This window comes from Pelodiscus sinensis, chromosome 6 (assembly GCF_052426305.1).
Source record: "Pelodiscus sinensis isolate ZL-2025 chromosome 6, ASM5242630v1, whole genome shotgun sequence".
Taxonomy (NCBI): domain Eukaryota; kingdom Metazoa; phylum Chordata; order Testudines; family Trionychidae; genus Pelodiscus; species Pelodiscus sinensis.
In genome coordinates this window covers 55,234,735-55,378,913 of record NC_143057.1, presented here as the reverse complement: position 1 = coordinate 55,378,913, position 144,179 = coordinate 55,234,735, and the positions used below count along the sequence as shown (strand labels likewise).

General features: G+C 40.4%; 1 protein-coding gene across 1 annotated transcript; it reads left to right on the top strand.

Moving 5' to 3' along the window:
• The first annotated feature begins 32,669 nt into the window (after window positions 1–32,669).
• Window positions 32,670–128,792, top strand: PRDM6 (PR/SET domain 6). The gene is made up of 8 exons (XM_075931937.2): window positions 32,670–33,109; window positions 33,873–34,395; window positions 47,730–48,037; window positions 96,811–96,938; window positions 100,322–100,446; window positions 103,795–104,137; window positions 113,583–113,759; window positions 123,807–128,792. Exons 2-8 carry the CDS (start codon window positions 33,882–33,884, stop codon window positions 123,919–123,921), a joined length of 1,710 nt encoding a protein of 569 aa, XP_075788052.2. The 5' UTR covers window positions 32,670–33,109; window positions 33,873–33,881; the 3' UTR covers window positions 123,922–128,792.
• Window positions 128,793–144,179: the final 15,387 nt, after the last annotated feature.

The window sequence follows — 144,179 nt, the reverse complement described above, 5'->3', positions numbered from 1 at the left end:
TGTAGTCTAGACACACCCTTAGACTGAATTTAAGGGGGGTTATTTCAAAATAACGCCCTAGTGTAGACCAAGGCTACCAGTGCAGAATTACTCAATTTCTAGGGCCTTTCAGGTCTAATTTTAAGTCTCTCATGTTTTTAAGAAGCTGTATTTAGATCACAAACCTTTGGGACAGACAAACAGCACAAAGTGTAGCCGTGGAGGTCATTCTCCCCTCGCTAACCCTGCAATCATTTACCTCCATCGATATTCTGTTTTATTTTGAATACCTTCTGAGTATCTCATCTGAGCCTCTCTTCTCCCTGGTATTTCTTAATTTATTTCTCCCATTGCTGCTATTTTATTTCAATTTTGTGCTCCTTTTTAACTGGTTTTGAGATCATTTGGATGAAATACTATTCAAAGTTAAGTTGTTTGAACTTGTTACTTAAGCAGTATCATAAGTGAAGAAATTGTGGTGATAGTTGCTAGTAAATGTACAGCTGCTCCCCAAGTTGCGAACGGTTGAGTTACGACCATTCGTACTTACGACCAAAGCTCCCATGGAGTGATCATAAAGACAGTCCCCGAGTTATACTTACGAATAGCACGGTCGTGTGTAACTCAATGGGGTCCGAGTTACGAACAGATCGAGTTACAGCCAAGTGTTTGGTCCATAACTCGGGGAGAGGCTGTAATATTCATTGCTTTCGTTTGTTTGGGGGTTTTTCTGATCACCCTTTTTTTACAGTCAATTGTAAATAAGAAACTAGTTTTTGTTGCCCATTTTTGTTAACCTATTAGGAGTTTGGGATGGATCCCATATGAAGAAATATTAAAAAAAAGACTTGGACTTTTCAGCTTAGATTAAGGGGGAGATTAAGGCGGGGGGGGGGAGAGAGATGAAAGAGGTCTATAAAATCATGACTGGTGTGGAAAAAGTGAATAAGGAAAAGTTATTTACTTCCACAATATAAGAACTAGGAGTCACCAAATGAGATTAATAGGCAGCAGGTTTAAAACAAATGGAAGTTTTTCTTCACTCAGCGCACAGTCAACCTGTGGAACTCCTTGCCAGAAGATGCAGTGAAGGCTAGAACTTTAACAGGGTTCAAAAAAGAGCTAGATAGCCATTGATGGACCTAACCTCCATGAATCTATTAGCCAGGATGGGTAGAAATAGTGTCCCTAACCTCTGTTTCTCTGTAGGTGGGTAAAAGGGGAGGGATCATGTGAGGATTACCAGTTGTTCCCTTCTTCTGGGGCACCTGATATTGGCCATTGTCGGCAGACAGGCTACTGGGCTCAATGGACCATTGGTCTGACTAGGGATGTTAAGGACTAGTCAGCTATCAAATAAGCAAATGTCTATCAGCTTGCACCCCTCCCTCATTTGCTGCCTCTGAGAGAGGCAGAAAAGGGGGAGAGGGAGGAACGGAGTAATTCAAAGCAGCTGCACTGCACAGCTGAGCCCAGGATCAGCTGTGTGGTGCTGCTGCTTTGAAATGCCAAGGCAGCATTCAAAGGGGCAGTGCTACATAGCTGATTTCCCCCGCTATGCAGAGCAGAAGCACCACACAACTAAGCCCAGGATCAACTGTGTGGCGTTGCCATGCGTGGAGCCCAGGGTCAACTGGGGACTCCCCAGCTGATCTTGGGCTCCAGCATGGTGTTTCTGCAGAACCTGGGATCAGCTGGGGAAAGCTGCATGAGACCCATGGTCAGCTGGGGACTCCCCCAGCTGATTCCAGGTTCTGCTGAAATGCTGCATGGAGTCCAGGATCAGCTGGGGGAGTTCCCAGCTGACCCCAGCTTCGTGTGGTATTTCAAATGGTCAGCATAGCATGCAGCCTAGTGTCAGTGGTGGACTCAGAGTACCCTACTGAGCCTGGGCTCCATGCTGTGGTACTGCTTTGAAATGCACAAGAGCCCCTGCTAGATTCTTGTACCTTTCTAAGCTGGCACTCATGCACAGCCTGGAGTCAGCAAGACTTCCTGCTGGCCCCAGGATGTACACAGTTCTGCATTCCTCCTTTGAAATGTACAAGAGCCCCAGCAGGAATGTACATGTCAAAGGTGGAATGCAGGGGTGCCTATCAACTAGTTGAGTAGTCAATTAAATTTCTATTGACTAAGTGACTAATCGTTACTGAGCATCCTTAGGTCTGACCCAGTATGGCCATTCTTATGTGGAGTTTCAAGGTTAAAGCAAGAGAATCAAGGTCAGGAATTCAGAGTCCTAGTTTTGCATCTCACACTGGTTCTGTGGCTTTGTCCAAATCTCTTAGGCCCCAAAACAGCATACATTTATATACACACTTATGCACATCTGAGTAGTTCCACTGAGTTCAATGGAAATATCATGTGCATGAGGTCTAATGTATGTCCTAATGCTGACAAGCTTGAGACCTACTATGAGTTTCCCCATCTGGTAGGGATCCATCTGAGAATCAGTTAATACTTGTAAAGTGATATATAGATAAATTGCTATTTAAGTGCAGGTAAAGTTAATTGTCTTTTGCACTTTCATCTGCTCTCTTGGCCAAACCTGGAAGTCTTTATTCAATAAAGTACGAATAAAACCTGATGAAGGCCTCAGTACCTTATATACATTAACTGAACACAATGGCCTACCACATGAATGCAATATTTATTTCTACTAGCATTACCCATCTTGTTGTGATAGACATACAGGTGGCCTCTTCCCTCCCCACTGCTCCCAGAGGTGGGGGAGGCTTAAGCCACATAGCAGGGGTGGGGGAAGGGTTGGGGCTGTGCATCCTCTTCCTTCCCCATTGCTTTGGAGATGCTGGGGTGCATGCGCGCACACTCCTCTCCTCTCCATGGTGGGGGCAGGGCTTCAGTGAAGCGCTTGCGTCTGTAGGTGGGACTGGAGGCCTGCCTCTCCCAAGAAACTTCTCTCATCTTCTCAAATGTGCTCTTACAGATGGTGTGGCGGACACCTCTCCTTTTATAATGGTGGGTTAGTAATCAATCAATACTAAGTGAAATTCCTCATTTTCTTAATGACACCTGTAATTCTCCTTGCCATTATTCTCATGTTTTTCTTTGTACAGTGGAGACCTTTAAAACGTGAAGGTTACAGGCCATAAATTAAAAGCTGTTTGAGGACTTCTTGACTTCATGTATACTCAAGTTTGGACTATATAAATGCATACAGTGATGCTTTGAAATAAGCCAGATCATTTTACTATTCCAACTTAATTGCAGAACGGGCAGACTGCCCTGCTCTCTTGTAACTTTTTATTGCAGGGAAGCTGTCTAATCGGGCTCTTCCTCCATCAACAGAACTTTATGAACTGTTCACTTCTGCATTGAGAACAAAATTAAGGTGACTGGGAATCAGCTGCCCTCCATTGACACTGCCAACACTAACAGTTTTGTAATCCCAAATACAGATCTTGTCACTATTCTCAAACCACAGATATTTTCAGCTTTTTATGCTCTAACACCTCAGGGCACTGTTATGTTTTGCCAAATCTCTGATGTAAATAGTTATGGTTTTTCTTTATTCTCTAATCCTTCTGGGTTCTTGTACTGATCTCAATTTGATGGTGGGGGCTTAATGTCATAAAACAACTATTACTGAACTAGCTTTAAGGCTAAAGTCCTAATGAGTGGCCATCCAATAATCAAACTTCATTTTTTCTGAATGATAGTGACAGTTGCAATGTTTTATTATCTTTTAAATCAAGATTTCTTGGCTATTTTGCAGTCTGAATTTTGCCTTCCATACTTTGAAATATCCTGAGTCAGACTTGATTTTGATCTTCAGCTAGCTGATGAATTTTTTTGCTGCTGCTGCTTGACCTGTCTATTTCCTTTGACATTATTCTGACCATAATTTTGAGTCTTAGGCTACATCTAGACTGCATCCCTCTGGCAACAGAGGGATGCAAATCAAGCACATCGACACTGCTAATAAAACAGGGATTTAAATATCCTGCACTTCATTAGCATAAGCATGGTTACCACTCTTTTTGAAACTCTTTTTTTCCCAAAAAACCAGCAGTCTAGACATGGATCTGTCAAAAATAAACCCTTTTACGACAGATCCTGTAAACCTTGTTTTTTGAGGAATACAGGATCGGTCGAAAGGGTTTATTTTCAACAGATCTGCATCTAGACTGCCAGTTAAAAAAAACCAAAAAAACCACTGTTTTGAAAAAAGTGGTGGCCATGCTTGTGCTAATGAAGCCTGGGATATTTAAATCCCTGCTTCATTAGCGGTTTCCGTTTGCTTGATTTGCATCCCTCTGTCAACAGAGGGATACAGTCTAGAATGTAGCCTTAGAAACCAAGATTGATTTGATTTTTTTTTCTTGATCTAGTATACATATATTCTCTGAGAGAATCTGCACCCAGGCTACATCTAGACTGCAGGCTTCTTTTGGAAGAAGCTTTTCTGGAAGAGATCTTCCAAAAACTTATTCCAAAGAGTTGAAAAAGTGATCCACTTTTCATAGTGTCCATTCAGTGTGGACGTATCTCTCATTTAAGCTGTAATTACTCTGGATGGAATGGCTACCAGGGCACTTGTGCTTTTTCCCTCTTTTCTCTTCTTTCAAAAGAGCTCCCTCTTCCCCATCCACACACCTTTTTCTGAAAGAGCTCTTTTGTAGAAAGAGGCTTACCATTGTTGGCAAAATACCTCTGTTTTTTAGGTGGGGTTTTTTCCCAAAAGAAACATGATTGCAGTGTGGACGTAAGTCACGTGGTGTTTTTTTTTTTTTTAAAGAAGCAGCTGTTTTCAGAGAACTCAGTAGTGTAGACTTAGCCCTAATGTAGGATAGAGGACAATATTATAAAGAACAATTAAACATTACAGGAGTCTCCATAATTGTCTGAAGATTAATAGTCCTCTTGCAGGAAAATACATAGATTAATTCACCACAGTGCAAAATAAAGCTAATCATAATAGTAACTAATACCAAGCATGAGATCTTTTGAAATCCCTGGATATGAAAGCATGTTAAGTACCACTTTCACCATGTTAGAAATGGGGAAGCTGATTCACAAAACTTACTGAAAGCCATTCATTGAATCAATTGCAGAGCTGGCACACAATCCAGATTCCTGGCTCTCATACTCTGTCCATTGAATCACCCTCATCAACAGTCCCATACATACTGCAATGGTTTTTCTCTGGGCTGTCAATACAATATAACTTTTCATAGGCTCATTTGTGTCTACCTCAATACATGTTCTTTAAAGTTCTATTGTATTTGAAGTTTGGATCTTACTGGCTTGTGTTTGCCTCATGATGCACTCTGATGCTACATAGTGTCACTTCTGCTTTGGTGCTTAGATAGCAAAACTGTCCCTCTTCCCAGGCTGTTTCTGTTAGCATTGAGGGTTTGAGTTATTTTATTTTGGTTTTTGGCTCTTCATTCAGCTATCCTCACAGACATGAAAAGCTTAATTGTTAGTCCTAGAGACAACGTGTAGCTAATTTCCTATTTCCATTGTTTGTAGATTATTTTAGGCTGACCTAGGTATTCCTATCCCATTAAGTGCCATTTTAAAACATTTATTATGCTGTAGACTTTGCATAGGTGATATTAGATCTCTTTTTGGTTACTTTAGGACTTAGTCTCTTCCAAAAAGCAAAGCTCTGCCAAAATACTGATTCATTCCTCTTTGAAGATTAGATTAATTTAAATGTCTTATATAGTCAACTCCTCTTTATGTCCACATCAGTTTGCCAGAATATTCTGAAATTGTGGGATATTGCAATAAATGACCTGACTTATCAAGCTGAAAATTAAATCACCAAAGTGGAGACATTTCCTTAAATGAAGTCATAATTCCAACCTACTTGTGTCATTGTTTTATATACAAGCCATGCAACTAGGCTGAATACATACAATAGTTGTGTAATTAACTGAATAGATACTTGTGCTGAGTGCACTAATTTAACATTCTGCACTAGCTGGAGAAATAGATTTTTTTAAGGGGGGGGGGAATGCTTAATGTGACTTTTCTTAAAAACTGTAAAAATACCATAATTATGGTTTCATGTTCCCTTCTGTTTCATTTCTTTCTGAGCAGGGCTACTCAATGCACAGGCCACATGCAGCCCATGGTCCGTTTGTTTGCAGCCTATGGTGTGTTTTGGGTTTACACAAGGCTCAACATGCAAATAGCAGGTGGGATCCTTTGAATATGGCCTCTAATGGGAATATGCTCCACAATGGTGGGGCATCTCTCAGGTGGGATGAGCACAGACACAAGTGGGAGGGCTGGCTGAAACAGATGAGTACAGGATGTCAGCATTTCTATCCCCCAGTGAGGTGCTGGGGCATTGTGGGAAGTGCTTTCTATTTGTGCTGTCAGAATGAAAAGCTTTTTACATACATATTTGCATGTTTATGCAACCATACTTAAGTTACAGCCCTTGGCATGTGCTGCAAGTACCAATGTGGCCCCTGAGGCTTCTAAAGTTGAATAGTTCTCTTAGGGTATCTACACTAGCTCGTTAGTTCAAGCTAGGTAGGCAAATGAGGGCAACCAGAGCTGCAAATGAAGCCCGGGATTTAAATATCCTGGGCTTCATTTGCATGTTCTTGGGTGCCACCATTTTTAAATTCCCCCTTAGTCCGAACTCCGTGCCCGTGGCTACACGCGGCACGGGGTAGATAGTTAAGGGAGATTTAAAAATGAGGAAAAGCTGCTGATGCTGCCATTTTCATGGTTATTTTTCCAACCCTACTTTAATAACTCTTGTTGTTAATCAGATACAATTGTACTAATATAGTGCAAAATTGCTTAGGAACATTGTTAATGTAGTGTGAAGTTTTCCATCAAGTGGGGTGATACTAAGTAAGCTTGAGTGTAAGGAACTCCCCCCACCATTAAAGCATATACTTTCTAGAACGGTTAGTTCTGACCACACTTTCACAGTTCTCAAACATATCAAAATGCAGGACAATGTAGCACTTTAAAGACTAACAAGATGGTTTATTAGATGATGAGCTTTCGTGGGCCAGACCCACTTCCTCAGATCAAATAGTGGAAGAAAGTAGTCACAACCATATATACCAAAGGATACAATTAAAAAAATGAACAAATATGAAAAGGACAAATCACATTGCAGAAGAGGAGGGCGATGGGGGGGGGGGGGGGGGGGGGGGAGGAAGGAAGGTAAGTGTCTGTGAATTGATGATATTAGAGGTAGGGAGAGTGGGATGTTTGTGAGTTAATGGTATTAGAGGTGATAATTGGGGAAACTGTCTTGGTAATGGGTGAGATAGTTCAAACGTTTGTTAAGTCCTTGTTGGCAAGTGTCGAATTTTAACATGAATGACAGTTCAGAGGATTCCCTTTCAAGTGCAGATGTAAAAGGTCTTTGTAGCAGAATGCAGGTGGTCAAGTCATTGAGAGAGTGTCCTTTCTGGTTAAAATGGCAAGAAACTGTTTTCTCTTTGTGATCTTGTCTGATATCTGTTTTGTGGGCATTAATCCTTTGGCGAAGTGTCTGAGATGTTTGTCCAATGTACATAGCAGACGGACACTTTCGGCATATGATAGCATAGATTATATTTCTGGATGCGCAGGAATATGTGTTCTTGATCTTATAACTCACTTGGTTAGGTCCAGTAATGGTATCAGCAGAATGAATATGTGGACAAAGCTGGCAACGGGGTTTGTTGCAAGGGAAGGTACCAGGGTTGGTATTAGTGTGGTATGTCCTGTGGTGGTTGGTAAGAATCATCTTGAGGTTAGGTGGTTGTCTATAGGAGACTATGGGTTTGTCTCCCAGAGCCTCTTTGAGTATGGTATCCTGTTCCAGTATAGGCTGTAGTTTATTGATAATGTGTTGGACAGGTTTAAGTTGGGGGTTGTAGGTGATGACAAGTGGTGTTCTACCAGACAAGAAATCTACTATACACACTTCTATTCCCTACAACAAAGAAAAATAAATTTTCTAACCTGCTCCGTACCACTGGCTACAACAGCAACTGCCTCAACCCACCGGATAATATTGTTAACCTCTCCAGCTACAAACTCAATCCAGCAGAAGAGTCTGTCTTGTCCCGGGGTCTCTCTTTCTGCCGCACGTCCCCCACAAACTGGATACAATTTTGTGGTGACCTTGAGGCTTTTTTCGCCGCCTCCGTCTCCGAGAATATTTCCAAACCACCACTGAACATCAATCTGACCTACCAGATCCCCCCTATCAACACCAAAGGAAAAATAATTCTATATGGACTCCCCCTGATGGTCGGAATTACAATCTGGATTTCTATATACACAGCTTCCGCAACAATACACAGACTGACATTATTCGCAAACGACAACAAGCGACACACAATCTTAGCCACGCTGAACACCATGCCATCCAGAGTCTCAAAAACAACCTGGACATTGTAATCAAACCAGCTGACAAAGGGGGTGCTGTGGTCATTATGAATAAGGCCGACTATAACCAGGAGGCAACCAGACAACTCTCGAACACCACATTTTACAAACCTCTCCCCTCTGATCCCACCTTGGACTACCAAAAGAAACTACACTGTCTCCTTAAAAGCCTCCCCACAGCTACTCGGGAACAAATCCTCACAGAATCACCTTCTGACCCCCGACCAGGATTGTTCTATCTACTTCCCAAGATCCATAAACCTGGGCACCCCGGACGTCCCATCATCTCTGGTATTGGCACGCTCGCTACTGGTCTATCCAGCTATGTAGACACTCTTCTCAAACCCTTCGTAACCAATACCCCCAGCTATCTCCGAGACACTACTGACTTCCTAAGGAAACTACAAAACATCGATAACCTCCCCAATAATACCATCCTTGCCACCATGGATGTAGAAGCTCTATATACCAACATCCCACATGAAGATGGATTACAAGCAATTAGAAACACTATCCCAGAGGACACTACTGCCAACCTGATAGCAGACCTATGTAACTTTGTTCTCACCCACAATTATTTCCAGTTTGAAAACAACTTATACCTCCAGATCAGCGGCACAGCCATGGGTACACGCATGGCCCCACAGTATGCTAACATCTTTATGGCTGACCTAGAACAACGTTTCCTCAACTCCCGTCCCCTTTCACCCCTCCTCTACCTACAGTACATCGATGACATCTTTATGATCTGGATGCATGGCCAAGAAACACTGGAGATATTCCACAGAGATTTCAACAACCTACACCCCACCATCAACCTCAGCCTGGACCATTCTACACGAGAGATCTACCTCAGCCTGGACCATTCTACACTTCCTGGACACCACCGTACAAATCAACAATGGAAAATTAGACACCAGTCTGTACAGAAAACCCACCGACTCATACAGTTACCTACATGCATCCAGCTCCCATCCAGAACACACCACGCGATCCATCGTCTATAGCCAAGCCCTTCGATACAACCGCATCTGCTCTAATCCCACTGACAGAGACCAGAAGCTTCAGGATCTCTACCAAGCATTTATAAATCTCAACTACCCACCCAGAGAAATAAAAAAGCAAATTGAAAGAGCCAGACGAATACCTAGAAACCATCTACTTCAAGACAGACCCAAGAAAACCAACAATAGAACACCACTTGTCATCACCTACAACCCCCAACTTAAACCTGTCCAACACATTATCAATAAACTACAGCCTATATTGGAACAGGATACCATACTCAAAGAGGCTCTGGGAGACAGACCCATAGTCTCCTATAGACAACCACCTAACCTCAAGATGATTCTTACCAACCACCACAGGACATACCACACTAATACCAACCCTGGTACCTTCCCTTGCAACAAACCCCGTTGCCAGCTTTGTCCACATATTCATTCTGCTGATACCATTATTGGACCTAACCAAGTGAGTTATAAGATCAAGAACACATATTCCTGCGCATCCAGAAATATAATCTATGCTATCATGTGCCGAAAGTGTCCGTCTGCTATGTACATTGGACAAACATCTCAGACACTTCGCCAAAGGATTAATGCCCACAAAACAGATATCAGACAAGATCACAAAGAGAAAACAGTTTCTTGCCATTTTAACCAGAAAGGACACTCTCTCAATGACTTGACCACCTGCATTCTGCTACAAAGACCTTTTACATCTGCACTTGAAAGGGAATCCTCTGAACTGTCATTCATGTTAAAATTCGACACTTGCCAACAAGGACTTAACAAACATTTGAACTATCTCACCCATTACCAAGACAGTTTCCCCAATTATCACCTCTAATACCATTAACTCACAAACATCCCACTCTCCCTACCTCTAATATCATCAATTCACAGACACTTACCTTCCTTCCTTCCCCCCCCCCCCCCCCCGCATCCCCCTCCTGTTCTGCAATGTGATTTGTCCTTTTCATATTTGTTCATTTTTTTTAATTGTATCCTTTGGTGTATATATGGTTGTGACTACTTTCTTCCACTATTTGATCTGAGGAAGTGGGTCTGGCCCACGAAAGCTCATCTAATAAACCATCTTGTTAGTCTTTAAAGTGCTACATTGTCCTGCATTTTGCTTCAACTACCCCAGACTAACACGGCTACATTTCTATCACTATCAAACATATCAGTTGTTCTATTAAGCAGAAATAGATTCCAAAGTTCCTAGGAACATATTCAAGAACTTAAGTACAGCGCCACATATTACATGCAGAAATTATTGCTCTCTGACATGCTCCCACCATGCTTATAATGTAGTTTTTGTAGTACAATGACCAACTCATATTCAGCACTCTGCGGCATATGTCCTAGTGTTCAGATCACGTCAGCCAGTATCTGTTTATATGTATGGATCTGTAAAGTGTCTGCTGGCCCTCTCAGAATGACACCAGCATGGCCCACTTTGAGTTTAGAGGCCCCATCCAGACACCCAGTATTGCTAACTTCTCATCCACAAGGTCAAACTAAAATCAAAAGAATATTAAAATGAGCACTTGAGATATTTATTAACAATTAAGTAATTATACCAATAGCATGTATATTAAAAATGTAACTTGTGAGTTTTCACTGCAAGCATAACTCTTCATTTTAGGAATGCTTTTCTGGCTTTAGAATCATAGAGCTGGAAGAGACCTCAGAAGGTCATGGCAGGACCTCAGGAGGTCCCCAAGGCAGGACCAATCCTAACTAAATCAACCCAGCCAGGGCTTTGTCAAGCCAAGATTTAAATCTCTAGGGATGGAGATTCCACCACCTCCCTAGGTAACTCATTCTAGTACTTCACCACCCTCGTAGTGAAATAGTTTTTCCTAATATCCAACCTAGACCTCCCCCACTGTAGTTTGAGCCCTTTGCTCCTTGTTCTGCCAGCCATCACTACTGTGAACAGCCTCTCTCCATCCTCTTTGGAAACTCCCTCCAGGAAACTTAAGGCTGCTATCAAATCTCCCCTAACTCTTCTCTAGACTAAACAAACCCAAATCCCTCAGCCTCTCCTCATAGGTCATGTGCTCCAGCCCCCTAATCATTTTGGTTGCCCTTCGCTGGACACTCTCCAATGCGTCCGCATCCTTTTTGTAGTGGGAGGCCCAGAACTGGACACAATACTCCATATGGGGCCTCACCAGAGCTGAATAAAGGGGAATAATCACTTCTCTAGATCTTCTGGCAATGCTCCTCCTAATGCAACCTAATATGCCACTTGCCTTCTTGGCTACAAGGACACACTGACTCATATCCAGCTTCTCATCCACTGTAATCCCCAGGTCCTTTTCTGCAGAATTTTTGCTTAGCCATTCGGTCCCCAGCTTGTAACAATGCTTGAGAGTCTTCCGTCCCTAGTGCAGGATTCTACACTTGTCCTTGTTGAACCTCGTCATATTTCTTTTGGCCCAATCCTCTAATCTGTCCATGTCACTCTGGACCCTATCCCTGCCCTCCAGCATATCTACTTCTCCCCTTAGCTTAATGTCATCCACAAACCTGTTAAACCTCATTGCAGGAAGAATAACAGGTAGTTCGAACTAGGGCTTTAGTTCGAACGCCCATTTCACTGCTGCATGTAGATACTGGCAGTTACTTTGGGCTTGTAAATTAAAAAAAAAAAAAAGGCGCCTGGCCAGGAAGATGCAAATCAAGCACAGGATATTTAAATCCTGGGCTTGATTTGCAATTCCGAATGCCTACATTTGTAGCCCTAGTTCAAATTGGGCTGCAAGTGTAGACATACCCTTAGTCTTCAAAGTGCTACCAGACCATTTGTTGTTTATACTTTACAGACTAACACGGCTGCCCCTCTCGTGCTTGTATGCTGTTGTACATCCCAGCCATATTGGATCCATTGTCATAGACTTGGCCAATGCAGACTTGAAAATTTAATTTGAAGCCTTCCAGAATTTCTAATACACAAGCAGCAATTTCTTTTCCAGTTTTTTCATGAAATTATTGAACAAAATAAACCATTATTCAACTGAAAACTTTGAGCTTCCTGAAATTTTAACATATCAAACAACCAAGGTCATCCATACTTTATGAAAACAGTCTGGAGTTGCACCAAAAATAATTTAAAAGTATTTAGCATGTCATACTTCTTCAAGAATTTTTGTTTGCACTACAAATGTCCCCCACAACTCAAACTTATTTTGTATGCATGTGTTTTTCACTCTCTTGTGATTCATGAACATGCTTAATATGACCCAATAAAAGTGGGTCATACTTGCTAAAACTCAAGTATACCAAGAAAGCTTACATTTGTAGGGTCACCGATCCATTGATTGCAAACACAGCCAATCCCAGTTCAGAAAGAGAGAGATTTATGTTCAATATGCACTTAAGGAGTTTTTCCCAGTTACCAGTTTCTGTGTTTGTTTCACTCAGGAGTAAGCTTTTTTTCAATTGAACTGTCAGCTAGTGCTGTTCTTCTAACTGATTTCAATGTAACATATAGTTACCTTTATGTGATACTGAAGTTTCATGTGCGGGTATTTGGTCTTTCAACTTCCTCCAACCTCTACTGATGCTCAAACTGATGAATCAGATAGTGCTGATACATTTGAAGTATTACCCTCATAGTACATACAGGGTCTCCTTTTCCATGTTCCAGAAGAGCCAGTCTCTTGTGAAGATCTCTCCACTTAGAAGAGGTTTTTGTCAGCAGACAAGTGGGAAAAGCATCATTTTCAGCATCTTTTGGTATATTACTTGGAATCCGAAAACAGCTAACTTTGAGAAATGATTGCATTTGAGCAACATTGGTCTTATCAAGAAGTCCAATATCAGGTTCTGATACCACTGATGTTACACTGTGTCCTGTGCTAGTCATAACTTCTGGCTCTTGCTGTGCAGCATCTCCTAGGTCATCATTTTCTGCCTGCACAGTCTCTAAATTGAGCATAGATTCTGCATTTATGACTACTCTTGGTGTCTTGATTAATGGCACATTTTGAAACAGTGGCATTGAAATGTTATTTGTGGGTACAAAGTTTTCATCAGAATGAAGTGTCAGCATTATCACTGTCTAATGGCTAAGGCGTCTTTTCTACGAGATATGATGTTGACTTTAACTCTTTAACTGCTGCTTCACTCTTGCTTTCACTGTCTTTTATTTAAGCGGCGAGGAGTCCTGTGGCACCTTATAGACTAACTGAAGTGTAGGAGCATAAGCTTTCGTGGGCAAAGACTCACTTCGTCAGATGCATGTAGTGGAAATTTCCAGAGGCAGGTATAAATATGCAGGCCTGACTCAGGCTGGAGATGACTCAGGCGAGGGATCATTGTCCAGGATGGGTTGTAGATCACTAATGATGCATTGGAGAGGTTTTAGCTGGGAACTGTAGGTGATGGCCAGTGGTGTTCTGTTGCTTTCTTTCTTGGACTTGTCCTGTAGCAGGAGGCTTCTGGGTACATGTCTGGCTCTGTCAATCTGTCTCCTCACTTCCTCGTGTGGGTATCGCAGTTTACAGAATGCTTGTTGAAGATCTTGTAGGTGTAGGTCTCTGTCCGAGGGTTTGGAGCATATGCGGTTGTGCCTCAGTGCTTGGCTGTAAACAATGGATCGTGTGGTGTGTCCGGGATGGAAGCTGGAGGCATGCAGGTAATTATAGCGGTCGGTAGGTTGTCCCCAACTAAAACCTCTCCAACGCATCATTAGTGATCTACAACCCATCCTGGACAATGATCCCTCACTTTCACAGGTCTTGGGAGGTAGGCCGGTCCTTGCCCACAGACAACCCGCCAACCTGAAGCATATTCTCACCAGCAACTACACACCGCACCATAATAACTCGAACTCAGGAACCAATCCTTGCAACAAACCTTGGTGCCAACTCTGCCCACATATATACACCATCACAGGACCTAACCAGATCAGCCATAATGTCACTGGTACATTCTCCTGCACATCTACCAATGTAATATATGCCATCATGTGCCAACAATGCCCCACTGCTATATACATCGGCCAAACTGGACAGTCCCTACGTAAAAGAATCAATGGACACAAATCTGATATTAGGAATGGCAACATACAAAAACCTGTAGGGGAACACTTCAATCTTCCTGGACACACAATTGCAGATCTAAAAGTAGCCATCCTGCAGCAAAAAAACTTCAGGACCAGACTTCAAAGAGAAACTGCTGAGCTACAGTTCATCTTTAAGTTTGACACAATCAACTCTGGATTAAACAAAGACTGTGAATGGCTTGCTAACTACAAAAGCAGCTTCTGCTCTCTTGGAATTCACACCTGCAGATCAGCTGCTAGAAGTGGGCCTCATCCTCCTTGATTGGATCCACCTCGTCATCTCCAGCCTGATCCTGGCCTGCATATTTATACCTGCCTCTAGAAATTTCCACTACATGCATCTGATGAAGTGGGTCTTTGCCCACGAAAGCTTATGCTCCTACACTTCAGTTAGTCATAAGGTACCACAGGACTCCTCGTCGCTTTTGCAGATTCAGACTAACACGGCTACCCCTCTGATACTTTTCTTTTATTTGTACCACTTTCAAGTCTTCACTTCATTTTATAAAGGGGTTCTTATAAAACACTAACACACAGTAAATTAATTCGCTAAAGGCTATTGGTTATAAAAAAATTTGAATTATGTATATACTTCATGATGAATATTATATAACAGTGACTTGGGTGTTCTTTACTATGGCCCTTATATCCTGAAATTTCATCTAAAGTGTTCCTATTACTTAATTTCCCAAATAACTGATGGTGTTATGAATATGAACACAGGCAATTGCCAGATTAGATACAAAGTTTATTAAACAACTAGAAATAAGTTTATCATCACAGTCTTTAAAGGTGAATCTAAAACTAGACAAAGAGGAGCCTGATGTAGTTATTGTAGATGAAGACACATAGGAAAAAACAGGAATACCAAAAGTCTCCTATTGAGACACACATCTAAATTAAAGGTTAATCTCCCCCTCAGACCAAGCAAAATCACTTTGCAAAATCACTTTACTGTAACAGAATTAATTACGACTTTCAAAACATCTAAACTAGGCGAAGACTGTAAACAGCATTTCATAACATAAAATCACTAATCACAGAAAGTTTTCCAGTCACACGGATGAAAACTTGGCTGTGACTGAAATTGGCAAAGGCCAGAAGTCCCACAATGATTTAAATCAGTTTTTTGCAGAGGCGGGTGGGGTGTGTGTGTGTGTATGTATGTATATAGATAGCTGCTTTTATTTTATAACTGCAAGGTGTATATTGCAAGGAAAAGACTTGGTAGAAAAATGTCAATTTGAGGTCCCTGTGGCTCCTGAGGCCTGGGCCAAATAGCCCTCCTAGTCCCCTCTCTGATGGGGCATGAGTGTATGTTGAAGTGAATGAGAAAATATTGTTCCTCAGCTTGAAAATCCAGGTCAAAGAGGTTTCAGTGTCTCAAAGATATGCCAATCTCCTTTCCTGAAAAAGTATTTTCTGTAGAACATTAAAGAAAGCAAATGTTGAAAATAATCAGTGGGACTACTCACACATTAAGAGGTAAGCATGTGCTCACATGCTTTGTTGAATAAGAGCCTGAAAGCAATTACTTAGATATTGATCGCTGCCTCCAGAGGATACAACAGCTGCCACACTGCAGTGTTTCAACTGAGATACTAGCTACACCCATGGGATGGGTTCTCCCACTGGTGTAGGTAATCCATGTCCCTCTTCTGTGAGGACAGCAGCATCTACACTGGATTAAGTCAACATAGCTGTGTATCTCAAGTGTATGGATTTTTCATGCCCTGAGCGACATAGCTATGCCAGTGTAAATTCCCAGTGCAGATCAACCCTAAGGAACAAGCTGAATTCTCCCATGGTGCCTAGAAGCAAATATGAGAACTGTCGATTCAGAACATTAGTCCATTTTTTTACATGAGTAGACAAAGATATAAAGTAACGGTGATTCTGTCATTTTATCTAGGTCACTGCTACCTAAGGACTCATTTCCCTTCTATGAAATGGCTGTTCTTTAGAACTACCAGGCTTTAGCCATTATGAGAATCTATATTTAAATGATTTCACAGGTTTATTTCTTACTGTTTTATTCTGTCTAGTGCACCTATCCAACCATGCAACTCTCCCGTGCATCCTAGCAATGATAATAGTAGGAATAAATGCTTCATTTAAAAAAATGAAGGTGTATGTTACTTGATTGTTGGCTTCCTTTTGCTTTCAGTTACACACTTGCAACCCCACTGAAATCAATGGGGTTGTATTGTGTGTTAAGAACAGCAGAATTGGTCAGCTTATCAAATATTTATTGTACAGGGGGGAAAAAAGTTAGCATGGAAAGGAAGCTTCCTGATGTTTGCCTGATAATTACAACCCTTTATGTGGGGCTTGGAAACTGTTTGCTTACCTTGTAAAAGTAATATTTTAAGATTTTTTTCCCCATTTATCTCTTTCAATCTTTCCTTTTTATTTAATGTTGAAAATATATTATCTAACTATTGTAAAATATTTATGGTAGAATATTGTTTGCATGAAAGATATTAAGTCAAATTATATTGTTTTAATCCATTTTTATCCTACTCTTTGAAGGAAACTTACTGGCTCGGTTCCTTGCAATTCAAGTTAACAGTAGTAAAAGTAAAAGGAGACATTTTGAAAGATAGTTGTCAAGAGTACTGGAGAAAAGGAGGTTAATTAGGAAGAGAAGAATCCCTTCATCAAGATGTAATTAGGATCTGTCGTGAAGGCCTGGGAAGGGCAGCAGGGGTGGAGTGAAGGGGAAACCATAATTTGAAGAGGGTTTAGTTTATTCATTGGAATCAGTCTGACTTTTAAAAGTATTACAGATTTAATTCAGAAATCTGGGAATGGTCAAGGTTTAGGTTAGTTCAGATGTTTATTTTTATGAAGCAGTTCACTGTTTCTACAGAATTGCACTTGAAACATGAGTTTAATGGGAATTTTTTTGCCATAGTTTTACATAGTGCAGTGTTAATCTGTGTTAATGTTTACACATTTTTAATGTTTACTTAGCATCTTATTATGAATAAATGTTACTTTAGAGGTAGGAGCCCAATTTTAGATGTGAAATCCAGGAGCAGAACAGGTTTAATAAATAGCCCTAAAGCTAAATGAGGTTTATTAGACAAAATTAGACTTTGTAATTAACATGGCTGACACATTTTAAAAGTTCCACTCTTATAGAAAGAGAAATGACTTTACTACCAAAAAATAATAACTTTTACAGATAGATGGTGATGAATCCATTTCAGGTTTATTTATCCACTAACCCACTCACATTTAAAAAATTAAGATTTAAATTAAAGTTTGCAAAAGAAACCAATATAAATCATGAAAGAGTTAAAACATTTTAATATAGAAACATATGATTGTTTGTGTTAATCCAAATTTGAAAAAACCCTACTTATCTGCACTGGTCACCATTATATTTCATGTAATTAACATAATTTGATATTTGTGGAAAGGAAACCCTAAGGAATAGCATAATGTTGTCTTTTTGAAAAGGCAACTCTTAACTCTAATGGAATCAGCAGTTTTTACAAGCAAATAAAAGAATGGGAATATATTTTAGAATGACTGACTTAAATTATAGCTGAAACAAAAAACAGGACTATGTAGCACTTAAAGACTAACAAGATGGCTTATTAGGTGATAAGCTTTCGTGGGCCAGACCCACAGCTACATTTCTATCACTATCTTAAATTATAGGATATAGCAATAGTTGTATTTTAAGAGTCGCCAAAGACACCGTCTTTATAAGAATTCTCTCTTACTTAAGTTTAATATATTTCCTGCTGAGCATGGGGGGGGGGGGGGGGGGGAGAGGAGGGGGGAAGTATTTTAGTGAATCATTCCTTTTATCCATCTCATTTTTTTTAAGTTGGACAGATTGCAACTTACATCTCAGCCTTCAATTTTTCCAGTGTGACACAACAAAGCAAAATGTACAGCAACTGATGAGAATATGGAACACCTGTGTTTTGTGGTGTTAACGCAGAAATGACATTTTTAACTGTGAAACTCTTTAGAGGATATCTTCTCAAATTTTGAATTGAACAAATGTAAAGTGACAACTTGCAAAATGTTTTATATTAGTCAAGCACATTGCCCCTGCCATCTGCTAGAGTGATCATCAAGTTTGAATTCTGGTTCTGCAGAAGAGGTTTCCACCACTTAAGCTAAAAGATTAACTGTAATCTTATTTGTGGACCAGCAACTGGAAGGTGGAATGATACATGTTGCCAGTGGTGTTACTTTTACTACTGCCTAGCAAATAGCTATGTAAGGGAACTGGTTTCTATTCTTGTTTTTGGGAGGCTACAGCAATGGTTATAGCAAAGCACGCAGATTTGGTACACATTTCCTCTGAAAGATCATGTGGCTAAATGGAAAAGCTTTTCATCTGCCCTATTAAAGGTTTGGATTCTGTTGCTAACTAATTTATCTGATTCCTTTCTAGGATCAGATAGGAGGCTTTATTAAATAAAGGGTACTAAGTGCATAAAAATATGAAGAGTTGAGACTTAAAGTCATGGTCTCCTGTGACTCAATTCAGTGCACACCCCTACGTTGTAGAGCAGTGTTTCTTAAACTTTTTAAGACTAAGGAACACCGAACAATTATTTTTTTTTAATGGAGAACACCAAGGGTGTTTTGGGTTAAGCAAAAAAAAAAAAAAAAAAAAAATAGCCCCCAGCGAAAATTTGTTGAGGTAAGTTAGCAGATGCCATTTTGGTCACAGGCTCCATTTTGGATCATGAAACAACACCAAGATGGATTCCTTGTTGTTATCTTCTGCCCTCTCCTTTCCCACACTTTCCACATAGTGGTGGGAAACCCTGGCAGTCATATGGGTATAATCTGCCCAGTAACTGAAATCACCTGGGCAGGGGCTACACAGGTTACATCAAAATCTGCCCAACAACTGCAGATTTTATAGGGCTGCTTCAGGTGTAGCCTGGGGCTGCCCACCTGAGTGGCAGAGTGTTGCTGCTGTCTCTTAGAGTGGGTACGCCGGTCTCACGTCTAGGGTAGCTGGGTGGAATAGGCTCACTTGCTTGTGAGGATTGAGTGGCTAGCCACTGCTCCTTATCCACATACTTGCAGCCATGATGACGCAGGGGAGGGGTAGGATAAATCAAGGCTTGTCATTGCCTGTGGTGGTTAGACACTGCCACCGTTCTAGCTGCTCCTGTTCCTGGTTGCTGGTTCTGATCCTTCCTGACCATCCGGAGCTGTGTCATGAGGGAGAAAGCTGCAAAACACGGTACAGTGTTGGTGGCTCTTTATCTAGCCATCTACGTGTCTTTTTTTTTTTAGGTCTATTTTGTGTGTCAGTTCAGTTCAATGTATTCGGTTTCCTATATTCCTTTGTAACAGTGAGGTCCTTATAGATCTGTATGTCTCAGTTGTATAGTTAAACAAGATATGACAGGTAAGTATTATCTCCCTTTTCCTGTTAATAAAATCCCTTTAGTTTACTACTCTTGGTCTGTCTTCTTACCTTTAGAGTAAGCTATTAACAACCCGATGAAAGATGCGGGAGTGGGGACGGGCCTGACCACTGAGATTCCTTGCGGCCAAGGTTTCTTGGCAAATGGAGGGGGAACTACCCACCCTGGGAGATGGGGGGTGGGGTAGGGTCAAAATGTGCCACAACACTCCCCTCCCCCTGAAGACTGCCCTAATAATAGTCGGGTACATGGAGCTGAAACTGTAGCCCACAAAAAGTAAGGATAATAAACAAATGCTAAATAAGGTAATGTGGCTTCTTCAGAAGGGAGGGTAGAGGAGGCGTCTTGGGGCAGAATGTCTGGCCAGGAGCAGGTATTGGGGCAAGGTATCTGGCTAGGAGGGAGGATGCAGGAGGTGACTTGAGGCAGGGTGTCAGAGCAAGCTGGGAATGTGGGGTCTTGGTGGGGGAGTTGGGTGCGGGGTCTGGGCATGAAGGAGGACACTTACCTGGCTTGGCACCCTGCTGCAGCTGGGAAAGCCTCCAGGGAGCATGTTCTTGTTCCCTGGAGGTGGAGAGCTCAGTTCTCTCCCCTCCCCTCACCCCATGCAGCGGGGAACCCAGCGCAGCTGCTGCACCAGGCCAGGCTTCCCACTGGCGGGCGGGGGGGGCGGGTAGTAGAATCCCTGCCAGATTAAGCTCTACCACTTTCCCAGCAGGCTGGGAAGGGGTGCAGGGGGGAGAGAGCAGCAGCACATGAGCGGCAGCAGAGCCTGAGCATGTCCCAAGGGGGGGGAGGGGACAGCAGAGCCTGAATGTGCCCCAGGTGGGGGGGGGGCAATTTTAAAACGCTGAGATCCAGGAATGGCTCCTCAGTTCTGGCCATGCCTCCCCCTCCCAGTAGCAGCGGCTGCTGTAAAAGCAGCCACCTGCACATGTGGAGGAGGCTGCGCAGCACCGGAGGCCCCGTGGGACAGGGGCTGTTCTGCAAACTGGGGTGGGGAGAAACTGCAGCAGGAGCTGCCTACGGGCTCTGCAGGGGATGGGGGAGTAGAATTTTTTCAGGGAACACTGAGTTCCGCTTTGCAGAGCCTTGGGGTACCATGGAGCACCATTTAGGAAACAGTGCCCCAGGTAAAAGTTGAGCCAAAAAAAAGCAGCTTGCCCCTTTAAGGGTGGCCATTTTGAATTCTGTTCTCTCCGTGGCACACCTGTGTGCCACAGAACACACTTTAAGAAACGCTGTTGTAGAGTGTTTGCCTGGGAAGACCTCTCTCTTTCTTTAACCAACCTATCTGTCCCACTTCCATTCCTCCACAGGACACCACTTACTTTGAATCTGTAGCTGAAGAACTAGCCCCTTTCAGCCAAAATGCAGAATAGTTCACAAAATATTAGTCCACATGAATGTTCTGAGTGGCAGGTTAGTTCTTTTGTATATTGTCTGCTTGGGTAGATGGAGGGTAACTGCCTGGGATAAAGTACAGAGGCGTTACTTGTTTTCTCCAAACAGGAGTTAACTCACTGTATAGATTTTGCACAGCTACACAAAGTGAAGTAATAAGACCAGTCTGGCTGTCAGATAGGAAACAAACAAAAAAATAGTATCTTGGCTACAGCCAGTTTTTGCAGGGTGGCTTCTAGCCCATGCTGGATAGATCTGTTTGATGATAGGTAATGTACATTCAGAATGCATCAAGAATAAAACCCTGAGGAGTAAAGTTGCTGAAAAACTTATTAATTGAACAGCTAACTGATCCAGTCCAACCACTCACACTACCCATACTTTGAGCAATTGCATCCGTGGGCCTGACTTGGTACCTTAACTTTTCTTTCCAGGCATGTCTAAACTACATCCCTCTTTTGAAAGAGGGGTGTAAATTAGACAAATTGAAATTGCAAATGAAGCTGAGATTTGGATTTCCCACACTTCATTTGCATGATGGCAGCGGTGCATTCTTTCGAAAATGGATATTTCAAAAGTGAAACTGCTGTCTAGATGTGGTTCTTTTGAGGGGGAAAAAACCCTTTTTCGAAAGAGCCTGACATCCTCATTTTTTGAGGAGTAATTAGTTTGAGGCCAAGTGATGCAATGGAAATTTTGCCTCAATAACTTCTGGACTCAATTCATAATGAGGAAGAGTTTATAATTTAAAAAATCCCTTGACAGATTTTAGACCTGACTCCTCTGGTTGCAAGTGTGTACTTAGCACTTGCACATCTAACTACAGTATCTGATGTACACCCATGGAACTGGAATGTAGAGAACAATGGAATTGCACCCCTTGCACTAGGTTTAATTTTTTCCCATTACCCAATGGTTCAGCTTCACTTTTTAGAAAATACTTGGCAATGTAAAAAACTGTAGCAAATGTTTGGTTTAAAAAAATTTAGAGGAAAATATTACTTATCTTGACAAAGTTGCAGGAACCCACCACATACACAGTAGTTGGCCAAAATCCAAAATTATTATAGTGAAGTAGCAAAAAATTATCTTCTAATTTCTAATGTTTGATTTTCTCATTTAATAGATCTCTATAGGATTGTTCATCTCCAAGATGTCCTATCTTATGCCTTCTGTAGTATGGTTGGTGGGTGTGTATTTGATTATTTTGGCCTCAAATGAACCCATCTAATGTACATTGCTCAGAGAGGCAGAAAATCCGATCACTCAATCTTAACAAACAGGTGCAGAGGGGTGTGTGTCAGTTTGAGGTAGAATTCGTGGACTGGGGAAGGAAGAAATTAAATAGAGGCAGTAATGTGGGTGTTGTGATCCATTGAGCAGGAAGAAACAGAGATAAAGAGATGTTTGGGTACAACAGAGATATATACTTTATAATCCACTTGAATTGAGATACATAATTAGCACTACTTTTAGATGTAGTGAGATGTGTAGGATTAACTCTTTATTTTATTTCCACTGTGAAGTGAACAATCATTTTAACAGGCAACATTTCCCAATGGTAGTCTGGAAATACTTTCCTCTGCTCCCCTAAACATAGGCCCTAATCTTGCAAACACTTCTGGGCATATTTAACTTTACACAGGTGCTTTATGTCAATGGAACAAGATGAGGTGTATAAAGCTGTGTGTGTGTGCATGTGCATATTTCATTATGATGCAGTTAAATAAATCTAAGAAACATGTTGACTTTTATCTAGTTTTTTTCTGACTTCAATTGAAGTCTTTAACCTTACTTGGACTTTTCATTAAAATGATATATCATAACATTTTCTTAGCCCCATTATAGTTAGCTTTCAAGTATTATGTAGTAGGGTGCAAATGCTGTAATTCTCTGTACAACCAAGCTGTGTACCTAGTCAGAAGCACAGGGAGCCTGACTCTCTCTAGGCTGCCGAGTGGCTGGAGAGATATTTTGAAGGTGCTGTTGCAGCCAAAGGCAGAAGGACTGTTGTGTTCTATACACAAAATACATTTGCACTGAAGTCTAAAATGGTTTTTTGTTTTGATTTAGCAAACCAAGAGGAACAAAAGTAAAGTCTCTACGTGAAATAACGTAAGGATCATCTGTTCCACAGTACAGCAATTCTGCAAACAAAATGATTGCCAAACACTACAAAAGTGGAGAGATCTACAAAATTTAGAAGATGTGGCATGTGGAGAGGGGGCAGGGATAAGTTATATAATTATATACACCATAGGAAGTATTGATTTCAGCAGGAATTATACATGCTAAGCGCTGCAAGAATGGATCTTAAAAATTTAAAATTACTAGAAGATTTACCTAGCATTGCTCAGGTTGTCATTACCTCAGTTTTGTTTTTTGGAAAATAAAATGAAAATATACATACAGCATTTGGGGCTGTGGATGAGGGTTTCAGTATGCAGGCTGCCTGAGGGAGAGGGGATTACCCCAGCCTTCTCTCACTACAGCAGCTGGAAGCCAGGTGAGACGTGCCTCTCCATGGTCACTGCAGCTCCAGCGGGCACAGCCGGGGCATGTCACCAGACTGGGGCAGGTCTGTTTGTCTGCATTCTGCTCTCTCCAGCCAGAATGAGGGATGCGGCAAACTGTGCACTTTCCCCTCACTCTCTGATAAAGGGAAACGTCCTGCAATGTCCCCATACTAATTGGGGAAGGGAAAGAGAGAGCTTCAGCCCTCACTGCCCTCCATAAAGGGAATCTGAGGGGCTTCAAGGTGGGGCAGTCCTAGCCTGGGAGGAGGAGCACCCTGTATGGTTTTAGGAGAAGCAGTTCCATTCCAGACACATCCCATTTTCCTGGCACAACCAAATCTTTACTTTGCTTTAAGTTATAAGAGGAAGCTGTCTACCAAATGTGGTGGACCTAGCTCTTACTGTTTAGGAGGAGTTCTTGAACAGACAGACACAAGACAGACAAACTAGCTCAAATATACAGTAGATTGAAGAACTTGCCATGAAGGGTGAACTAGTCCCCTTGAAATCAGTGACTTCCTTTATGGATTCTCTTATGCTAGAATTTGGCTTAGTTGGTATAATTCTTATATGGATAGTATCACTAAATGTACAGGTGTTGAGAACCCCATACATCCCAGAGGTAGAAATGAATCACCTGCCTGAGTAGGTGGTCAGCAGAACTCATTTAGCCTGTTTCCAGCAGAATCTAAACCTATTAGCAGGGTGAGATGTATCAAACATGCATTTCCAGCCTATTCAAAGACAGTACAAACACAAGGGCTACGTCTAGACTGGCATGATTTTCCGCAAATGCTTTTAATGGAAAAGTTTTTCCGTTAAAAGCATTTGCGGAAAAGAGCGTCTAAATTGGCACAGATGCTTTTCCGCAAACGCACTTTTTGCGGAAAAGCGTCCGTGCCAATCTAGACGCAGTTTTGTGCAAGAAAGCCCCAATCGCCATTTTCACAGTTGGGGCTTTTTTGCGCAAAACAGTAACGCGTTGTCTACACTGGCCCTCTTGCGCAAAAGCATTTGTGCAAGAGGGCTTTTGCCTGAACGGGAGCAGCATAGCATTTCCGCAAGAACACTGACAATCTTACATGAGATCGTCAGTGTTCTTGCAGAAATTCAAGTGGCCAGTGTAGACGGCTGGCAAGTGCTTTTGCAGAAAAACTTGCCAGTCTAGATGCAGCCAAGGAGATGGGGTCCCTGGCTTAAAGAGTAAGAGAGACTTTGGTCTCCATAGTGGTCAATCTTTTTCCTTTCACCAGTAATGCATTTTTAATTATTTTTAAAAATATTCTTACTATAGACCCATTAATAAGTTGGCGAGTAAGCAAGGCCAGGTCTATACTAGACCCAGAAGGCCAACTTAGGGTATGCAATTCCAGCTATATAAATAACATAGATGGAGTCAACATACCTTAAGCCAACTTTGGCACCATCTCCACAACAGCAGATCGATGGGAGAAACTCTCCTATCAACTTCCCTTACTCCTCATGACAATACGGACCAGGGGAACCCTTACTGTTCAATTTAGCAGGTCCTTACTAGACCCACTGAATCAAATGCCAGACGATTGATCTCCATCACGGTAAGTGGAGAGGTGACTCAAGTGTGTGATGCTATTGTAAAAAAACAAACGGTTGTAAAGTGAGAAATACGGAATGTGAGATTTTTATTAAAGACCATCCTCGGGTGAGTATGATTTCAAGCTAAAAAAGAAAAAGACCATTTTTATTATTGTGTATAGGTCCAATTGTAATGGAGAAACCAGAGTATTCACTTGATGGTTTCAAACAGTGACATTGTCATGTTAATATCACATGCAGACAATCACTTCATAGATGCCCTATTTATGAAAACATTTTTAGCTAAAATATAGGTAAAACCTCACCTGTTTCTAGTGCTATTTAAAGTACACAGTGGATCTACTTTTACAGAAGTGGCTAGCAATTTTGGAAACCTCAGTTTTAGGAAACAGAATTGAGACACACTCTATAAGAGGAATTTATAACACACCCAAAAATCAAGGTGCTCCAAATCCCTAATCACTTTTGAAAAGTTGGGTCACTAAATAAACTTATTTTTATTAAACAATTCATATTCAGATAGTGTGGTATGAAATATGGAACACATTTTGTGTGAATAATGTAATCCTTATTTACAAACCTTTTCATTGGTTTTCTTGTTTCTTAAGTTTCCTGAGAGTTTATGAAACAATATTAGAATCTGCTTCTTGGCAACAAAACAAAATTCGAAAAGAACACTAGCTGTAAATTCCCAAGGCTCGCTCTTTCCTAAGTAGCTTTCTGATATTTCAAAGGATAATTTGTTCTGTTTTCCACAGTTCAGAGCTCTCATATGAGGATTATGGCCTGGAAGAGGGATCAAATTAGCCTTAATTTGTCTGGGTTAAATGCAAACTCTTCTGCTCTTTTTATCTTTTTTTATACTGAACAGTTCACTTTCTAGTGTGACTTTTGGGACTAATGTGAGGCATTTACTCAGAGTAAATTTTGTTTTGGTGATGGACAAATATTTTAATCTGGCTTTTATTGGAACTGGGTGTCTCACGGAATTAATAATAGGCTCTGTAACCTTCCACCTTTAAGGTCACTGGTTCACATCAGTATCAGGTCAATAGTGGTGAATAGTCATTATTTGTCTGGCATCTGTTTGGTGGCTGTTGTCAAATTATTTCATAGTCCCAGTCCCTTTCTGAGGACAGAGACTGCCTAAGACACCAAAATGAATGGATTAAAATTGACATGTTTTGACAGTCTGTACTCAACCTAATGGGTGTGAGTACAGAACTACACTATCCTCACATCCTCTTGAAGTAACCGTTCCAGTACCAAGTTGGCCTGAATTTCATTGCCTACCTGGAGTTTCTGTGCTGTTGCACAAGAATGGCCAGAATCAAGCTGAGGCACTTTGCTGCAGTTGCTCCCAGCAGGGTTCCTGGGGCTCTCCTTCGGGCTGCCTTGCTAAGAAGAGGCAACCAGGCAGAGGTTTGGGGATGGGAAGCTCAGGACAGAGGAGATGTGGGAGCTGCAGAAATCAGTTCAGGGGGCTGGGGTGTTAGGACAAAGTGCTGGGGATATCAAAGTGAGTGCATGGGTGGCAAGGGTTCCATTTCAGGAGGGTGGAGGGGGACTTCAGATGTATATACCAGATTGCTGCTGTTCTTCTCCTGACAATCAGGGAGTGAGGGGAAGTGCACAGTTTGTGTGAAGTCTCCTCTGCTCCACCACTGGGCAGCTGGGAGTGAAAGGAAGGTGCACAAGCTTCACACTTTCCAATTGCTCCCTGATAGGGGAAGAGCAACAGACTGGCTGCAGCCCCCTCTTCCTGCTACCCTCTCTAAAGGGTGCAGGAGGGTATGGGGCTGTGTCTAGGTGCTGAGGCAGCCCCTGAACTGAGGAGAGGGCAGTGCACACACGCACATACCCTGCCAATGGACCAAGAGTATTTAAGGAACCTGGTGGTCATTTAAATTGAGCACAACCTTGCACAATTCACTGCTTTTTGCAGAAGTCTTGGACACCTGGTCTGGTATGGAAGCAAGATGGAGGGGACTGTAACGGTAAGTATTCTATCGCTGCTGTTTGCAGCATAATGTATGTCTCAATATATCCCCTTGTTGAATAAATTAGTGGGTTATTCCATGTCATATCAAGCAATGCAGGTGATTGCTCTCAAATTTAAATCATGGGACATTTGATTTTATTAACTTGGGAAATGCTATTTTTTTTACTTGTATAACATCACTGTTTTTGTTGTTCTTTAAATGAAACACTAGGCACAATTGAAACTATACAAACTTATTTAATTGCTCTTTAATACACTGAGAAGATAAGGTAAAATAATGTTATCTAAACAGTAATGCTGAAGAGGTGAGCCCTGGGGGGGGGGGGAGAGGAGGGCCCAAAAGACATATTTTGTGTGCCCTGCCCAGAAAGAGCTAGTGCCCCTGCCTCTCCTGATCTCTTAAAGCAGGGGTGAGGAACACCAGGCCTGGTGGCTGGATGCAGCTCCTCTCTTGCATAGATCAGGCCCCCAACACTCAGGGCACCCCCAGCATTAAGGAACTCTGGCTGGTGCTCCAACCTCCCCCCCCCCCATCACCACCACAGGGCTGGAGCATGTAGAATCTACTAATCTGGCCCCTTCTAGGCTGGGGATGGGAGGGGGGGGAGTGTTTTTTTCCTCAGCTGAAGGGCCATGTCAGTGAGGGTTTTGTTTTGGTTTTTGTTGTTTTGCCTCTTGTGTGGGAACCTGAACTGATTTTTCTGTGGGTCTGTGGCTTCTGACCCCCCCAAAAAATCCCCTGTCCCTGTCTTAAAGCGACCTTGTTGGCTCCTCTGCCCACCCCCAAGAACTGCCAATCTTATATAGCTTGGGGGTAGAGCGGTTGGCAGCTGCCAGGCTGAGGGGTTTCATGGGCTGTGTTAGTCACTGGAAGCCCAAGGAGCCGCCTAGCTCAGTGCTGCCCATGGGGGAGGACGGGCGCCCTCCGGGTCTGCTGATCCCTCAGCAGCAGCAGCAGCGGCATCTCACGAAAGCGTCCAGCCCACTGCGGGCAGATCTGTGAGTCCCTCTCGGCCCGCGCAGCCTCCAGCTGTCCTCTGCCTGAAGCATTGGCTGGGACACGCTGGAGTCAGAGCGCGGCCGGGAAGGGCAGGGCTGCCGAACCATCTGGAATGGACACCGCCCCCTGGCTGCCTCTCCGGCCCGGCCTTGGGACTTGCGCCCTGCCTGGGCTTTCCCCGTTCGCAGGGGCCGTAGGGTTTGCTGCATTTGCGGCCAGGCACGCCGGTGTACCAGTGCGCGGAGCCCGGCGGCAGCGGGGCGAGCTATTCGCAGCCCCAGGCCGGGCTGAGGGGGATTGAGCACGTGGGATTCGCTCCCCGTGCCCGCCACAGCCAAGGTCTCCTTGGCCAGCAGCCTCCCCCTGTCGTTTGCGAGGAGCGTTAGGGGCTTGAATGGAGCCGTGGCTGCTGGTGGTTTGCCATGTATGGTTATTTGGAACAAGGGTGAGCCCTGCCTGCTCCCCGGAGCTGGGACAGCAGCGAGTGCGGCTGGTGCCTGCCTGGGGCCGTTCTAATGAGCGCCCTTTACTGCTGTTCTCCGCCCCCGGATAGGGTTGCGGGGCGGGGGGGGGGGGGGTGAAGGATGCGCAACTCCCCCCCCCCCCCCCCCCTCAGAGCCTTAGTTCTTGGCTTTAAAGGAAACCTTCGGGAGGTGGCGAGTGCAGTGAGCGCGGCACTGAGTGTCAAGGGGAGCGGTGCCATCCAAAGCAAACGTCCGGGGAGGCAAAGCGTAAGGTCTGAGCCGCCTCCTGCGGGGGGGCGACAGAATGAGTCGCCGTCCTCTCCTGCCCCGATCGGTGAAGGTTTGGATGCCACCTCACTTTGGCTGGAATAGGCAGTAGGAACAGGTCCACTTGTATTATTTAAAAGTCTCCTTCCCCCATCCCCGTCTCTTCTTCGAGGGAAACGAAATCTAACCGCTGCCATGCAAGGGGGAGCGTGAATGTCCGTGAATCCCATCTGAATAAATGTCTATATTAATGAATTATTAACTCAGCCGCGAGTGACCTTAAAACTGAAATGAGGAGACGCCTAGGGCAAGAAGGAGAGCTGCTGAATCCTTTATCGGACTCCTGTCAGAGGCAACCGACCATTTGTCTTCCCCCGATCAGGAGAATTAATTAATATGAAAAGCAAACTTTGTAATTGTGCGTCAAACGATATCAGATAGGGACTCCCCGATACAATTCCTCCCTGTTAAAGGGGTTAGTTCCCCTCCCCCCAAATACCCAGCCCCCAAAGACAGAGACTGGATAAGGATTATTTTTTTAATTCCCTGGGAAAATGATGAATTTGGGTAGTTAATTTATCGATCCTGGTTCCTCTTCCAACTTGTTTTATTTTAGAGGTCATTAATCAATGAAGAAAAACACCATCGTGTTCCCCTTTTGCATTTAATACACTTACCCTCATTTATTTCTTTTGAACAAATTCCTAGCAAATATTCACCAATCGATTCGTTAGCAATGGATTTTTATAGAGGTTTGATCGCTTTCTAAACGGTCAATGTGATTTGTTTCAGCGCTCGTTCTCTAAGTAATAAAAAACCCAGAGAGAGGGGGAGGAGGTTAAAAACTCTTTGTCTCCCCCCGCCTCTATAAACACAGAAGCCACATCCAGAAAAGCAGAAGAAATAACAACTCCCCCGAGACCAACGTGGGGGGACAAAATAATAAAAGACACAGACGCACACAGAGACCCCAAGAAAGACAAGCCAGACGTTCGACGTGGTTAAGCAAAGCGGCGAGAAAAGCTAACGCTTTTTCGTTTGTTTCTTCTCATTCAGCCCCCGCAGCTGTTGTTTTAAATGCTCAGCTCGTGCCCCAGTGTTATCTGTTAGGACTGAGACATGCAAGAAGTGCGCTCCTTACAAAGCCAGCTCCTTGAGCCCCATCTCCGAAGAGACAGGGAGCAACTATCACCCTGCTGTGACTTAGTACCACTGGGATCCCTCTGGTTATTTAGTTTAACAGCAATTGCCTGCCCAGTCTTCCAGAGTGAATCGAGTTAATTAGACCGACTGGATTATTTTCCATTTGGAAAAAAATCCAATCGACAAGGCTCATTGGTCTCTTGGTCATCTCTGGACTCTGCGTGAGTGACAGGGACAGCCGGGCAATATTTCCCGGAGGAGCCCTTCCAATCCCAGACAGCGACACGGAGCCCGATCCTGCCCCTTCCCATTGATTTCAATGCAAGAAGAATCGGGCCCACAGTTTGGTTTAGATACAGCATGTGCCTGCTACCACTGAACCCTACTGAATTAAGCGTCCAACTTCCAGGTTCTACTGCCGGCCCTGAGGGAGTGGAGGGAAAGGGCAACTTTTTAAACCCTGCTTTATATCAGATTTGATCTTTCTACCCGCATTTGTCAGGGCGAACCTGATGTTCTGTAGGAGACAAAACACCTACTCGGTGCCCTAATAAACCCACTTCTGCCACCTTGATCGCTCAAAGGGAGACTTTCCTCGTTACAAGTATGAGATTAAACTAGTTTTGAAATAGCAGATAAAAAGTCTACTAATGTGAAACTTCAGGCATTATTTCTGTAACAATCCAAGGCAAATGGCGATATTGACAATGCACTTAAACCACATTAGCTCTGAGCATTTGCCTACTATTTCATCACGGAGTGTGAAACGAACTTTTAAAGATTGCTGCCATTAAAACTAATTTAATATTTCTAAAGACATTTCGTAATAAAAACAACCATCATTCAAAGATGTGAATTGATAAAATAAATATAAAAAGTTAATTAAGAAAGAAAAATGTTACCAGGAAAGAACTGATGAAGCATAAAATATAGTATTAAAATGAGAACAAATAAAACTTGTAGCTCTACGCATTTCTGTATATATCTACCAACATTTTGTATACACAATAATAAGAAAGTGATAAAAGGGATTTCTCCCTAGCCACACTTCTCCCCCGTGAACTAAGTAGCAACATTTCAGAACTTTTAAAAGTAAATGAATAGAGAAAAGAGACTGAGAATTCATTATAACTGGCACAAATAGAATTGATCAAAGACAGTGGGAGTTTTTATGGCTAGCTTAATATGCCATAAAATCAGGTTTTTTCCCTAGTTGTGTTTGCCTTAACTTAGGTGTTATCAATCTATACAGCACATGACGAATGACCTTGTCAAAATGACGCCAGTCAAAACATTTTTTTGTCCCAGCTCTGTTCAAATTTGTGTTAAAATGTCCTGCCACAGACACAGACAAAACCTAAACAGCAGCTTTCCCAGGCTCTGCAAGAATGAACGGGTGGGAAAGAAATAAGTAGAAAGTTGACAAGAAATGTCATTAATTGTTTAAATACTGAGACAGAACATGGTGTGTATATAAGCCAGTGTGAAATAGAACATGGATTACATTGTTACACTTTATAGGAATTCTGATTGGATCATTTTATATTAAATGTAGATTTTGGATAAGTTACGGAACAAATGATATCTCTTTTCTCTCCTTTCGTGCGATGTGGAAAAGAGTCAGAAAAATACTTGATCTGAAATACTGATGCGTGAAATTTCTCAATAATTACACGGAAATTAGCCAGTCTTGTGATCCTGAATTTTGAGGAAGGAAAAAAGTGTAGTTAAAGTGTAGACGTTTAGCACACCAGGCTACATCTTGATTACCTAAACATTGGTTTGCGTCGTGCCCTATCGTATGTGTAGATTTTCTGGGAGTATGAACGTGCTAAACTCTGGAATCCGGAGAATAATAAGGCAGAAGGAGAGGAGACTGTAAGCAGCATGTTTCTCCACCTATCTTGGGAGCACCTGAAATGGATCTTATTAAAGTAGCCCTGGAGAAGAGAAGGTAAATGATAGTGAGAAATGTAAAAAAGAGGCGTATGCGACCAGAGGTGTATCAGGAAAGCAGAAAAGGGGGACCAGTTAATAAGGAAAGGAACAAGGAAGTGAATCAAAACACACCATAGCGTCTTCAGGATAATGTGTGAAAAGGTCAGACATTTGCAGACTATCAAATGAAAAATGTCCTCTTATAGAAAACTGGCCTACGAGAGTCCAACCTGAGCACACTGAACTACAAGGGGAGAGTTTAAATCTGTCTAAAGTTTTTCTATCTGAAGCTGTTTTAGTGTAAACCTGCACTGAAAGGAACAGCGCTTCCTGTACAGGTTCCTTCCAGCTGTCCCGCTTTCTCGCTCAAGATGTTGTCTCACAAACCCATTGCAAACACGTGCAACTTTGTACTCCGTAGTCCTGCCTTAGAAACTAAGCAGGGCAAGTCTGAACACCCCAGAATCCCTTCTTAGCCATCTCTCCCTTATCTATGGAATAATAGCAATAGACTGTTTTAAGAACCTAACTCTCCCAGGTAATGAAAGGGGATACTTTTAAGAATGAAATCAGGAACAAAGTGGGGAAGGCTGCCAAAAACGGGGCTATGTGTTTAGATCTAGGGTTAACCTCCCGCTCCCTCTCTCCCTCCCTCTCTCACACACAGCAGACACACTTGTATTTTGTGCTGTCGTAAAGCCCACGTGTCCAGCGCAGAGTCTGCCAGAGAGGAGCCCGGACGCGCCTGAAATACACAGCCACAGCAGAGGGAGCCCGGCTGCTCGGCTCTCGCCAGGTTTGGCCCTTCCAGCCGTTACCTAGAAGCTCGTGTTGTGCAGGGATAACAAAATCGTCCCCTTTTGAAGCCTCTCGTGCGACCTGTGACCTGCCGGGGCACCCAGCACAGACACTCGCGCGAGGCCGGTAGAAGTGCTCAGGTAAGGGGGTGCCATGCCATTCCCAGCTCTGGGGCGGCTATAGCAAGGGGGGCGGTGGGAGGCTGTGTCGCTGTTTGTTTGGGGTTTCTCCTTCGTCCGATGCAGCGACCTGCAATTGTGTCTGACTGTGCCAAGTTCGCTCAGGGATGCCGCGGAGCGATTGTTTTTCTCGTGCACTCACCCCTGGAAACACGGGCTCGTTTGCCTCCCACCCGCTGCGTAAAGTGAACTTTGGGGTTGTTTGTCGGTGGTAAAAGCGCACGGGGGTGTGTGTGGGGCTGGAGGGGGAGAAGGCTGGAGAAAGATCTCTGTTAGGGCACAGTTCGCCCCGGAGCTTTGTAGAGGTCTGGCGAGCTGGCTGGCTCGTCTCTCTGACGTTGGGGTGCCCCCCGTGGGATACCCCTTCTCCTTGCAGGTACTTGGCGTGAGGGGCTGTAAATGCAAGGACCCCCCCCCCCGGCCCAAGAGGTCTGTCCTGTAATGTATTGGGGCAGAGAAGCACTTAGTGGCTGGTGTAGCAGTGGAAAAGTTCCCTTCTCTGCCTGCGGTAGGAAGAGCCGGTTGTGTGTCAGGCTGGGACTCCTGCGAGCCTAGGCTGGGATTTCTCTCGCTAAGGCTGGGACGCCGCAGGAGTCAAAGCGGGACACTTCATTCGGCCTCGTCTTTCAAACCGTCCCCCCCCCACCCCCCCTCGCCGCCTGCGTGCGGGCTCGGCTTGGGGCAGGAGCTCACGCCCGCCTCTCGCGTCTCCCCTGCTCTCTAGGCGGCAGAGATGTTGAAGCCCGGCGACCCCGGCGGATCTGCTTTCCTGAAGGTGGATCCCGCGTATCTCCAGCACTGGCAGCAGCTGTTCCCGCAGAGCAGCCAGCTGAAGGGCAGCGCGGCCCTCGCCCAGCTCCCGCCGCCCGAGCGAGCGGACCCCTCTGCTGACAGCCTCCGCCAGCGCCCAGCCTCGCTCTCCTCCGCCTCCTCTTCCTCCTCCTCGTCCACCCCAGCCTCTTCCACCTCCTCTTGCGCCGCCGCCGCCGCCGCCGCTTCCCTCGCCGGGCTGACCTCGATCTCTGTGGCCCAGATTCCTGCCTTTGGGCAGCTTCCGAGCTCCGAGCCCCCCTCCGGAGTCCCGGCCTCCCTGCAGAGCAAAGACTTGTGCGGCGGGGGCACCAAGTGCAGCGAGCGAGCGGCGCCCAGGTTTCGCTGTACAGCGGAGGAGCTGGACTATTACCTGTACGGACAGCAACGCATGGAGATCATCCCCCTGAACCAGCACACCAGTGACCCCAACAACCGTATGTACCCTTCCTACAGCTACCCTCCCTCACACCTGAGCAGCCTGAAATCACTGACCCTGCACCCTCTCGCTCTGCACCCTGCTGGCTCCCAGTGACAAGAGTCAAACGCCCTGCTCTTCCCCGCCGATTCCAATTAGTCGCATTGCTTGGTAGAGGCAGGGTCTTTTTCTGTCAAGGACCCTTCTCTGGGAGGCGCCCCTTACAAAACAAGGTTTTCTGGGAGCAAGTTTTTGAGAAAGCACTTGGGGAAATGAATTCAGAATGCCCATACCAACACAGCAATTCTTGGTTCCTTTTGTTTCTCTTATTTGGTTCCTATATGAAAAGCCAAAGTTTGCAGGGCGTTATTCTTAGTTCTTTTGCAATAAATCAATTACTCAATTGAGCTTGGCAGGCGAAAAGTTTCAGTTTTCATTTGAAGGGCAGCGGAGAACTCCCCCCGGCCCTCCCCACCTCACCTTGGAATATTATTTACCTTTTAAACATTGTTAACATCAATCACACCTGGATAATTTATTTTTATTTCTATTGAAAAGTGTGACATAGTAATCTAATATGACACGTTTGTTTTCAAAAGTACAAATGTCCTGTACTGGATTTTGTACATGGGATTTGATAGGCACTTAATCCTGTTGTAACCGGGTTTTTTTTTTTTAATTTTCGAAGGGAAACCCAAATTAGTGAACAATCTTTGTTCATTTTAGAAGTTGATTACTCTTTCTATTTGCAACATTCATAAATATTAAATATACCTTCAATGGCGTCAATAGATAATACTAATGAAAACGTGCTAATACTTTTTCGAAGTGCAAATAATTAGCTTGAATAGATTAGCATATCATATGTATTAACAATAACATAGATTTAGTGTCTGTAAAGTAGAAGGCTTTAATATCTTTATCTGAATGTTTTCTGCATCGTTCCCAAAACACTGCTTCTCAAAGTAGGTTCTTTATAATTTTTGGTTTTTTAGATAGGCTGTTAAAATACTCAGAAACTCCACAACAACCCATAAACACTTCCAAAAGTAGAATGTGGGTTTGTTTACATGATTTCAAAGATTGACTTGCTACGAAAGTTACCATTAAATGGCACTGTGTAAATTAATTAAATTACATTAATACTAGGGATGTTGGTACAAGTTTAGTTCCTTCTTTGCCTTGCAAATGTTTGTTTTGGGTAACAGTTTAGTTTTCAACGACTTTTGTGCTTTAGTTTTAATCTGTAGCCAAAAGAGTTTTAGCGAATGTTCTACTCTCCAGTGCAGAAAAACCTATCTCATAAATTACATGCACTTAATGGAATTTGAAATGCACTTTTAATCGCCAACCAAACTACTCAGACAATACATGTTTTACTTCTCAGGGCAGCTCTGTAAATCTACAAGATAAAGGTTTTAAAAAGAGAAAGAAAGATAAAGTGATTTGGAAGGAACATTTTTAAGGAGTGGAATAAATAGCACGCTGCAGAGTAGCTGGTGAAGTCTGCAGAGTTTCTTCCCAATCACAGCATTAAAGGTGGATTTGATAAAGAATACATCGATCACAAAGGACATTTGTAAATGTTCGTCGTGTTCTGCCTACTTCTTGAATAGTTTTCACCGTGTGAAAGCAAAGGAGAAATGGTGCCAGGATTATTACATTTTTTCAGGTCTTCACTAAGCGCATTGTCATTTAACTTGTTTGATAGGCAACTTTCCCTTGCATTGGAATAGAATTTTTCATTTTTTATAAGAAATTGAAGACGTAGATATGTTTGATTTGTGATAGGCAATATGTTAACAAAATTGAGATATTGTAATATACATATGTGTTAATATATTCTTCACTCTTTAATGCACATTCAGAAAGAAAACTGATCAGCACATACGATGTGAAAGAAAATGTACAGAATCATAGCACTGTTTGATCTGTGGTAGAACTGATTTTCAACTGGCTTCACCACTTAATTCCGCATACTGTAGGTGGCTCTCTGAGGGGAAGGAAAGTGGCTTGTGGATGAGGTGAGAGGTGATTGACTTTAATTTGAGTTCTAGCTCCAAATAAACCTACCGAAGTTCCAAGCCTAGCAAAGAGTCACTCGAAAGCACAAAACTTTCAGAGATTTTTTAGAGTTCTGTGCCCGAAAGATAGCAACAGATTGAGGGCCCAATCTGCCTAGGATAAAAGAGTAGGAAATGCAGGGTCGGGCTTTAATGAATACGAAGGTTTCGAAGTACACATTTTCGGGGATAGGTGTTGGAGGAACCTTACCAACTAATATTTATTGATTTAGTTTTGTTTGGCATCTTCTTAATCATATTGTGAAAGTATAACACCGTGTAGTCATTAGTTCTTCTCCCAAGGTACTTTATACATTCTTTCCCCCAACAGTAAAGCATAAACCCCTTCTTCGCCTTAGAGGAATCACAGCTTGGATTAACATCTTTAGGAAAACACGGTCTCTCTATTGCGCTGCAGACAAGAGACAGGTTCAAACTTTTTTTTCTTGAGTATATACTTCACAAATAAAATCTCCTCCACACCTTTAATAATGTTGTGGCACAAATCTACAAAATATCTATAGGGATGATGAATTCCAATTTGACACGCATCACTAGCTCAATAACTCGCATATTGTGGCTAATAAATACATACATAAACATTAAGAGTTGCAAATTGTCATCATTAATTTTACACGTCTTGGGCTGTGTCACCATTTTAGCGCTCTTGCAATGTGAGGTGCACATCTAATTTCTTTGATTTAAAATATTTGATGGAGAATTATACAATATGGATGATCAAAAAGGCGATAATAGTATTGATCAGGTTGGTTTGTAAAGTTAACACATCTTTTCGAAATGCGTATTATTTACCCACTAATAGTAAAAAATTACTCTCATACAACCATCCACTTTATCCTATATATTATCGTGCTTATTTGTTGTCTTCAATATCCTGTCACTGTTAAGACATTAAAGATAGATATGAAAAAGTTAGTCCGCAAACACACGGCACGATTTTCAAACATCAATTGGAAAGTGTTGTATTTTTAAATAAATTCCCAGGGATTGTGAGCTAAGTAGCTGCGGGTGGGGGGTGGAGGTGTTGTCTCAAACAGTTGCTTTCAGTTAGACAATCACAATAATCAAACTAATTAGAGCCAAACCAGCAGTCTTTGCTCCCATTGGAGTAGGCAGGATTTCTGTTAAAATCAATGGTAATGCTGCAGGTGTAAAAATACGCGTCTGGGGCAATTTTCGGAGCCGCTCTTCATTTCAAAAGAGCAGAATTATGAGAGGGTTGTGTATGGGAGGGAATACATACAGGAGGGCATGAGGGCTGGGTATTTGAATACAAAGTTTCAGTGTGGGGGAAAGCTGAAATGCACCCAAACGGTCCCTTGGTCTTGGATAACAGCTTTTCTAATGGAAAGGCTGAGTCCTCCACCTTCACTGTGAAGCGCTAGCCTGCCGCGGTAATAAATAGGCTGTGTAAAACTCAGGGGTCACATGAACCAGCAGTCTGTACGCCTAGTGCTCTTCAATTTCCAGGGAGCTGGTACCTAGTGTGTGTATTTCACATTCAGGGAAGTGCATCAGCGTGGGCAAGATTTGCATTTGTGCAGATTACTGGGAACACGTATGGGTTAGCTATTTTACATCATTAGTTACCCAGCACCCTTACACATAGCGGCCATATATTAGATTGAGGTTAGAGAAGGTGGCGACTGTTTATTTAAGGTGATAAAATGGTCCATCAGCAGTAATCTCCATCGATATGTGCCACAAGGAGATGAAGGATGAGGGGACAAGCCACAATTAATTGCCCTATAGTTTTGTTGAAGAGAGTGGAGCCAGCGCAGAGCGAGCTTCGATCTCCTTTCCCAGAGCCCATTCATCATTTCTACATTGTATATGGGGGTCTCTCAGGGGCAGGGGGTGGCAAGGTTTATCTACACACAATATTCTCCTGGCCTTCTGATACCTGACACGGAGATTTAATTCCTTCGTACACTCAGTGGAAGACGGAAACCATCACACACAGACACACAAACCCCATCGCCCCGAACACCCTGTTTATTCTGTTTCCAGCAGGGAGGGGTTTCCAGCAAACCCCACATCACCCCGCTCTGTTCTGCATACAGAAGTCACCTGCCCATCCGGCTCTCTAGGAGGCGGGAGAGGGGGTGACCTCCTGATCTCACTCCCGGTCCTATAGGGAAGCGCTTCACCCCCAGAATCGACCCAGTGGAAACCACCCCCCGATCTGTGTCTGAGACTTGTAGGGACAAAGCTCTTCCTAAGCTCTGGGGGAGAGGGAGAGCGAGTGAGGGAGGGTCTTATTCTTGCTGGTTTGAGCGAAGGGGAGGGGGCTGGGCTTGGGGCTTGTGCAAAGAGAAAAACCCGGCGCACGTGCTTTTAAAGAGCATCCAGCGAGCTCTCCTCTAGCAGCGGAGGGCACCTTCCTCTCCTGCCTTGATGGCCCCCGTGCGGCGTGTTCCCCCATGATCCCATTGAAAAGGGGGCAGCCATAGCTAGCGTGCACTCTCCGGAGCGGCCGGGGAGCCCGGGGGAGATGGTACCATCCGCACATGGCCTCTGTCTGCCGGCCGGCACCTGCTGCCGAGCCCGCCTGCCCGAGAGAGGGCGGCGCTGAGGAGAAAGGTCCCCGGGGAGGGCGGGGCTTGCTTTCAACCCGCGTTGTAAAAAGCGGTGGCGCTGCTGCGGAGAAGACAACCCCAAAGACCTGGGGAGAGGAGCCCTGGGAAGCGGGCGCGAGAGCGCGGCGCCCCCTTTCCCGCATTAAACTTAGCCCGAGTGCGGAGACCTCTGCTGAAGCCAAGCCCGAGTCCACGCGCAAAGCCTCGAGAGCCAGAGGCGGGTCTCTGCTTTGCTGCTGCCTTCGCTACTATTGCCTGTGCGGGCGCTCTGGGACGCTGGGGGCGGGACGGACCTGTAGCTGCCCCCAGGTGCTTTCTGTTCCAGAGTGAGTAGCGGTGTGAATCCATTCAGTCCACAGTGTGAATCCAAGCTCACTAGGCTTCAATTCCCCCTCCCCCAACATGCTTCAAAGGGGAGAATTTCCACCTGGGCAAAATCAGACCTCTTAGAAGATCCTGGAGAAGGTAAAAAATGCTCTCGTTTCCCAACCAGTGACCAATCAAGTCCCCTTTCTCCCTATTAGTGGCTGAGCTAAAGTAACCTGTAATGAAGCAGGAAAGTCAAAATAATGTTTAAAATATTCTAGCTTTGTAAATGTATGAAAAATGTACTTTACCTGTCTTCATGCTGTCTCATTTTTTGCATATGGTTCTATTCATGGGCATATATAAATAGTGATGGGTGACTTGGTTTAACACAAATACTAATAATCACGAATAAGATAATTTGACACACAATCCCACCTGGGTACTTCTACACAGCAATATTATTTCGAAATAACTTAATCTGCTTCTACACAGCCCGCAGTTATTTTGAAATAATATTGAAATACCATCAAACAGGAGGACTTCTCACTGAATCCTGTAAACCTCATTGTATGAGGAGTCAGAGAACGAGTGCTCTATTTCGAAATAAGTGCGGTGTAGATGCTCCCAATTTTGAAATAAGATATTAAATTTACATAGCTCAAAGCATGGGTAGCATATTTTGAGTTAAGCTCTGCTGTGTAGACACACCCATAGAGAATTAGCCAATCTGCCAACAGGAAAATAAATTTGACAAAAGAGAAAGAAAAGAGCTGATGCCCTCGCATCAGACAGGAGGCAAAAAATTCTGTGGGATGAGGAGGTGTTTTTTTTTTTTTTTTCATGAGAGGCTCTCTAAGAGCCTTACTCATTGGCTGTGTCTAGACTGGCAAGTTTTTCTGCAAAAGCAGTTACTTTTGCAGAAAAACCTGCCAGCTGTCTACACTGGCCACCTGAATTTCCACAAGAACACTGACTTTCTACTGTCAGAAATCAGTGCTTCTTGCGGAAATACTATGCTGCTCCCGTTCGGGCAAAAGTCCTTTTGCGCAAAGCTTTTGCGCAAAAGGGCCAATGTAGACAGCTCAGATTTGTTTTGCGCAAAAAAGCCCTGATCACAAAAATGGCGATCGGGGCTTTTTTGCGCAAAAGCGCATCTAGATTGGCACGGACGTTTTTCTGCAAAAAGTGCTTTTGCGGAAAAGTGTCTGTGCCAATTTAGATGCTCTTTTCCACACATGCTTTTAACAGAAAACTTTTCCGTTAAAAGCATTTGCGGAAAATCATGCCAGTCTAGACGTAGCCATTGTGATGAAGTTGTCTTCTTGATAATACCCATAGGAAGTAGTGACATACTAGTTCCAGTTTACCAGTGAAGAAACTGAGACATGGGGGCTATGTCTGGACTGGCATGATTTTCCGCAAATGCTTTTAACGGAAAAGTTTTCCGTTAAAAGCATTTGCGGAAAAGAGCGTCTAGATTGGCACGGACGCTTTTCCGCAAAAGCACTTTTCGCGATCAGGGCTTTTTTGCACAAAACAAATCTGAGCTATCTACACTGGCCCTTTTGCGCAAAAGCTTTGTGCAAAAGGACTTTTGCCCGAACGGAAGCAGTGTAGTATTTCCGCAAGAAGCACTGATTTCAGACAGTAGGAAGTCAGTGTTCTTGCGGAAATTCAAGTGGCCAGTGTAGACAGCTAGTATAAAACTTGCCAGTCTAGGCACAGCCGGGGAGATTAAGTGGCTTACCTAAGGTCACATAAAAGGTCTATAGCAGTCAGGAAGCCAAAGTGCAGTTCTCCTAAATCCCAGTTTAGGTCCTTAAGCACCAAGACCATCCTTCCTCCCAGGTGTGTATATTATGTGCCTATACAAAGAGATAAGGTTTAGTATATATGATTTATATTTATATGCTAGCAATAACATTTGAAATAATGGGCAATTATATTGGATGCCTGCAGACTCATAGTGAATCATGAAGCACAAGGTCAAAAGCCAAACTTCTTCAATACCAACAAACTGCAGGTATCCAGCATAACTGCACCTTTGAAACACATTATTGCTGAGATGAAATGTATTTTCTTTCATTTATTGTTACAGCTGGTTAGTTGGTTTATACTATTGCTGGTTTCTACAGGCACTGTCAAGAACTTTCCTCATCCATTCAGCTTTCTTTTAAAATGAACAGTGCTGCTGTTATTCGAATTAATGCACTTCGAAGTTGTGTGTGTGTATCTTTTTGGTGCAACTGTGAGTGCTTTTGTTTGCTTGAGTCTGAGAGTTGTTCCTGTATATGCATGGAGTTATACTTCAGACTTTATGGTGTATTCTTTTAATGGAAGTTTTTGTATGGGGCAAAATAAATGATAAAAATATTGCAGTCCTCCCTAGAACGAGCCATAGAAAGCAACTCTACAAATAGTTCATTTACATTTTTTCTCTTGCTCCTTGCTTCTTCTTACTCCTTCTTCCTATACTTCAACGGAGTGTGGGGATAGTGATTGTGAACTCTCTCTGAAAAGTCTGGCTCCATGCTCATTTGTTAGCTCCAGCATTTCCAGGGAGGTAATGCTGAATTTTAGGAGGAGACATCCCGTTTTAACTGTAGTCTCTCATGCTTCAGCCGTTCCCATTCAATCTATTTTTTATTGCCACTTCTTCAGGCTACTATTCCTGAATTAGGGGCTGATCCATAATTGATATAAATCTGTGGAAGTATTCTCATTGACTTCAGTGAGCTTTAGATGAAGTATGTAGTGTTCATTACCAGAGCTCCTTTGGATCCATTAGAGCCAAAAAGTGAGTCTGACCCAATAGTATCCTACTTATTGTTCTGGGTGGCAGCCCCTGTGTACCTCTTGGACTGACTGCCCTTCCATTTACAGAAAGCCCAGCAAGGCCCTTCTGCCTTCATATTGCACATAGAGTTTTTTTGTTTGGAAACTCCAGTAGTACAATAGAATCCTCATACTTCTGGGTGTAAGTCAATTACAAGTGGGGGATAGAAGAAAATTTCCAGTTATGTCGACTATCTTACACATTGTTCTGATATATCCAGTAAGTGGCTACTGTGTGAGCCACAATTCTGGCTTAGCTGGGCCATTAGGCTGCTCCAGATCAGCAATTCCCATGTTCTAGAAATTAAACTTCCTCCTTTCCCCTCCTCCCCTTCCCCATTACTTGAGATTGAAGATTTTTTCCTCCTTTGAGATAAAGGACTCATTCGTTAGGGCTGTCTTTGGCTGGATGGATGAAGTGAGCAGGAAAGGCTTAAATATGTTGCTTAAGAATCATCCTGAGAATGATCAGATGAAAAAAAATTCATAAAAAGGGAAAGGGCAAGAACAATAACAATGTTCCCTAAGCAAGGTAAAATATGTATTCAAGAGTTTTTACTTTTTTTAATCTAGGAAATTTGCTTGGAATGTAATTGAATGTAATTACATATTTTTAATCATTTGATTAAGAGCATGAATGATTAAGGTCTTCCTTCGCATTTATGACAGACTAACAATGCAATGTCAACACCCTTTTCTTTTACACCAAGCTCTCTAGCTAGCCTGGTTTCAGGAAATATCCAGCTTTTGAGTCTTCAGCCTTAATAGGAATGAAAGAGGAAAAGCACATCAGGAAATCAAAATCATGCAGATGCCAAACATCACCTATTATTGTTTCCTGGAGGTAGTTAGTGAAAAGGGAGCAGCAGCACCTTTTGCTCGCTGGTGAAAGAGAACCTTCTTTTGGGGCCAAGTGACAGTGACATGGTGTCCATTTATATTTCTTCCTATTAATACATTAGGGAAATACAACATAGATGGGGCTACTTTAAGGTAGGTGCATAATTGGTTGGATATCTGTTCCCGGGAAGTAGTTATCAGTGGATCAGAGTTATGTTGGAAGGCCATAATGAGTGGGGTTCTGCAAGGATCAGTTTGGGGACTGTTCTGTTCAGTATCTTCATCAATGATTTAGATAATGGCATAGAGATTAAGCTTATAAAAGTCTGCAGATGATATCCATCTGGGAGGGGTTATAAGTGCTTTGGAGGACAGGATTATGATTCAGAATTATCTGGACAAACTGAGGAAATGGTCTGAGGTAAATAGGATTAAATTAAATAAGGACAAATGCATTTCCACTTAGGTATGAACAATCAGTTGCACACAAAGAAAATGGGAAATGACTACTTAGGAAGAAGTACTCTGGAAAGGGTTCTAGGAGTCATAGTGGACCACAAGATAAATATGAATCAACAACGTGACACTGTTGTAAAAAAAACCCCAAACATAATTTTGGGATATATTTGCACGAGTGTTGTAAGCCACACACAAGAAGTAATTATTTCCCTTTACTCCTCAATGATTAGGCCTTAGCTGGAATCTTGTGTTCAGTTCTGGAAGCCACATTTCAGAAAAGATGTGGACAAATTGGAAAAAAATCTAGAGAAAAGCAACAAAAATGATTAAATAACCTATGAAGAAAGATTGAAAGAATTGGATTTGTTTAGTCTAGAAAAGAGAAGACTGAGAGGGGGATAACAGTTTCAAGTCCTTAAAAAGTCGTTACAAGGAGGAAAGAGAAAAAGTATTCTCCTTAACCTCTAATGATAGGACAAGAAGCAATGAGCTTAAACTGCAGCAAGGGAGGTTTAGCTCAGACATTAGGAAAAATGACATTAGGGTGGTTAACTACTGGAATAAATGGCCTACGGAGATTTTTAAGAGCAGGTTAGACAAACACGTGTCAGGGATGCTCTCGGTGGTGCTTGGTCCAGCTATGAGTGCAGGGGACTGGATGACTTCTTGAGGTTCCTTCCAGTTCTATGATTCTGTGAAATTCCCAGCCTCCGTCTCTTGGAGATAGAGCTAAAAAGTTGTTTTCATACCACGAATCCACATTTATAATCAAATACAGAATACAATGGATAAATCAAGGGAGCTTCTAAAAAGTGTGTGTGGGGAGGAGGCTATATGTACATTAAAAATAAATAAATGTATGTTGTATACCTAGTAGTAGGGAACAGGGAGATGATACTGGAGTTTCCTGAACAGAGTTAAGAAGATGCTAACTTTGGCTTCATTTACTGAAGTTGTTCCGCAGATGATGTGTTTCCAAGAGAACCATTAGTAACAAGATACAGGACTATGTAGCACTTTAAAGACTAACAAGATGGTTTATTAGATGATGAGCTTTCGTGGGCCAGACCCAGGAAGTGGGTCTGGCCCACGAAAGCTCATCATCTAATAAACCATCTTGTTAGTCTTTAAAGTGCTATATACTCCTGTATTTTGTTTCAGCTACACCAGACTAACACGGCTACATTTCTATCACTATTAGTAACAAGGACATTAGAAGAAGATTACACATCTAAAAGTTCACCAAACAGGGTTCGAATTATTCCTGGTTCAAGATGCTGAGATTTTGATTAGCCATCTTTTTCCTAAATCCTGGGGTTTTCCTATAGAATGCTTTCTTTTTAGATTGCATGATGAGAATCAGATTTTTTTTAAAAGAATACTTATTTGACAGTTGTCTTTTTTGCCATTTGGGACCTTGTCTAATATATTTGCATGTGTCAAACACGCATTGCCTGCAACTGAAGTTTTGATATGTAAGAGTTGCAGGATTGAGGCCATAATAATCATTCTTGACCCTTAGGCTTCTGTTGGGAAAGGTAGGGTGTTGTGATATTTTTCTCTACTTTCCAAATAAGCTTTGAAAATATAAACCTAGATTTGCTATACTTTATCACCTAAATATGATTTTGGGAATTGCTATTGCTAGTGTTTGCTATATAGTTATTCTCTCTCAAGACTAGTAAGTATCAAATTCTCAATTTTGTATGAGAAAGGGAGACAATGAATTATGTCTGGAACATTTTCTTGTATAATATATGTTTTCTTGTTAACTTGGACCTTTTTAAAATATAAATATTTTAAAAATTAATTGACAAAATCAGGTATACATATTTCATCTTACATACAGATTTGATATGAGTTTTAAATGAGGTTTCATAAACAAATAGATTGAAGTAAATAGATTGAAATAAAATATGTTCTAATTCATATTTTAAAGTAAAATATGTTCAAATAAAATATGTTCTAATAATCCGCCCTTCATACTATTTTTATATTTATAAAGCACATTTCACATCAGAGAATCTCAAAGTTCTTTAGAAATCCTGGGCCACATTTTGGCTGAGAGGAAATTAAAGGTATGCAAATAGACCCATAGAAGTAGTCAACATAGAAGGAGGAGATAAACGTCAGTAGCACAAACCACATACTCTGAAGAATGTGCTGGGTAGGGAAGGGAGTACTGTATTTCAGGGACACATGTCTAGGTTGCTTCATCTCCTGCTAAATATGTGGAGAACAATTTGCCCCTTTAATGCTGACTGTCTGAACTAACTCCTGTGGGTTCCTGCTTCATATTGGCAAACTTTCTTGGGTAAAGGAGTGGCCTTAACATAGTTGGGGAAGACATAGCAGTATACATCAAGATTTCCACATAGATTTTGGAATATTTGTATATTTTGAAAACCATTCCCTTTGCTCCCATTTATGGTCCTACAAACCTTGCTTTCAGATTGCAAGATGAATTAAAAATTTCATGAGATGAAACAAAGAGTTTCCTGTGCAATCCCATCTCTTCTATGAGCTTCTTCCACAAGAGTTATGTGATACAGACATCTCTCTCTATAGAATCACTTAACTGAAGTCACTTCTCTAGTGGAGGATAGCAGTGAACGGGCACAGGCTATATTTGTAAGGGATATGGAAATCTGCTTAAAGAGAAGAGCCCTGGGATATTTTAGCAACAAATGTTCAAGGGCATTTCATACTAAATTACATTTACCATTTACTAACCCTTGTAAGTTTCTCATTACTTACATGTGATAGGTATACATATAGACAGTAGGTGATAATACTAAAAAATATGGGCAATAAAAAGCATGTGCAAGAATTTGTGAATGCACAAATAGAGGCAGTGTTTTGAAAATGTATCCCTTAATGTCCATGCAGAGTAGAGACAGAAGGGTTTTCTTAAGGCTTCATCTGAAAGACTCCAACATAATAAATGGCATGGAATTACTCAATTCATCTACCTTCGAAGGAAGAAGGATTGAATCAGTCCTGCTGGGATTTGAACCTGTGGTTCCAGGGAGTCTAGTTATTCCACATCTGTAAGTTAGACCACTAAACCCCAGCCCCTCTGGTGAATAGTTTGCATTATTTTTATAAGAATGCATGTGGCTAATGTAAAATTATTAGGGGGGGGGGGGAACCACGAATTGCTATGTGAATACTGTGCAATTATTGCTTTTTGTTTGTATTTCTGGACTAGGTTCATATAAAAACTTTAATTATGCTACAAGATGTAAAATGTGCCGAGGACAGTAACATAGTTCAATAGATTTATTATTACATTAACTCAATGTATCTCCAGAGAAATGGATTTCCTGAGCATGAAACATTTTCCTGGAAGTCTAGCACTCGTGGCATATGTAGAAATGTGTAATGGAAACACTTTTCCAAAATTTCTTTGCTTATAAAAGAAAATACCAGTCACATTTGCCCAAAATATAGAACCATCATTAATAGCGGTAGTTGGTGTAATCAGTATTTTAACAGTGGCCTTTTTGTTAGGAGCTGGTCACAACACCAAATATGGTGTTATCATCATCCTCATCTGCTATAAGAGACATTAAACATGTATTATTGTGCAATAAAACAATGTTCTTAAAGCTGTCTTGTGGTGCCTGGGGAAGGTCAGATGAGGCTGTAAGAAAGCAAATGAATAAAATTTCATAGATCTAATTCACCATTGAGAGTTTTCCTTTTCTACTTTGTATTAAATAAGCATACATGCATGTACATGGCACTGTGGAGCTAGAGCTAATTTTTTTGTAAGAAATAAGGATCAAATTAACTTCCTTTCCAATAACACCCCTGAATTGAGTTGTAGTAAGATGAATGTGGGAAAGGATTAAAAAATCATGAATAAGGTATAAAATGACTCACTAAAGCATATTCCTAAATCCCCATTATAAGAGGCAGATGGTTTAAAACAGTCTTTATGTTAATCAAAAAATCTAATCTTACTCTGTTCCAATGAGTGAGACTTGGCAGGTCTATGAATGCACTGTTCTTGCAGACTGTCTGCTGAGCTTCTGTTGAAGCTCTTACATTCCTCTTTTAAGGGCTTTGGTAAGGTAATGAGAAGGGAGTAAAACAATGTGCAAAAGTGTGTGTGTGTTTACAAGGATCTCTTTAAAAGGATAAAAAGGTGAAGGAATCTCTGTATCCTTGTCTGTGATGGAGATGACAGTAGAGTCTCAATGACACAGGGTTAATTTCTCTCTTTTCTGTTTGTCTCCTAGGATGTGACATGTGTGCTGATAACCGCAATGGTGAGTGCCCCATGCACGGGCCACTTCACTCTCTGCGCCGCCTAGTGGGCACTAGTAGTGCTGCAGCTGCAGCACCTCCACCTGAGATTCCTGAATGGCTCAGGGACCTGCCTCGGGAAGTGTGTCTGTGTACGAGCACTGTGCCTGGTCTGGCCTATGGCATCTGCGCTGCTCAGAGGATCCAGCAGGGCACCTGGATTGGACCTTTCCAGGGAGTTGTGCTTCTGCCAGAGAAGGTTCAAACGGGAGCCATCAGGAACACACAGCACCTCTGGGAAGTAAGTCATCTTCTTTCTATTCCTTATAAAAGTTTGATTTTTCTCAAAGTCTATATCAGATATCATTGTATGTAGGACATATAGTTTAGTTCCTCTGTACATAATGAATAGATTTATCTTATCCCAAAGCACCCACAATGGATTCAAGTATGAAATCAGTAATATATGCCTGGTATATTTGCCTACACTTTCTCCAACTGAGGATACTATTGGCAAACTAGTGGAGACCTTAAAACTGCAGCTTCTTTGCATGAAAAAGAGGCAGATTGTTGCACATTCTCTTATCTTTAATATGGAGATATGGTCTGAGGTGGCCATATTCCAAACATACAAAGCTTCTTTCATCTTTATCCAAGTGACAGCAGCCCAGGGAGATGAGTGGTCCCAATACGTGTCACTCCATTTTCGTTTGAATGGAGGGAACTCAGTTTGAGATGGCACATTATGTGCTCAGACCAGTCATCTTTGTAGCCTGGAAATGTTCCTGTGTGTTACACTCCCATGTTGAGGATGAGGTCAGTCACCACTAGTAAAGCTACTGTCCTTAGTTTTGGCCATCTCCTGTGGTATTGTAAATAAACTTGCTCAGAATCCAGGGTTAGATTTTTGTTTGACAATTCCTTCTTAGTAGCTGTCCTCTTGAAAGGAGAAGTGCAGTGCTGTTTGGCAGTAGATGCTGACACCCAGTGTAAAGGCATTTCAGCCGTAGAATTGAGGTGTAGTTCAAATGGACATTGTTTGTAGATTCCAGGCCAGTTTAAGAAATCATAAAATCTACATTGTACTTGGCTTTACAGGGGCTTCCCCAGTCACTATTCCACTATAACTCACGGTTTGCCAGTGCAGCACCATTTGAGAAATCCCTGCTTTTAGAAATTTAAAATTCAGCTGTATTAATGATCCTCAAGTTGCAAGCTAGCCCCTGTGTTGTGCTGGCCAGAAAGCTCTATTTTTTTACAGAGATGATAAACAATTGTGTTGAGTAGTTTTGCATTTCAGTAAGTTAGTTTTAAAACAAGAAGAAAAGTGTGCTGATTTTAGGCAGAGCTTTAACAATAGAAATCTAACAAAAGTGTCCTCTCCATCCCTCATCATGTCCTAGTATTTATTCAATTGCATGTTTATTATAAAAAGAGGAATGGCATCCTGAGCTCTTTATCTTTTTCCCACTCATTTCTCCTTAATTCGTAACATAATTTCTGTAGTATTTTTGTCCCTTGAAATTTATGTTTTGTGCTTGAAGATTTCAGGCCTGATTCTGTATATCCTCTGTTAGGGTTGCTAACTTTCTATTTACACAAAACTGAATCTTGTCCCACTGCTCCTCTGAGGCCCTACCACGCTCACTCTAACCCTCCTCCCTCTGTCGCTTTCTCTCCCCACTCTCACTTACTTGCTTATTTTCACTGGGCTGGCTCAGGAGACTGAGGTGTGGGTGGATGAAGGCTCTGGCCTGGGGTACGGACTCTGGGGGTGTGACCAGAAATGAAGAATTCATGGTGTAGAAGGGGGCTCTGGACTGAGGCAGTGGGTTGGGATGTGAGAGGGGGTGAGGATTCTGGCTGAGGGTGTGGGCTCTGTGATGGGATCTAGGAGTGCTGGAGGAAGCTCAGGGATGGGACGTATAGCTGACGGTTTCAGAGGGCTGGGATCAAAGGGTTCAGAGAGTGAGAAGGGGATTGGGGCTGGGACAGGGAGTTGGGATGCAGGGGGGACTCAGGGGTGTGGGCTATAGGAGGCATTTACCTCAAGCAGCTACTGGAAGCAGCAGCATGTCTCTCCCTCCTGCTTCCCCTCTCTTCCCCCCTCCCTCCCAGTTCCTATGTGAAGGTGAGCCCAGGCAATTCTGCAACTCCCGGCCAATGGGAGCTGCAGAGCCAGCACTTGTGGCAGGGGCAGCATGTGGAACCCCCCTATCTGTTCTTGTGCATAGGAGCCAGAGGGGAAACATGATGCTGCTTCCAAGAGCTGCACGGAGCCAGGCAGGCAGGGAGTTGGTCTTAGCCATGCTGCAATGCTGACCAGACTTTTAACTGTCCAGCTGGTGGCACTGACCAGAACTGCCAGGGTCCCTTTGTGACCTGGCAACCCTATCCTTTGTGGAAAGAACTCCCACTGAAATCAAGGGGAGAGATATCTGCAGAGTGTTGGTAGGATTGTGCCTTTCGTCCAGAAGAGGAGGAAGCATTTGTGAAATTAGTGGTTCCAACCCTGCACCTAAACAAGCAATATCATCATTGTTAACTTGCTGAGCTAGAGAAGTTCGGAAAGTGTTTGCTGCTTCAGGACCTGATCCAAAGCTCATTGAAGAGAATGAGAATATTGATGTCATTAGTCTCCAAGGGTACACCTACACAGCAACATTATGTCAAAATAACTAGCATTATTTTGAAATAACTTAGTCTGCATTACACAGCAGGCAGTTATTTTGACATAATGTTGAAATACTGTCAAGCTGGAGGACTTCTTACTCTGACTACTGTAACTCTCATTGTATGAGCAGTAAGGGAAGTCAGAGGAAGAGTGCTCTATTTCGAAATAAGTGCTGTGTAGACACTAGCTATTTCAAAACAAGCTATTTCGAAATAATTGCTGTGTAGATGTAGCTGAATTTGCATAGCTTATTTCGAGTTAAGCTCTGTTGTGTAGACGCAGCCCAATTTTATTTAGAACTGTCATAAGGATTTTTACTAGATGTTTAGTATTATGGATTCAAAACATGCAAATATTGACTGTATTCATTCACTGCAGACCTGTAAGTTCTTTGGGTCAAGGCTATTATTTTGGTACACGTCTGTACAGCAACTAGCATTATTCGGCCCTTCATAGATAACTTTGGTTCCTTGGCACTGCCACAATACCTATATATATTCTCAAGGCCCTTTTCTGCAGTTCTTACGAAACCTAGCATTGAGGCCAGTAAGAGTTTTACATCAAGACTGAAAGATTAGCTCCATCATGTGTCAAAATGCATTGGGTGAAATTGTGGCTCTATTGAAGTCAGTGGGAGTTTTGCCAATAATTTCATTGGGGTCAGAATTTCACCTATTTTATATATTGGGCCAGATCCTGTTCCAGTTGAAGTTAATTATAAAACTCCTATTGACTTCAGTGGGAGTACATTTAGGCATATTATTAATACAAGAAGAAAAAAAAATAGCCATCAGAAAACCCTCAAGTTTTGGACAATTTTTGTTTATTTTGACCCTCAAAATGTTACTTTTTATTTTTTAAATATAGATATTTACTAAATAACTAATATAGCAAAGGAAAGAGATCAGGAGGAAATTGCAGTTTTACAGAGTGATTTCTGTGAATAAATGAAAAAATACTTGTGGTTGAAAAATCTATATACTTTTAGTATATCTCATAGAATAAAAAGTAGATAGTCAAAATTAAAGGATCACCTTTGTCCTTTTATAAATTAGTAACTGTAATTAATTCCCTTCCATTTCCCTTTTAAAATCAGATTCAAATGTAAAAGTGACTACAGATTTATAATTCAATATTAAAGTCCTAATGGATCTTAGCGAGGTAACGTTTGTTTTCTTCAGTACTCTAAATAGATTTCTAATATTTTTTCTTGTGGTATTGCATAATTATGTTGATGGATTTTTGTTTCAATTTACAGCTTTTCATTGTTTTCAGTGTGTGCTAAGTAAACTGAAGAACTATTCCAAAAACAATTATACATAGGTACAGATTTGGTGCTTTTTAATTTTGTTTGTTGTGGCAAACATCAGAATTATTGCATTTGATATAAGGTACAAAACCATGGAAATATTCTTTGGTTTGTCTGCATGAGTTCTCCCACAATGTAGTCAGTGTTTGCTTTACATGTAACCCATATATCTCAATGGACAGCATTTTAGAATAAATTAAACACCATTCCATTACTTCACATCTTGACACCTATGGGTGTTCATGGGAAATTATAGAGTTCTTTAGCAATTACCTAAGGCATTTTTTTAATAATCTATAGTAAGATCAGATCTTCAGATAGCCAAAAATATTACTCATTTTAGTTGTGGTTGTTTCTCTTCCTTCTCCACACCCGCGCCGCCCCCCCCCCCCCCCTCCTCCCGCCCTTTGGCCCACTTTAATCTAGATACAATAAACTCTGATTTGTTTAAAAGGAAAACAGTACTGGGTGTATTAAGTAAACATTCTCTTGGGTAATACAGGCATTTACTCCAACAGTGCTTGATAACTTTTCTGATCCTTTTTTTTTCTATTTTGAAGTAATGGGAACAATCCTTTTCTAATGTTATTGCAAAGAAAACAGAGACTTTCTCAGCAATTAGGTCTTATTGATGAGAATGAGATAATTTTCCCTTAATGTGTTTTCTAATAAAGAAGTGAAAAGGCACACTTGATTCTAACATATATGAAAACATTATCTCAATTATTAATGTGTCCTTATTCCCTAGAGATAAATTAATCTAGTTGCACATGGTTTCCCCTTTCTGCTTAACATCAGAATTTAATAGGACTAGACTTAAGGAATGCATAAGGGATACACTTAAAATTCTGTTGGAATAAAATACAGAAGTTTTAGTAGATGAAGTTTTTCAGACTTCATAAATCCTAGAAAGAATTGAATGATAAATGGATTTTTTCCTCAAAAATACTTAAAGCAGAACCATTTTGATCACTTAGATGAAGCAAAGTTTTACTATAATTTCAGAGATAGCGTTATTGAAGGATTGAATCTTATACTTGCCTTTTCCTCTTTATACTAGTAACATTTTGCCCTCATTACTGCTTTATTCTGGAAATCAGTTAAATAATTGTTCTTGACATATTCAAGAGTATATCAACTAAATTATTATATTTTATTGTGATTTGATTTTTATGTCATAATGTTAGATGTAGTTGAAAGTTTTGCTTTTATGTGTGGATTTTATCTTTTATTGTTATCCGTTAGTTTTATTTAAATAAGTGAATACAAATACACATAAAATGAGATTTATTAATAATTTCAAAATGAAAATACAGCAGTTCTGTTTTGTCCTCAAGATGGGCAACATTAATTGGTATTAGTATAAGGACAAGTTCTCCTGCCCTTTCTGTATGGTATCATGTGTTTCGATGTTCTCATTGAAGTCAATGAGAATTTTTCCATGGATGTATGTCAGTGGGAACAAGATAAGAAACTATAATGAGATACACGTTATATCTCATTATAATGAAGCCCCATAAACTGTGTACTGAACACATTTGTATGTTTTCATTTATAGAAAGAATCATTATCTTTAAATTAATAACTTATAGCAGTTATAATGATACATATGCATTCATACTAAGCTATAGTTTTGGCCCAAATTTGCCTGTTACAGAAAAAGCACTAGGGGATAGAATTATGTACATGCCATAGTTCTATTAAAGTGAAAATTATGTTTCCTAGCAATCCATCATCTGATAATCTAGAGGGCTTGTCAGCTCTGTTTCAAATATGTCATGTTCATGAAATTCAAATAATTTTGCTCTCAAAATAAACCTGTTATGTCTTAAATTATGCAGAGTAGCAGTTGGTGTTGCTGTTTTTGTTTTGCCTCATAAGATATCGTCTTTTTGGGGCAAACTCTGTTTTTATCATACATAAATTAAAATTGTGTGTATTGGAAATATTGCTAGTATTGTGTTCAGAAAATCAGCAAGCTAGAAGTTCAGTAAGATCACTTTCAGGGTCACAGCGTATTTAATTTATGCACCTTAGGAGGTAATTGCACTAAGCTGCTATAAAGCAGCTTGATCCAAACAGTTTTTCATGATCATTTACTATCATGTTTCTTCTAGTATCTTTACTAATTTATAGATTCCTTACTGAAGTGTTTAAATACAAAACTATATCTGAAATTACTTTAATTTCAAATATAAAAGGTATGTTAACATAGTTTCCTTCAAACAATTACATTTAGCCCATTTGATGTTTCTCATTAGGAACACCTTTTCTGTTTAAGAGTCATTCATACGTCTGCGTGCAATGCATTTATTTGATTGATACACCTATCATACCTCTAGGCACACAAATCTAAAAACACATAGGCTATGTCTACACTCGTGGCTCTTGCGCGAGTAATATGCAAATTAGGCTAAGCGTGGAATATCGCCAAGCCTCATTTGCATACCTAATGAGCCACCATTTTTTCCAGAAGAGGTTCTTGCACAAGAAGGAGCATCTACACTGCCCCTTCTTGTGCAAGAGAAACCCTCTTGCACAATGCCGTTCTTCCTGAAAAGTAATAGGTGTAATGGCTTTGCACAAGAGGGTTTTCTTGTGTAAGAAAGGGCAGTGTAGACGCTCCTTCTTGGGCAAGAGCCTCTTCTGAAAAAAATGGTGGCTCATCAGGTATGCAAATGAGGCTCAGCGATATTCCATGCTTAGCCTCATTTGCATATTACTCGTGCAAGAAGCCGCGAGTGTAGACATAGCCATATAGTAAAACAGTAATTTAACTTAGGATCAAACCTGTTCCCATTGAAGACAATGTGAGCTTTGCAAAACCCTGGGGTAACAGTCATGCACATATCAGTTATGCATATGTCCAGTGTCAACAGTTATTAAAAATAAAGGTTTAACTACTTCACAAAGAGAGTAAGTGAGAAGGAGATTCACAATCTCACTCAATTGTGTCAGAAAAAATATTGTTTATAAATTCACAGGCCTTGCAATAACTTGATTTTTTTCATGGTGTCTTGGGAACTCAAAATATGACAATGAAATATATATTAGTTAATGCATGTCCTCATTTGACCCAGTAGTTTTCCATGTGGATCAAATGAGATTGCATCACAGTAACATGGATTAAAAGAAACTCTGGAATAATTTGAACATGTACTTTATAATTTTCACTTATTAGAAAAAGCAATTTTCATTGCTGGAAAAATCTAGTTTCTAAGGCATAAAATCACTCCTAATTTATGATGCCATTAACTGTGAATTATTTGTATTGACTTTTTATTAAACAGGAATAAAGGCAGCACTTTAATAATGTGTATGGATACTCAAAATATACAGTATATTTGATTCCAATAATATACTGGTGATAGTTACCATTAAAAAATCTATTGTACTTAAATCCAGAACAAATTTTTCAGTATAGAAAAGATGTTCAGTATTTCACATAATTATCCTGATCACTTCTTTATACTTTTTATCCTCTTATTTCATGACATCAAATATATATTGACAAAAAATACTAACTCTTGAAAAACTACTTAACATAAAAGCTGAAAAATCTAATATAACATATACTTTCCATCTACGCATTTGCCACCCTTTTCAGATAAGTTACAGAATTCCATTATCCAAATTGTTACACATGTGTGACAGAGGTTGACCTTTAGTCATGTCAATCCTTTTTGTGTAGGCCTTAGGCTCCAGCCTAATGGCTCAAAGCCTGATTTACTCACTGTAATAAGGGCAGGAGGTCGAGCAATTGTCAGCCTGCCTGCTCGTACTCTTCTCAGTGCCTGGCTGAAGGCTGTTAACACAAAGCTTTTCAAAGTGAATTTACAACCTCCACCACTGACAGAGGCCAATCAGTACACCATAAATGTCAGGTTAGTGAGATTGAGCAGTAAGTAAAGTACTGACAGCACACTATTGGCTGAAATCAATTGCTCAAGGTTTAACTGAAAATAGCCATCTAGGTATAAGTACATTTGTGAAACCAGGTTAAGTATGCAGTACAAGTTTCAGGTGGATTTCATAGAATTGCCTGTTAATAATAGCACCTAGTACTGGCCTTTGCATTTGTGCAGTCTTGGTATTAACATTGCTTGTGTTTATATGATTCATGATCAGAAAGTTTGTGCATTAGATCTGGCTCTTAGTTACTGAAATGAGGTAGCATGTTACTCTACAGAGGGGGGAAAAAAAGAAGAGCAAAATGTCACTGCAAGGAAAACTATGGACATTTTGAGGATGCGATTAATTAAAGTTTAAACATTTTCAGCGTTAAGTGATTCATATGTAACCCATAGGCACTGAGACCACTGACAAGGGAGAGTGAAGTCTGCTCTACAGCCTTAGCTGAGAGCCAGTTAGTTGGCTTTTAGCTCATGCTGTGGAAGCCCCTAAAGTGGCAGATTCAATCCCTCCTGCCCTATCGGCTTTACATATAAGAATTCCAAAACTTTCATCAGCAATTTCAGTAAAGACTCATTCACAAGGAAACTGTGGCTTTTTCACTGTTCTTGTGGTTTTGTAATGCAAAACTATTGTAGGAGTCACAAATGAGTGATTGTATCCTGATGATCTGAATATCCATGAGATGTGGTTACCTACAAGACTGGATGTTTTTATCATTTTGTGTAATGACAGCTTGGACAACAATTCATTTAGCTCTGAAGGCATCAGCATTAAAATGTAGGAATCCATTAAAATGCTGTATGCAAGGATTTATAAATTAGGCAATTTCCTTGATTATTGCAATCATTTACAAAATTGATTGTCCCAGTGTGGTATAGGCAGGTTGCAGCAATGAGCATTGACAACAGACATGTCCTCTAATACCTATAGTCATTGTTCACTAAAATAAGATGCCTCTCTACTATGAGGTTGTTTTCCATCTCAAGGTCAATTATGCATTGAAATAAGTCTACTAACCTAAAAGATCACACATTTTTAAAGGCAACACACATGAGATGGCATGCTATTTATAGGCTGCAATGATAGCAGGAAAGCTTTTTCCCCTTTCACCCGTAATTTGTTTGCTGCTGATCTAAACATTCATTGGAGTCTATAGTGCATATTCTCTGTGTGATCCATTATTGAAAGGTAAATAATTTTTGCAAATTGTAGCTGTAAATATTTATTTGATTGAAGATATAAAAGTCAATAGTGTGTTTTATTTGTTACTTCTTAAAGTTCTAATTAACCAATAGATATACTGTATAGTAACTTGATTTGGGTCAATTATTTCTAGAAGACATAATAAAGACATCATGTCTCAATGAGAATACACTCTTGAAGTAAATTTTCCTTTGGCAGAACAAATACAATAAATCCACTAAGCATTTAACCATTAAGCACAAAACCCATAACATATTCTGAATGTGTAAAAAAAATCAGAAATATGTCTGATAAAAATATCGGGACACTGTTACCTTAATATGCAGAACATTATTGAATGTTACTTTAGAAAAAATGTAGATTATGTTCAAATCTGGTTGGCAACACACCAGTCTGTGTCAGACCGCATGCTGATTGTGGTCATATAGGGTCAAATCCTGCGGTCCTTAGTCAGTTCTTGCTTTAGCAAAACTCCCTTTGGTGCCTTAGTCAGAATTTCAGGACAGAGTGAATACCATACAGCAGTGCTTTATTCACTGTTTTTAATCAGCGTTTTTCAAGATAAGGAGATGGCATTTTCTCTGAGAAGCACTGCAGAACCTCTAGGTTGTACCTCAGTGTACACCCAGCACTAATTTGATAAGATTAGGACAAAATTACCTTAAAAGCACTCTGATTATGGTTATGCTATGGCTTGACACAAGGCTAACATTTTATTTTGAAAAGACAGTATTTTCAGTGATTGCACAACAATATATTGTGTTTAGTTAGGTAAACATCTGCATAAAAATACATTTTCCTCTTTTTGGTATTTTGTAAAAACCAATAACACTTATGTTTCTGATGCATATTACATTGCATATTTATCACATAGATTTGGCAAAATGGTCACATAGCAGGCATATGTGCATATATATGGGTGTCTCTTAACAGTCAATTTCAGTTATGGTATGTACTGTGAAGCCGAGCTAAGTTGGTCTATCAGGCCTTAATTATCATGGAAACTTTATTATCAATAGAAGAAATTTGAGACTACTATTTACTGTACATTTATTATAAAGTAGTGAAATTGGAAATAAAATAATGCTAATTATTCAAATTAAGAATATTTTCTCTCTTTTCATATAACCTTAAGGCAAACTAATGAAAGTACTGAAATGTATTTTATGTAAAATAAATAAAAATAGGGTTAAATATTTTCAGCCAATCTAATGTATTGCAGTCATGTAAGAAGATCATTTGGGGGAGATTAGGATATTAATGTTTGTTGTTTTTGCCACAAAGAATTTTAGACCAGTATGGTTTGGTAGCAAATATTCTTTTTTAGATCACCATTATATCTGGCAATCTTAAAAGTGGGGTCTTTTAGTTTGCTATTTTTCAAAAACATCTTTTTTTAAATATGCCTGAGATTTCTGTTGTTTTTAGATTGGCTTCAGTTATGTCCACAGGATTCTATCCTTCTATTACTCCAGTGGGAGAAGGTGGTATGTACAGATTTGATTATATACAGATTTGATTATTTAGGAGTAAATGATTGGGGCTTAGGTACATTTCTTGCTTGCATGGTTGGTTGCTGATGAAGTTGTCTCCCCACTGGGAGATACCCAGTCTTGTTTACATCACAAAGATCTGTTTGGATGACTTGCTGGTCTCCTGTTGGTTCTACAGTATACCTGTCTATGTCGTCTTGTAATCAGCATGAGGGGAAGGTAAACAAGATGACAGCTTGTTCCTCTTTGTTGCCAGGTTAGGAAATACCCAGTATATGTTATATATGAGTTTCAAGATTTAGAAATTCTGGTCACCTGCTACTTGCCAAACTTCCTTTGATTAGTTCTGAGTTGGGAGTGAAATTGGAGTCCCCTAGACTTTTAGGTAACTTCACTGTCCATGAGGATAATAGACAAAATATAGCGTTGACCTCAGTGTTGCAGCTCTACTGAAGCCAAAGGAGCTGTGACTGTTTACACCAGTGGTGAATTTGGATTCTTGAATGTGTAGTTTCTCTGGTAAGCATTGGATATCCTGGGTGGTTATGACTCAAATCACACCAGTTGGCACACTGGTTCTGACTTTCGGGATGATGATATAAATAAGGGATTGATTTAAATTACAACTTTTGTTATGGCAAGATCATAATCTCTAGGTGAGATGAATACCTTATGCTCATACTGGAGCTGTATGTGAACATTTTTAACCATCTGTTGTCCACAAGTATAGACACTATATGTCAGCTACATATATTCTCCTTCTGAGTTATCCTCACAGATTATTATGGTTTTTAGGGCAACCTGTGACAAAGCAATAGATGAGAAAAATTGGATTATCAGTGGCAGATTTGGAGGACAGTTCATTGTGCCATAGTGAATGTCTGTGTTTGTACGACTCAGTCTGGCACTTGTTAAGGAAGAGAAGTTACTACTATGCAACTTAGCTATTAAAGCTGTGAAAACCTGTTCAGTGGAACTACTCCTTTCCACACCCATATCCTCAGAAAAATGGAAATTAGGAGACCGTCAGCAAGTCAGTGATGCAGTATTATACCTCTGATATTGATGATGCGCTGGAGGAGGGCAGATAATAAGACCCATAGAATTCTGGATATAGCTGGCTCTAGTGAATGCTGTAATTCAGAGGAGACCATCTCTTTATCCATATTTGAGCTTGGGTCTAACTTCTTCCACACTGTGGTGAAATCATTAACAAATGTAGTGTGAGTACCAAACATAAGGCCTTAATTTTTTTCAAAGTACTTATTATTTGAAGTTAATTTAATTTGAATTATGTCACCTCCATCTGAATGACTCATGTACTTATTATCTCCATCATGTTCTAAAGTATGGGGAATGAGAGCTAATGCTCTAAACATGGTTTTGATAGTGTTGAACTGTTTTCATAACAGGGATAGTTGTTTTATATCATGACCACATCTGCTGCAAGCCAAATTCAGAATTAGCAGATAACATTGAAGCAGCTTCTCAAATCATTTGCCAAGACAGGTAATGGTAGCAGGCAGTACTGACTTTTGAGATGACAAAGAGTGTTGACTTTTGAGTGAATATGCATACACAATTCAATAGTTATGTCAAAACAGGGTCAAAATGTTCCACTATTTATTATTTAGTGCTGTATTAACCTTTTTGGGAAGCTATATCAGTACACCAAACAAAGGCCTCAGCCATGACTCCCCACCATCCTTATCCCTTCAGACAGCAAGCTATTCCTCTCTCCCTTCCCTTAAATTCCAACCCTACACATTACTGAGTACCACAGTGGGGTGCTCAGCACCTTGTAGGATAGAATCCTAGATGATAAAATTGAGCTTTCGTTTCTGTGTTGGCTCCCAACGTATTTTTGCTGCTGCCTTCCATTTCCTGGTTGCTGGTCTAACACATGAGGGTGTGGTATGTTCCAGATCCCTGGGTATTTCAGAATGCTTTGAAAAGGGGGTGGAGCCTGCTCAGTTTCCACTGCAGTTTTAGGGCAAACATCATTGAATTGGAGGTGAACGCTAATACTCAGCATTGAGCCTGGGTCTTAACTTTATCACCAACGTGTTCAGGGAAGGGAGGCTGTTGCAGAGGTGTGTAAAGGGTTGCCAGATACTTATTACTGGACAATTCTTGAAGTAGCCTAGTTACACTGTAGTGTATGTACAAGTGGTTGAGAGCCACTATATTGTAGCCATATTCAGAAAGGGATACACTAAAGGGCACTGGGGTGAGGGCATTAGAAATGTGCTGGTCAGAAACATACGCATCTATAAACAGTGATTTAAACATTCAGCAGCCTTTAAAGCTTTGGCCCATCCACAGGCACCCTACCTGCTCCACAGTGGGGTCTGGCTAAGGCTTCTGTGAATGGACACTATGGGTTCTTGTCCCTTTCTGAGCAATTGTGGCTTGGAACAGTGTCAGCCTGTGGCCTCAATTGCTTCTCATGCACGAAGGATTCCTCTTATTAGCCATGATGGAGTTGCCCTGCCTTCTCCCTCTCCCTTTTTTAGGCTAACCTGGGGGAGGAGCAAAGGTCCATTTGGGCTCTCCACCTGCTGCAGCAAGGTGTTCCTACCCCTACAACTACATGCTGGGGCAGGCTAAGGGCAAGTAGTTTGTCCTTGCCATCAGAATATATTGGTGCTTAATTACTTAATGTATATTGCTGTTGCTTTTAGATGACGAGCTACTGCATTCTTCTGTTTGGTTGAAGCCAGAATCACATTGAGGTTTCCACACACAAGATGACATATTGGAACAACTCGGGGAAGCAGACATAGTATTTGCAGGGGGTGTGAATTTGTTCAGCTGTGTGGGCAAACAATAAGTAACGAAGGGTATGTCACTCCCAGAATTGTAGGATTTAGTGTGTATATGGGACTGAGAGATTAATGAACATGGACTGCCTGTGGTTGTCTGGCTCACTGGTTGCTCTAACCCTGTACAAAGGTGGAGCATGGCTTGCTGCAAGCCATGTGCCCAGGTCTGGGTGGGCCTGACAGTACTTCTGGCAGAGTAGCTATTTGACCTTGGGGTCTGCCAATCACAACATAATCAGGCTAAGCAGCTACAGCCACCCTTTGCTGCAAAGACTACATTGTTTTTTCTTTTTTCTTTTCCATTTGTTTATGTGATACAGTGTTGTCCTTCATGCCACAAATTACCTTCGCTTGTCAGGTAACCCTTGGACAATGGTGTCTTGAAGATTTTTGCCTCCTTTGTGCGGACTTCCTTGTTTCCCAAAACCACAGGAAGAGATGACAATGTCCCACAATCACTTTTTGTTAAACCACCCATAATTAAATTGCATCCTTTTTAGGATATAGCAGCTATTTATGGTGAATTAGTTTAATAACTTCTATGCTCCTTTATTCAGGACTAATGTTTCTTCTATATGTTAACTTCTTACTTCTTCCCTCTTGAATCTCATACATCCACTCCCTACTTTTTTCAGTTTACTCATCTGAATTCCAGGCCCCTATATTCTATCAGCTGTCTTTCTGGCCAGGAATAGTTGGCTGTCTCTCTCATAGGAGTCCATTGATCACAATTTTGAAATGACAAGAATAGTTGCTAAGGAGCAACAAGAGGTGTTCTTCCACTTTCTAAGGTACAGCACATTGTTTCCATAGTGCATCCAGCCAAAGAAACGTGTTCAGGAAAACAGCCCCTTTGCTGCTTTTAGCTTTCAAATGACCTGTCTTAGGGGAGTAGCAGTCAAGTTAGGGCAGGTCCCTGCCATGATAATTTGTAATTTAGAGCCAACTTAACTGGAGAAGTCACAAACTACTATTCTGTCCAATAATTGTTTTAGTTGTCTTCCATTAATACTGTGTTTTGAGGCCTCTAAAACAAGGTACAGTCCTAAAATGGTGATCCTAAAATGAGGGGGCTCACCCTGGGATATGTTTTTACTTGAAAGGGGACATGCTTTATTATATATTGTATAGGTTGCACCCTGCTTTTGGTGACAACCATTGGAATAGGTCTAGGCCTAAAGTCTTCATGCCTAAAAGGAAGCAAAGTCCAGGATGAGCTCTCCAGAATTGTTTCCCCTTTGCAGATAAAGAGCTGCTGTCACTTGATCCCTAAACCAGCTGGACTGATTGTGCTATTAATATCTTGATGCTATGCTCTTTGTTGTTGTCTTGCCTCATTTAAATGATAAAGACAATAATTAATGGAAATTTACAATCAGTCTTGTAGTAAAACTCAAGATTATCAGAGTTAACTATTGTGAATGGGAATTTACTTTGAATGCCATCATTTCTTTATGAGAAGTGGCCGTGTATCATGCTGCATAGCTCAGTTTATTTACATGATGTAAAAAGGACCTTGTAATTACATTTATAAGGAATAGGTTGTTAGAGACTAGAAGTCTGGCTGACAACCTTCCATTCCTGCAAGCTCTTTGATAGGCTCACCATGAAAACCTGACAGATGCCTGCCTTCCAGTTCTGTGTGAACAAATGGGATTTTGTGCATGTGCATTTGTAGAGGCTTCCTGAATAAGTGGGCCTTGAAGTCACTGGCAAAATGAAATATGGAAAATTAGAGCAAAAAGAAAAGAAGTGGTCTGCTAGAGCCATCCACTTGAAGGAAACAGTGGCAAATTGGATATTGATTCTGAGCAGAGGCAAGGAACGTGGGGAGTGAGATTCCAGTCTTGTGTAGAAGATTAGTGCTGTTCTCACTCTGTTCTACTCATGATTTCGCCTCTTTGTCCCAAACAAGAGTTGAATTGTGGGCATTGCATTGCCAATCATTCATCATCTGTGCACTTTTGAGTGCTGGGTTGTGAGGGTGTGCCTCTAGAAACTCAATAGCAGTGACAATTGTTATTAACGTATCACCATTTATACTCCAATTTCTAGATTACTTCCCTTCTCTTTCTACTCTAGATTTTTCAAATTCTGATATTTTAGTTAAGCTTCAATGAAGCTTTTAACCTAGATTTTCAAGTCTGGAAAGTTTTACAAAAGTAATTTTGTGAGTGTTCTCATGGTTGGGAAGCTGAACTTTGAAAAAAAAATCATTTGACATGTTCATTATGGTAGTTCCTAAAGGTCAGCTAAGAGCAGAGCTCCAGTGTGCTAGGCACTGCACAGAGATGTTCTCTGGCTGAACCAAAGAGTTTACAGTTTAAATAGTCAAGAAAGACGTACGGCAGGGAAAGAGAAATAACATACAGGCAGAGTGAACAGTGTGGTGGCTGCAAATGGTTTTGGGGGGATTTTAGAGTAAGTTAAGGAGATAAGCTCAATAGGAAGGGAAGTAGAGGGGGGTAGAGAAGAGGATAAGAAGAGTGGGTGTGGAGTGAAATTTAAGTGAAGAGATTATGAGGGAGAGCAAGGGTTGGAGAAAACAGCCAAGTAGCATAGAGCAGAGAAAGTGCAGGCAGAACTATAGGAAGCTCCCTGTCCATTGGTCACTGCTTTTGCTCCTATCTGCAATCCTAGAGTCTCTGGTTGGCTTCTCTCTGTAGTTTTGTCCAAAACCACCTGTGTCCTAGTACTCTAAGGCTACGTCTAGACTGCAAGCCTCTTTTGAAAGAGAGCGTCTAGACTGCAACCTCTTCTTTCGAAAAAGTGAGCTGCTTTTTCGAAAGAGAGCACCCAGGCAGTCTGGATGCTTTGTTTCGAAAAAGCCCTGTTTGCATTCAAGAACGCCTTTTTTTGAAAGAACACTTTCAAAAAAAGGCGTTATTCCTTGTGAAATGAGGATTACCGTCATCGAAAGAAAAGCTGTGTTCTTTCGATTTAATTTCAAAAGAACGTGGCTGTAGTCTAGACGCAGGTGAAGTTTTTTCGAAAAAGGCTACTTTTTTTTTAAAAAAAACCTGCAGTCTAGACACAGCCTTAAGAGTAAGGTGTAGGGAGTTCAGGGTAGAGGACTGGTCCCGGTTGGGCTGCATTTTACCTCCTGCGGCAGTCTTTGCGTTGACAGCTTCTGACCCTACCAGCTAGTAGAGTCTTTGACTGGCTCCTCTCTGCATTTTTCCCCAAGCCCACCTAGAGAGGGGGATGTGGGATGGCACCACCGGGTGCTAGTATCCCTCTAGGATTGGGGGAGAACTTGAAAACATAAAAATACTAAAACTGCTAGAGAAAGTTTTATGGCCATGTTAGTGATGCCTTACTGGGTTTTGCAAAGACTAAAATTGGTCTCCAAGTAGCATCAGCAGATAAAAGTGGAAAACAGGCCACAGCCACTTGAATATCACCATCACTTGTAACTGTGTTAGATTTTGTAGCTTGTGCCAGGCCAACCACAAGCAAATGACATAATTGCAATCTCTTCAGCAGTCTTTATATTTTGTCTAGAAAAGGGCAGTCCTACACAAGCCAGTATTTTAACCAAGTCACCCTTACAGTTTGCTAAACTCGTGACAAATTAAAATGTTGAAAATTGGATACAGTTTCAAATTATTGATTTCAAAAGTCCTAGTAACTACACTGCTGTTAAAAAAATCAATTGTGGTGCCAACTTACGATCAATTGGATCATATCTGGTGTATATGAAAGATATAAATAGTACAAAGATAGGTCCTGATCTTACAAGATGCTTCACCTTGCATGGTTCTGAGCCCTCATAGTTATGCCCTTTGATGTCAGTGGGAGGGAAAGGTGCTGAGAAGCTCCCATGAAGTGCTTAGCAGCTAACAGGATCAGGTTTGCCCAGCCTAAACCTGGCTTAGAACACAAGCTTGGAATCACCTCAGACCTGTATTTGGAAAAAATTGGCCTCTATATATGCCAGCGTTATTCTTTATTTCTCAGGCTACGTGATGATGTTTCACCATATTTGTCTGATCAGAATCAGGCCCACAGAATCTTTTGTTGTATGATCTCAAATATGTTGAGCTGACTGTTAACAGTTGTTAGACTACATTATTCAATATTGTACCGTGTCCTCCTTTGCTAAAATGGATACATATTCCTTCCAATTCCAAGAAAATAAAATTGACATTTTAGAGTTCTTTAATTTAAAAATATGATCTATCAGTTTATTACTAATTTCTCATTTCAGATCCAGGGAATAGGGCACCAGACAAAACATCCAGACACCTGAGTTGTGTTTCTAGCTTTGCCACTTTTTATGTGAACCATATTTCAGTTTCTCCATCTGTAAAATGGGGATAATGGTACCTATCTTTATAAAGTAATTCACATTCTAATGATAAGTTGTTTAAAGTATTATTTATTTATAGACCTAGTTGGAAAAAAAAGTTTAAAAAATCGTGAAAAAAATGAAAATTCTAGAGTCTTTCCATTTTACTAGATTCAAAGTGGAGGCATTTTTCATGTTTTATTTTCCTAAAAAGATACATTTGTATTGAAATAATTGCTGAAACAATTATCAACATCTTTCATTTACCAATAACTTGTTTCTGATTATTTTGTTTGAAAAATTGCAGACAGTTCTTTTTAATATAGCCATTTGAAAGTATGTAGCTTGCAGTTTAAGGATTTCTCATCATATTACTTTATATTTGCTGCCAATCTTTAGGAAGCTTTGTATTTTAAAGTGGGATCTTCCAGTTGAGTTTGTGATTTTTTGCAATTGTCTTTTCCTACTTCTTTCCCCAGCATGTTTAAGAGCCTGGACAAATCTATGTGTAAATGACTAGTGCTACAACAGTGACAAGTGTGTCTCCCTCTAGTGGCTAGTCCAAGTAGAGGATATTAGCCTTGTGCTGGTAAGCTGATGGAGCAAGTCTTTGGTTTAAGTAATAGAGGTCTGTATTCTGAACTTCTGGATTCAGCCCCCACAGATGACCCAATGAGATATTAAAGGTTGATTCAGTTCTGTCCCTGCCCTTCGAGGTTACTTTGGGTATGTCTACACTGCCACCCTAGTTCGAACTAGGGTGGCTAATGTAGGCATTCGAACTTGCAAATGAAGCCCGGGATTTAAATATCCGGGCTTCATTTGCATGTTCCCGGGCAGGCGCCATTTTTAAATGCAGCTTCTGTACTCCTCCTCCATGTACTCCTGTATTCCTCATATTTAAATCCCGGGCTCATTTGCACTTCCAAAGTGCTTGATTTGTATCCCTCTCTCAGCAAAGGGATGCAGTCTAGACACAGCCCCAGAGAATGGGAAGGTGAGTGGCAGTGGCCGTGTCAGCACTCCGGGAGGCACCCCCAAGGGGTCTTCTGTGACCTCACCCCATCACAACAGGATTGGTTGATAATGAAGGGTTGGGGAAGAGGGATTTATTATAAAAGTCAGCTATGCAGTTTCCATCCAGAAGTCTGTGATCTTCATGATTTTATGGCATATACAGCTTGCAACCTATGATCTTTTGCACTTGAAATTGAATCAGAACTCCAAGGGAATAAGAAATTTGGAGCAACAGTAGCTTGTTACATTTCAAAGCAACAACCCCATTGCTACAACAGTGTGAATGAACATTACAGCTAGTATCTAGCAACCCTATAGCTGTCACTTAGGTGAACCTCTTGATAAATTGGATTGTGATATTTATAGAATCTATTAAAATACAACCCATCATGTGTTTGTTTATATGTTGACAAGATGATGTACACTCTGCAGGTCAAGGGTGATGTGAACTGTTATGGTGTTCTTGTCAAAGCAGTTAAAAAAGGAACATTTAAATATTTTTGTGGAATAATTATTCAACTAAGAGAGCAACAGCAACATACAAATTCTTATTTAGAAATATTCTACTGATCTGACACTACAATCTGTGATTGTTATCAATCAGAAAGACTTTCCCACTTCTTCTCTAATATGTTAGAGAATTGGCAGCTCCGACAGAAAAACAGATAGCAAAATTAAACAGAAAGGCATTGATTTAACTACTTGTGTGGTTTATCCTGTGCCACAAAGAATTTTACATTCTGCCTTGTCACTTATTAACAACCCCCTTTTAATAAATAAGTTGATGCAACACACAAAACTTTAGGGTTATTTACTTTATTGTAAATATTCCAACTCAAAAACAAGTGTTTCTTTGAACATTGTTACAAAAATGGAGCAAAAATAATGTGTAATAGACGGAATTATAAATTTAACTTCCATGGGCCCAATTCTGCTTATATATACACCTGTGTAAATTCTATTGCAAACAATGAGATTTGTAAATTCATCTCTAAAATCAGATTAGTATCAATTGATAGTGTTACTGGCAGGATTGGACCCAAATACACATTCTGGAGGATCCAGAGTATTTTCCCAACATTCTCTTTTCTGCCAAATACTTATGGAAGTACCCAGTATAAATTACTGGGTTGAGAGCTCAGCAGATGGATAACAGGGAGGAATATGTTCCCATTCCATACTGTAATTATTTATGATTTTTTATTTCAGCACCTAATATGTCAAGTGCCTTTGAAAGAAATAAGAAACATCTGTTCTCTGCCTCAATCTAAATATAAAGAATTTTAAACAGGTGAGATAAGGTAAGGGAGTGCAAAGGGAACAACTACATTGTATAGCTACTCAGGTGTGTCATGTATGTAAAATTATAGAGATATCTAAGCTTTTCTTTCTTCCAACTCCAGTGAAATTCAGTTTTATATATGAGTTTATTTATTTGGAAGAGAACTTGGAGATGGGGTCACAGACATGAGGAAGGAAAAGAGCATGTGCAAATAGCAGAGGAAGGAAGGTCCAGGAGAAGTGAGAATGAAGGGAGAGTTTAAGGATCAGTAATTTAGTGTTGAAGAACATGGGAGGCAAGGAGGATGGGTGGAGTCAGATATAAAATACTTGACTGTTGTGCCTTGAGTCCTTGGACATCTGCTGTTCTGTTGAAGATGAAATAGCACAGGTCCTGATATCACTGGGACAAAAGGTACTTAGAAACCTAAACACCAGACTTAGGTGTCTACTTCTGGAATGCAGGTGCCTAAGTCCTTGTTTCAGGCTCCTCTGTAATCCACAAAATGCCCATCTAAATTTACTAGATGCCTAAATTTTAATTGTAAAAGTTCCCTAGAACCTAAGTTTCTGCCTCTAGGCATGCACACTGCTGTCACACTCAAAGTATCTGGACATTGATTTTCTGCTGAAGCCCCCGAGAAATCTGTGAACCAGGTGTTCACCTGTGCATCTCCATGCGCAGGGCTTGATCCAGCTTGGAGATCACCTTCCAGACCTCATCTTGTTCAAGGTTTGAACAGAGGAGATGGTGGTAACACTCTTAACTTTTAGCCCAGTGATTGTAGCACTCACCTAAGTTAAGGGATTCAATTTTTCCTCTGCCTAAAGAAAAGAAAGGATAGGAAGAAGGGACCCCCTTCTCTCAGATGAGTGCTCTAACCACTGATCTCTAGGCTTTTTCGATCTGGGACTTTCTACCTCTTAAGGCTGTTCCACTGTATATAAATAGTCATTGGAACAGGGGAACTGGACCCTGGGTTTCCAGTCTCCCAGCTGTAGGGGTCAATTGCGGAAGAACTTTGTACGTGCCAGTTTAGGGGTGGCGAGGCCTGCATTCTTTCTCCTCTTTCCCTATTCCCTACATCTGATGAGCCAGAAGCAAGTCTTTGGGAACATACGCCATTATATCAAGAACGAATTGTAAATAAGGGTGGGAACATAACAATCTTGTTTACCCTAAAGTACTGATCATGTAAACAAGGCCAAAGAACAAGTAGAACTAGATCAGGACCAGATCAATAACTGAGGGTATGTCTACACTACCCCGCTAGTTCGAACTAGCGGGGTAATGTAGGCATACCGCACTTGCAAATGAAGCCCGGGATTTGAATTTCCCGGGCTTCATTTGCATAAGCGGGGAGCTGCCATTTTTAAAACCCCGCTGGTTCGAACCCCGTGCAGCACGGCTACACGGGGCTCGAACTAGGTAGTTCGGACTAGGATTCCACGAGGTGTACCGGTAGTTCGGAATAGGAATCCTAGTCCGAACTACCTAGTTCGAGCCCCGTGTAGCCACGCTGCACGGGGTTCGAACCAGCGGGGTTTTAAAAATGGCGGCTCCCCGCTTATGCAAATGAAGCCCGGGAAATTCAAATCCCGGGCTTCATTTGCAAGTGCGGTATGCCTACATTACCCTCCTAGTTCGAACTAGGAGGGTAGTGTAGACATACCCTAACAGCTCAGCCCTACATCAGTATGTAATGAGTAACCTCTGGAAATTTCCAAACTGCAAAACAAGGCAAGAGAACTGTATTTAAGGCTGCACCAAAGCACAGCAATTTGGACCTCACTGATGGGCTTTGGGTACCAGTGCCTTGGAAGCTGAGACAAACTCCCACTTCATCCACAGCCTACCCGGGGTTCCAAGCTAGCAGGAAGGGACATAAGATATGCCGCTTATTTGTTATATTGTTCTTCCAGTTATGGGGCACAGCTGTTAGCTGTCAGGAAATAAACTACTTGTGTTTGACAGACACCTGTGTAGAGTTCTTTGTACTTTGAGAGCCCAGTCTTAGACCTGAGACTTACTCTTGCTGACTACATCAGCTGGGTGCCCTAACCACTGGTCTCTACTCTCTCTCTTTTTGGCTCAATAGCTTTTAATTATTTATACGCAAGGGAACAGTTTCAACAAAAAATATTGAAGGAGACCCACAAACAAAATACCAATGGCTAAAGTACTCCCCTGGACCGTGGGTGATTCAAGTGTAATTCCTCCTCTGTATGGGGAGCAGAGAGGATGTGAACCAGGCTCAGTGGTTAGAGCAGTTTCCTGTGAGGTGGAAGACTACTGCTCAAATCTTTTCTCCCTCTCTTGAATTGAATTGTCTTCCCAATGAGTGCTGTAAAGAGGGGACTAAAAGCAATAAGATGGCTGTGTGTACGTACGCGTGTGTGCAACACACACACACACACACACACACACACACACACACACACACACACACAGTTTTGTGTAGAATGAAGCAGGTGTCTAACTCATTCTCACAAAAAGCAACTCAAGTGCTAAAGCTATTTGACTCCCAGAGGGGGGTTCCTGGTTTTGTATTATTAGCAGAGATAGTTGCTTCCCTGCAGCCTATGTCTATTTCTGTGAGAGGGGCAAGGCTTAGAGCACACATTCATTGGCATCTCTTATTAGGTAGGTGGAGAGCTGTCTAGTATATTGATGGGTATGGATTACCTTTCTATGTGCCTGTCTCACTCCATTCATTGTATAGAGAAACTAGGCACCGAACTCAAAATTTGTGGAGCACTGTATTGTTTCTAATGTATATAAGTTCAGCATTACAATGCTCAACATCACAACAAATAGTCCCTTTGTAGATCTGGACCAAAGAGATAGTAATGGTGATGCTGCAAGAGAACTGTGAGCTCTGGAAATCTACTTTCAGAAGGTCCGGTGGTGGTGGCTGTATAGTAATAGTGGAGTACCACTAGGTTCCAATCTCCCAGAGCTAACTACTTATGGAACTGCTATAAAGGAGAGAGGACAGAAGTCTTTTATTTATATTACAGAAAGATAGCTTTAGCAAGTTTTAAAATCAATTTAAAAGATGTATTTTAATGTCCTCCCTTTCCAATCCCATTTTAGCAAGGACAAGGGCTAATTTATTTGTTTTAAATGAAAGATGAGATCTTCTTTCACCGGCCCCCAGTATGTCCCCATTTTACGTTGCCTCTCCAGGTTGCCACAGCACCTTGATCTGGAAGCACTGCTTCAGAAGATAGTGGCTACATCTTGTCGTTCACTCTTAGGCCACATCTAGTCTAAGACATCTAGACACTGCGGCAGTCAATATTCTGGTGTTTGATTTAGTGGGTCTAATAAAGACCTGCCAAATCGATCACTGAAGGCACTTCTTTCAATGTCAGAACTGCTACAGTTCACAAGGAGTAAGGGAGGTCATGAAGAATAGGCGTTCCAGCATCAACAAGGGCACCGTCAGCGTTCAATTTAGTGGGTCTTTACTAGACCATCTAAATTGAATGCCAGATGATCGACCTCCACAGCATTGATCTTCTCTGTAGTCTAGACATGGCCTAAGGTACAGCCATCAGATAACACATTTGGTTACTTAAGGTCTAATCCTGAATCCTGTATAGTCAATGGCAAAATTCCTATTTATTCAAATCTGAACAGGAAAAGGCCCAAATAGCATGGACTGAATTCAAGCATCTGACCCAGAGATGAAAAGTTTAATAGAATACTCATCTATATGCTGATCCATGTGCCTGGGTATCAGTTACAAGGGTGTACAGTGAGTGGGTGAACTAGATTGCACATTATTTAGGTAAACAAAATGAAATGTGAAATTAGATGACATTCATGAGATTTTAAATTTCATTCCAAACCCAAAACTCAGGCCAGAATCACACAAGTTCTGGGACAAACCTGTTATGGAACATGCTGAGTTTTATGCAAACTTACATCAACCCTTAAAGAACTCAAAATGTAAAACAAAATTTTGGGGTGAATCGTGTGAATGAAAAATGAAAGTTTTGCAAAATATCTCTGTTCAATGAAATGGCCAGGAATGGTTTCGGTGGTGCTTAAATAGCTGTAAATGAGGGGATGACCTATAGGCCTAATATCACCTTTTATTATGTTTTCTAGTTTTTCTGAGTTTGTCAGATTTTGAATATTTTTTGCACATTGTTTCTTGTTGTTAAAGTATAAATTATGGGAGTATGACACCTTGAGCTCATCTCTGTATGCATTCTTTGGTATATATCATGCTTTATATAGAATTTCATTGCTCTAAAAAAAGATAAAAATACAGTTTTATTAGTTAAGCTTTTCATTTATGTTAATGTCTTTGTCATGTTGGTTTCTACACAAAGAGCAGACTTTCCGTCTAAAACAAACAAAAAGAACAAAAGTAAAGTTTCTTTGAGAGAGCAGAAAATTGACTCTGGAAGTCTACTGAGCACAAGTACAAAATAGCTGCTGAACTCTTCAGAGAGTGTGTTTAGAAATCAAAAGATTCAGTGTGTGAGAAATAATAGATCTATTGCTAAGTATCCTTCAATTTGAAGACATTTGTATTCAAAGGGTTTATGTACATGTAGTATTTCCAAATCTAGTGTGCATGTCTAATATTTGTTTGAAAATCTTTTTGTGTGCTTGCCAACCCAGTCTCTGTCCACCGCATCCAGATCGTGGCCTCTCCTGCAACTGTGCCACAGCAGGAGGGAGGGCTGCCACCAGCCTTTTCAGTGGCCAGATGGGGGCTGGACTGAGGGGCCTCCCCCAGGATCAGGTCTGGGGACAGGATGCTGTGGCCAGCTGAAGGATGGGCCCCGATTTGCTGGCCAGGCTTCATTTTAAATAAAGTAAAATATTATGTCCAACACAAAAGGTTTCAACATTGTCTTTATTTATGACAGGGGTGGGGATCCTTTTTTGGGTCAGTGCCACGGACCTACAGAAAAATCAGTCAGGGACTTCACAAGTGAGAAGGAAAAAAAGCCCCTCCAAACCCCCAACCCTCACTGATGTGGACCCCAACTGAAACACCTCACTCCCCTGGTGCTCTAGCTCCATGGGAAGGCGGAAGGGGGCGGGCAGGGGTCAGGACTGAGGTTCAGGGTTCAAGACCTCAGGCCAGATTTATTCTTCCAGGATTCCAGGGTTAGTGGATTTGTGGGCACCCTAGGCTCTGGGGTGGGGCCAAAAATGAGGGTTTCAGTGTGGGACAGGGCTGCCAGTGAGTGAGATAAGAATAGGGGTGTAAGATCTGGTCAGGAGGTGGGGTACAGGTGGGGCTGAGGGTCCGAGGTCTGGGTGGAAGATAGGGTGCAGGAGCGGGCTGGGGGCATGGTGTCTGGCTGGTGGAAGGGGGCAGGAGTGGGCTAGGATTGCAGGGTCTCAGTGGGGGCGGGGAGACGGGGAGGGTAAGTGGGGGAGCTAGGGGTATAGGGTCTGGGAATGAAGGTGGGGTACTTCCTGGTCTTTGGGCCCCGTGTTGCTCCCTGGCTCAGCCTCTTGCTCCTCCCATTAGCTGGATTCTGGCCAATGGGAGCACAGGGAAGGCTCCAGACAAGTGTGCTGGTGCAAAGCTGCTTGGGAGAAGGGTGCCAATATCAATTTTTGGTAAATATACTTTTTGGAATATTTAACTTAAGTGAACAATTAAATAATTCTGTTTGGTGCCACTCTTCTACTCCATTTCTTCCTATGCCTTCCCCTGCTTAAGGGTGCTTATTGTGATCCATATCTATGTTAGTATGTAGAAAACCCAGTACTCCTTGTAGGTTTTGTAAATAAAGCTTAGAATTTTCAAAATGTCTAACTTAGGAAATCAAGTCCCACTGAAAGTCTCTGGGACTTGTGCTCGCAGGTCACTAAGAGGCTTTTGAAAATCTCATGCATGGCCTCTTCAAACATATCTGGTTATCTTAGATAAGGATTCACATTTCCTTCATCTGATAACCTTGAAATAGTTACACTTTAAAGATATATTACTCTGGTCTCTCTTTTGTAACCTCAGGATTCTAAGGAATACACGTACTGGTATGCAGTTATTGTCAGTCTCCAGGCATACTCATATTTTTGTCACTCACGCATTATTTCAAGGCTTTCAAAGAATGATTGAGGCATCCTGGACAGTCAAGATTTGAATTAAAATAGAGTGGGAGTGACATATTTTTAGGTTTTGGTTATTTTGAAATGTTCATCTATGTGTGGAAAGCTTTCCCAGCACAACAATCCTTGTGAGTGATATGAGAAAAAACGTTTCCTAGCGCTCAAGCTTACAACACCGAAGTAATTATTGGATAGGAAAGATCATTTTAGGGAAGTAACTTTCAGCAGTTTAGATTTATCAGAACTACTACTGTTGTAGCTAGTAGAGAAAGTAAAGAGAAGCAAGAAGTATATTTTGGAAGATAAAAGATATTTACACACACATACACCCACCCACCCACACCTCAAACAGCTGAATTCTGTTTGAACATATTTGCCTAATGCTGTTAAAATGGGTCTTTCATATGTTGCTTAATCCAAAAGGCACTGAAGTAGCCACAATCTAACTTTAACATGATAATAAATATTTGTATCAAACACATTCTTCCAAAATATCTGTGGATATGACAGCTAACTGGTTACTCATTACTTTGAGAGTTGTTACTGGTGAAATTTAGGATGGAATCATATCAATTAATATTTGTACCTTACCTATGACTCACCACTAAATGACTAACAAATTGCATTTTACACAGTCTGAAATCATCAACTATGGGACAAATATTGTTATCATTTTACTCTAGTGTAAAATTAGATTAGCCTTTAAATCAACAAGGACTCCAAGTCTGGATTTAGGCAGATCTATGCAAGAGTAGAATTTGGCTCAATGGCTTTCTTCTGTGCAATGCATCTGATATGTCTACTAAAATAAATGCTGTATATTTTAAACATTCTCTGTTTTGCAACTATAGAGTCACCAATATTTTTTCTTGTAAAACATTTGTTCTCAATTGTAGTCTTCTTTCTTTAACAAGGTCAGAAGAAGTTCAAAATGACATTCTGAAGTATATCTTTTGTTTGGAAAAGTGATCTGCTCATTGCCATAGCAAACCTATATTAAATTCTTTTCGTTTTTTTATATATATATAATTTTATATTAATACCATATTTTAAAAGTATTTATGCAATATTAAAGTTCTGACGGCAACTCAAATATTTGCCATGTTTTCCTTTAGAAATTTGCAAACTTACAACTGAAATAATTGTTGCATGAAGAAAATAGACAATTTTTAAAAAGAGAAGCCCTGTGGATAATTACATCATGACAGATCCCTGGAGTATCTTTGGCATACTATACATTTTTGCTCTCAGATTTATTATTAAATCAATACAAATCTCAGAACTGAGCATAGGCAGTAAATGAATGATGCACATGATGAGGATGGGATATTAGGCTCATCTCTATGCAAAGTTATGAGCAAGTTATGTGACTATCTACTATTCATTTTAGCAATTAAATGTACAAAGTTCCAGTGGACAGGGCACTGAATTGGGAATCCTGGGGCCCAAGAACTACTCTCCACTCATCCACTAATTCACTGTTTAACTTCTCCAAGTCTCAGTTTTCATCTTTGTAAAATGAGAATTTTTGTAAAGGGCTTTGAGATCGATAAAGGAAAAGTTCTAATAGTAAATGCTAAATACTATTATTATTTTATAATAACCTCTTATGTTTTAAGAATTGAAACACTCCCTAAGAATTGAAACTGATTCCTAAGGCCACACTGCTAAGATAATGAAATGTTTCAAAATGTTTAGACTTGGAGTTTATTCTCCAGATACACACAAGATTTACAGCACGGTTTTTGGGACTAAGCATACAACTGGCATAACTTAAAGAGACTACCACCTCTGGTAACCATTATGAATTTTCACATACTGATATTTGCTGAATTCATAATGGCCTTGAGCCTCTTTCAGAGCCTGCTAAAGGCAGTGTTACAATTCATATTGCTTTTTAATGAGGTCAGGATCATGCCTGTTGTGAATAGATAATAGGGTGCTGATTCTAAACATTTTTGGAGAAATGACTTTTTGTATTGAAAATGTCTTTCCAAAGAACTGGTCTTAATGTTTAAAAAATCATATGAGTTGTTAAATTTTTCTATTAGAAGGTTTACATATAATTCATACTTAAATTACTTCTAATACTTTATTTGCAACCATTGGATTTGATTTGATTTAATTAAAATTATCGGGTTTTTTTCATAAAAACAGTAAAGTTCTCTAAATTTTTCACCAACTCATTTACTTTAGCAGGAATTTAGTGAATGAGTACATCTTAAGGAATCTGTGTATGGGAGTGAAATAAATGTCAACAAGAATGTAATTCTTTTAGACACTTTAATTTTCATTTCATGATTTCACAAAAACTTTTGGGATACTGTGGATGAGAGAGAGAAAGATAGAGATGTGTGTTCCTAAGTATTCCTTTGACTGGTTAGCAAATGCCACTCTGATCTATGGGTTAATATTTTTAACTTTTAAACAAAAATTATTGCTTTGATGAAATGTTGTGCGCCTTTATTTATATAACTGCACTTTAGGTCATCACAGGATCAGATGTGCAGGGAAAATTCTTCTTACATCTCTACTGCACATTCTGTACTTCTGTGCTGAACTCCCATTGACATCAATGCCAATTCTGTGCTTGGAATACATGAAAAATAGAGTTTGGCATTAGAGACTGGAGAAGAGAATTCCCTTGAATATGGCATATTGTCATTTTCTCTGAGCCACGTGGCTTTATGGAAGAGACTACAACTGTTAAGTGTTAGATTATGGCATGCCTCTGAATTTGCCTCATTATTAATGCTGATAGGTTGTCCTGCCCTTTTAACATTTTTACTCACTTTGAATCTGAGGGTTTTATAGTAAGTGCAATAAATTACCTACCCAGATACTGCTTGGTCTTATTAGATAATTTACTAACCTGGACAAAGTCAATCTCTCCCTCAGGAAGCCCGGAGTAGAGCATGTCCTTCTATAAAGTCTGCTAGGGAATGACAGACCTTTGAGAAGAAAAGGAGCAAAATGTGCCCATGAAATACTGTGCTGTGCAACTGGGCATTCTGTAGCATTTTGTTGACAAAATGGGTCAGTGAAGGCAAAAGTCATAGCACGTTGACATCTTTCTTTTCTCTTCGGGTACGTCTAAACTACATGCCTCTGTCGGCAGAGGCATGTAGATTTGTTTTTTTGGCAAAGGCAAATGAAGCCGCGATTTAAATGATAGCGGCTTCATTTACATGGCTGCTGTGCTGAGCCGACAAACAGCTGATCAGCTGTTTGTCCACTCAGCGCGCTAGTCTGGATGCTCCCCTGCCGACATCAAAGCCCTTTGTCGGCAGCCCCGGTAAACTTCATCCCATGAGAAATAACGGGGCTGCCGACAAAGGGCTTTGATGTCGGCAGGGGAGTGTCCAGACTAGCGTGCTGAGTGGACAAACAGCTGATCAGCTGTTTGTCGGCTCAGCACGGCAGCCATGTAAATGTAAATGAAGCCGCGATCATTTAAATCGCGGCTTCATTTGCCTTTGCCTATGTGTCTAATCTACATGTCTCTGACGACAGAGGCATGTCTAGACACAGCCTTCCTGTCCTCCCAGTTTCTTAGACAGTAGACACTTTTTAACACTAAAAAATGAAGGTTTGGGGACTGCAACAGCTGCTGTGTGCTGTCTCACAACAGTGTCTTATCTAAGTTGGCTGTGACTCCTGTAATATTAGCATCTCCTTCATACTGAAATACTTCTTCATCTTCTCCTCTCATCTTGTCCTTGATTTTTCTTGGTATTATTAGGCTTTTTGGTTTATTCTTGTTGGATGGGGTGAGTTGAAGATACTAACATGCAAACAGGATTTTAGCTTAGGAATGTTTTTTGAATAACTGTAAAATATGAAATATATGTTATTCTTAATATGATGAAGGTCAGTTTGCCCTCAAAACAGAATGCTTGACAATTGTGCTTTCTGAACATGGGTCAGAAAAAGAATGTAGTAGACTTAGGAAAACATAATAATTTAAGAAGTGACATATTTCAACAAAGAAATAAAACTGTAGGGAGTACAGAAAAGAAGAAAAACTTTAGGAAACCATTACTTCATTAGGACAAACATTTAATGTTTTTTAAAGACTCTGTATTAAAAAGGGTTAGTTCTAGGACATTCATGTTTGTGTGAGATCATAAATCTGTCCTGTAAGAACCAGAAGGTGCTTCTTATTACAGATACGCCGATTTCTGCTGGAACTCTAACTTTTTGGAAGTAGTTAATCCGAGTAGCTGGCTAACCATTTGCTTGCAAATAGATGCCTTAATACCTGCTCCTTTTCCAAATGTGGTGATGAATTTGATTGGGAAGGTTTCATCCACAAATTCAGAGCTAGTATCTGATTTATGAGGCATATAAAAAGGAGTAAAAGAGAAACTGCATTGCATCTTGTTAGCTGGATCATATGTATTCATGTTTGGTCTCCCAAGCAAAATATGTAAATGAGCCCCCGAAGTTATATAAGTTTTTCTCCGCTTCTCCAGTTTACCTCTCTTGCTAAGCCCCTTTCCTGAGAATATCCATTCCCTCACGGCCCCCCCTCCCACTCATGTTTTAGTGCATCATGCACATGCATACTCATATTCTTTCCATAGCTGTTCATCTGCCTCTTTGTGAACTGGTCTCAGAGAAAACCAGCTGTCTGGGGGTATGCTCAGCTTCTTATCTTCAATCCTCATTCAAGTTCCAGGGTTTCTTCATTCTTTCTCTACAGAGTTGAGGATGCGAAGGGTGTCTCTGCCTATCTGGGAATGCTGCACCCTTCTTTCTTGGGAGTGGGGAAACTGGGTATTCCTGTCAGGATTAGGAAGATGACTATCAACATTAATAAACTGCACTTCAGATATCATCTATATTTAAGGGGAAAGTGTCAAAGTTGGGGGAGAGTTTGCATTTTCAACTACTATGCTGTCTGGATCTCCCAGTGCATTTAGCCATTTAGATGGCAAGCACTTATGTATTGGGACTGTTTTTATGTATTCCTATTATAGAACATCACTGGCAGTCACTAGCTAATTAATAATGATAATTATATTGACTCTTTTGTTCCTGTTGAATTAGGGTAGGTCTTAATTTAGCCTAGTGGTCACCAACCAGTAGATCGAGATCTACCAGTAGATCTTAGAGCCTCTGACAGGTGATCCTGACTGGTTTGGCCAGGAAGCTATCAAGGCTGGCATTTCGGTTGCCCTTCCACCCACTGTCCTGCTGCTCCTGTCCTCTGCCTTGGAGCTGCCCCACTGCTTGCTGTGCAGAGTGTGGGAGGGAGAAGGGGGGGGCGCTGATGTCAGGGGTGTCCCTCTTCCCCCCACTTCTGTACCCTATCTCCACACACAGAGAGAAGGGGATGGAGGGAGCTTGGCAATGCAAATCTCTGTCACTCTCACACACTGTGTGTCTCTCTGTCATTCTCACAAACACACACTGCCCTTCACTTTTCTCCCCCAGCCCAATACATATGTGGGGGTGGTTGTTACTACTTTTACTGCTGAACTGGGTTATTTTTGGGTTTCAGACTGGTCTGTGCATTTGATAATTTTAATTTCTCTCTTACGTGTATATTTAATTCTTTAAGCAGTGAGTTCTAAAATGCCTAACCTGTCCCGGCTGGAGTAATTATCCCTGTGATAATTGCTGCTCCTGGAAGTAGCCGGCATGTCCCTGCAGCCCCCGGGAAAGGTGGAGCAGGGGTTCTCCACATGCTGTACTTGCCTGCAAACACTGCTCCTGTAGCTCCCCTTGGTCAATAAGGGTATGTCTACACTAGGCTTCCGTGAAATTCAAATCCCGGGCTTCATTTGCAACTCCGGTTGCCTAAATTACCACTCTAGTTCGAACTAGGGTGGTAGTGTAGACATACCCTAACAGAGAACCGTGGACAGTAGAAGCTATAGCAGGGCCGGCCTTAGGCTGATTCACCGATTCCCAGGCGTGGGGCTCCGCGCCCAGGGAAGCAGCGCATGCGTAGTGCACCAGAAGCACGACACTTGTGCGGGGTCCCCGGGCGCACAACGCATGCGTCATAACTTTCTGGGAGCCACGCATGCGTTGTACTCCTGGGGCACTGCACATGTGTGGGCACACAGCGCATGCATCGTGACATCCAGGATGTGTGGGGCATGCGTCGTGCCTCTGGCATGCAACGCATGCGCCCGGGGCCCTGCACATGCGGGGCCCCGTCCCTGGAATCGGGCCCCGTGCTCTGTAGAGCCGGCCCTGAGCTGTAGGCTCAGGACCGGTAGATGAGGGGCAACATATGGCCCCATGGAGCCATTCCTGTACATGCCAACTGCTTTCAGGAGTGGTGCAGGGCCAGGGCAGAAGTAAGCCTGCCTTAACCCCACTGCTCCACCACCAGGGAGCCGTCTCAGTTAAGTGGTGCCCAGCCAGAGCCTGGATCCTCGCCCCAGTCCTGAATCCCCTCTTGCCCCCAATCTCCTGCCCCAGATGTGAGTTCCCTTGCACCCAACCTCCTTCCAGAGCTTGCACTCCCAACTCCCCACCCTGGGATAAGCTTGGAGCCCCACACTCTGAACCCTTTGGCCTAAGACCAGAGCCTGCACCTCAACCCCCTCCCCCAGCCTGGGGAAAGTGAATGAGGTTTGGGAGGAAGGGGGATGGAATGAGCTGGGTGAGACCTTGGAGAAGAGGGAGAGCACAGATGGGGCCTCAAAGAAGGGGCAGGAAGGAAGTGGGGCAAGGATAGTTGGATTTGAGGTAGATCTTATATTGCACTTACATTGAAAAATTGATCTTGCGGTTAAAAAGGTTGGAGACCATTGATTTAGCCCATTGTGTTGCACAGTAAAGACAGGTAGGGAGGGTAATTATAAATAGATTTTGGGGCCATTTCTAGCCACTCACTTATTGTTGAGTGTGGGTGTGTCAGAGATTGAGGGTAGAAGTGATGTGAAATGGGAAAGGTTCTGGGGTGAGAGAAAGAACTTGGAAGATCTTAAGATATTTAGGGAAGGAGAGATGAATAGAAAGGAAAGATAGATGTGGCCCTTGGTGCCAAAAGGACCCAGAGAAAGAGGATTGTGTTGAACAAAAAAGAGATGCAATTCTGTTCTCACGTACATATGTGTAAATTAGGAGTAACTCTACGGAGTACAGGGGAATTAAGCTGAAGCAAGGGATCCAAAGAAAGAGGTGGGAGGGTGAGAAAAGTGGGAAGTTGAGTAAAGAGCAGAGAAGAAGGATGTAATGGAAAGGAAAAATGTAGAAATTGGTGAAGGAAATGGGAGTGAGGAAAAGTTATATGAACAAGAGGAAAACTGATAGAAAGAAAGGCAAGAAGCGAACAGCAGAAGAGCTAAAAGAAAAAGCAGGACAACACAAACCTTTATGGCTAGCCATCCTCGCTCCCTGCCCCACCACAATATTTTTAGGTGTTTTTTGATGTAACTGTTATGAAGTGGAGGAGGGCAGGAAAGGAGAAAAATGCTAAGACTTTGTGATGGGTGTAGAAAATGGAAAGTCAGAAGGCAAAATAAGAGGCTGGAAATCTTGGTTGGATATGGAAGGGGAAATCAGAGGCTTTTATGGGGAGGAAGAGTCCAAATTTATCTAGGAAAATAGGGCTAGGAAAGGTGAGGAGCCATGATGACATGCATGGTACCTTTACAGTGTGATATTGAATCATCATAATGCAATGTTATGACATAGAAATCCAAATGTATCCATTTGTAGATTTTATATATATATAGTGTGTATAAATTGGCACCCCAAGTATCTACAGGATAAGGGAAGAGTGCCACCTAGAGACACACCAGCACTGTTTTCTACAGCATCTCTTATTCTGAGGATTTCTCCCATTCAAATGCTGATTTGGCCTAAACCTACTTAGTTTACAAGAGGGAGTGAATCACAAAAAACAGAGTCTGACTGCAGGTCATAGCATGGGATATGCAGTGATGTTATACATTGAGATGCACCATCAATTTCCACTTATTCATATATCTGTGCCATTGCAAAGTTATAAACACTGCTTTAATGAATTATGGATACTGGAAATAAAGAACAGGCCATATTATTACATATTATTCAGATCTTTTAGGACAGCACTGATCCTGCTCTTTTTTTTGGCCAGGGAGGAAAGAGGGGGGAGGAGGAGGGCAGGACACTTGGATTTGTGTACCTGAAAAAGGAAACAGTTAATTTATATTGCCCTGTGGGTAGTTTTCCAAAATAGATACTTCCTTCTTCACCTACCAGTGCCTCTCTGATTCTGTTTTTAATTTTCACATCACATTTATGTGATGAGTACATGAGCAGTTATTCAAATTTGCTAGTCATATTCTGAGATAAATTACAGGACATGGGCTTATGCAGTGGTGAGCATGCCAGAATCTATTAAACCTTGATCTCTTTTCATGTCAGCAAATATGGAAATGAAAGGGAAAAGGAAAGCCTGGCCTGAAGAGAAATTGGAACCTGTTGTGTTTCACCCACCTCAAGAGCCGAGGGGGGAGGGAAAAATTGTGATGATGTGGCCCACCCTTTATTTAGAGTATACACAACTCATGACAGCAGCTTTTATAACTAAAAGTTGCACTTAATAAATATGAGAAGATACAGGTTTTCTTGATTACTTAAACTTAAATGTTTATTCAAGCTTTCATGAGAAGTTTGTCTTAATTTAAACAGAGCTAAGGCCTGCTGAACAGATGCCATTTTTTTAATGTGGATTCAGTACAGATGAAACGAGTCTTAATAACATACAAACTTATTTAGTTTGTAAATGTATTCTACAGAGGCTTTACTTCATGGTTTGGTTACTATAATTAGATATAAACTGAAGTTAATTTTTCATAACTAAATTATATTTGAGAGTTTTATACTTCATTTCATGTAAGAACATGATACTAGTTTTAATTTAAAATTTTATTTCAAAGGAAACATGTAAATATTGTTATTGTAGTTCATAGCAATGAAGTATTACTTGTATTTTCCTTTTCGGTATTGATGTTATAGAGATGTTGGAGACACTAATACATTGTGGATATTGTTGCTGAGAGAAGGCGAAGAAAAAAGATAGGTTTGAAACACAGCCTGCAAAATGGCACAAAGCCAATACGCTGAAAAATGGCAAACATGTCACAGTGAACAGCTGGACACAGAAATATTTCTCTTTAATTTGGAAGGATAAAATTTTTTTCACAGCAGGCCACTCTCAAAAGAGTACAACATCAAAGAGGGTGGGTCCCACCAGTCAAACATCATCTGGCTCCAGTATGGAGCAAAATGAATGAACTGTCAAGACTTTTTTCCAGTGTATATGTTTTTGCCAAGTGAAAAGTAAAAGGTTCAGTGGCTTGTTCTGATCACAGACCAAATCCTGATAATGGAAAGTTGATTCCCCAAAGTCTTCCTCTGATCAGCTGACAGGAGATGTCTGAAGAAGACCCCAGATTGATTGATGGTCCTCTTTGTATTGATGGCCTCTGCCACCCTTAGAGATAAGTGAGATATGCCAAATGCTTAACAGCTCTGGAGTGCTCCTGTGACTGTGATTTGAACATGTTCTAATCTACTTTATAATCCTCACAGAAACCCCAGTTATCTTCTAAAGAAACCTAATATGATACTTACCGATATCTGCGCTGCACCATAATAAGAAAAAAAATCTATTTCACATTGTCCAAAAAGTGTCCACTACAAACATCCTTATAGAGTCTTTTCAATTGTTTTTTTCTGATTCTGACTTCAGCTTTGACATAAGATTAGCTGCAAATTAAACATTATCATGCTGATTTACTTTCTATAATGACAGTAAAGAACTGATACAACACATATATTTTTCAGTATTAAAGTACAGCAACACAGTTTTTACAGCCATTACTCATTTGTTTTATGAGGAATCTCAGGCATAGTTTATCACATATTTTATTACTTGACCTTTTAATCATCATCTTGGGAACTTGGCATTCCAGGCATTCCAAAATATTCAAAACTAAAAATAACAATGTACTTCATTATTTAAAACTTGCACAAAGAAGTTAAGTATTTTTTTTAAAAATTAACTCCTTTGCTCATGACAACCAGGAACAGCTCTTTCAGAAAGGTGGACTTCAAAAAGCATTTAAACAATTGTTGTTGTAGCAGAGCCTGCAAGCAACTCTGATTATGGCTTCATTGAAATTGGTGCTTTACTAACATGTACAGTAGTAAGAGGTAGTCCCTGCCTTTTATGAACTTATCTACAAAGAGAAGACAAAGGATGGAAGAAAATACTATCCTTTTTATTTTAAACAGTTGGGAATTCAAGACCGAGAATTTAAGTAACTTCCTCAAGGTCACAGAGTAACTCTGTGGCATATATTGAGGAACTGAACCCCAACCTTTTGAGTCCTTGTGCAGGGCTTTGAACACAAGACTGTTTTTCCTTTTCGGACTTTCCTTATTCTCTGCTGGATCATCAGGAATGATGATCTCAGTGGAACATGATACCCTATATCCCTACCTACCGTTGCTTAAAAAATAAGTTGTTTCCAGTATGAGCTTTTATTTAAGAATCACTATTTTTTACAGAATAAGCTTTCAAAAATTGTTACTTTTATTTATTTTTAATTTCTTGGAATATTTTTAAAGCATTAAACTGCCAAAGTGCAGTCCAAGGAGGTGTACGTTGTGTCTTGTGAGCCCTCTCATCTTGAATATGGAGGTGTTGGCCATCAAGATTACAGTCCTGCATGCCCCTAGCTGCTCAGATCAAGATAAAGCATTATATGCAGGAACTTGAAGACCTTAGCTGGGAGTCCCCATGGCTAAACCTTCATATTGAGTATGAGTGAGACCACAAGCTATACTGAAGAATTGCCAGGCCTCTGGGCAAGCGATGGGTGTGGGTGGCTTTGAGCTCCCACAGATTAGGAAATCAGCAAGGCAGTCCCTGGTTTCAAAACGATTGGGAAACACTAGTCTAAAGCACTAATCTGAAATGTTACTTGTGCTCAACTATCTTTACTACTTTAACTTTTTTGCCCAATGGGATTCTCTGTGTGAACATGAACTAAAAGAATGTCAAACAAATGAGCAAAAACATGGCGTTACAGAATTAGCTGACTTCTTTTTTAATGACAGATGATGCTGGGATTATTTGGTAAAGTGAATACAGACATTAAATGTCATGGATGACAAAATCTCCTGTTACATACCAAAGGACATGGCCATGTGTTCATAAGCAATGAGATAACAAAGGTCAGCTAGGTGCCGTAGGGTACCATTTTAGGAATTGCAGTTTCTTCCCATATGAATATGCCAATAATTTCAGTGGGACTATTCACATGAGTAATGGTTTGCAATTTCAGGCACTTAATGGGACTGAGAGCCTGTGCCTTCTTCATTAAGGAGTTCACATATGGAACCCCTCCTTGAGCACACCTGCTGGAGTCTCTGCTGCACCCAGCTGGGCTTCGTGTCAGGTTCTTCTCTTAGGATTCTCTCACATCTTTGATTATTTGTTTCCCTCTTTTCCCCCCATTATCTCTTCCTTCTTGGAACATTCTTCTTTTTTGCTCATTGCTGTTCATGAGGCTAATGTCTTTACACACTGAGCCCAGTCTGGCAAAATGGTCGATTATTGCACGCCGTGTCCCAGGTAAATGAGATAGTGGAGAAGAGGTAGGAAAACTGCCTCAGCATAGTCTGTGGTGATGTTTCTTCAACACACTGAACTGTAGCTGCCCTCAACATGCCCTTGTGACTGCATCCACAGGAATGAGGAATGGGGCACAAGATGGATCTTCAAATACTGAAACCAAGCAAAATCCTCTGCATTGGAACCACTGGTGCACTAAACACCAACATTTACTTTATTGTATCACTGGAGCCATTAAGCAGATACAAAAGCATACAATGAGGAGGCCATAAAATGTTTTGTAGGAACTCCATCAGCTTTAATTTACATGTGCACGTGTGTGTATGTGTGCATGTGTGTGTGAGAGAGCGCATTTCATGAGATTTGCCTTTGTGAACTGATGTACATTGTGTATTACAGCCATAAAAGTTACATTGCCTTCATGCCCTTATCTCTGTGCTGGAGAACTTCTAGTTTATAGAGTACCAATAAAACATAGATTTGGTTTTAAGTCTGTAACTTCACCATGTAGGACCATATTGTTGAGTAATACTAGACCTAATTGTTATGTGGAAGTCTCTTTTACAATGGGGACTTCCAGGTTTCAGTGTCAAAATTGAATGTTGAGACTTTTATTTAAAATCAATAGTTTTATGAACTCATCGGCTTTCCAGAATTAGACCTCTGTTCTGCAGGCCCTCACACAGATGCTTCCCTTTACACAAGTAGTCCCACTGAGGCCAATGAGACTACATGTGTGCATTTGCTGGATTGGGGTCTAAGTGAGAGATGAAGCCTTTCACCTAACATAGACAGTTCCAAACCATATTTATATTTTCATGTGCTATAATCCTTTGAGATACATTAAGTCCAAATAGCTTTTAATATTAGTTGGCAAGTGTTTTCTTTTTTAAAAATGGCTAGAGGATGCCTGCTAGATAAAAGAGAAGAAACATTAAGCAGATATTGCATGATGTACAGTCCATCCCAGAGATGACTAACTATAGAGAAGTGTTTAGGATAGCCTGGGCAGTTATAGATCATTGAATATCAAGATTGATTTCTCTACATTTTCAAAGATGTGCAGAGGCTGCTGGGGAGGATCTCCAACAAACGTTCAAGAATGTTTCATTTTAATTTTTTTCCCCAAAGAGGCCTCCGTCTGTTTCCTCACTGCTCACGTAGTTGGAGGTTCTTTTTCTGCTAATAGTAATTAAGGATATTTTAAGTGCATCTAAATTTTTTTTTGAAACCATTGACTACAGCAGAAAAGTGTGTGTAATATAAAAATTTGCAAAACAAAAGATGTTTTAAAAGAAAACTTGACTTTAAGTGACAACAATGACAATCACATCATCTATAGTATCTTATCATCCAAATAGGTGTGATATGTTATTTTTATCATCACCTATTAATGAATGAATATTTCATCACAATCCAACCACTTTAACACAAAATCAAGGATCTTTGTTTTTTAAAAAAGATATATTTGTTATCTTGATATATCTGTCCTTAGATAGACTTTTAAAGGCATACTTTAAAATGCAAAATATCAGGTTATCAACGGGGAGTTGAATTTTGGAAAAGCACTTATAACAGACATTTCTTGGAAAGAATGTTTATATAGCTGAAGAGAAACCTTGAGTAACATTATCAGTGTTTGGTAAAATTAGTTCTGGATGTAATTCATCTATACATGACAATTTTAAATTATTTTTCAAAATAGTTTTATGTTTGTATTTTGATATTACTGATGTAATAATACTTATTCTGCATCAAATTTAAGGTTATTGTACTGTGATGTAATCATAATTTTGTGCTTGCTTGTTTATTATGTAGCTACTAGTGATTTATATATTATGTCTTTATCTAAGTATTGCTTTGCTTTTAAATGCTGGGTTTTGGTAGCACCTAGCAAATTTAAACAATTTTTAAATGAAGTTTTTTGCTTGGGGAATTTCCCATATTTGTGATTTGGCATTGGTCTTTTTCATGTTTTGTTTTGCATAGATGAATAAGGATATGACTTTCAAATGTTCACTAAATAGGATAAATGGGTTACCAGGTTAATAAATCAAAGGAGAGAGCAACACTGGCTAAATTTTATAATTATTTTACTGATGCTTCCTCATTCAGTAAGTTTATGTCAAAATATTCATATTTACTAAGCAACTGAGTTAGCTACTCACACACGGTGTACCTTATTTTTGTTCTGGATACGGATCAGAAGTGCTAAATAACTAATAACATATTAAGTGTCAGACACAAGGCATTTTATTCCGTAGCACTAGCTAAGCTACTGTACCACAAGACGCTGAACCACATTGCTTAGTTACAGCACCTGACGGATGTAATTAATACGCTAATACACTAATACACATAGAACATTTCCATTTATATATCTCAAGTACTTAACAAAAATGAATAATCATTATTATTCACATGTTATGTGCAGCCTAAGTAAGTCCAGAGATTTCAAGTAATTTGCATTGTAGAGACCAGATGCTGTAATCCTGATCTATCAAAGCATTTTAGCATGTGCTTAACTTTAACTACATTAGAAGTCAACTCCCTTGAAATCAATAGGATCAATATGGGGCTCCAAAACTCTCTGCCATACAAATTGTTAGTTACTTTACTTAATTATAGCCTATTCTCTTCAAATAAAGAGTGTGCTTGAGTTATCAAAGAGATCAAACCATTGGGAATGCTAGCATGATCCTTACGTCTAGGATCATTGCTAATTATTGTATAAATAGTGAATATTTAAAATTCTAAAAATATTAAAATGTTGAGAAGCGTCTAGAGCTGTTCTAAACGTTTTTTGTTCCATATTTGTCCTAGCGTCCTTGGGTTTTGGTTTGTATTTTTCTCTCAATATGTTTGCCATTTGAAGCATCATTATTTAGTTATTATCTACTGATTAAGGTTTTAACACAAGAGGGCATAAAAATGCCCATCCAGCACTCTAGTTAATATAATTTAAAAAATACAGTGACACAAACAGCGACTTTCCCAAAACAAATAACTGATCTGTGATATCATGTCCGAGTACCATAGCATACCCACAAATCTCAGCCCTTCTTACACACAGTTCTCTTCTCCAAAAATCTAAATAAAAATATGAGCATTACAATATGTCCTGAAGACCAGGGTATTTTAGCTCCTTTGGGAGGGCTCAGAATTCCATAATTGGAAGGTTCCTTACCAAAGAAACTCCTACAGGCAGCATCCTGTATCTAATATTGAGAGCAATCTTTTGAAAATCTCATCCTTTCTAAATATTATAAATCCCATGACCTTGTACAGTAAAACTCCAGTGGTCTGGCATCCAATGGTCCGGCACTCCTGATGGTCCAGCACCATCTGGAACCTGGAAGTGCTCCGGGCAGCCGGACAATTGGAGCTGCTCTGCCCCCAGCTTCACCAATTCAGCCGCTGCTAAAACTGACCAGTGGATGACTCAGGGAAGCCTGAGGCAGAGCGTGCTGTGTCCCGGGCTTCCGGGAGTCAGCTGCTGGTCAGTTTCAGCAGTGGCTGACTTGAGGAAGTCTGGGGCAGAGCAGATGGGGTGCTGCCAAGTTTGTCCTGCAGCGCCAAGGGTCGCATCCCCCCCACTCCACCCCAGGCCCCTAAAGGTGCCGGATTATTGGAAGTTTACTGTATGTGTCATATGTAGGCCTGCCAGTGGGGGCGAGGGGGGGGGAGGAAAGGGGAGAGGTGTAAAGGGAGTAATTACCATAGGACCCAGTGAGCAGCGCATGGAGCCCACAGCCCTTTAAATCACTGCTGGAGCACTGTCCCAAAGTGCGGGGACATGCACTCTGAGCAGCACTATGGCCTGGTCATAGCAGTATAGACAGTATTGAACTGCAGTAAGTAAAAAATCCCCTACCAATTTAAGAATTAATTTGCAGTTTGGTGTTTTTATCATCTCTGTGATGCCTTCCAACATAAAAGTATACTGTAATTTTAATAGTCACTTTTAGAATGCGAATGCAAAACCATATAAGCTTTCTCTTAAAAAAATTCCACTGTGAGGGCCAGTCTTTCCTCTTTTTGCAAGCAAGGAAAACAAGAGGTCAATTAAGTGGTACACTAATACTTTTTATTGGGCTAAGTGGAAAAATAAAATGCAGGCAGACTTTCAAAAGACACAAACTTTCATTAAGCCATGGAAAGAGAACAAAGCTAAGCAACAGATAGAGAGGAAAGAACTTGACTGAACTAACCATTTTTTCCCTTCACTGTCTCTCATGTGAAGTTGTATTTAACTGCTCTTCTGCTGCTCTCTTCTCTGTGTGCAGAAATGCTCCATTGAAATTCTAACCTGCCATTACACTTATGGTGGCTGTTCAGGACCTTGTACATCCAACAGCACAGGAGGTATATTTTGCCAATACTTGCCATGTTATGGCACAGCTAGTAGCATCAGGGTGCAAATGATTCCAATTTTTCTGAATGCTTTAGCCATGTCTTGTATGGCATATTGTTATTCATTTTATTACTATTAATTGTTGTTATTTTTGTGGCAGTGCCTAGGACATCAGCTTGTTTTGGGGCTGGTGGCTCTGATCCAAGTGGGAGGTGCCAGGTCTCATTTAAATTTAATAGGTGACACACATTCTTTGTGGCATGCACAAAGTGGGCCAAGCAAGGACACAGAGCTCCTTCAGCCCCAACCGGGGAGAGAGATCCTTTGGTCTTGGGGCTGCATCAGGGAAAGATCAAGAGTTCCTCCAGATCCGGGGGCTGCGGTGTGTGGGGGGGGGGAACACAACTCCTCTGGCTGGAGGGGTTCTCTTCTCTCCCTGCTGTGGTTCCAGGGTTGAAGGAGCTCTGCGATCCCAGGTACCAAGTGTTTGTGGATACATTTATTCTTCTTTGAGTGCTTGCTCATGCCGATTCCATTCTAGGTGAGCAAGCAACCACGTGTCCGGTCATTGGAGATTTTTGTCTTAGTGGTATCCAGAGGACTGACTGTGATGCCCCCTGGGGTGCCCTGCTTATGCCACAGTATATCAGGAGCCACTGGCCCTATGCTCTTCGTTCCTTCTTACCATCCATGGTGGTCAGTCGGAACATCTCTGACCCTTTCTTCATAAGCAGCGAGCAGTTTCTTCTCTTGTCTCAGCCTTGTGCTCCCAGTTGTAAATAGTTCTGTGTCTGTTAGTTAGTAGATCGGTGTTCAGTGAGTTAGGGTCCCAGCAGGGTGGCTTTGAACATGGGCCTCAAGGCAGAGGAGATGGAGGAGTAGATGGACACATTGTTTAGTGTACTCTTGGGCATCCACCCCAGTCCATGTTGCACTGCCAGTGCACAAGGGGATCCTAAACATTACCATGTCCATCTGACAAACCCCATCCTCTACCCCACCCATGTTCCAGAGGGCAGAGAGAAAGTACTTTATACCTGCAAAAGGGTTTGAGTATTTATATAGACACCCTCATCTGGGAAAGTTGGTCATGTCTGCAGACAATGAAAGAGCCCCATCAGTTCCATCCTAAAAATAAAGGCTAAGAGGCTGGACTTTTTTGGTCACAAATTGTATTGCATATTCAGGCTCAAGTTTTGGGTGGCAACCCACCAGGGCCTCTTGGGCCTCTATAATTTTAACTTGTCCTTCACAAGCTCAAGGACTCCGTGCCCCAGGCCATTTGCAATCCTTGTAGAGGAGGGTACCATGGTGGCTCAGTATTCCCTCCAAATATCTTGGATGTGCTGATTTGGCTGCCTGAGTGGTTATGTCAGTAATGGTTATGAGGCACAGTTCCTCCAGATTGCAGACCTCTCCCAGGAAATGCAGGCATCTAGTCAGGATCTCCCACTTGATGGTGTTGGCCTTTTATCCAACCAGACGAGACACAGGCCTCAAGGAGATGTGGATGACTCTTTGCTCTCTGAGGATGCACACTCCTCGGGTGCCAAGGTAGTCATTCCAGACTCCTCCACCACTATGACACTGGCAGCCTTGTCCAAGGCCCTGAGAGGAAATGGGACAATGGATTTAGCTGCTGCTGACCTTTGTCATCCCATTCTCCTGTGCAGCCTGGCTGAGCAAAGCACCAAGGGGGCTAGAAGCACTCATTTTGCCAGATCCTTTCCACTCTTTCCTTGACTGTCTTTTCCCTTCGGCTACGTCTACACTGGCCCCTTTTCCGGAAGGGGCGTGTAAATTTCAGCAGTCTTCGTAGGGAAATCCGCGGAAAGTAGGAATAAGACCCTCCGGAAAAGGGCGCTTTTTCCGGAGGATCGGGGCCAGTCTAGACGCTCTTTTCCGGCTTTTTTAAAAGCCGGAAAAAAGCGGCGGACATTTTTATTTAAATGCCGCGGGGGATATTTAAATCCCCGCGGATTTCCCTACGAAGACTGCTGAAATTTACATGCCCCTTCCGGAAAAGGGGCCAGTGTAGACGTAGCCTTACTGTTTGGCCTGGTCGGGGTTAGATCAGATCACGGGGTCATAGACTTAGTGGCTCAGGGCTATACCCTGGTCTTGGATGCATTGGAGCTAAGCTGGCCATTCTTCTCAAGGTCATCTCCCAGTTCCACACAGGTCAAGATGTTATACTTGCCAGTCCTTTGTCCAAAGTCTCACGTAGTGGATGAAGAATGCAGATCGCATACCCTGGACATCAGACAGGCACTGGCCGTCTACATAGCTAGAGTAAAGCCATTCTGTAAGTTGATGCAGTTGTTCATTGTAATTGCAGACAGGATGAAAGGTTGCCCAGGGTTTGCCCAAAGAATATCATCATGGATCATGGCCTGCATCTGCTACAGTTATGAGTTAGCGAAAGTACCCCCATTGCCCATAGTGATGGCTCTCTTGACTAGGGTGCAGGCGTCCTTGGCAGCCTTCATTGCCCAAGAGCTGATCCAAGAAATCTGTCAGGCCACAACCTGGTCAACCATCCACACATTCCCTTCACAGTGTTCACTGCCAGGTAAGCTAAAAATGATGCTGGCTTCAGCAGAGCAGTGCTCCATTCTGCAAGTCTGTGAATGCTGAACCCGCTTCTAGGGATTCTGTTTGAGAGTCAACTAGAATGGAATAGACATGAGCAAGCACTGAAAGAAGGAAAAACGGTTACCTGCCTTTCATAACTGTTACTCTTTGAGATGTGTAGCTCATGTCCAATCCATTATCTGCTCTCCTGTTCTCTACCAGAGCACTTTGACAGTAGCTGTCAAGAAGGAACTGACAGGGCATAGGGCAGTGGTGGGCAGCCTGCAGCCCATAAACAGTATGCGGACCATTGGAGTTCTATGTGTGGGCCATGAGACATTTTGTTTACCATTGCCCATGCACAGGGTTGCGAGATTCTGCCCATTTCCATCCTGGTAGTTTTTTCCCTCCTGGCTTTCCTAAACTGACATGCATGCAAAGCAAGGGCATGGTTCAGTCAGCACACCCCGCAGAGCTACCTTGTCCTGGGAGACGGTCTTGATTATGATAATCTTGTAGCCCGCTATGATGGACGTCTACTCATTAGGGCTAGCTTGCCTATTGCTAAGGCCAAAATCACCGATGACCATGCACATGGGCATTTGCACCCCTAGAATAGAGAGGACAAGAGCAGTACATCTTGAAGATAGGGATGTGAACAGGTACCTGGTTAACTGGAACCAGGAGTAGCCCTGTAGATGTCAGGAGCTGGACCCTGCACAGGGGAGCTGGGAGCAGAACCCCCTTCCCCCCCTCACTTGGGACTGCTGGGGCCGGCAAAAAGTGCTGGGAGCCCCAAGCGGGGGCGGGGGGGAGGGCCAAAAGCAGGATACTACTTAATCAGTTAACTGGTTAAACCTAAGGTTTAACTGTTAACTGATTAACTGGGATTTTACGTTTCTACTCAAAGAATAACAGTTACAAAAGATCGGTAACCTTTTTTTTCAGATGGCTCCATGATGCATGTATTATTGTTGAAATGGTGAGTCTAATGCTTTTTTATTTCTATGCATATAACATACGTGTCGGCTAATATGGTTTAATGTGTATAATATGTGTGTGTTTAACATGCTCCCCAAAAGCAATTACATTTAAATTCATGCACATGCCCATACATATTCTGAAACTTATTCAACTGCTTGGATACCGTAGCTTTTTGTTTTGTTTAGTAACAGTTTTTCATTGCTTTGTCAAGGATCACTTATATGCTATATTATCTGGTTTGCAAAGACTATTATTTTATTATTTTAATCGTTATTGATTATTGTATTATGATAGGCCTCAAAGGCTGCAATCAAAGATCAGGACCCCCTTACATAGGGTGTATATACATGCAATTAAAAGACAAAACCTGCCCTGAAAAAGTTGACAACATTAGCATTTGATAAAAAAAAATGGAGGAAAAATGAACAGGGTGGATGAAACAATTATATGAGGGATGAGAAGCACCAGTCTCAGCGTACCAACTACCAAGCTGTGGTCTCTATTATATCCTGCTCTGAACACATCTAGTTTATGTGGCAGTATTGATGGCGTTACTGGATAGAGGTTGGTCATCTGCCTTTCATATATCTCCATTGTTTTCTGGTACTCACTTTGACCTATATCTGGGCTCTGGACAAGAAAGCTGGGACATTAATATTCTGAAACTAAGGGAATATAATTGCAAAATCATCATACAGTTTTGCACTCAAATGTGAGTATATAATCTCAGTATCTGTAAAATAGCAATATCCTATTGCATAGAGATAAATAAAAAAGGAACAAAAGTCATACCATATAAATAACTCACATACAGTAACCTCTTGTCTGTATCTGAATTGTATCAGTGTACTACTTATAATAAATTATAACTAACTAAAGAGAGGAAATGTTAATGTAAAACTAACAAAGGAGAAAGGAGACAATGAATTGATTGGATTCCACTCCTGAGAGAGGCAGTTGGGTTCTCTAGATGGAATTAAGGAAAGAATACTTAAGACTTAAGGACAGAATATTTTCACCATGGCAGCTTCTTCTGGACTCTATTAAAAGTAATCCCAGAAGGTATGGATAAGTGAACAGATAAAACAGTCAGAGGTATGCAGGAAATGCTATTTATTACAATTTATCTATAAATGATGGGTCCATTTCCCCTCTCACCTGGTCTGCTGGTCTCATCCTTTCATCTCTATCTTTTAGAATTCATGGCATAGAGGAGGATATTAGCCTATGAATGAGATTTTTTGCCTCATTGTAAGCCCTGTTGCTATGCCAGGTACCATATAAATGCTTTTAGTAAATAAATAATAAACATTGTGTAAAAAAATGTTTAGGCAGATTTTGCCAAGATGGTTCCAGCCAAATACTGTTAGTCATTAACTTTTCCTTCTCTCACTCTCTTTGTGGGCATATTTCCTGTACAAATTTTCCTCTCCATTACATACGTTTTATTCATTGTAGCGTATTTGCCTATATTTGCACAATAAATTAGCATGAATTTATATGAAAAGGGATGTCAGTTCATGTTTATGTTAATTAATAACTAGGTACCATACTTGGAAAAAACAACAAATGAAAACCATCATGAACGTTTACTTGTCCTTTTTAGACATAGGTCTTTTTTCCAATAAGACACCCTTAAAACCCCAAGGATCCCTGCTATGTTCACCTAATTATTCCAGTAATTCTTAGCTCTTGGGTTAGCTGACCATCCAGTCAAGAAACATCCGGCATAGTTCCATCTTCAGGAGGTTAAAGCCACTCATGACTAACTTACAGGGGTTACTATAGAAGACTCACTTTCCCCTTCATCATCTCCTAAGCTTTGTTTCCACTTACCAGGAGAGCAACACTGCAGAGATTGATCTCCCGGTGTTCAATTCTTACTAGACCCTCTAAATCAACTACTGGTCATGCCCCTGTTGATGCTGGTACTCCACTGGGTCATGAAGAATAAGAGAAGTCCCGCAGTAGGGATGCCATGGAAATTCAAACTAAGGTATATTGACTCCCGCTACACTATTCACATAGCTAGAGTTTCATATCTTAGTTCAACTTTGTCCTCTAGTGTATACCTAGCCCCCGTGATTACATCGCCTCTGAGGAACTCCCAGCCTTTCCCAACCAGAAGCAAAGAAACAAGGCCATGTCTCCCACATGGTAGGGTACTTTGATACTGCTAGGCTGGCCCTGTTTGGTGCATTTAATATGTGTATGAGTTAAAGGTTTTTTTTAATGATGATTGAGACATATTTACTTGGATTTATTTAATATCATTTCTGGATCAATCCTCCCAACATAAAATTGAGTTTATGGAATTGATAATGTGCTTTCTTTTAAAATCTTCAATTCAGTTTAATATATGTGTTTCTCCTGTTTTATTAGCTGAACTAGTTTTTAAAAGGGCAGGCTATTTTTAGTAGGCTTAGATGTTTTTCTGCAATGATGTCATGAAACAAAGTGTTCTTAGAGGGACAAGAATTAGTAAGTGGGCAATCTTGACAGGTCCGGAGCTCAGCTTTGGTTTGGATAAGCACCCAACTTTTTGAGTGTTGATCTGAAACTTAATGAAACTATCCACGTGATATGCAAAATTTGATTAGAAAGGCCGTGCAAACTGGGTGCATCACTTTAGTTTAGGTCTTTTGGTTCCAATCCCAGTCAGAACTCATGAGTGCAGCTGTATATGAAAAATAACAGCAAACTAAAAGCAAACCTAAAATTATCAAGCCTCCCAAGAGTTTTGATGTTTGGTTCTAGAAGGACCCAGTAAGAAGGGGGAAGAGAGACTTTTTTTTCTAAACCTCAGATTGGTTTTCCTGTCCTTTGCAGCAATGTCACATTTAAAAAAACATAAATCCTTCAAGACTGGTTACTCATTTGCTACCTCACAAGTTGCATTTTTAAAGGACTCTTCAGGGGGATTTTTTTTAAATTACTCTTTCAGTTTCCACTTCTATTAATTTTAATATTTTGAATCTTAGAACTCCCCAATTATTCAGTATATTCTGTATTATCCTCTGTGCCCATCTATCCTGAAGTACAAGCTTTTGCTCTATCTGAAATGTGAAAGAAGTGATCCTTGTTTAGGGATTACTCACCCTTGCTCAGCTGTTCCAGCCATTTCAAAGAAGCCTTTGCATCCAGATTTTCTTGTTTATCTGGCAGTTCATTATTTAAGGCTGGCCTGTCAAAATAGGTTAAATATTCTTTGGGAAATATGGTCACATCTTTGAGACACCACAAATATGTTTAATATAAAAAAGATTGGCTTGATAAGAAAAACATGATAAACTTGCATCACCAAAAATATTTCTCTGCTATTCCATTGGTATTTCTAAGGACATCAATAAGCAGTGACACATCTCCTGGCAATAAATTTCTGGAACAGGCACACAGAGACACTGGCAAAGCAGTGAAAATGATTGCTGATGATTCTTTCTAACTACTTGGCCTTCTGACCTCTTCTTCAGATATATGACCAAGATGGGACACTACAGCACTTTATTGATGGTGGGGAACCCAGTAAGTCAAGTTGGATGAGGTATATCCGATGTGCAAGGCACTGTGGGGAGCAGAACCTAACAGTAGTTCAGTACAGGTATAGTATGCCTTGATTTATTTGCCACAAGAAAAAATACTTGAAATGAAAAGTCAGAAGTGTAATTATCACCAGGTCACAAACAATTATTGAGCCTTCTTGAATGGCTTCATTTTGTGCAGTACAAACTAGTGTATGTATTTAAAGGCTCTTATGTTTGGTTGTCAAAAACTGGGGGAAGGGAACGTCATTTAGAGCACATGCTGCATGGTTGATTCTGATCTCACTGATGTTCCTGAAGATTTAAACTCTTGTTACATTAAACGAGGAACATGCATGCAGATCACATTGCACAAAGCAATCTGCACATCCTTTGAGTAGTCTTAGTAGACTGCTCTGGAAAGAGTAGTTTGCTTGGTGGCTTTGTCCTGTACCCCTAATAATAGATCATTATGATAGGGGAGAAGGACAAGGAGAGGGCCTCATTTAAATAGAAAACAGCAGAATTTTGAACAATGACGACTGTTTGGGGCCATTTATGACCCAAATATGCCTCTTCTAAATGCACCTGGCAGCCAAGATGGTCTCCTGGCCTGTGCCAAAGATGTTAATAGCTAGTGGAGGTTAAAAAAAAAAAGAGAGAGAATGTGAAAAAGAATATGTAAAGAAATGGCTTCCATTTCTTCCTCTACAACCTCCGCACTGCCCTCCCCAAAAAACCCCTAGAAATGTACATGTATGATTACATGAATTATATATGAATATATTAATTCAGCCATAACAAATCTTTCCCCTTCAGAATCAGAAAGAACTGTTTGGCTTTATTAAATGCTAGCAAGTACATCAAAGAATGTTTGGGAACTAAGCTGAACACTCCTGCTGTTGGCTATTTATTTTGGGTTTTTTAATGACCATTCTTAAACTTATTTTTAATATTTTAAATATTTTAATAAATGTGAATGCAAACAAAAATGAAAAATACACCCAGTTTGATTATTTTCTTCTAGGGAGCCATTTTAACAATGATCAAATGGCCCAATAGCATTTTTCAACTTTGTTTCTGGCTCCTTGTCAAAATGAAGTAACAGTTCAAAGAAGTCTATATGACAATGCTTTATCATATTGCAAACTTTTATTATAGTATTAAATATTTATATTTTTGTTATAATTCTGGTGGTTCATTGTCTGTTTAAACTATGATTGTGTTTGCAAAGAGGACTTTTGGTTGGTAGTCCATACACATTCTGAACCACTGTGACAACTATGTTTGTGTATGGAAAGTAGGTGTAGAGTATGTGTGTGTGTGTGTGTGTGTGTGTGTGTGTGTGGGTATACATATAGATGAAAAACTTAAATGAAATATGGGCATGAGAAAGTCGTTACACATCTGTCAATATTAAGTATATTTTACAACTCTACTTTCATGATGGAGCTTTTACTTAGAGTTCCCTCTGTTGATCTGTTTTTGATTACTTCAGATCTTTGTAAAATGAACTACAAAAACACAATTTAAAAAACTGGCATCCATCACTAGTGACTGAATCCAAGTGTAAGAAAATAGAAAAGTTGGACACTGAAAAACTGGTCTAATTTTTATTGTACATGGACGTCCTCCTCACAGAAAGTCAGCTGGTTTAAATTCATTCTGTTATGATTTGTAATATCTAAATGGAATTTTCTTCAAAGCGCTCTTGATTGATTGACCCTTAGCTGAACGTTTTGTTTTTATTTTGAGGCTGACAATAATGTTTGTTGGCATGTGTTCTGCTTCAACTGCGTTGGGACGCCATGAAGCTATCTTTATGAGTCATCCAACCACAATACTAAATACATGTCAGCAAAGGAAATATTATCCGAAAAGGGAAAAATCCCTTTGATGTACTTCAGCATGCAGAGATTTCTGCGAGTTTTGGAAGCTCCGTATGCTTGTAAGGAACGGTGTACACTTACACATTTTTTTTCGGCATATTCCTAGCTTCACAGACCACCCATTGCTCAAAAACAGTTCAGCTCTTTCAGCGGCAGAGTGTGTCATTTGGTTTTAGCACGTTCATTTGCTGGGCTGCTGTGTTTATGTTAAGGGAAGCCAAACTGAGAGATGAAATGTTACAAGGGTGAAGTACAAAGTACACTCGATTTTTCTCAAGTTAGGAGATGCTGGTGATTTATAGCATGGCTCCAATTTTGATTTTTATGTAACAGTGGAAAGAATTAATAACATGTACAATTTTGGGAGGAAGAGAGAGAGGAGCAGAGTAAGAGAGCAAGACAGAGACACGAAGGCAAGAGTTTTTGTCAGATATTCATAGAATGTTGGGAAAAACATTCTGCTTAGCTAGCAGTGCCCTCCTGAGACAGGGTGGCAGTAAGCGAGGAAAATAACAAGATAAATGAAATTTTTGCAGCTGCTAGTAAAATATTGAGAATCTGCACTTTTTTATTGATCTTTATGATCCTGTTGCCAAGAGCCACTTTGCGGTGACAAAATATGTTGACAAGTGCATATCTCACTGCCATGAAAAATGTGGCGAAGGATTCTCCTTATGTCTGCAGTGTTATACAAGGAATAAATTGCACAGCTATGGCAAATTCTTTACAGAAAGGCTAAATTTAAGGCCTACCAAGTCTAAACACTTTTATCTTGAACTTCAGGCTAATATTTCTAGCAGTTCTTCTCTGAGAAAACCAGTTAAGGTCTAACTTTTTAAAAAAGTCTCTAGATATTTTTCTGTCTTACGCAAGCTGTTTTTAAAATGGTCATTTCTTGGTACCTTGCCTATATCATTTTGGTGTGTAATTGTTCAGGCAGAGTGGAATGCTCTTCTTGTATGTATTGAATTTCAATCGATTTAATATAAGGGTATTTTACTGTTCTAGGCTTAAGCGAAAAGCTTCAACAAACCCAAGGGATTTTTAGCTCCTCTTCTAGATGCTGTATTCTGATCTCACAGTTTTTTACATTTGTGTAACTCTAACTTCATTGGAATTACTCGAGTCATTTTCACCAAAGGTATGTCTAAACTACATCCCTTTTCTCAAAAAAGGGATGTAAATTAGACACTTCAAAATTGCAAATGAAGCCGGGATTTAAATTTCCCGTGCTTCATTTCCATAATGGCAGCCGCAGGGTTTTTTCCCGAAAAGAAAGAAAAAAGGCCATTTAAACAGGGATCTATCGAAAATAAAACCCTTTTTCGGAAGATCCTGTACTCCTACTATCATTACAAAGTAGCTTTAAGCTGTTTGTTATCCTGTGTTACAAGCACTTATTGGAGTTCTACATTGACGAGATGGATTCAGGGTTACTTAATCAATGAGCTATTCTTTTGGGATAACTTGCAGAAATTCTTCCAAAACCATGAAATTCCATCAGAATAGAGCATATGGTAAAAGGAGTACTACATGTTTCTAAACTGGGCTATTTTTCTGTTTGTTATGAATAGGTCAAATATATTCTACAGGGCCTGTATAGATATCCCCAGAGGCACTGAACTGCTGGTGTGGTACAATGACAGCTACACATCTTTCTTCGGAATCCCTTTACAGTGTATTGCACAGGATGAAAACTGTAAGTATTGTATTTCTAACTCTATGTCCACAATTCATATTTCACAGTTAATATCTCAGTTTTGTTCCTTGTGTTTCTTAAGAAGTATGAAGTGACCCTTGGATATTTATTTAAGGAAAGCTTGATGATTACAGAAAAAGGCCTGGAGTCTGAAAACTCTTAAATGATTCTGAAAACCCTTAAAATATACAACTTCAGTGGAACAACTTATATGAATAAAGCTTACGTACTGACAAGTGGGCAGGATAAGACCTAAATTTCAAGGCATCCGCCATGGCATAGCAACGTTGAAATCACTTCTTATTAGGGATTTATTGCCAGTTTATTCTTAATTTATTTCCCCAACCCTCTCTCTAGTTGACAGTTCTATCATAGAATTTTATTTCTTGCCAAAAAGATAACATAATGTGATCTTTCCTGCCACTCTCAATGCTGCTTCATTATATTATTGTGGGGTGTATTGATGGCGGCCTAAACTGGCTGTTTACAGAGTTGGAGTCCTTGTGGTGAGAGAAAATGCTAATTCCTTTATATAAAGGCTAATTGCAAATCACCTGATATGATGATGAAACCCCCCCTCCTGTCACAGCTATTCCCATCTCTAGTCATTCCTCTCCAGTGCCGTTTTGGCCCATTATGAATTTTTGTGTAAAGCCTATAATTTATATCACAGACACAATTATGCAAGGTGCTATGTGTACTTGTCTTCTGTGCTCAGCATCTCATAGGGTTGGTGTGTGTGTGTGTGTGTGTGTGTACACATGTGTGTGTGTGTAGGACTCCCTTCTTTCAGCTTGAATCAGGGGACTCTTCCATTTTGATAGTCACAAGTGTCTGTGTGGTGGAAGAAGCCAGTAATAAAAGTCTGAATGACCTTGATTGGGTTAAAATGACCCCGTCGTTGCCAGCACATAATCAACTCTATGCTTCACAAATACTTGGATATTGTAAGAGCTAAACTGAGATGAAGTTGTGTCTCTTAGCATCTGAACCAGGCAGCAATAAAACATCAAGATACCAGGGATTAAACTATCAAAAATAAACATCCTTATTCATTTGGAGTTTTCAAATCTGTTACACTTGAGAGGCGTTTTAAAGACATTACATTACTGGCCATAATGTTTAGCACTAAAAAAATCATCATCTTCAGTGGATAATACAGAAATATAATTTGCATTTTTATGAGTTGTACATTACAAAACAATTAAAAAATGATACAGAGAACAAAACCCCATCACAGTTAAAACTTTAAATATTATCACTACAAGGGAAACCAAGGACTTTCACCCATAAGTTAGGGAGACTAACAAGAGGGGAAAATAATCATCTCTGTTAGTAGGATAGCCCCAACCCTATGTATAACCTAAACACCATAATAGACTTTGTGCTGGTCCTCTGCACAATGATGAATTTCATCCCCTATAAACTGTGACAATTTAACTTCGCTATTTAATTTCATTATTTGAATCTCTTGATGGAGGTTTTAAGCTTACAAATAAAAAAACTAAATCTTCCTTGTGTGCCAGAAACTTGGAGGAGTGTTATGAAAAGAAAAGTTTATATTTGACAGGCTCTTCTGCATATGTTGTGCCATACACCTAAGAGCGTATGTGTACATACACCTTAGTGTATATGTGTTAAAACATGTACTGCAGTGCACATCCTTCTGGGGTGGAACTCTACAAAATCATCAATGTTTCATCAATCAAAACAAATATAATAATCCATGTAATTTAGCTTATTTGTGTCTAGGCCTATCTATGATGCTATTCACTGTACAATCTGAGAGCCTATTTTATGAGTAAAGGAACTTTATTATTTATAGTACCATAATAACATGGGTTTGCACTGAATTTTTTATTTCAGTAGTTTTAGTTTTAGTAACTATTCAGACATTAGTCACAGTCATTCATTGTACAGATCATTTGAAACTGGTACTGTGTCTCAACAAGATATACTCGTATTCAAAAAGTAAATCTATATGTGTGTATGTATGTGTGAGAGAGAGGGAGATTCTCAAGTGCAACCTTGAAAGAATAGTATGGTTGCAAATCCAAGCATTCAAAAGCTATGAAACACCAGAATTTAAGACATCCATGTGACACTGTGAATTATAGTACAGTTTTTCAGTACTTAATCACATACTATTTTTTTCACAGAACTCTTGCCTCATTCAATGCACAAGATGGACAGTGCTCAAGAAATGAGGCAGATTTCAAATATTTCTTCTGTGGCTATGTCTAAGCTGCAGACCTATTTTGGGTTACCAAAAATATCCTGAAATAGCTATTCCTTATCTTTTGAGCATACCCGTTATTTCAAAATAGATTTCAAAGTAATGGGTGCGCTATTCCAGCATCCCTGTAATGCTCGTTCCATGAGGGATAAGAGGCATTTTGGAATAGCACTTTATTTTGAAATTTGGTGCTGTGTAGACAGTGCCAAATTTAGAAATAAGCAATTTTGCAAATTGCGTAGCTTATTTTGAGATAAGGGTGCAGTGTAGATGCACTGATCATATGTGATTCCCTATGTCTCATTTACTCACTTACATCCAAATGTTGCACTGAATGCAGAATTTTATTTTCTTGTGTATTAAATTGTGTTCTTCATCAAAATATGTGTGCGTCTCACAATCCATAATTAATCTAGCTTTTCAACACCTTTGTGAGGTAGGGATGTATTAGTAATCCAATTTTATCAGAGGGGAACTGAAATACAAAGATATTTAGGTATATATTTTGCAATGTCTCATGATACACTAAATCCTACCAGCCTTAATCATGCAAGCAGACACAACGAAGACTCTGGCTTTATATTATATGTATAAATGAGGGTGTAATATTGCCCTTTAGTGACTACCCATTTATAGGATAAAGGAACTATAGTTGTAACAACTAGGATTCTGCTTTAACTCAAGTGTCAGGGGTCTGTGTTTTGGGGATTGAAGAGGAAGGGTTTTGAACCAGCTCTGTCTGTGTGTGTAATTTATCTAGTAATTGTCTGGTTTTTGCAACACAGAGGGATTTGATATAGTGAAAGACCAGCAGAATTTTCTCTTAGTTGTGAATCCTATTGTATCACACTTCTAAACACTCTTGTCACTCTTCTCTGGACCTTTTCAAATTCTCAGCTTTTTCCTCAAATGCCTTCCTTCATGTCAGAACCAGCTTCCCCATTCAGAGTGCATTCTCATTCCAGCCCTTTTAATATGTATAATAACGTTAACGTGTTTGAATGGAGTTAGCAGAAAATTGATTTTGAATATTTTGGGTTTTCTACCCAAATTGTATTAGTTTTAAGAAACAGTAAAGCAGATCTTATTTACTTCTTTTTGTTTTCTCCCAGTGAATGTCCCATCGACTGTAATGGAGGCCATGTCCAGACAAGACACCCTACAGCCATTTAACAAAAGTAGCAAACTACCCCCTGCCACTCCACAGCGATCCATAGTATTTCCACAGACTCCATGTAGCAGAAATTTTTCTCTTCTGGATAAGTCTGGGCCCATCGAGTCAGGATTTAACCAAATCAGTGTAAAAAACCAACGAGTTCTTGCAAGCCCAACTTCAACGAGCCAACTAAATTCTGAGTTCAGTGACTGGCATCTTTGGAAATGTGGGCAATGCTTTAAGACTTTCACCCAGCGGATCCTCTTACAGATGCATGTGTGTACGCAGAACCCTGACAGGTAAAACACAGGCTCTTTATTTCTGTATCTTTTGGTAGCCAGATACACTGCTTTTTGCTTTTGTCAGACTGTTATAATTTCCAAAACGTATCCGTTATTAGGAGGAGCCTGTACCACATAATTCACCTGAAGCTGTGTGAAGTAAGCTGATAGAGGCCATTGCTTGACTTCACAATTTGTAAAAAACATTTGGTACCTAAATGCACAGATAAAAGGAAATAGCCAAGAATATGCTCTTGGTTTCAGACTGCCTTGGTACATCTGTTAGACAGTTAGAGTGAACAAAACAGAAGGAAATTTTATTAATATTATGAATGGAAAAAATGAGGTCAAGATAATCAAAAGTCTCTTTGTCTTCCAAAGATAATATAACTTGCTGTTCAGTAGCTGTCATAGTCATTTCAGGGTTCACCTATAGTGTGCAATGTGTATGAACTTAATTAAGTACTAAGAGGTAATGAATTGGAATTTTTTGCTTAGTACTATTTTTCTTCGGAGCATGCAAACCCATAAATCGTGGAAAGCTGTCAAAAGGAAATACCTACTCCACTAGTGATGTGGAGGAAAACAGATGCCACTTATTCAATAAACTAATATCCACACAGAAGAAAAATGTTGACTAGATACCTCAGAGTCAAAGTTGGTTTGAAAGTTTGTCAATAGAGAATTTTATGGCCATGAACTGAGGATGAAATTTAGCTGAACAAGTGAATTAAAATTTCAGGTACTCTGACCAGTGGCATAGTAGATATAATGGAACTATTATTTATGAATCAAAGCTGGTTTATTTGACAATCTTGATAGCTGGCAGCACAAAAGACAAAAATCAAATTAATTCAACAAAAAAAGACTGCCTGTATTTTGTGTCTCCTTCAGCTGTAAAGCTTGCTTGAGTAAAACAGTTGAATCTCCTGGAAAATTATTTTAAATACAGCACTCAAAAGCAAGTTACATTTGACCAAAATCCAATAGAAGTAGGTAGCTAGTCATAACATTAATGTATGTGTATAGACACATATATGTAATGTGTATGTTTGTGTAATAAGCAGGGGTGGATATAGGGCAGGGCGAATGGGGCGGCCGCCCTGGGCCCCGTGCTTAAAAAAGCCCCGCGCATGTGCCGTGGCGCCACCGTGCATGCGCATGGCGTCACGGTGCATGCATCGTGCCAAAGGGGGGGCCCCGCGGAGTTACGCTGTCCGGGGCCCCGCAAAACAGTCATCTGCCCCGGTAATACGCATATATCCACTGCTGCAGGATGAAAATAGATTAATTTTAAAGTGTGTATTGTAGTACTAGAGTCCAGAACTTAATCTGGAATTGAATTTTGAGAGTTGCTAAAATTTTGGATGCAGCAAAATATTTTCAAGTTTCTGTGCCCTTTAGCGATTTCTAAAATGCATGCTGGCTCCAGTAAAAACAAAGTACTGTTGTGTTAAAAATATATAATTGTATTGACAAATAGCTTTTATTGCTATTTTTTCATACTATACATTATGTAATTTTCTGTTAGCAGCCAACTTTCAAATGCCTCCTGAGTTCCCACAACATGTGCCGTAACCAAAACTGCCAGAGAAAAATATTTTCCCATAGTTTCATAAAATATTGTTTGGGATTTTAACTACATAATTCCCAACTGTATTTGTTGGCAATATTTTGAAAATATAGGAGTTAGTACTGTGAGTCAGAGATCTTGATTCCAGTTTTTTCTGGGTTTTCATATCCTTAACTAGAAAATACTAGTATTTAAACTTATGTCATATCCAGCCTTTTACTCCCAATATAAATGGTATTAGACAAGTATAAAGCTAGCAACATAAGAACTGGAAAAGAGGCATCTTTGCTGATTTCTAGGAACACCTCTTATTTCTTAAAGTAATGTACAGGATTTCCTGGCAACAAGAAATCAAGGTGTAAATTGCAAAGGCTTGTTTTCCTGTCAGTCTTTGATAACTGTATGCAGCTCTTAAGGTTTGGATTTTCTTTCCCCTATCTATCCCACCACTCTCTCTGATAAACAGCTACATGTTTGTTGTCAGACATTTGTAAACACACCAGCCTCTGCATCTTTGATGTGAGGGAAGTAGCTGGCTGCCTTCTCTAGCAGAGGCCATGAGACTATCTAGTCTGGCATTGTGTTTGTTTTTCAAGCAAATGATCAACTATAGGTGGTCAAAACTGGGAAAGGATCCTTGAATGTAGATATGATCCCCACTTCATTAGTGTGAAATTTAAGAAATGCAAACTATTTGGGATTTGAGAAATTCAAAGAAGGAAATGACTTAAAATCTCTTTATCTCAGAAGATATCTGAATGAGAGTGGCGGATAAGATAAGAGTGACAAAGGACAGAAAATAAAATGTTTTTCAATCAGCCTCTGTGAACAGAACATTGTTCAGGAGGCAAAACTTAAATGAATGAATATATACTGGATACAAGTGAACCCAAGATGAGGAGAATCCCAAGTTCTCCCTGAATTTTCTTTGAAGTTAAAATTAATTAAGATTTTAATGAAAGCTTATTTGCCCCTTTTATTTCCTTTCCTTTCCTTTCCTACTGGTATTTTTTTTCTGTTTGTTAAATAATGTAGAGTTTCTCTGGAGTCACTTGATGGGGTGGGGAGGTAAGATCTCAATCCATTCAGATTGGACCCAGGGACCATCCAGGCCTCTGAAGTTTTCCTTAAACTCTTGCCCAGACAGAGGCAATTTGACCCAGTATTCCTTGAACCAGAAGTCAGAAATCCCTTTTCTCTTCTGTTTTTCTGCTGCAGAAACTCCCAACAATCCCATTTGGGGGGCTCCAGAAAGGGGTAAGCGAAAGCCTTCAATCACAGTGAATCATTTTCAGACTAATATTTTCATTTATTTTTTAAAAGTCAGCAACAGTTCTCAGAATGACCAGTTTTTATTTACATCTTTCTTTTTTCTCTCTTTGATTGTCATGTACAGTATGTAATAGTGTTAATGGAGGGAGGATGCCTGCACTTCCCAGGTGTTTCTTGTGGCCCACTTTCATATTCAATGTGTATGTGTGATATTTACTCTTGTTGATTGTCAGGTATTTAAGCTGATGATTGGAGGGTAGACATGATACGTGCAAGTGTGCCCTTAGTGGATGGATTCTGATGTTATCTGGCCCTCATGCTCTTTGTTTCCTTGAAGAATATTAATGTACCCTTAGTTTTGCTGTTAAATTTCAACAATGAATGTCTGGATTATTTTTTTAAGGTTAAGTTGTCAATTTAATTGATGCTTTTCTCTAGGCACCATGGCGCTACCAGAATTGGTATTTTTCTTGCAGTACATTTTTCTTTGTAGGATGTGTCTCTGGCTGTTGGTACTGTTGCCCTAATCAATTAATTAGTTTTTAAAAAAATCTATAGCAACCAAACAAAAAATGAATACTGTGAACAATGTCTGTTTCTGTTTATAGAGTGACTATGGAATATTGTGCAATTAAAGCAAATATCATGCTGAATTGAACATTTGTTCTTGCATACTCCTTTCAAAAAGATTTGCAGGCTTCCAGCACTTACAGTTGTTAGTAGCAAAAGATGCACAATGTGGTACCACTTCCATATTGCTTCAGAAGTTTAGAAATACGTGAGCTATTTTGTTCTTTAATCTCTCCCCAAATATTTATGAAATGATAGCCCCAAAAGCCACAAAATGCTTGATTCTTTGATCCTTACTTGTACCAAGCCATTCTTACTCATGTTTGTAGTCTTGTTGATGGCAAGAGGGCGACTCTGTGAGTAAATGTTTCAGGAGTGGACCTATAGTTAATAAATATAACAAAATGCATCCGAGCCCTGAGAGTACTTCAATATGTAGGTTAGATCTTAAATGTCACTTTGCACAATCATGTCCTCTCAGTTCAGTTCAGTTAGGAGTCTGTGTACCTACACTCAGTGCTTTATAAATACTCATGGTAACTTCACAAATTCCATGTGATAGGGCCCAAGGCAACTGATGAGTTAAAACAAAGCAGCCACGATTGGGCATTCCCTCACTCATTCTGCCCCTGTGCAGGGACTATGACAACATCTTCTTCACTTCTCTCAAACAGTCATTTTGGGCTACTCAGAATGGCAGCTGGAGTGCATCCCAGACTCCTTGGTACGCATTTCCCCCCTCATTAACCATACAAAACAGCAGATTCCATTCAAATGCCATAGCCATTCAGTTATGAGGAGGGTACTAAGACTACAGCCCACGACTGCAGTTCTGCTTCAAAACCACTGATGTGTGTGTCAGAACAACATGCCTTACTTTCATTGACTCAGGTAACATAAAAGCACCAGTGATGCCTGAATCGGAGTCTTCCATCTTCTCATAAAACTTTGGCGCCAAACTGCTTGTTTAATGTGGAAAGCTGCAGTGTCCCTCTCCCTGGCATTCTGACATCATGCAATATATCTTTTGTTTTTTTCACTAGCATCAAGGCCCTACACTTAGCCTTCTGACAGTGAGAAATGCATCTGCAGCTGTGTGTCAGGTATTCTCCCATTGGATAGCACTTCTCTAGCTGAGGAAGCAATGACACTGATTCACCATTTGGCTTGGCTGATTTGACAGTATTTCAATGAAAGGTTTACTGGTATTCAGATACTCACTGTTACAAGCAACTCCTCCTCAAAAGATTACACTGGAGCGCTGGGAAATACATGAAGATAGTCAATGAAACTGTGTGAAAAAGCCCATCAAAGACCAGCTCATCATAAAAGAGAAAAAAATTGAGAATTTCAGTAGTAAATAATTGAGATTTTTTTTCAGGACTCTGATCAGACACTCTGTCATTCAAATATTTCCTCCAATTTATGACGGAGACGGTGTAAAAAAATAGAACACGTGTTCATATGAGTTGAATTAGTCCAGGAGTTCTGCCCTTTTGGATCCAGATGGCATGTTGCAATACGGAATTTGTGGGCACAAGAGAGAGAAATCTTTTTCTAAAACAAGACTAAAAAATGTTTCAAACCTATGTATTTTTTTGTTTGGGGATTTCTTCAAATGAGAAAACAGTAAATAAATGGTCATATTCTAGTGCAAACTCCCCAAAATGTTACACAATTATTTGGATAAACATACATACTTTGAATAAAATTCAGTTATGTGCAGGTGGCATATGACTTTGTGCTGATCATCCATAGAGAATGGACTACCAAAGAGAAGCAAATTTTAGTGATTAGAAAAGAAAACAGCAATCAATAGTGGTTTCAACAGAATTTACACAAGAGACAGGTTTAAATTACATTTAAAAAACCAACGTTCTTAACTATGTCTGTGACCTTGGAAAATGTAGTTTGAGAATTTTGTAAAACCTTAGATGCCAGAGATTTATCCATACTTAAAGAAATTACTTTCAGTATTATATTTTAAATGTCCAAGTCCATAGTTTTAACATTCATGTACCCAGGGGAGACCCTCAGATCATAGAATCATAGAATACTAGGACTGGAAGGGACCTCGAGAGGTCGAGTCCAGTCCCTTGCCCTCATGGCAGGACCAAATACTGTCTAGACCATCCCTGATAGACATTTATCTAACCTACTCTTAAATTTCTCCAGAGATGGGGATTCCACAACCTCCCTGGGCAATTTATTCCAGTGTTTGACCACCCGGACAGTTAGATGAGTAAGGGTTATCAGATTGGTTTCTAAAGGAGAGACATCAAGGGTCCCTAAAAGCTGATGATGTAACTCTGTAGAATCTACCTCTAGAGGTGTAATGTTATCAAAGCTAGGTTACTAAATGGATGTCTAATACATGAGGCCAATGAGAGCCATATAATTTTGTCTGTTGGCATAATTTGCCTCTTAGGTAAGGTGATGTGCCTTCTTTGAGTTTTGGGGAAAAGAAGATGGAAAAGCAGGAAGGCACACGGCCTAATGTGTAAAGAGAGAGGACTGGGAGATAGGACTGCTGTGTTCTTTTTGTTGATTCTCAGGGATACCCTGTGCCACCCTATGTTCATTTCTGTGTTTTAAGTTTAACCTTCCTTAAAATTGGCATAATAATACCTAACTCTTGGATGTATTTGTTAGGCTTAATTAATGTTTCTAAAGCACTATGAGAGCCTTTCTGAAGTGCTACAATATAGAGATGTAAAATAATTACTGTTACTATGTTAGTACTTCTAGCACACAGTGGTGGGAAGAAAATTCTAGGAAAGATTTTTACAAGAAAAAAGTTTCTTGGGACTATATTTTCATATGCAGGTGGATACATTTCACCTATAAAACATGCATATTACAATTTATATACATGCAAACATATATCTATGTGGAGGAAGGTATTCTTCATATGTTCCCATTCATGCATAAAAGTAAAAGTGCAGAAAAATTCAAATTTGTCTGCATATTTGCTTGCTGGAGCATCCACCCCAGGTCAGTTAATCTCTTACCCATAAGGGTAACTTAAAGCTCATGGGCAGTTTATTTGAAGTCAGTGGCACTATTACATGCTTACATTTATACATTAATGAAATAACTTTGTAAGTATCCACTTACTGTAAGCAGTCCCCAATATGCAGAATTGTGTTTTTGAATGAGGGATGTGAATGGGGTTGGAGCCATGTTTCAGCTTCAACCTAGATGCCTCTTTTTGAAAATGGAGCCTATGAAGTCAACAGTTTTGTTTTCATTTCATTAGTCCTATTATTATCTCCATGATCCTGAGAATAAGGGAGCCACCATCTTAATACTCTTTTCAGGATGGAGCAAATGATGAAACGAGGATAACCACTACATCAAGGACAACCCTGCTCTGGAGGTGTCCATGTAGTCACCAAACCAATTGTCCCTCACTTTCACTACTTTTGCCCTGCTTTCTTTTTTTAAAAGCAATATATTGATTTTTTTTCTGTTAAGTAGAGTAAAAATGGTTTTTATACTCTCTTCTTGGAAAATACCATAAAATATTATATCAGTACTCAAAAAGTCATACGTTTCTGCATATTGGGAATGGCTTCAAATTCAAATAAAGTAGATATTTACAAATTGTCAGATCGTTCATTTATGTGTGCATAAATTTGTCTTCTTTATAAAATAGGCTTTTCTTAACTTATGATGCATATATTTAGCTCTTAATTAATCCTTTTCTTGGTTAAGCTGACTGGAAATATGCATCATTTATGCAGACAACAGGGGTCAATTCATTTTGGGAAATAACATCTTTTGTAGCTTTTCCTGAAAAATGTGAGTGAAAGGTAACAAAATGAAAGACAAAGTTCATCACGTTATGTTTCATGCAGTGTAATGATATATGAATAATATAAAATGTAAATTGTCATAATGGACAAAAAATCTAGTTTGAACCAATGTGGAGGCTAATGGAAACATTTTATTTGGCTTCTTAGTGTTTGCTCATTACTGATTTACTATTTTTTACATACAAAAAATGTTAATTATTTAAATACAAAAAAGGTGTGATTTTCACAATGTGAAATGAATCATAATGATTGTTGTTAAAAAATAAAAGATTAATTGGTTTTTTTTCATGGCTTATTGTTTATTGTGGGAGCTGTTAAAATAGATGACCAGAGGCTAATAAATGTTAATGGTCCTTTCACTTTTAGAAAATCAATTGTTCACGGATATAGCATATCTTAATATTTTCTTTTTGCTTAAAATGTATAAGCTTTTAAAAAAGCCTGAATTTTCATGTCTGTTTGATAGATAATTTCCTTATCTGTTAACAATGCATTTAAAGAAGCAATAAAGCTGAAGAACATATTTCTCTTGTCTTCCAGCAGTGGTAATAGATATAAAGTGGTTATCAGTGTTTTATTTAAAATATATTGTTCCACGTGCACTTACATAATTTGTAAATGGAATAGGGGGAACAATGTTAGTATAATCATCCAGACCAGGTAACCTTTCCACAACGTGTGTGTGTGTGTGTGTGTGTGTGTGTGTGTGTGTGTGTATTTCAAACTTGTTTGAAAGCAGTTAGATAGATTTTCAAACGTAAATAATTAAAATTGTATAGTATTGAGTTATTGACCAATACCAGACTATTAATCAAGCAAAAAAATTCTACAATCAGTGCTCAATACTCTGAAGCACTATACAATAATAGTATCTGTGATCAGTGATGCAAGCAGCCACAATTAAGCAGCTCACTTGACAAATGAGAGGGTACACTTTATTTTGCACTTAATTGAATTGTTGTACATGCTTGGTCGCCACTGTCTCCTTCCCTTTAGTTTTGGTTCCTGGCCATTTGAACATATACATTTGTTAAAGAGAGAGCAATTAAGATTGTGTTGGCCATTGGCTCTAAAAATTCAGACAGCAAGAGTTGTGCCCTGAATTGCTGCTCTCTCTAAAAATCATTAATATCCCTCAAGATATTCTTAATTTTCTTAAAAAAAATTGATAAATGGAACATGACCCCATCACTGATTTACTTTAAATGTCATAACTGATGAAAAACATTCTAAATATTGAAGTATTTTATGAAATCATTTTTATTTAAAGAGGGATTTGTGCAGGGAAGGAAATTAAATCTATTTTGCCAAAACAGAAATTGATTTCTCACAGCAGTTTTTGCCATTTTAACAAGTTAGTAATGGTATTTGTACTCAAACTACTGTTCTGTCTCATCCTTCTGTCTCCAGATGCTTCTTTCTACTTGATTTTGTAGTAATCTTGTTATAATTCTTTACTTGTGGCATCACAATCAGTGTCACTGCAATAAACTAAGATGTCACAAAAACAGAATTATGATTTCTTTTTGGGATCACAAAAAAAGAAAATCCATGCAAGGATGGAGAAACCAATTAATTAAATGGAAATGTCTTCAATAGTAGCAAGAATACATAAAGAGAATAGAAAATGCAAAAGCTTCTTGTTACTGTTTTCCAAATTTGTCGCATTGTAAAAGTTCCTCTTTAAAGAGCTGGGTTTTTTGGAGTGCAAGAGATTAGAAATAATTTATTTTCAAATGGCCATAGAAACCAATCTGGGCTTTACCAGTGCAAGTACAGGTAAAATGTTTAGCTAAAACTGCACTAATGCTAGAGAAGAATAGGACTTTTCTGAGTAAGCTAAGATAGGGCTCAAATCCCAAGTCAGAGGGAGTTGTTATTGCATAGGGAATCCAGTATTGCACCCTTAGTTTGAGGAAACTAAAAAGTCAGACATACAATCTAATCCAATTCTGTGTATACCTGAAGGATACTTTATGGCTATATTGGAGGCTTTAGAGTGGCCTTGTAGTATCTCTGGTACATGGACTCTGACATCCAAATTTGCATAGTGGTTCACAGGCCAGTGAGGAGATTGAATGTCTCCTACTATGGATCCAAAGACTCACACCCAGACTCCTCTTTGCAAACTAAGAAATTAATTTTAAAAAGTTTGCTTGAGCCACCCAAGTTGTTTTCTACTCACTGATGCAGAAAGTAGTGATCATGTGGTGTTTCTGTTTTTTTGCAGACCCTATCAGTGTGGCCACTGCTCTCAATCCTTCTCCCAACCTTCAGAACTAAGGAACCACGTAGTTACCCATTCCAGTGACAGACCTTTCAAGTGCGGCTATTGCGGTCGTGCCTTTGCTGGTGCTACAACACTCAACAATCATATCCGAACGCATACAGGGGAAAAACCCTTTAAGTAAGTAACTGAAGCTACCAATGTTGATCAACAACAAGCAGAGAGGGAAGGCATAGCAGCTGTCCGGCCACAACAGCCACTCTATGCCCACCCATGGGAGAGGTTCTTTTGAAAGCCAAGGGCAAGATTCCAGACAGACTCATTAGCAATGTGACTGAAATCAGAATCAAACCAAGCATGTATATAGATAATCTAGTGCATCTGTGGTTCAAAGCAAATGCCTGTTATCCAATTAGAACTGGATTGTTTTAATTTAAATAGAAGTTTAACAATTGTGTCTCACTTAGAGAACGTTAGTTGAGAATGTCTGTTGAACTGAAGAGGATGGGTCAAGGCTGTGCTATAACAGGCATAATATGGTTCATCACTGTTTTGTCAATACACTGAAGGAGCTCATATATCTCTTACCTTGTAATTATTAATCACATACAGAGAAACATGTATTTTTAGATTTAGAATCATTGGACTGGGGAAAATGATATGTGTCTTCCATGACATGACTCTAGTAAACTCATGGAAAAATAATTTGCAAATCCAAGCCATCCAAGTGATCAGACAAAATCAGCTGTTGGTCAAGGCAGTTTTAAATTTTTAGTTAAAACTGTGCTGGAAACTTTGAATATGTTTCAACAAAATCCTTGATACAAACATTTTGAATTCAAACATTCCTTGAGTGTTTGGAAACAAACCTTGTTTCACTTTTTTTGAATATCATGGTCTCTATAATGAGCCATCCCAAAATCTGAAATTCAAATACATCAAACTTGGTAGGGTTGGAAATCTAAATTTGAATTTTTGTGACTTGGGCCCATATTTACTTGCAAGTTCATTCTTAGGACAAGTGGTTATCTGTCAGAAGTGTCACTGCAGTTCTGCAGCTGTGGAGTTATACATGTAGTAATACCCGTAGTGCAGGTTTCAGTGTAGATGTTTGCAGTGAGACCATTATTATCGACATTTCATGGACTTCTGCTTTATAAGGCATAAATTCAGAAAAAAGAGGGAATTTAACAAGATCCTCAGGCTTCTGCACTTTAGAGGTAGTACAGAAGTCACTTCTCTACCTCACCTAGTTATTCACTTCAAATAAAACAAAACAATCAGAGAAACCACAGAAAAGTTTTTTGTCACTGTTTGAGAGGCTGGTGCACAGCTGATGAAGGCAGGTTCTACTTCATTCCAATAAAGGACTCTGCTCTGACCAACTACTTACTTTTTACTAATGCACATTTTCTTTTGTGAGAGCCTTCTAGCTTGGCTGAATTGAGAAAGGTGGATTCATGTAATTTTCTGCCTGAAACCAATACCCCTGGGGGGTGGGGGGGGGGACATTCTTTTCTGTAAAATACCTGGTCTTCTGTGGAAATAAGTAGTTGAAGGGAGAATGTGTCTTTCCCAGTTCACTATGTGCCCTCACTCAACATTATTTCCCCCTTCTATTTTATGCCTGTCTAATGTAAAAGAGCTACTGTCACTGAATCCCTCATAGCAAGATCCCATCAGAATTGCCCAGTCTCATATAGGGCCACAAGAGAAGTATGCATGTTTGTGCTGGGGAATGGGAGGACAGAACTAGAATTCTGGACACATAGTATACAGTAGATTTTGGAAACCAGGAATAGCAAGTGAATGTCAAGTCATGGAATCCTGTAGCCTTGACAATGACACCCATAGAGATAGTATTTTTGTGTGAACAGAGCCCATAGAAAGAAAGCCCAAAATATAGTGCTAGCATTCAGATTGATTTTTATCTAGTTGCTGTGTAAATAGATTTTAGTAATTAATTGAAGAGGTTTCCAGGTCAAAGTGGAAAATAGATTTCTTTTAATGTTAAGGTGTTACTTATGTGTAACCTTGTTGACTCCACTTAATTTTTTTTCTTAACATCCTGTTTTTGGCATGTTTCCAATAGAGCTGCTGTTTTGTCCCATTTAAAATCATTAATTTTCCCCCTTTGATCTGGTGATTTTTTTTACTTTTCCGTAACGTTCTTTGTGACCCCAACAAAATCTCATTCTTGAAAGAAGGTACTATGTAATTAACAAATATTCTGGGGTGTTGTTTTGGTTTTTTGTTTCTTTTGCGGCTCATGTTAAGATAGACATGTACTTGACAACATGGATCTGCCATTTCGTAAAGGTGGACTGCAGAACAGCTAAATAAATAAATGTTATGTGTACATGCACACGTGCACGCATCCTTTACTGCTTCCTTACAATGGATAAGGACAACATTGTATAAGTGTTTTTAGGTTTTTTCACAAGCTTAACGTAAGAAACTTCAGTTCTAATTGCTTTGGGGGAAGAGGGGATTTGCTGATGGTCTTTACAAGAGCTTTGGAAGACCCTGGATAGTGGTTTCATATGGAGCCAAACTGGAGCTCCAACTCTCCCTGTCTGCAGATGTCACAGGAAGGGATCCATATTCTTATGCACTGATCCTACAAGTTTCTCCACAAGGGCAGAGCCCCACACTCATGCGGGCCAGCATGCAAGAGGGTAGGCATTAAATTATTTAGAAATCAGTTTTCCCCTCCTCCACTGACGGGCAAGGCAGAGCTGCAAGTCATCTACCTCATACAGGCGTTATGGGGATAAATAAATGAAAAAGATTATCAAGCGTTTTGTGATCTACTGATTAAAAGGGCTAAGAGAACCTTCCAGCCAGGAACAGATTTACAAATGTGAGAATCTGAGACATTAGCTCTACAAAACCACATAGACTTCATTTTTTTTATAGGCATTGAGGATTCTGGCATTAAAAATTCAGATCTACAGGGTTTGTTAGGTTTTCCCCTTATACTTTGTTACAGTTTTCCCCTTATACTTTACAGTTAGGTTTTCCCCTTATACTTTGTTACAGTTCTATAGCTACTATATATTATAAAGTAACTATTTGTGTATGACAGTTGATAAAGGAAAGCCCCAATGATTTTACATAAAAATTGCATACATTACAAAATAATTAAAATTCAAGCATGAATATTAATTAAACAATACACATAAATACTTCAAGATTTTTATTATTGCTTTTGGGTATATCCATCATTCACATCCTCCCAAGTTGCTGTCAAATTTTATAACAGAAGAAGGAATTGAGGGATTGATACTAAAATAAAAACAAACAAAAAAAAAGGAGGGGGCAGAAGAATCTTCAAAAAAACTCTAAACACTGGAGCCATTTTAAAATATCACGGAGCAGTAAATGGTTCAAAGACAATTTTTGCAGGTTTTGCTTTGCAAAGTACTTTTAAAAATGTATGGTTATAAAGGGGATTTAAATGTATGCTGACTTAACAAGTGCAAAACTAAAGAGTCTGTGGGTATAAACTCACCATACCCTTAAAAAACAAGCAATCATGGCAGTGTAAACAGAATTTAACATGTTCCAGCTAAATAGGCTTTGGAAATATTCTTGCAATTAACAAAAGAGATAACTGAAGTGTGTTCAGAAAGTTGCTGGTGTCCCAGATTTTTATTTAACTTTTAGGACCAAGTTACAAAACATTTTTGATTCAAAATTGAACTAAACCGTTTAAAAATATCATGTGTGTGATTTTAAAAATAACGTGCCATTTCTCTGCTGAAATAGGCACACAAGTAACATGCATGCTAATTGCTCATGTAAAGGACCAATTAACATTTAACTGGCCATTTATGCAATATTGACCTACTGTGCTCAGGATAGGTGCACACAGAGTAGACACACAACTTAAAGCACTTTTTCTGCATGTGGAAAAACACAAATAATTGTAAACAAAATTTTAAAGGGATTTTAATGTGTTATTAAAGAGGTAGTCTGTGAGTGGTTCAGAGTGGGAGAAGGTTCATTTGCTGCAAGGTCTAAGTGTGTTTGTGTGTGGAGATGGAAAGAGCAATTTCTATTTCAATTTCCCTATTGAGTAAAAAAAAAAAAATAAGTGAGGTTATGTGTAATCAAAGCCCTCTCTATGTTGTCTGGACATCAGGTCCAGTTGGAAGGGACGTTTTTTCATATCATCACAAGCTATGATTTAGCCTCCTCATTGTAATGTTTTATGTATTTTTATCTCAGTAAAGTCTCCACAATGGCTCTTAATTTGGAACAAAATTCTCAATCAAATCAAAAGGTAGGAAAAAAACAAAAAATGATTTTCCAAGTCAGTATTTTATGTTCATATTCCCACAGTCTCTTCCAATTCAGTCATTAGCTAAAGCTAAATTAAAGGAACATGATGATGCATCTGTGACAAACAGTAACTGTGACTAGCAGGGTACTGTGCAGCAAACTAGGAGAACAGTGGCCAAACAGTATTTCCTGAAAAAACACCATAATTTCAGTGCTGTTTGAGACCCTTAAAAAAACCACCCAACTACTGAGCAAGGTGAAAGTATGTACACTTCCCCATTTCTTTCTTTCTTCCTCCTTAATCAAAGTAGTAAAAGAGAGAGATGTGCTGTGGAGAAAGCAAAAGTTTCATACTTATGCCATCATATGGCATTGATTATAGAATACCAACTGTCTAATTTTATTCAAAACAATGACCCCTCCAAGTTACGAAAAAAATGGGGATCCAGTTTTCAGTATTGGCTTCCAACTTGGGGGCACAGTTTTCAATCACCCTAAGTCAGTCCCCTGGATAGGAATATGTCTATACTTGCTCCCTAATTCAGACTAGGGATGCAAATAGAGCATACCAAAATTGCTAATGAAGCATGGGATTTAAATATCCTGTGCTTAATTAGCATATTTGCGGCCGGCCGCCATTTTGGATTCGGGATATTGCGAAATCAGTTGCCCCGTGTAGACGCGTTATTCCGAGAGAAAACCCTTCTCTCGGAATAACTGTTATTTCTCGTGCAATGAGGATTAACAGTTATTCCGAGAGAAGGGTTTTCTCTCGGAATAACGCGTCTACAAGGGGCAATTTATTTCGCCATACCCAGAATCCAAAATGGCGGCCAGCCGCAAATATGCTAATTAAGCACGGGATATTTAAAACCCCGCTTCTTAGCAATTTTGGTATGCTCCATTTGCATCCCTAGTCCGAACTAGGGTGCAAGTGTAGACATACCTATAGGGCCTAAGGACCATTTAAGTCCCATAAAGGTTCTCAAAGAGCTTATGTGGAACTTTATAACACAGCTGTTTTGTTGGCCTTCTGGTCAGGGGTAAATGAAATGCATTTTATAAATAATTATTAGTAGTTGTACAGGATATCTATTGCTACTGCATCCGCTTTTATAGCAGGAAACTAATTATAGGTTGAACTTCTCTAGTCTGGCACTCTGGGGACCTGAATGGTGCCGAACCAGAGAATTTGCCAGGCCATTGGAAGTCAGTGTTGTCTAGCAGCATTACCAACACTTGCACTGCTTACTGTGCTCTTAAAAGACATTTAGGGTTAAATTAGAACTAAATAACAGCACAGAACAGTGAGAGCCAGGTCTGGTGGCTGTAAACAAACTTTATGGAACTGCGGGAAACTTGGCCACACTCATGATAAGTGGACATCCGGCTAACTAAAATCATGCTGCACCACGGATGTTGCCACAGTAGTGTGTGCCAGACTAGAGAGGTTCAACTTGTACTCATAGTTACAGCCACAATTATGTAATAAATCTGTTCGTATCTGGATATTTACGTACAGCTTGAGCCTCCAGCCAGGAGTGCCATTTCAGATCTGTGCATGTCGTGATGGGGGAGAGTGAGAGCATGAGGTGGCAAACTGAGGGCAGTGGATTCTGCAGTGTTAAGACTCATCTAGACTACGCCGAAGTGCCAAAAGAGGATATTTGCATATCTCCCTCTGATCTTACTTTCAAAAGTGGAAATAAAATGAGGTTTACGCGTCTTTACGGAAAAGGGGAGGAGGGTTTCGCTGAAAAAGCCGTGTCCAAACTACTTTAACTTTTGAAAGTTCCGCTTTCGAAAGTGAGATCGGAAGAAGATATGCAAATTCCCACGGAATTTGCATATCCTCTTTTGGCACTTTGGCATAGTCTAGATGATCCCTTACTGAGCATGCTCCTGGCAAACAGAAGTTAAGGACACCATCCCAACCCATTCTATCAAGGAGCCATTGATGGATCTATCCTCCTTGAACTTATTTTGTTCTTATTGGAACCCTGTTATAGTGTGGTCCTTTCCACCATCGCCTGGCAAAGAGTTCTATAAGTTGACCATAAAAAAAAATTGTTTTGTTTATTTTAAATTTGCTGCCTAAAAATTTCATTGGGTGAGCTTCCTGTGTTATGTTACTGAAGGAATAAATAATATTTCCTTATTCTATTTTTTTACACCATTCATGATTTTCTAGACCTCTAACATATCCCCTCACCCTTTAGTCATTTCTTTTCCAAGCTGAAAAGTCCTAGCCTTGTTAATTTCTCCTTATATGGAAGCTTACCCCTAATCATTTCTGTTGCCCTTTCTCTACCCTTTTCCAAATCTAATATATCTTTTTACAGATCTTCATGCAGTATTCAAGATGTGGGCATACCATGATTTTATATAGAGGCAATATGATATTTTGTCTTATTACCTATTCCTTTCCTAATGATTCCCAATATTCTGTTGGCTTTTAAGACTGCCACTGTACATTGAGCAGATGTTTTCAGGGAACTATCCACAAATGATTCCAAAATCTCTTTCTTGAATGGTAACAGCTATTTTAGACCCCATCATTTTTGTATGTATAGTTGGGATGATTTTATTCCATGTGCATTACTTTCCATTTATCAGCACTGAATTCCACCTTGTGTTGCTCAGACACCCAGTTTTGTGAGATCCCTTTGGTAACTCTTTGCAGTCAGCTTTGGACTTAACAATTTTGAGTAATTTTGTATCATCTGCAAAATTGCCACCTCACTCTTTAAACTTCTCATAAATGTTCTCAAAAAAAGGATAACAGCAGTGGTTCAAATGCAGATCTCTCTCCCCCCCCCCCCATCTTTTAAGTGGAGTACCCAGCAATGTTTTCATGATGATCTAATGATCCTTCAACTATTTGAATGACAAGCCTTTTGCTATCTTAATCACCCTGCCTCCCTCTGTCTTTAAACAAACTCCCTGCCCCAAAAGCAAAACTGGGGGCAGCACAAACTCTGTTGCAGTTAGGAGCTGCCTCTAGAGCTAGGGCATGTGCTTTAAGAAGACCTTAAGTATGAAATCCAGGGGTTCAGATTTTAGCGGGGTGGTACTGATCCCTACCTCCTGGTAAATGGCACCCTTGCCTCCAGTATGCTGAGTTATCTAGCCTCAAACCAGCAAAGTACTTGAATACATTTCAGTCTGTTTTAGCAAAAATAATGAGTCCTGTGGCATCAGGCCCACCAATGAGGAAAAGAGGGAAGTTGCCCTGGGGCCCAGTGATTTAAAGGAGCCCAGGGCTCTCAGCTACTGCTGCAGCAGCAGTGGCAGCAGACAGAGCTCCAGGTTCTTTAAATTACATAAGAACGGCCATACTAGGTTAGACCAAAGGTCCATCTAGCCCAGTATCCTGTCTGCTGACAGTGGCCAGCACCAGGCGCCCCAGAGAGGGTGGACCGAAGACAATGATCAAGCAATTTGTCTTCTGCCGTCCCTCTCCAGCCTCTGACAACAGAGGCCAGGGACACCACTTCTATCCCCTGGCTAATAGCCTTTTATGGACCTAACCTCCAGGAAGTTATCTAGCTTCTCTTTAAACTCTGCTATAATCCTAGCCTTCACAGACTCCTCTGGCAAGGAGTTCCACAGGTTGATTACACGCTGTGTGAAAAAGAACTTTCTTTTATTAGTTTTAAACCTGCTACCCATTAATTTCATTTGGTGTCCTCTTGACACCAAATAGTAGAATTGCCACCAGAGTGCTGCGCTGTGTGCTCTAGATGGTTCTAAGGGCTGGCTTCCCCTGGTCCCGCCCCTACAACTGAGGCCCCACCTCTTCTGGAAGTGCACAGCTGGCTTCTCCACACACCTTGCCCTGGGGCCCGTGGAGGCTCTCAGCTCCTCTGTGTGGCACCTTAAAGATTAACAAATGTATGCGGGCATAAGCTTTTGTGGGCTAAAATCCATTTCATCAGATGCATGCACCAAAAGTGAGTGCACTTCCTTCATGATTTTTATATATAAGAATATAATTTGCAAGTTTGTCAAGCAATGAAAGATAGTATATTTTGACATACTAATCCAGTAACTAATCAGTTTTCTAATAAACAATCAGCAATACACTAATGTGTCATCAGCATTTCAGAAGCTCTGGAGAGAGGATGATCTGCACATAGACGTTAATGAATACACCAAAAATCATTAGACAATCAATACTTCTGAGTTATTTTCATTGAGCTGATAGGTCTGATACATTAACGCTGACATTTTACATTTGTCAAGATCACAGTGCAGTTTTTAACAGTAGAACAGGCTGCTAAAAATATTCCCAGAAAGACAATCAAAGAAACACAATGTATGACTGTTGATGTTGTAGGCTGGTACAGTAGCTCAGATGAATGAATGAGTAATATCTGTGTCCTGGATTTCTAAACAATTTTTTTTCTAAAAATTACTTGCACGTAGAACATACCATAATTATGCATGTGTGTACCTTCTTACTCATTTTGTAAGTGGCAAATCCTGTGATAAATCATCTTCAGTAATTTATATTGGTTCTTTCCAGACTACTGTACTGCTTTCAGGAGTCTGATTTGTCTTGTCTACCTCCAAGTTTCACCTCACTTAAAAATTGCTCACTTACAAATTCAGACATAAAAATACAAAAGTGTCATAGCGCACTATTACTGAAAATGGATTATGTTCTCATTTTTACCATATAATTATAAAATAAATGAACTGGAATATAACTATTGTGTGCACATTTCAGCATATAGTATTTAAAGCAGTATAAACATGTAATTCCCTGAATGAAATTTTACTTTGCTAGTGCTTTCTATGTTGGGTGTTGTAAAACTAGGCAAATTGCTAGATAAGTTTATGTACCCAATGAAGACCTCTGCTTAGCCCCAGGGGTATGTGTACCTCTGGTTGAGAACCACTGATTTATGTTACTGAGGAGAGAAAGATGGATACAAGGTAACAGACCATTGTTTTCCTCACTTTTTGAAGAAGGGGAATTAATTCATTATAGTAATGAAGATAAAACGTCACACAGCTCCATTACACTAACGGTGGCTTTCTGAGTGAGAGCCTTACAATGAAAAATCTGATGTATTCTTAGCTCACTGTGCAATCTTATCTCGCATTCAGAATGCTCATTAAGAGGACACAATCTGTGAAGAAGTTGATATTAGATACAGAGTGGATTCTCTTTTAGTAGAGGGCCAGATGATTTATTCTGAACGAGAAATCTGAACCTTTTCCTTTCATATCTTAATTCTCTCACTATTTTGCCAAAGAGGGAGAGAGGATAGGGAAAAGACTTAAAAGATAAAGAAACACATTCTTCTGATTTTAGGAGTTCTTCCTCTCCCCCCTCCACCACTGTAGCAAATGCTGTGGATGTTTTCAGACAATTGATTAACAAGTACTAACCCTACCAGACTGTTTAAAGTAAAGCCAACTATATAGTAAAAGATAAATACGGCATTTTTCTCTTGTTATTACACTAAGCAATTACTGCCCTACAGCTTCTCTTCTTCCAATAGGTGAATTTCTGATTTTTAAATTAGCAGAAGGTGAAATTCTATTTGTCATCAATTTCTCCTCAGGGGCTACAGAGCAGAAAACTGCAGCCAAGCTGCTGCTTTGATGGTTCACTCCTAAAAATCTCTTTTTGTTCTTTATCTATTTGAACTGACAGTGATCAGAGCTACAGCAGGACAGGCCTCTCTGGAGAAATCACCTTCCCCCTGTCTATTGACAGATTCCTCTGTTCTGAATCAGACAGGCCTTGTCCGATCATAGGCATCAAGGCCTTGGAAGTAGCCACCAATTAAACCTCTTGAGCCGGTAAAATCTGAAGCCACTTTTGAGTGTCTGTTCTGATTAGGCAGAATGCGACAAAGCCCATCACTCCCCACCTCCCCTGAAGAGCAGCTCCCCGGTCTCAATTTTCTCTCTTGCCTTCACCAGGTGCGAGAGGTGTGAGAGGAGCTTCACACAAGCCACCCAGCTGAGTCGACACCAGAGGATGCCCAATGAGTGCAAGCCAATAACAGAGAGCACAGAATCAATTGAAGTGGATTAACTGATTGACTGGTTGGAATTAAACTGCAAGGAAAGTCATGATTAAATGTCACGGACACTTAAGCAAAACCAAAGATTTCCTCTGAACAACTTTCAGTCAGTCCCAGAAAACCAAAAGCAGTAATAAAATAAGTAAGATGTTAAGAGATATTGATCCTGGCATGGAAGTAAGACCAGGAAAGAGATTATTTATTTATGACTAGGGATAAGACTTATTTCAATGGACAAATAACCTGGGATGGCTAACATTTCAAGTCCCACCATGTATTGCTTTATTTCTAAAAGCCTTTATAATTGTTATTTAATACCAAAGCGAGGAATCTCACGGGTTCTTCTGCCTATAGTTATGACTGCGAATGCACATGGACTTTATTGTTGCACCTTTTTTTGGAGCATGACTCAAAGGACCCAGAAATAGTCCTTATATTTGGTGGGGTGGGTTGGTTTTGAGATGGCTATAACAGAAATTCTTGTGTCTGAATGGTGCAATGGAAAGTGATCTAGAACCATATCTGAATCAGTGCCCCATTTCTCAGACCAAAGGTCATTTTATTTTCATGGTTCCAGACCTTACATTTTTTGCATACTTTTCCATGTACAGTTAGACAGTTTTGTCCTGTCACAAAAGTTCCAGGAAAAAACAAACCAGAAATATTTTGCATATCTATAGATATACAGTTGTGTAAGACTACCACTATGGAAAATAATGTGACACTAGAGCTTTGAAACACAATATCACTGTTTAGAAGGAGAAAGTGTTTTCACTCAAACTCTAATGTTAATAAACTCTCTGTTTGAAAGTCGTACAGTGAGAAGCAAACCAAAAGAGATTAGGTTTTATTTGAGTCCACAGATATTTGTACCTTATCAGCTCAGGTTCGTTTGAAAGCAATCCCAGGTCACTTGAAACTTTCAATTCAACCAGTTTCAAAATTGTAACAAAACCTGAATTCAGGTGTCCTGCATGTATTCAAGTGTCACTGCAGTTACTTTAGAGAGCTCTACCTAATTTTCATTTAAGCCAAGAGCTTAATTCCCATTAATGTTGAAGAAAAGATGTCATCATAAAGATATATATAGGCAATAATATCAAGTACTTAATGTATATGAACATGGAAAAGGCTAAACTCCTTTAGGTTATGTACTTTCTGAACTGCCACTGCTAATGCAATGTGCTTTTATTGGCAGTTGCACACATTAGGTGAAATCTCGCCCCATTGGAGGCAATGAAAATTTTGCCGTCAATTCAGTAAGTCCAGGCTTTTATCATTAATCCTTAAAGCACTTGGGATTAAAACTATATCCCTTTTGAACCCAGTTCATATTTTTTTAAAGTAAATGCTTGTGTGATTAAGTCCTTTGTGGATGTGGGGGTATTTGTTGCATCTTATTCACCTTCAAAGAAAGGGCCAGTCTCCTGAGCTGTTAGGCACTGGTGCAACCGTCATATCGTCTCCTCAAATATTAGGCAGCGCACCTTCATCAGTTTAAGGGCTTCTATTCAAAAAACAGATTGAGCAAAACATTGCCTTTTTAAATCAAATACCACCAAGCAGGACTTCTCACCTTTCTTCCCACACGGATCTGTTGATGTTTCTATGTGTTATTCTAAGACGGTAAAAAAGATGAGCGCAGAGTAACTTCCTTCCATTATTTATAAATATAAAGGGTGAATCCTGGTCTCACTGATGTCAATGTCAATATACCTGCTAAGTCCATGATTTTACAGTACACAAGCTTTCTTTAGCAGCTAGCTGCACATTGGAATACCACTAGGAAAATGGTATTTCAGTGCTTGTACACATAGGAATGCAGGATTCCAGTGCTGAAGGAAGGAGAATTTAGAAAAAAAGGAGGTGGTATTGGCAAATGACGGGCAATAAGTTGATAGAAACACAGCCCACTCCTAGGTCTGACCTATCTTTTGGTGCTAACATTTTGTTTTTGTTAAAACTCTTGCAATTATGATTGTATTTTAAGAGATTACTGGTCATTTGTAGCCATGTGTTCTTCCTGTCTTATTGCTGGCAATAGTATACACACCATAAAAGTTCACAGACAAGATACTGTGTACTGTGTGTGTTAGCTTTTATATTATTTTTTACCATTTCAGCCATATTGGTGCGGCCTTGCAGTAAGGGTTGTCTAAAATATTCACAGCGTCATTTGAAAACCTCAACAATTCTTTAGATGTGTTCAATTTAATAAAAAAGTCTAAATTTTCTGGGCAAATGTTCACTAAAAATAGTCCTTTTTGAAGGGTCAACCTTGACATGTTTTAATTTCAGAATTTTAATAAAAGCTCAATTTTCACATTTAATTTTAAATGTTCTCCATTTCATTGTGAACACTGCAATTTTAAGAAAATGATTGAGAGGAGAGCTGGGGGTACAGGGAAGAGAGATGTCATGAATGCAAAATTGCAATTTTATTGTGTGAAATTTTATGAAGAAAAATAGATTCATTCTGTTTGTCTGGTCCTATTTCCCAAGTTGTTTGTAGGTACTCAATTATAAAATCAGAAAGTAGCAGAAATTTAGTAAAAAGGCATGTTCCACGTGAGTTTTCCAGTCCTGTTTCTATACCAAAGATATTTGGATAAACGTGAGTAAAATTCCAACTTTATGGATGCTTATTCGGATTTATCCTTTACATTTTTTGCAGTTCTAATATCGTATTCATTTGATTTTTCTATGGGATAAAAGCAAAGTAACACAGATAAGTAGGTATCAAATATTACAATTTAGAGGTCAGAAATTAGGCATTTCAGAAATTAGGTTTTATTCAAATGAGTGATTGGCTTAAGCAGCAAAGTACAGAACCAAATCTGTATTATCTTAACATTTGGGAGTGTTTGGATTGGGGCCATCATCTCTATGTAAGAGAGATGTAGATCAGGATCATTTCTAAACCTTTTAGCTCAGCTCTGTGATACCACGATGTACACACATTACTCTAGCTTAGTAAATCATATGATACAATCCCAATATAATGCAACAGTCCTATTAAATCTTCAGACTAAAATTCTCCTGGCTTTTGTAAATTATGAATGCAGAGATTAGTAGTTTTTTCATCAAAGTTAGGTAAGAAATTAGATCTGCTAAATTGACAGGCAAGTGGGAGCTATGTGTTGTATCAGCAAACTATGTCTTTGTGTTATCGAAGTATTCACTCATTTTTCTACAATTTGAAATAAGTTCTAGTTCAGACCACTCAGTACCACATAGGATCAGGACATGCTTTGCAGTAGTTATAAGGGCCTGTGCAGAAAAGCACTTAAACAGCTTAAAGATGTGCATAACTCCATTGCTATAAAGTGATGGCCTTAATCATGAGTTTAAAATTGTGCTAAAGTGCTTTTCCTGAATATGGCCCAAAAGATTTGAAGACTAACTTCTTTCATTTAGGCATTTGCTGGGATTTGTTTTTAAACATACCAGTGAAAAGCATATTTTTGCAGGAATAATTTTGTAATTCCAAAGGACATTTTTTAAAATTTGCTTACTGTATTCACTATGTTGTGGCTGATTTGCAAGCACATTTTTAATTGTTGCATTGTCGCTTTACTAAAGACATTTTCATAATATAATTGGCAGCATACAAATGCAATTCAATGCAAAAAAATTTGATTTCATGTGTTTTCAGAGTGAATGTTTTGCTCTCTGTGCAAATAGAGTGTATTCTATTACAATATAGTAAATGTAAAATCACCCTTGAGAGTATTGACAAGCAAAACGCATCCTGAATTGAACGAAATACAATCTAGTTGCTTTCTACTCTTACTGAATCTTGAGTGAGTTTCTTTTCGGGTATTGATGGAGTAATTACGCTTTTGGGTCCATTAAGAATATATTCTTACATGCTCGAATGCAGTGAATTAAAACAGTTAGTAAGGTATGATTACCTCAAACAATAGTAATTCTGTGCCTATCATTTCTGGATTTCTGAAATTGTTGAGATTTCCAATTTGAAGTTTGGTAAATATGGACAAGTACTCTTTGAATACTGCCGAATCCAAAATCTTTTATGATTCATTTAAAATTGTATGTATTTCTAATGTTCACATACACAGAGTGAAGTCTCTCTCTCTCTCACACACATCTACACACACACACACACACACACACACACACACACACACAGACTTCTCAGAAAATCTTCAGGCACTCTTAAGAAATCGCAGTTGACAAATAACATGAACTTTTTAGATATCAAAATGCATAATTTCCTTTTCGGAGGGAAAAAACAGAGCTTTGAACCATGTAACAATTACAGCACATTAGATACTGAAACCTAAAAGGCTCTGATGTTTGGTATACTTCTCTCTTATTTTAAATTGTTATATATCCATTGTATGGTGCCATTAGGATGTATGGTGTGCCAAACAGATGTGGTTTCTAAACAATAACTATTTGAAAATAAAAAAGCAGTGAGTCCTCACTACTTTTACAAGTTATTTATTGCTATGACTTACTTTAAATTTATCATTAGTGCTCTTTTTTGTTGCATCCAAATACCGTGTGTATGTTGCCATAAAATAAAACATTTTGAGATTGTGCTGTCTTTTTCCTCTGATTTGTCTCATTTTTTAAAAGTTAGACATCATCAATCCAATCTACAAAAGGGCAAATAGTCATGCAGTAAGTGTACAGTATGCTGGAAGGGTTCTCTGTTGTAATAAGAATAATAATGACACTGTACTTAGAATGGTAAACAGCTTGCTTGCATTTTTTAAACTTCATAAAATTGCGTCTTTTTTTTTTTTTTTTTTTTACTGCAAAGGACCAATTAAGTCATGCATGTAGCTGTATTCTTGTGATATAAACTGTAAAGATTACCATTGTGTTTAAATGAAAAAGGCACACATTTAAAGACAAGACAAAGAAATGTAAATATATTTGATTAATAAAACATTTCTATTATTAAGGCCTATATCTTCCTTTTTGTTCATAATTATGCTTTGCAATATTCTTTGTGCAATCATTTTTATGATACTACTGCATGGGTTCTCCTACTGGATACTGCAAACTGGACTGAGCTGTAATGGCCTCTTTTTCTTCCCTTTTATTATAGCTAGGTGTGAAAGGAAAGGGATCCTCAAACTGATTTTATGTTGTAACCTGAGGTCCAAGTATGAAAAAGTGAGAACTGCTTCCCTACAATATTGTGTAGCTGTTTTCCTATTTTGTAATACAAATAATTTTGCATTTTAATCTACTTTTCTTATTCAAATTGCATGATTTTTTAAATCTCTCAGAGCTTTAACCTTCACTGTGTATTTACCTGAGCCCCGACTTACAAGGATCACCATCTAGTGGCCTGAAACAGAATTTCAGTCCTCCACATTTATCTGATATGTGTGATATGTCTTCTAAAATATTTCTAAGGTACTAACCATGTTCTGATGCAATGGACCTTTTCTGCCTTTTGTAACATGATTTCACTGAAGTCATATATGTCAAAGAATAATGATTATTTCACTAAGTCCCCTTTGTTCCACTTGAAAAAATACCACTTGAGTATGAGAAAAATGTCACTTTTTGTTATTTTTCATGTTATATGACCTTTTATGTAAGCACCAGAGTCACCACGGTAGAATAATTGTGCAAAACTACTGTACTTGAGAAAATATTCAGGTAATTGGCCAGCAGGCTGCCTGCTGATTTGCAAGTAGCATGGATAGTCAATCTTCCAATACAAACTTCTATATATGCCAGGAAACTTCTTTAAAACAAGAAATTATATTGAGTCATGCTGCATGAGATTCTATCCCCCCAAACACTGTAATCTGTCAGGAGCTAATGAGACACAAATGTTTGAAAGGGAAGTTGGGAGGGAGTCCTTTGGGCTGGTGATCTAATGATAGCTTGGTAAGACATTTAAGGTTGATTCCTGAGTCAACCTCATTCTCTTTGTTGTGAGTTATTTAATGGTGGTGAGTCTCAAGTCTCTTAATGGCCAGCTCTCAATTTAAAAAAAAAAGTCCTTTGGTGAATTTGTTTTTGGTGTTAATCTGAGAGCTTCAGATAGTGAAGTTTAACCGAGGAGTAACTTTGACACACACACTCCACTCCCAACATGGCTTAGCTGTGTACTGAAAAGTCAACTCTAGGGCAAATAGTAAAGGAACCAGAATTAACAGAATAATTGCAACAAATAATAAAAAGGTAACAACATTGAGACGTTAGTTGCACCACTTAGGGGAATTATGCCTTACCCACTGTAACCAGTTCATTAGGGACTACTGAAAAAAATTGCTAGGCTTTATGAATGATGTACAATTAGGTAGATTGCATTTTCCACTGTGTATAACAAGAACTATAGTGAATTGGCAAGGTGTTAAACTGTGTAAACAGATTCTCTGTAGCACAATTCATAATTTGGAATCAATGACCACTGAATCCTATTTAAGGCTTATGTTAGTCAAAATAACCCTGCTCATTGTCTGGTTCTATGAATTGTGGTAAGGCCCCTTCTTTCCCTTGCCTGCCTCTGCACCTCTCCCCCATGGTGAGATGGGCCTCAGATAAAGCACCCCCATCTGTTGTGTCTGGGCAGTCAGCCTTCTCCTTAGCTTAAAACAGGGGAGGGTTTTAAAAGGTGTCAGGCAAACCTGAAATGGAATCAGCTGATCCATGGTAGCCCTGTCTCAACTGATCTTAATCTGCCTGAGAGAACACTTTTTAGCTGATCCTGACTGACCTGCAGTAATCCACTTCTAGTTAATTGGGAACTAGGCCTTTTACCCTTCTAGGTAAGCCATCTGACCTGGCTTTGTCACAATATATTTCGTTTAGGGTGTCATTACCGATATTAGATACCGACACTGCAATGTAGTTCATTCCACGTATTACCTGGAATATAGCTTCTACAAGGAAACTGTCTCCACTAATCACTCGACAACACAGACCTGGAAGGTCTCCCTAGCCAAATTGCCAAGCTGGCAATCCCAAAAAGGGACAGGGAAATCCCAATTAATGATATGCCAGGATTTGCTGGTCCATTCAGTTCACCTGACACAGAAACACTCCTGATGACATTTTTAGGAGCTTACATAACACACTATAAAGGAAACCAGGGCCTCTCTTCATGAGACTGCACCTGTGAAGTAATGCTAGCAGACTACAATTTTATAAACAATCAAAATAAAGTGAGATTTAGAGTAGGGTGAGATGAGAGACTAAATGCTCCCGTGATACCAAGGCCATGCATTAAAACATTAAACCTTTATGACACAAAATGTGGGTTCAAATCACAGAGGGGGGATTCTATAACTCTACATACTAGTTGAGTGTGATCTAATGGCACTTAAAAGAGAAAGATTTAATGAAGGTCCTGCAGTGAGCCGGAGCTAAGGCAGCTTTACCAGACAGCTTTAAAGGCAGCAGCAGTCCTTGATAGTAATGCAACTCAGCTTCAGGAAATTGTGTGTCCAAGGCATACTGCCAAGCACAGCGTGTGTCTAAGGCAAGCAGGAATGACCCTGGTGGCAAATGCTCAGCAAATGCTCAACAATTGCCTAGGGAAGCACATCATCTGTGTCAGGTGAACTGCACATGTGGTGAGACTTCAATACCTGGAGAGGGGTGGTTATGTATTAACGCTTTCTTTCTGATACAGTCTTTTCTTGACTTTAGACAATTAGCTTGGAAGGTTGGTTACTGAACGGTCTTAATAATGATCCACTAGTAGCAGGGCTGGTCCTAACCAGGCAACCAGATCTTTAAAAAAAATACCGGACAAAAATTTGTCAAGCATATTTGTCACAAAAAAAAAAAAAAAAAAAAAAAAAAAAGCGGGGGGGGGGGGGGGGGGGGGGGGAGAGGCAGGGCATTGGGGAGTAACCAGGGAAACTTGGGGGCGGAAGTTTCTGGAGAAAATGCAGTTTACCCCTAAGACCGGCTCTGTCAGCAGCTCCTTGAAAATGGCTGCCCTAGGCAACCACCCAGCTCATTTGCCCCTAAGACTCTAGAGGTACATCTAGACTACAAGCCTCTTCTGAAGGAGAGCATCTAGACTACAGCCAGTACTTTTGAAAAAGCTAGCCGTTTTTTTGAAAGAGCGCACCCAGGCAGTCTGGACTCTCTCTTTTGAAAAAGCACAGTTTGCAGTCAATAGCATACTTTCGAAAAAAGGCGTTATTCCTCGTAAAATGAGGTTTACCACGATCGAAAAAACTGCCGCGGTCTTTCGATTTACTTTCGAAAGAACGCGGCTGCAGTCTAGATGCAGGTGAAATTTTTTCAAAAAAACCCTGTAGTCTAGACATACCCTAAGACGGGCTCTGACTAGTAGGGTCAATTAGTTGGCTATGCACTTTTCTTAAAAACGGTTTGCCAGTGTGATGGCTTTGACAGTGTTTTACTCCAGTGTGTGGGCATGCAGGTCTGCACCAGTATAACAAGATAGGCATGCTAGCTCATCTTGGCTCCTGCATGGGCAGTGGGTATAAGAGGCAAGTGGAAGCAATGCCTTCCCTGGTCATAGGCTAGAGGTATCCTGGAAAAACTCTGCCGTGTCCAGGGAATGTGTCCGCTTTTCACATCAGTTTCCGAAAAAGCAGGTGCTCTCTTTCGGAAGCTCTGTATTCCTCATTTTATGAGGAATAAGAGCTCTTCCAAAAGAGGAGGTTTTTCTCACATTTGGCCTCATGTAGATGGGCCAAATGTCAGAAAAGCCTCTTCTGAAAAAAGAATCAGAAAAAAGGTACATAAATTGTAGTTCACAATTTGCGTATCTTTTTCCGAAAAATAACTGCAGTGTAGACATAGCCTGAGTGCTCAACCTATCCCCTCTTCCTATTCCTATTCTGCCTATTCCTAAAGGCTCCCACAATAAGTAGGCTGTTGCAGCTTGCAGACTAGTGACTCTTCCCCCTAAATGGATCTTTTAATGTAAAAGTGAAAAGCTGTCCAGCTTGCCAGAGCTATTAGCATAACATTGAACCTGTGAAAGAGCCATTAAGTGATCATGAAACCATGACAGATACGTGCCAAACCTGAATTTACTGACAAAAACAATGTGTATCACAGACAACATTCCTTTTTTTCCAGATAGCAGTAGCAGCCCCAGTGGCCCTGGAGCCCTGGCATCCCCGAGGCAGTGGAGTCCCACTGGTCCCGGCTGCCCTGAGTGGCGGAGCCCCAGCAGCTCCAGGACAGCAGCTGGCCCAGTGGCTGGTCACGGAGCTGGGAGCCCAGTGGCAGGCATGGTGGGGGAGGAAAGGCAGAGGAGCCCTGCAACTGGGTGGGGAGCCTTGCTAGGTTTGCTGACAGAGCCCAGAGTCCACCAGCGGAGAGGTGGAATTGTCCTCTCCTGGTCTGGCAAACTCCCTCATTCCCGACCAGTCAGGTCTTGAGGGTGCCAGACCAGGGAAGTCCAAGCAGGAATGATTACTTCATGAAGGCTTGAGAGTATATTTAAAACTAACAGAAATACCCGGGGAAAATATAGTAAAAAGTGTGATGAGTGAACTACGTCAATGACATTAACATAGCATATTTTATTGGAAATACTTTTCTCTTATACAGGCAGTCCCCGGGTTACATGGATCCAACTTACATCGGATCCCTACTTACAAACGGGGTGAGGCAACCCCGCACTCGCTGCTTCCCCCCAGCAGACCAGGGAGATGCGACGCTAGTGCCCCCCCACAGCAGACCAGAGAGACGCGGAGCGGCTTTTCTCAGCAGACACCTCAGCTTGAGAATAAAGGACTGAGGGAAGTGAGGTGTGGGAGAATAAAACTGACCTCTGGAGAAATGTTTGGCTAGAGTTTCCCCTACAATATGTACCAGTTCCGACTTACATACAAATTCAATTTAAGAACAAACCTACAGTCCCTATCTTGTACATAACCTGGGGACTGCCTGTATAGTACTTTAAGAAGTTAACATAGCTAGTACTTTTTCTGTTATCATAGGGAAAGGATTTCATAGTTGCAGTTTATGTGAGACGCTTAACAGAAGAGTTCAGCAAATGCCTATGATCAGGTGCTACTAATGAGTGGCTCAATTGAGGCTCTGGGGAAACCGATTTCGAGCTATAACCAATCCAGTTATTGAAGTGAGGAAATCAGTAGTAACCGTTCAAAATTTGGTGTTTCTAGCTCTTACCATTTTGGAGATCTTTCGGGACAAACAAACTTTCAGAACTATTTATAAGATATAAAATCAGCTTAGAAATACTGATAAAGAAAATGTAAAATTAAGAACGGGCCACATCATGTATTCCATAATATTTAATGTTGTATTCAGCTGGACAACTGACTTGCCCTTACTACAAAGTTTTTTCAACTACATGTCTGGCAAACTTCAGGGTATATCAAAAAAACCTGTGACTTTTAATTAGTGCTTTTAATTAGGTACCTGCTGCATGTCCAGTGTTCACAGTCTGGCATGCAGTAGAACACGTGTTCCATTTTCTTTAGAAAGAGTGTTTTTTTCCAAATGTCATTTGTTACATTTGTGTTTGGAGATTTGGGTGGCGTGAGCATAGTGAGAAAATGGGGAAGGAGAAGGTCCTGGGTGGAGTAGGGGCAGGACCACAGCCTGGGAAGCGTGTCCCCCTGAGTAGGAACTTCACCCACTAACCCAGCTCTTCACTCTCTAGTCCAATGGTTAGGCTACTCACCAGGGATATAGAAGATCCTGGTTCAAATCCCCCAGCTGTCCACCCAACAGGGATTGGCACAGGGATTTCCTGCCTTCGAGGTGGTGTTCTTTGAGTACCCTAACCCCATTCCTCAGAGGGCTTTGAAAACTTACTGTTCCCTAGTTCATATATAGCAGGGGTTTCCAACCTTTTTTGATCCCTGTACCCTCTTGGCTTTTAGTAAACCTTTCCGTACCCCCTATTAAAGATGAAAGGAAATAAATTCTAGACTCTAGAATCCACAACTTTTTTTTACTAACACTACTAATTTTGGAATATTTCAATTAGGATAATTTAGTTATTTACCAAATATTCCCCATATCCTCTTGACAAGTTTCTCATACCCTCTTGGGGTATGGATACCCCAGACTGGGAACCCCTGATATGTAGTTAAAACTTGATGATAATAGATCACATTGTTGCTTATTTCTCAACAAGCAGAAAAGGGATTTTAACCAGCACCTCCTGGGCTCCGTTGCAGGTACCCAATGTACAGGAATACAAAAGAGTCATGAGGCTTAAGTGGCCCAATTCTCATTTAATATTTACTGAACATGGCCAGTCATGAAGAGAAAAGGCTAAAGGAGCCTCCACTTCTGATTATCTGCTAGGCAAGCACTGAGGCCATTCATTTGAGAAGTAAGAGCTCAACATACAGAATCCTTCTCAGGGACCATAAAGGGCTTGTGAACCACACTTGCACTGTTCAAGGGGCAAGCACTCAACCCCCTGGACTACAGGGAGACTCACATGGTGCAGCAGGACAGAATGATGCAGCAAACATCAGGCCCACCCCCAGGGCCAGTCCCCAGCTGGACAGTCACTTCAGAGACAACTGCTCAAGTCCTTTCTCAGGAAGCTGAGAAAGGCGTGGAACCTGCATCACCCACACAGCTAGCTAAGCAACCAGACTACAAAGGGATTCAGGGATTAGATTTGACTAATTGCTGCTTAATAACAATGGAACAACCTCAGGATACTACAAGGCGCAACACATCTTAGCCTATCCCTTCCGGCTCTGACTAGGACTCACATGTGCAAGAATTTGAGCCCTATTCAAATTTCTTCTCCTCGGGCAGGAAGCAGGCAATTGAGCCAGCATCTAACCCTCCCAGATACAGGGTGTCCCCACTATACGTCTAAGGTATGTTCAAAATAACATGGATGTATAGTGACAAGACATAACGTGGGGACTTTTTTCCCTGCAGCTGAATTCCGTTTGCGCCAATTGGGGCTGTGGGTTTGAATCATCCCTCTGTCTTAAGAAGGACTTTGGAGGGGTTTCAAACAGTTGTGCTGCATGTGCCCTGGGCTCTGTGGGGTTTGCTTCCTTCTTGCCTGTGAAAGCTGTTTAATTAAATGTTGGTTAGACCAAGAGTGGCTTCTGACGTCCTCTGGAGCCCAGAGACTTGGCTGTAGACTTGGACTTCAACCGCTGTAGGTTTGAATCTGCTCTGGTGCCTGGTCCTGCTCCTGTTCTGTAATAGCCCTGGGCTTGCTGCGCTGTTGCCTTTTAAAGTTGTTTTGCTTGAGTTAAATGTGCATTGGGTCAGGCTCACAGCAACTCTCACGCTTTAGTCTGGTTGCATAGACAAGGGCCGTGGGAGACTGGAGGCATTTCATATGCATTGCGAGCAGTGACCGATGGAGATTTTTGACTATTTGATTTTTATCAGTAACACGGATGTATTATTGAGAACTGGCCTTGAGAGGATTGACGTCCTCATTGGTCACAGCCAGCTGGAACTTTTTGGCCATATAGCCGGCCTCCGAGATAAAGGCCCTGTACGCTGAGTCCTGAAGATTGGACTTAATGGTGCAGTGTAGACATACCCTAACTCCAAATAAGCTATGCATGTTGAGTTATGCAAATTGCATAGCTTATTTCAGAATTTGGCGCTGTCTACACAATACCAAATTTTGACAAACTGCCATTCCAAAATGGCGCTTAATTCTCAAGGTTTACAGGGACATTGGACTAATGAGCCTGTTATATTTTGCTTGTTTAAAGGCTGCAGAATAATGGACATATCCCAAAATAGTGCCCCAGTGTAGACATACCAGTAAGGTCAGGAAGAGACATTGCCCAGCCTTGGACAGGTGGCAGCCTTGTGGTCCTCCATGATTAATTCGGCTGTACCAGGCCAATAATAACTTTGTGGAGCTTTTAAACACCTGGAATAAAGCCATACAATGTGGCTATGGACATTGAGTGCTATGGACCCACACTGCCAAGCATAGCGCTGTTGGTATGAAAGCACCCTCAGGTACATGGAACAATACATAGAACTTTCAAGCACCCCTGTGCTGTTAAGGCTTTCCATGATACCCAAGTACAAGCCCCCATTTCCAGACACGTTCAAACCTTCAGCTGTTTGTTTTGGTGCGATATTGCGGATTCATTCTTACATAAAAGAGAGAGAGAGAGTGTGAGTGTGGGTGTGTGTGTGTGGGTCTTTCCATCGTGAACAAATATTGGCTCTAATTTTGGCCTCTTTTGAAGGCTCTTATACAATGAGATCTTAGATTACAGAAACTCCTATAGTGTTCCTCTAGGTCTGCTTATACAATGTTTTACCTTATTTATATAAGCTAAAAAATCTCTCCTTAAGTAGATGCTGTGATGCTGGCCGACTAGTTGCCAGCTCGTGCCAAGGTCTCGTTCTCTTAGCAGGCCACTGACCGACACATGACTGGAATCTGTCTGGCTCATTTATGGATTAATACAGTCATAGGTGATGTGAGGGGTGGACATGGGGCCACATGCACCCTCCAAAGTGCACCCTTCCCTCCCCCTCCCCCCCAAGGTGAGAGGGGCCAGCAAGCAAGGGAACCTAGCATCCTCAGGGCCAGTGCCAGCAGCAGGAGTCTGTGCTGTGCCCCTGCCCCGCACTCACTGGCAGCAGCAGTGGGGAAGGTGCAGGGCAGACAGCTCCAGCCCACGTGATGCTGCTGCCCAACCGTGCCACTCCAGGGGGTGGGATGGGACAAGCGCAGCTGCCAGCAAGTGGAGGGAGTAGGGGGCACAGCCTGGTGTCACAAGGTGACCAAAGGGCCACGGGGCTGTGATGGCAACAAGAGTCGGCACTGCACCCCTCACCCTGGGCCCACCAGCAGTGGTGGCAGGGAAGGTGCAGGTCAGGCAGCGCCAGTGTATATGGGACCACTCTGTGGTCCTACTCAGTGCAGCACAGTTGCTCAGCTCATTCTCTCCCTGCCGCTGCCAGTGAGTGTGGAGGGGAGGGGGAAGGGGCAGGTGCAGCGCAGACGCCCACTGCCAGCACTGGCCCGGCAGCTCTGCCAGTTCCTGGGGGGTAGTGCAAGGGTGGGGTGGAGGTGGAGCAAGATGGCCTGAGGTGGAAGAGAGTTTTCCTGGCCTTTCCCTGAGCTGGGGCGAGACAAGAGGCCAGGGCTCCCCCTTCTTTCCCTGTCACCAGTCACCACTGAATACAATATTGATAGGCTAGCATGGGTGGCGGGTATTGTAGGCAAGGGGAGGCTGAGCATCCCCAACTAACCTATTATGATGACACCCCCAGGCCAGTGCACTTCGTGCAGGTAGTCGGGACTGGATGTATTGCCTGCTTAGTGCTTGGGGCTCAGAGCACAGACTGTGGGCACTGAAGCTATGTCACACCAGGCCTGGGGCTTGTCTCTGTGGCCCCAGCGGAGTAGTGCTGGGTTTGTGGGCTACAGCACTTTGGGCTCCTGTACGAGTGAGTGGCACAAGCGGAGGGGCCGGGGCTAAAATCTCCCCGTGGCTGGGTCACTGGCTGCCCATGGGCTCCTACCCCGGGAAATGTATCAAGTGGTGATAACCAGCAGCAAGAGTGACTTTTATGGCTAGACAGTATTGTGTATGGAATCCTTGTCTCTAATGTTACTAGCCCAAATGTGTTTTACTCCTTATGCACACAGTGTTGTGAGTAATACTATCCTCTCTCACCCAATCTCTGCTTTTAAGAATAAATCCAGGATTCAACATGAGACCCAGCACAAGGATGAAGTAAAAAAATATGCACCGATTTTTAATATACATATGGATCCACTAACTTTAAATTTAAAACTCTATTAAAAGAAAAAGCAACTCAGATTTTTCAGATTAACAACAACATGCTTAAAGCAGAACAAGCTTTGGACAACCTTATCCATGATGGTGATCTGGAAATAATAATTTCCCAGAGACTTGGCTAGAAGTCACGTTTAATGTTTTGTGTATATTACAAAGAGTATTATTTTTAATATCATTAATCATGTCTTGCCACTTAACACAGTTTGCTAAAACAGTGGAAATCTCACATGAATGCCCTTCCCTTTGCTTCATATATTAATTTGGCTAAATTATCACCCTGATATGATCTTCAAAGTGACAAGCAGGAGACTGTTAGCCAACACATACAAGGTATATTCACGGTCTTATACATACAACATATTAATAGATATTATGTATATAGTATTAATGTAACATATGTGTATTGGGTAACAGTAAACTGTTCTATGCCTATTCTTGCTCACTTATGATGAGACATATATTGCATGATGCCTCGGGACAAGTATAGCTCAGTACTTGGCTTAAGCAAATATAAAAACTGTCAAGAGCTAAACAGATGAGTGTTGTGAAACAAAGAACTAACGTGGTACAAGGAAATAATATATGAGTTACAAATGCTTTGTATTAGGAAGTATCTTCATGCTCCTTAACATATGGAATTTAATATTCAAATGAAACTTAGAAAAGTACAGGGCATCACCAAAGACAAATCTGGCATAAGCGAGCTAGTTAAACTTAAATTTTAAAGTGATGTGAACAGTGCTCTGTAACTTGTTAACACCCATCCTATAAAAGATGGTTAGTTTAAGGGGACATATTCTGAGTAAGAGGAACTGACTACACTCAGACTTTGCTTCCTGCAAAGGATAGGTGATGTATTAACTCCTTCCTATTCAATTTGCTTTGCCTTTAGTCAATATGGCTGAGCTTGGTTATTTGGTCTCTTGGCCATTCTTAATACTGACCTTCAAATCAATTAGTGGACTACATCCTTGTCAATAAACCACACCATAAGGTTTCAAAAGAAATTCTGGTCCTCCTCTCTCTGATCACAACATGCAGTCCCATTGTGGATGGAGACTGCAGTCTGATGATGAGGCATATTGAACTATATAAGAGACTAAATGAGAACATATAATTATCTTCTCAGTTAAAGGACCTGGTTTAAGGAGAAAAGGAACACAGGTTCTCGGTGGATGGTTGTATGGGTACATAATTACTGGAAATAATACCATGGTAACAGAGCCCAGATCAAGTGAGTGGTGCTCAGGGGCTCATGCCATGTGGCTAAAAATACTGATATGGACATTCCTGTTTTGGCTGGAGCCTGAGACCCTCACCCATTGCTACGTTTTAAGGCTGAGGCTATTATTAGCCTAATAGTGCTAGCCTCATGAACCCAAATCAGTAGAACTGAACATTAAGACTTATTGTATTGTGTTTTTGGGGGGAGGCGCAATATAGATATACCCTATGACAACAAATGATGGGGTTGATTTTGTGTTTTTAACCTGTTTTTAATTGTGTCAGAATTTTCATCTATTTATTTTATTGGACATAAACAAGCGGTAACCCACTTCCTCTTAATACTGGGTTGTTTTAAGTCCCGCTTGCCTTTTTCACTACAGCAAAACCAATTATAAATTAATACAGCAGACAAACTGGATGTGAAAAACAAGTAGAACCAACTTTAGAGCAGGAAGAAAAACAAAAAGGAATAACTACATAGATCTGTGCATTAGTTACGGGGGTTTGTTTTCTGAGATCTCAAAATATTTGCATTTTACCTTCAAGTCTCACTTCTGAGAGTCACTTTGTCAAATCATGTTTTTTTCCCCCGGGTGGAGTAATTAGTCTTGTACTCAGAGGCCTTCCTCAAGCACCCTTTCACATGCCAGACCAGTTGATCATAGGCAGTTCTTTACAGACATACTTGTACCATGGTAGCTTTTCCCCCAGCTGTCCTCCTCTTTAGACTAGCAACTGTGGCAGTTGATTTTTGGTAGTGTATCTTTAGGCCATTAGTCTTTTTTCCCCACCCTTTCTTTTCATACTCCTCATTCTCTCTGGTCTCACCACTCCCCTCCATTATATAGGTAAGGCACACCTTGGCAGAACGGACTGAACCAGCAACTTCAGGGGCTAAAGCCATGTGCCTTTATCACATGAACCAAAAGCCAACTGCCTCTTAGCTAAAGCTATAGAGCAGGCTTCACTCACCCTTGTCATTGCCCTTCATGCCTCTCCATTACATATACTTTTAGTTTTTCCTCTGACCATCTTTGGTACCCTTCTCCCACTCTCCCATGTTCAATTACTCTCTCTTTCACAAGTTTCTTCAAATGCATATGCCTATGCATGTGCCCATGAGAAGGCTTGCCCTTGTTTATGTTGTACAGTGGATCACTGGACTTCATTTTCTCTCCTGTAATCTATGGCACAGGTGGCTAACCTGCGGCTCTCAATTTGCATGCGGCTCTTTGCTGAAAGAAATGCAGCTCTTGTTAGTTCTGAGCCACACTCCCGGATTGCTCATGGCTGGCCACTCTGTGCATGCGCCCCAGTGCCTGCAGGCAGCAGCTCCAGGACCCAGGCATTGGGTTAGAGCGGGGGAGGGGGTGGAGGGGAGAGGCTGGGGGTGCCTGGCTCTGCAGGAGGAGGAGTGCATTGGGTTAGAGTGGGGGCCTGGGGGGGGGGGCTGGGAATGCCTGGCTCTGGGGGAGAAGAGGGAGATTGGGTTAGAACAGGGAGGCTGGGGGTGTCTGGCTCTGCAGGAGGGGGAGAGCATTGGGTTAGAGGGGGGGGGTCTGAAGCACCTTAAACTCAAAGTCTTCATGGATGCAGAATAAGGCAGCCGAGGTCATATTTAAATTCCAGGGCAAAAAAAGAATCAACATGTACCTGGTTTACACTATATTGCTTTAAAGAAAATTCAAAGGCTATTGTTTGCCAGGCTGAAGCAAATATTCTGAGATATGAGTCTCTCCCTTATTGTTTTTGAACCTCTCATATTTGCAATCTGGGACAGACCTGAATTTTTAGAACTATAAAGCCATAATTTTCATAAGTTAATAATAAATACTACTACTACTAATAATTAATAAAACAGGAAACCATACCAGAGAGCAACAAGCTAGAGTGAAACAGGCACTTCAAATTGTGCTAATTTATTTCTCAGTTCAGTTTAATTTTAAAAAACTCACAGGACGTAATAGGGCAGTAGTGTTAAATTTAAAATACGTGGTGGGGATGCTTTTTTTTAAGTGAGAGAATATTACTGTATTTTTAAAGGTGTTTTTTTGTTTTTAATGTTGATGTTTGTTCCTTGTAAAGTTCTCTGAAGATCTATGGACTGACTGTGAATTTTTTTAGTGACTAGAGACTTTTTTATTGTTTTTTCTCTGAACTGTCCTGTAATGTTATTTTTATCACTACATTTTGTGTACTATAAATATATAATATGTGGCTCCTCAAACTCTATCCACAGCTATTTTGGCCCTTCATCTCTAACTGGTTGGCCAGGCCGATCTAGAGCTTCATGGACATGACTCATATGGTCATGCAGAGGCTTGTCCTGAATTTTTTTAGGCAGCCCAGTATAATTTGGCTTGCAGATTTCACACCGCTGATGAGCAAAGCACAATAGCTTTCATTGTAAATCGATTTAGCAAAATTATTTTCTTAAGCTCTCTTACAAGTAACAGTTGTTTTCTGAATTAGTGAAGTATTAAAAGGGAAATTGAAGGATGACCGTAGAAAATATAGCAAAAGGTACAAAAATGCACATTCAAATCATCCAAGCAATTGTCAGCTGTGGTCCCTGTTTTCTATATTGTGTAACCAGCAGACCTTATAGTTGAGCGAGGCACACTAGGCCAGATTCTCTAAAATGGTGTAAAGAAGAGTAACGCTTTTGAAGTAACTGAAACTACACTGAGCATCTGGCCTTATTGTGAGGACTTTAAGGAGATCTGCTCCAGCCCTTCAGCATTTCAGGTCTGTGCTATGTCCCCACAGTAAGGCACCACCTTTGCATTTAAAATATCCATATGCTTTTGTAGATGTGCCCCACCCTCAAGTGCAGCTGGACACTTTTGAGGACTTGAAAGGAAAAACCCACCTGAAGCAGTTTGCTATAGCACTGAACAGCATTACAGTTGAAATGCTGCAGTAGAATATGATCAGTTTACTACAGGTTGAACCTCTCTATCAGGACCTGACCAGTGCTGAACCAGAGATTTTGCTGAACCATGGGATGTCAATATTGTCTAGCAGCATTACCAACACTTCCACTACTTACTGGGCTCTTAGAAGACATTTAGGGGTAAATTAGAGCTAAAGGACAACACAGAACACTTTATGAGACCGTGGGAAACTTGGCTATGCCCATGATAAATGGACATCCAGCTAACTAAAGTCATGCAGATCACAGATGTTGCTGGACCAGAGTGCCGGACTAGAGAGGTTCAAACTATAACACAAGAAAGGCAAACTAATTAGATACTATCTTAAATTTCCAAACAATTGATATGCTGAAAGTATGCACTGCTTGCAAGTAGGAATCTCTGACTCTGAGGCTTTTCCTTTGTTTGGGAGTAATACTAAAAGAAGAGCTGGTTGGGAAATGGTTGTTTTCCCTTTGGAAAATTTCAATACAATGATATTTCTTATTTTTGTAAAAAAAAAAAAAAAAGCTCTGAAATTTTCAAAGGTTTTGTCAAAAAAGCAAGATGCTAAACAAAAAGTTTCAGTTAATAAAATTTCATTTTTGGTTAGTGAAAACTGAAACATTTCTACAAAAGGCATTTTTTGTGAACATTTTCCTCCCTTCAAGTTGCCAGTATCTTTCTGGTATAGCTGTTCACAGTATTAAATAAGCTTGCTGTAGTTGCACCTGAACCATCCCTTTCTGATGGCATCGTACTCTGCAGCCCAAGAGAACATAGCCTTTTATGCTGCTAAATCACATGGCAAACTCATTTCTACTTTACTGCTCCCTATTACTTCTCAGTGCACTTCAAGTTTCCCCCTCCCATTAAGTATTTGTATTTAAGACAGCAAATGTATCTTTACAGACTTTGCTCATTTAAAAAAATGCTTTAAGCAACAATAAGTGACAGTAAACGTGTCATACCAGTGGAACAAAATCTGCATCTCAGATTTACCACAGCATAAAACAAATCTACTGTTGCCTAAAATGCATTTACAAAAAATTGTAACGAAAATCATAATCTGTCACACTGTTTATTTTTAATGATATTTTCCCAGTAGAAAATCTTTAATACAATATATTTTACATCCTGATTCTTGCCCACCCCTGGATAGAACACTGCCTCAAAAATAGCCACATCTAGTAATTTATATTTGCACCAGTACAAATTCTCAGGATGAATCAGAACAAAGGTGGACACATATCATATAGTCTTTATATGTTTATAGTATTTTGTCATTAAAAGTGATTCTCTAACGATGTTGTTGATGAGGGAGGAGTTGTCACTGCATACCTGATTATCCCCTGCAGCAACTGTACATGCCTTCAATTATGTATTTCTTTC

Bases quoted from the DNA above. Each gene is read 5' to 3' on its own strand.
- PRDM6 (XM_075931937.2), top strand. From the start codon at position 33,882: ATGTTGAAGCCCGGCGACCCCGGCGGATCTGCTTTCCTGAAGGTGGAT. The intron at 34,396-47,729 runs GTATGTACCCTT...TTTGTCTCCTAG, and splicing joins CACCAGTGACCCCAACAACC to GATGTGACATGTGTGCTGAT. The intron at 100,447-103,794 runs GTAAGTATTGTA...GTTTTCTCCCAG, and splicing joins TATTGCACAGGATGAAAACT to TGAATGTCCCATCGACTGTA.